The sequence below is a fragment of the Thamnophis sirtalis genome, unplaced genomic scaffold, assembly GCF_051295495.1.
Source record: "Thamnophis sirtalis isolate CommonGarterSnake01/CBP01778 unplaced genomic scaffold, rThaSir2_p1.2 scaffold_6, whole genome shotgun sequence".
NCBI classification, from domain to species: Eukaryota; Metazoa; Chordata; class Lepidosauria; order Squamata; family Natricidae; genus Thamnophis; species Thamnophis sirtalis.
This window is the reverse complement of record NW_028261386.1, coordinates 37,789,002-37,911,533: the sequence shown is the minus strand read 5'-3', so window position 1 is coordinate 37,911,533 and position 122,532 is coordinate 37,789,002. Positions and strand designations below refer to the sequence as shown.

The window sequence follows — 122,532 nt, the reverse complement described above, 5'->3', positions numbered from 1 at the left end:
AATATACATGATTGGGCTATATGTTTTCAAATAAATGAATATATAAATAATTGTTTTTCTTTTGTTCAGTGGGTTGGGGATGACATGCCAGCAGAATCAACTTCGGCATTTTCTGAATTTTTGACACACCCAACCCAAAAGGGTCACCATGAGTGCTCTAGGGCACAATGAAGGTTGCCTGACACCTAGTGGAGATGAATTTAATTGTTTATTATTTCACTGCTTATTTCAATTTTTTTTGCAAAGTCACCAATAGGAATGTGCTTGTCAGGAGTTGCAGAGATTTTAAGTTGATTAAAATCCTAAAAACAGATAAAGAGTCTTGTATTAATAATAATATCTTATTTAATGGAGTTTCCAAACTGGACTTTCTCTCTGGAATTAGCATCATGTGTAGATTCCAGGGTTTTTCCTTGTCTTGTCAAACTAGCAGTCATTTTCCTGAGTTTCAATGTTTTTCATCTGAGCACTGACAATATGATATTGATACCTATTATGAAAATGTTCTTGAAGCAAATGACAAATTACATTTTTATTGTAGTTTCGAGTGAAATACATGTTATTACAAACAAAGGTGAAAATCATGTTAATCTTGACATAACCCCAAACTCATAACTTTAAGCCATGGAGCTGTTATATCAGGAGCTTGTGATCAACAAAGCTTCTTCCATATCTTGGATAACTTTTAAAAAATCTTTTCTAAGACTTTCATTGAATTTCTACTTGACTTTTAAATCTATATGTCAAATAACTTACTACTTTTATAGAACTCCCTAAACACATTTGAAAAGAAATCTGGTCATATCTATAGAGATCCAAATGTCATGGGGGTGATTCTGTATGTGTATTTATATATAGTTGAATAATGTAGTGGTTAGAGTAACACCTTTGTTGTTGGAGACTGAAGTTCATATGAGTCCCTCACCCTATATTCACAGATCCTAAAAGCAGATATGCCCTCTATCTCACTGCCTGAGAAATCAATTTTAATTCAGTATGTGGGTAATCTCTTGCTAGCATCTAACAGCGAGGAAGCATGCAAAATTGATACCCTGCACCTATTGAGATCTCTGGCAGAGAGGGGACATAAAGCCTCCCACTCAAAATTGCGATACCTGAAACAGGAAGTGACATACCTGGGCTATATTATCGCTCCAGGAGTGAGGAAACTGGCTCCAAGCTGGGTGGAAACCATTTTAGCAATGAACGCACCCCACCCCCGGCTACAAAAAGACAAGTAAAAGCCTTCATGGGTGTCTTGGGAATCTGTTGTCCTTGGTTCCCATCATTTGGGGAAACTGGCTAAACCCTTAATGCAATTAATCACGAAGGATATACCAGATCCCATAACCTGGTCCAACTCTTTAGATCGAAACCTCGGGAAAAAAAAACAACCCGCTAGCATCAGCCCTTGCATTAGGTCTTCCTGATTATAATAAATAATTCACCCTATTTATCCATGAAAAATGAGGGATTGCATCGGGAGTTTTAACTCAATGCTTTGGTCCTGCACATCAACCGGTGGTATACTATTCAGTAAAATTAGGCCCAGTGGCTCAGGGAACTCTTCCCTGCTTAAGAGCAGTGGCAGCTACTGTAGAAACAGTAAAGTGAACCAAATGTCTAGGCCTTGGACAGCCTCTGACTCTGAAGGTGTCCAACATATCTTCATCATTCTTTTAAAATACCAAACCCAAGCTTACCGCAATACGAGGCTGAATTATTCACTTCAAATCACATTACATTTGAACGGTGTAACACTTTAAACCCGGCTATCTTAATCTCAATAGAACAATCAGATAATAGCCTCCATGACTGCCTCCACTTAATATAGGACGCAGAACTACCGCATCTGGGCTTAACTGATACCCCGTTACAAAATCCAGATTTTGAACTCTTTACGGATGGTTCCTCATATATCCATGAGGGAAAAAGGGTTGCAGGAGCTGCAGTAGTTTCTCCCCCTTAGATTGTCTGGGCAAAACTGTTCTCCCCCTCGCACAGCGTTGAAACGGCAGAGCTCATCACTTTAACCAAAGCCTGTGAAGCTACTAGGAACCGGTCTACCAACTTATATACTGATTCTAAATATGCGTTTGGAGTCTACCATGCTACAGGAGCCTTATGGAAATAATGGGGATTCCTAACATTGGCTGGTCACCAGATAGCCCATGCAACCCTTGTTTCTAAACTACTAGAAGCCATCCAATTACCCAAATCCATAGCAGTCATCCAGTGTAAAGCCCACCAAACGGATGACTCCTTAATCACAAAAGGAAATAAATATGCTGACACCACAACCAAGTGGTTAGCTACAGAACCCCTCCCACAGGATATTGCAGCTGCAGCAATAAGAGCTGACCCTGAGATGCCTAATGGAGACTTCCTAGAGGGAGGGAAAGCAAAAATGTGGGAAAAGAAATTAGGTACAGTTTTTACAGAAGGCTTTTGGAGAGTCCCGGATGGTGGGCCAATAGCTTCATGTTGCCTCATAAGATTAATCTGCCAGAGGCTACACTTAAAAAGGCCACTGTGGGACGCAAGCAATGGTAGATGCCACAAGGAGGGTATGGTATGGACCTGGAATATATAGTGAGACAGCTAAAGTGGCTAGCATCTGCCATACATACCAAGCCAATAACAGCACATCCAGGAAGAGCATTCATGAAGGGGACAGACCATGGGTGCAAAGACCATTTGAAAGGGTACAAATGGACTATATACTGTACAATTACCAAAGGCTGATGGATACCAATATGCACTTGTATGTAGGGACCAATTGATACACTGGGTGAAGGCCTTCCCTTGCTGCCACGCCGCAGCCCTTGAAATTGCCAGACACCTCATTAAAGATATTTTGCTCAGATTTGGTGTTCTGGACATGGATAGGGGCAAACATTTCATAGCTCAGGTCTTCAATTATATATTTCAAGCCCTTGGCATTACCCAGAACCTCCACTGTCCTTTCTCCTTTATCGGGCGAGACAAAACAAGCTAACAGGGAGGTCAAGATCCTACTGGGCAAACTCTGTCAAGAGACACAACTTTCATGGCCAAAAGTACTACCCATTGCCCTTTTCTATATCAGTACAAGGCTTACATACTTTTTGGACGCCTGCCAGACACCCTACAGGGCCTAGACCCACATCTTAGATAGGGGGGATATGGTTCTCTCTTCTTATCTTACAGCCCTGCATAAGAGACTACAGGTATTGTGGACACAGAGTGCCTTGACCCAGACGCTACCTCAGGAGGAGAACCTACATCCCCTTGAGCTGGGTGATTGGGTGTGGATAAAATTCTTCACAAGGAACTCACCACTACAACCCAAGTGGACAGGACCCTACCAATCTTACTGACTACAAAACAGCCATTAGGATTGAAGAAAAGGACTGCTGGATCCACTGGATACATGCCAAGCCAGTGGTCGTAGACCTCAGCCCTACGATCCCACCAATCAAACTAAAGAGAAACCCAGAAACTGAACAATGGAGTCTGGAAGCATTTTTTGACACCAAAGAACTTTGAATCCTAAAAGAGACTTTTTGTTTGACTCTTCTCCCTTTTTTCCTTTTACCATTCCCCCCCCTCTTTCCTCTCTTCCCTTGTCCCATTCTTGTTAAGACACATAAAAAAGGGTGGGGGGAGGAGGGGATATAAGTACACTATGAAGGGGAAGAAACCCATTGTAAATGTTTTATGTAATCTATGTTGTATATTGTTAACTGTAACTCAAGTAACAGTGTTCCCGGACCCAAATCTCATCCCAGAGAAGGAAACGTCTGGAAGTACCTAGCAAAGGAGGTACTCAATACCACTGATTTCTGTTTAGCGGGAGGAAGGTGAGTAAAAGACATCCTCAAGACATGCTTGATGGGAGTAGCAATAGGACCTCAAGCTATCCACAACCACACTAGGCTTAGACACTTCTCCATCACGCCATCATATTCAACCATTTATGACTGGGGAAACATCTCTAGAATAAAAGATCTAGACATGTACACCCTTTACATAGCTGCCATCACCACCTCATCTTGGTGCTTTAGCATTGAAGGATGCCAAGCACAAGAGGGTGGAAATTGCATCAACCTAAATAACATGAAACTTAGATGCAATCACACATAGCATATTCCCTTCTCCCATAGCTATATGCGGCTACCTCATGGCTGGTTTATACTGTGTGGATTGCAAGCCTACTCATACTTAAGGGGGACACTGCACTCTGGGCAAATTAACCATGTTAATGCCCTCCCTGCAGAGATGACACAGAAGGGCCTTTTACTCTTTACACTCAGACTGTGACTCCAAAGTGTCCCTGCTCACAAAAGCTGAATACGTTTCATTGGCTGTATCACTAGTGGGAATGCCAGGACTAGCATTGCGGAATTCCAGAAATTTGAATAGCCTGGCATGTACCCTAGCAAAAAGTTTAAATTCGACTTCCCATGCTTTGGATGCCCTAGACAGAGAATTGAGACAGGTTAGAGAAGCCACCCTGGAAAATCATGCAGCAACAGATTTCTTACTATTGAGATATAACCATAACAAAAAAAGGTAGGGTTGTAGGAAGGGAACTTCACTGAGACAGTGTTGTACTAGGAAGACCAGGCCAGAAACCTTAAGAAACAGTATGGTCACAAGAACTGGAGTAGAAGTTACTAGAATAACAATGCCAGCATTGACTCGCCCATATAGGGACTCTGACTGCATTTTAAAAGAACCTCTTGAGAATAATTACAAGAGTAGAAATCGCTGCAGAGTATGAAATAATACAAAAACCATACAGAAAATAATTTTGTAATAATTTATTTGTATCCAAGAAAATCATTGTGACCTGTTTTTCATTATGTTGCTCCAAATGTTCTAAAATATCCAACACTGTTTTGACATTGTTTTTTAATGTTTTTTTAAGATAAAAACCCACATTTATCCTCACAAATAAATTATCCAAAAAATATTTTCAGTATATCAGCTAGAATTGTTGTGAATAACTTGTAACAATTGTTCAATAATTATATCAATCTAGGATTTCTTTTTAAAATAAAATGTTGTCCCTCTTCAGATATTACTGTTATATTTGCTTTCCCACCCCCACTCTCACCCCCAACTCTCTGGTATCTTTCCTCCCAATAGGATAGAGCTTGTTGTGTATTGGTAGAGACTGTACAAGCTCATTCTCAAAAGTATTTATTAAATTGCTTGTTGAGCCCTGCCTTTCTGTATTTCCATTCTACATATACCAGTATTTAATTTTCACTGCTGAATATGGACTAGTCATAGGATGTGCCTACAAAAAAAAAGCCAACAGAATGCCTACCACATAAATAGAATAGCAGCATCTAAGTCATGAGAAATAATAGTTCCTCTTTAGGAAAGGTCATCTTGAGAATTTTGCTCTGATTTTGACCTCTTCAGTTTAAGAAGGAAGAAGGAAATATAAATAGATTCAGAGGAAGGCAACAAAAATGAACTTGAATAGGATAACCAATTCTTGAGAACAAAGGTTGAAGGACGAAGGGAAAACATTACACTTGTACGGTTGTCACATAAGATTTAATGACTGCTGCTCTTGAGAACAGAAACCTGAAAAAGGAGAATTTGTAATAGGAAATTGACTGAACATTAGGAGAAGCTTAATTGTAAAAGCAGTTCAACAATGGAACTAAGTATCAAAATGGTTATATGGTACATTTTCCTACTTCCAGAGCAGAGGTGGGTTCCTCCTGGTATACTACGGAATACCAGAAGAGGTAGTGGAAATCTGGCATACTGGACTGGACCGGTAGTAATGGTGGCCTGGTCACGCCCCTGAACCTTCATCAGAAGCTCTTTTTTTAAAAGCTCTTTTTCCCTGCTGGTTCAGGCAAGGGAAAAGAGGTTTTAAAAACTAAGAAAGAGAGAGGGGGGAGGGGGAGGAGGTAGAGAGGGAGGAAGGAAGGAAGGGAAGGGAGAAAGAAAGAGAAAGAAAAAGAAAGAAGGAAACTCACTTTTTAGCTGGGATTCAGCAAAGGAGAAAAACAAATGGTGTCGCTTTAAATCAGAACTGAGCATGCCTGGCTGTGGAATTTTGGGAGTTGAAGTCCACAAGTCTTAATGCTGTAAACTTTAAATTGAAACCTGCTTTAAATTGAAAAGCTGCTCAAAAGAAAGTTTGCAAAGTGACATTCAGCAGTTTGTTTCTGGGTCAACTGAACAACAAACGATAAAAGGTAGAATTCTTATATGGTTCTATGTTTTTGAAGTTTGGTCTTTGTGCAATATGGGCTTTGTGTTTCTAAAAGGTTTTAGATCATTCCCTGCTTGTGAATGGAGCCAAACTTTCTATAGGCTCATTATCTCATTATCTCTATCTAGCAGGTATGTGAAATGAGCCTTTCTGGGAGTAATGTTTTCTTTGTGGGGGGGGGGGGTTGCTTCCCACAGAGAGAAGGGAGAAAGAAAGGAAGAAAGAAAAACAGCACAGCAATTTAGGGCTAGAAGTCTACTCAGAGGTCATCTAGTCTAACCCCCTGCTGCAGCAGGAAACCTTACATTGCATGGATTATTTCAGTGCCTCTAACAGAAAGGAAAATTGCCAGAAAGGAGAAAGAGTTTACTAGGACAAGGCTGCCATGCAGAGAAAGGCAGACTTATGATTACAATTGAGGCAAAAATTTTGATTGCTAAGCAAGAGCGTTGTTAAGTGAGCTTCACCACATTTTACCCAATCCATGACATCTCCTGGTGAGTGATATCAAGTTGGCCATGCCCACCCAGTAACATGACCGCCAAGCCATGCCCACAAAATAGGCCACACCCACAGAATAGGTAATACAATTTTTTGAAATCCACCCCTGTTCCAGAGGGATCTTACTAAGGGGAGATGATTTCAGCAACTCTCAATTTCTATTCTTCCATCACTTATTATTTTGCATGTAACTATTTTTGCCTTTTCTCTTTTCCTACTTAAAACTGTTGGAAGTAAAATCTGATCCATGTCTTATTCCAAGTTGGGAGAGAGACACAGCAAAAATGAATTGGAGGCAGGGTGCAGTTTTGGAAATGAGGTCTCTGTTTATTAATTGGTAGTCAGAATCAACAGTGACAGCAGCAGGTTTCTGGGGTGACTGACAAATTGGGGTTGAGAGTATATGGGTTTTTATACAATTTTGGGGGGCTTTGTGATTGAGATGTCTGTTCCTATGCAAGAATATGCCCTTTAATATTTTAATGACTGTTGCCAGATTCCTATGGGATATGTAGGGGTCATAACTGACTCTACAGGCAAACGGGGAAATGCAAATCCTAGGTGTTTTGTTTGTCTGAACTATTCTTGTTAGTTTTGGCTCCTTGCCTATTGTGCTGATTATTTGGAGTTGCAGGCTACCCTTTTTTTAATGGAGGAATGACCAAAATGTCTATTCATAATGCCTAGCCTCTTCAGGCTTCTGCCTGGAGGCTGTTTTCCTGTAGCAGAAAGGCTGGGGCTGCTGTCTACATTTGTTAAAAATATCCCCCCCTCCTTTTCTCCTTTAGGGGAAATTTTCTATTCTGCCTCTTTTAATATTCTGTAGAATATTTTATTCTGGGGAAGAGGCAGTGACGTGCGGTGAGGATTACGGTTGGTGAGGCAAGAGCACGGCAGTGGCGAGAAGCAATGTCCCCACCGCTGTGTCCGACAGGCGTCTCGCGTTTATGTCCACCATAAATGTGAGATGCCTGTCGAACACAGTGGGGGGAAGGAGGTGGCGGGCGGCGAGGCAGCGGGCGGTGGCTGTGACAGCGCCCGGCGGAGAGACATGCACTGGGCTGGGCTTCGTCAGCTTCTCCCTGCCGGAGAATGCGTAGCGGACCCTGAGCGAGATCCACATCTTCGGCGGCCGCCTCGCCTCCCCACCTCCTCCATCCCAACGCTGTGTCCGACAGGCGTCTCGCGTTTATGGCGGACATAAACGTGAGATGCCTGTCGGACACAGCGGCGAGAACGTCCCTGCTGCTGCTGCGCTCCGCCACCTCACCCCCCCCATGCCTCCTCCGACCCCACCGCTGTGTCCGACAGGAGTCTCGCATTTGTGGCAGGCATAAATGTGAGATGCCTGTCGGACACAGCGGCAGGGTCGGAGAAAGAGAGGTGGCAGCCGGCAAAGTAAGGGGAGAGGAGGAGGAGGAAAGGGAGAGGGGAGCAGGAAGGGGCTCCCAGTGTGGTGGAGAGGGCTGCCCCTCTCTTCTCAAACAAACTCTCTCTCAAATTGAGAGTTTGTTTGAGTGAAGTGAAGAAAGAAACACACGCACGCACACACACACACACAAACTACTCACAATAAAAAATTACAAATTAAATTACAATAATTTTGAATTCCCCCCACTCTGTCCGACCCACATACCTTTTCCAGCTGTGTCACAGAGGATTTCAACTCTCCTCTTGTCCGCCCGCCATGATGAAAATGTAAAAAATGTAAAAATAAAAAGGCAACTTAGGCAAGAGTTGCTGCTGCCAGATCAGGAGGCAGAGAATCACGTGCCTCCTTTGCATAAGGAATTTTTTGCCTTTTAACCCTTGCTTAACTCTGAGGAAGGGTTAAAAGGCGAAAAATTCCTTATGCAAAGGAGGCACGTAGTTCTCTCGCCTCCCCCTGCAGTTAGCACTAAGCAGAGTCATCCACTGTGACTCTGGCAGCAACTACCTTAGTCTTTTTCCTTTTAATATTTATTTTCTTTTCTCTTCCCAGGGACATGCAGTCGGGGAAGCAGGTGAGGCCCCGCCTCACCTGCTTCCCCGACTGCATGTCCCTGGGAAGAGGGCTTCTCACAAAACAAAGCTAGATTCTATTTATTTCTTGTTAATTTATCTCTCTATAGATAAGACAGAAGCACATACCTCAGTGTTACATGGTTTGAGAACTTAGACCAACAAAGTTCTGTCCCACAAGTTCAATGCCACTAACCATTGATTAAAGACGCTCTAGTTCTGGATTTCTTGGATTCAATTATGTGACTTTCCTATTCCAATTTTATAATTCCCTGGTTTTTCAAATCAAAAGTTATCAAATTAGCTGTTTAGCAACATGAGACTAAACTGTGACTCAGATTTTTATTAGTATTTGCATATCCTTTCTGTAACATTGTGCTACAATTATTTATTCTGAAGAATGAGTCCCTTCCATTTATTGTAGGAATGAATGGTTATTTGTTTATTCTAAATTTAAAAAATAGTCCTGAGGACTCTTTTAACAACAATGAAATGGTAGGAATAGAATAACAATAAAAATATAAAAGCCACATACTCATCACGGATTGCAAGAGTTTCCACTGGCTTAATGAATAAAATAAAACAGGAAATGGAATGCTAAACTTGTTCTTGCTCCAATCCCCTCTCCCCAAAAGCATGTAAAAACACAATTGCTTCGAGCAGTGCAATTTCCAGGGATAGATAATAATTGCCATATTGAAGAATGATTCTCTACGTACTAATTTGGTACAACAATGATGTACTTCAGAAAGCATTTTGTACAGATTTAAAGATCATGGAAAAAAATTGATTGTAAATTGTTTCAAATATGGGCCTTTTAGGGCTTGATTTATTGGTCATCTGCAATATCGGAAACCAGGCCTAGTAACATGTATTGTATATGGAGACTGAAGTAGTGGTGAAATGTTATTGTGATCCATTGTATTATTGTATTGTATCTCTTTAAAGAAAAGTCATAGAATTTAGCATCTTTTGAAATTTCCAAAAGATCATTAAGTGCTTTCCAATAACAACATAAATGGTACAATAATTTCTCTTTGAAGTTATTATGGAGCTGCATCTATAAGAAAAACGTATGCTTATGATTAACATGACTTTTTTATATTGAGTGAGTTTCAAATACCAATCTGTGTTGTTAGTTATTTAAAATTATCATGGAAGAACTGAGATCAGCCCTCTGTTGGGGACATCTGTTCTATTAAATGCTGTTATATTCTGTAGCTTAATAAGCTGATTGATCATTCCTAGACTGATTATGATAATTCCAGACTGATATGAAAACATTAATTTATTAGAAATACAGCAGTACAACCAGAAAATAATCTTATAACATTTAAAAAGCCAACACATTTATTATAGCACATTTGCACACAGAACGTGTCAAAAAGTATGTGAAAAATTATCTTCAGTGGCAAATATATGCATTCAAAGGGAGAAAAAATAAAACAAATTAGATGGATGTGACAAGCAAAATTATAAATAATGCAGTGGAGAAAATAAAAATCTCTTGCTATACCTGAAAAAAGGTAAAGTTCCTTCCATTCACACGATACCAAATTAACAGTTACTGTCTCATTCTTATAAAGGGTGAATTATATTCTGTTCTTGTTTAAAGGACAAAGAACATCAGAGTGTGAATTTTTGAAAGGGTTCTTTGTATTTGTGCAAAGTGAATTTATTGGTACATTTAGTTCTGCTCCTCAACAATATAAAGAAGAAAAATGTTTTTAATCAGTTCATTTTTTTTATACATTGTCTGCCACAGTTATACAATAGTTGGTGCTTTGGGACTGAATGAGACTGCTGCTGCACTAGAATAATTGATTTATCCCACAAGTTCTGAATGAGTTGTCTCAGTCCAAGGCACAATTTGCAGGAAGCATTGCTTGGCATATTAATGTGCTGGATAATCTCCAGGGACTTGTCACTAAGAAGAGGTTTCTTCAACAGATGAGCCTTAGTGAACGCTTGCATAACTGTGGCATTTGTATTCATTTGGCTGCAAACAACTTGATCTAATAATATGCTATCTGGAAAAATAATAAGAACTTGCTTTGGTGGGTTTGTTGAAATTTGTGAAGTTTGCTTGTTAGCCATTTCCTGGAACAGTAAGTCACTGAAAATCAATTTAGGGAATGTGCTATTAAAATAGAATAATATACTTTTAAAGAAATGTTATTTTTACAATCTAATAATTAAACAGTTAAGACATAATAGAAGAACGTATTTGGTTTGATTACTTAAATGTAGGAGGACTGGCAAAGCCAAGAAGAGGATTAAAAAGAGGAATCTGTTTAGAGTTATTATGTGGCTACAAGTGAATTAAGTCTAACCCCCTCCCACTTTAATTGCCATCAACACTTATCTAAGCAATGCTGATCATTAACTGAGAAGATTCCTGTGTATAGGGTTAAGCAAAAAACTAGCATGGGCATGTGTGTTTTTTTGCACCTGATATTAATTATGTTTGATTTCTAAACTGTATAATTTAGGATTGTGCTGAATATTCTGTAAGGTAGATGCTTAGATGCTGACAAGGATAATTTCAGTGGGGTAGAATTCCCTCATTCCAGAATGTCTGATTGTGTGATTACAATATATTTTTTTTAGTTTTATTTTTTACAATATTGTTTTATGTCATTGTTTTCCTAGTTTTGCTGTAACTGATTTCCACAGAAAGAAGGATGTAAGCAGAGTTCGCAAATGTTTGCAACATTTTGAATTTTTTTTAAAAAAAAAATAGCTCCTGAAAGTAGGGATGGTATAGCCCCAGCACCTGCTGCAATCTTTTAAAATAAAATAAAAAAGCACATTTTCCTGAAATCATACTGCCAGTATGTGATTGTGGAAACATATTCTTATAGTACTCTCCTTGCAGAGGACAAAGTACAATATAATCAACTTGAACCAAAGAATGAGTCTTTTCTTCATGTAATTTAGATCCTTGAGATTTATAATATATAGCTGAGATTATGACTGAAGCCCGTATTATAATAATATTAATAAAAAGATAGGTAGCATACATATCAAAGTAAAGATATTGCTCCATGTATGATGTCCCACTTCTTCTGTACAACCACATCTTGTGAGTTACACTAATTTGCCCCTTACATTTATTCAAGATTTTAAAAGTTTACCATTCTATCATTCAATGAGATTTCTCTATCTTTAGTTTGTAGGCCTGATAGCATTTTGGTTTTCCTTGGCCAAACTGTCCTATGTATTTTCTTAAGAATTTTTGGACCATATTTATATGAATGTGGAAGTTTTTATATATATGAGAATTATAAGCATCATAAAACTGAATAAACTAAGTACAAATGTACAGATAATGACTTCTACATATCTGAATATCATTTTAAACTACAGATCATTGCTAAAATCATGTTTGTACCCTGTTTCCCCAAAAATAAGACCTCCCCGGATAATAAGCCCTCCCTGAAAATATTGCAGCCATGAGGTGACCATCCTCACCACCTCCTGCATCTCAAAAATAATAAGACCTCCCTGAAAATAAGGCCAAGTGTTTATTTGGGGGGTCAAAAGAAAATAAGACCCTGTCTCATTTTCAGGGAAACACGGTATGTAGTATCATACTTATCCATAAAAAGTCTATGTGTATAGGTAATCTGCTCATATGTAGCAAGGGTAATCAAGTCTTCAATCCATTGAGTAAATTTGGCAGATTGAATTTCACCAGGCTCCAGGTTGATTCATCCTTCCATCTTTCCAAGATCGGTAAAATGAGGACCCAGATTGTTGGGGGCAATATGCTGACCTGTAAACCACTTAGAAAGGACTGTAAAGCACTGTGAAGTGGTATATAAGTTTAAGTACTATTGCTATTGCTATAATAAGGGCATGGAGAATCCATTTATGTTGTCCAGTGTCAAATTCCAGGTACTAGGTATATAATTCAATAGAATATTATCCTCTGAAAATTTTAGCTTTTGTTGCACAATCATGCTTACGTAGTCCATTACTTTCTCCCAAAATGCAGTCAGTATACAACATTGTAATAACATGTGTTTTAAAGAAACATTGTCCTTATTACATCTCCAACATAACACTGAGTTATAGGCTAACTAACACAGTATCTGTTTCAGGTGCAAAGGTAGAAATAGTAATCAAAGAAAAAACATTGGTCCCTAAAAGACCACCATGCTAAGGCTCCTACCTTGAACAGGGGGTTGCGCTAGAAGACCTCCAAGGTCCCTTCCAGCCCTATGATTCTATGATTCTATATCTTGTTTAAAAATTAGGAAGGATACCATCAAAGTAAACCTTGCTATATAAAAAGACTAACTTTTTTGACTAGGTCAATGAGCATATGAATGGAGGTGATATTCGATAACAATATTTTAATGTTTAAAATTTTAAAATCTGTTGATGAGGTTGGATTCTTCTTTAAATAGATAGGAAAAAGATATTGGAATTATAGCAAATAACCTAATGAAGATCTTGACTTGATGCATGGTGGTTTTGACAAAGGCAAATTTGATCAATCAGTGGGAACAGAATTGAACTAAAATTGCTAATATAATAATGCCCATTAAACAAATCTACATATATGACTCAAAGAGCCATTTGTACCTGTTTCCCACAGAAAAGAAAGCACAGGGAGCCACAAAACCTGGGTAGGCGTGGCTGGGGGGGTGGTTCATGTGACTGGGTGGGAGTGACGTTAAGTTCGTCACACCCACCCAGGTTTTGTGGCTCCCCATGTTTTCTTTTCTGTGGGAAATAGGTCCAAATGGCTCTTTGAGTGTTTAAGGTTGTAGATTCCTGCCCTAGTGGAAGTTGTTTTGGCAGTGTTAGCAGTTTATTGGACATGTATTTTATTCTTCTATTTTCTATATTTCATGTTGTATTCCATGCAGAGTTGGGATGGAGGTCGGTAAGGCCTCTACATTTATTAAATAAGGAGGAAGAAACACAGACAACAGTGATTAACTTTATTGAAAGTGGCCATGTTGACTGGATATTAAAATTGGATTTTTTTCTGAACTGACTGATTAAAATGGATCTGCTCATTTACCCAGCCAAAAGTTCTGTTAGTATGGATTACGTATCATATAATTCACTGAACAAACTGGTACTTTCCAGATATGTTAAACTACAGTTTTCATTCACAGCATGGGAGCTATAATCCAAACAAATCTGGTGAAGATGATGATATATTAGCATACATATTAAGCTCTGAGCACCATTTCTTTTAGAAACAGAATATGGCAATAAACTACAGTGCCCTCACTGCTTTGGTTGCAAAAAAATCCAAGTAACGACTAATTTTAGAAATCAGGCCTAATCTACACAATCTGTTACATTTTGATGTGCATTCCTACCATATATTGTTTCAGATTACAAGAAGGTCTAATTTATTTTTAAAAAGCATTCACAAAAACAAACAAAGTAACAAAATATTTTTTGCAAATAACAAAAAAACATGCCCCCCCAAAAAGCATGAAGCACATTAGTGTAGATGTAGAACAATATAGGTGCTGACTTCAACTCCCCAAATTCCCATGTCTCCATTCCTGGAAATTGAAATTCACACAACTTCAAAAGTTGCTAAGGATGAGAAACAGACCTTAATTAAGATCGTTTAGTTCTGAGGGGTCCATGGTGCTCTGCTCGTTTTCTTGCAGACGTTTCATTACCCAAACTAGATAACATTACTGATGCTAATTAATTTGAATAATGAAACATTTGCAAGAAAACAAGCAAGCTCAGAGAGCACCAAGGACCTCTGATGTCAACCCTGAGCTACAAATATTCTCCTTTATCAGTTTATTCTATTATCTTAGGCCAATATTTCAACAGTTCGCATGGATCACCGTTTACATATCAAATGACAGGCGGGAGGCCGTCTCTGAGTTATCACTAAGCGGAGATTGGACTGTGCTATATCCAACCACATCGTCCTTCCCTACAGCCAGCAACCAATTGCCATAGAAACAGCTGAGGGTACAGTATCATCAGCCTTCTTATCACCATGGTAACGACCGAAAGACTCCGTTTTCTTGCTCGCTTCTTCGCAACGACCCAGCGACCTGTTCCCAATAAGACGAAAGGGAAGAACGGCGCTTTCTAGGCTTTCTCTTTCGCCGACCCGAGAAACCCATCAATTCCCGCTGCAGTCCCCGCCCCTCGTTCCTCGCGGAGGGTGATGGGAATTCCAAGATGGCCGCGCCCGCTTGAGAACCTGGAAGTGGGGGGTACTTGCTGCTGCAACTGCAATCGCTATCTGAGGGGAGACACGGGGAGAAGCCGCTGCAGCTTAGGCCCGCAGCCGATCGCCCTTTCCTGTGTCACTCAGGTCCGTGAGTCCCTCTGCCTCCCGCGGCTTATCACAGTTCCTGCCTTCCTTTAACTTTCCAATCCATCAGGGGCTGGCTTGCACGTTGCATGCCCAGGGACTCACTCCTCCTTGTGTTTCTAACTCATTCATTCATTTCTCATCAACAGTAGTTATGACAAATTTGTGCTCTCAGAGTGTTCACTGACATAGAAGGCAGTTGTAGTTATTTTCCTTCTTTTGGAGTTGGCATTTTCAGGCTTGCTTTTCAAAATTTTCAAAGGATGTACCAAAGAAGGGAAAAAGTAAAGTCACAATATTTTTATTTGAAACTGCAAATGAGTAATCATAAGTAGAAACAATATCAACAGTTGTACTGAAAGGGAGTGAGGAAGAATCTCACTCTTGCAAAAAAGTGCAGCAATTTTGCATTATTATATAATCTATGTACATTCATTTGGCAGTAATTTCTAAAATCATTGGATCCTCCTCCTGAGTGGTATATAGTTTATGATTATAAGGCAACTTTATATCTTAGAATATCAACATATATTGTTTTATTGTGTCTCCGAAGGATTGTCCCGCACACATAATAAGGGGTGTATTATTGCAAATACTTTGTCGAATGAAAGGCCTATAGTATCTTTGGAATTCAGCAATCCATTTCAAATGCTTATGCTAAATCACTAAAGATAGCAATCTGCATCAATTATTAGAATTTTTATAAGATTTCCAGTGCAATGGAAGATGGACTTCATGGTTAAGAGATCTTAGTATAGTTCCTTCTTTAGTTACAAATTTATGATTTTCAGGGATATTGATATCAATGAGGCTAACAAAATAAGCAAAAACTGCACAGTATTGTGTATGCTTTGAAGGATCCTATGTAATCTGGTTTCTGTTTTGGACTTCCTTTAGAAATAATGTTGATATTTAGAACTCATGTCGAACATCTATGAAGAGAGGTTAACAATGATTGCAGCAGGGGATTTGCAGGAGTTTGTCCCTTTTGGCCGTGACCACTGCAAACATCATCCTAATGCGCTGAACCTGCAACTACGGCAGCTGCAACCAGCCTCAGAACTTTGGTCATCAGATGGAGCAGCTGGTTTGGTGGGGTCACTTCAGGAAGTTACCATCCATGAGAAACACAAGGTAGAAATTCTTTTGAAAGCAGTATTTTATTTTTAGCAAACTTGTACTTAGCATAAAATGAGAAAGTGATAAGGCAATAAAGTGGATAGGGTAGGGGAAATATATTCTGTTAGACGTGCTTCTGGGTTTTTATAAATACATAGCTAAACATTGAATTGATAATTTAAAAAGTGAATAAAAACATTGATCAAACAAGTGGAGCATAAATAGTAGGTTTGTAGAGCTTAGAACTTAATCAACAGATAAACATCAGCATTAAAGACTGATTATTTTGGGAATGCTTACTATCTGTCAAATTGCTCCTATACTTCTAATCTCTTTTGTTCTCTCTCTTCTACCAAAGCAAAATTTAGATCCTGGCCCAGGGCATTCATGAATAAACTAAAGAAGGAGGCTATCACTTTTTTGTTAAGACTAAAATATTAAACAGTATAATAAGAATGTTAAAATATTAAATACAATAATGATTTGTTGAGATTTCATTGAAACTGGATAATCAGACTAGAAACCAGAAGACTGAGGTCTAGTCTTGTTTAGTATGAAAGCCAGCTGATGACTTTTGCCTAGTCACTTTCTCTCAGCCTAATCCACCTCTCAGGGTTGTTGTTGTGAGTAAAATAGGAGGAGGAAAGACTATGTTCACTGCCACAAATTGTTTATAAAAAATAATAAAGGCAGGATAAAAATAAATAAAATAAATGTTTTGTATCTTCTGCATTCTATTTTTGACTATATCAATAGTTCTGAAAGAAATATTCTGAGTTTCTTAGAGAATTTTTAAAATCATTTTAACCTATCATTATAGATTTTTTTTCTGTAATTGTGTTGTCTCACCCATCAAATGTATTTTATCCATAAGCATACTGCTTTAGTACCAAAAATTGCTGAGAAATTCAGAAAAACAGGGTGATACTTAAAACACATATTGTTTTTGTCACTGATGATAGCTAGAAAACACCTAAACTTTTGTAGTTAGTTTTTAAAAATAATTTTTGCATTAGCTTTTTAGAAAGCTAAATCCACTAATTTTCAACAACCACCAGAATAAGTTATGCAGTCTATCATCATTTTTTCCCCAAACCACACTTATGATCTAAATGGGCATTACTGCACAATAATAGTGATATTCATTTTTTTCCTTTTAGGAAAGTTGGAAGTTAAGGAAGGGCATCAGTGAGGTTGGGGAAGAAGTAGAGTATGATGAAGAACTATATGTGGCTGGTAATATGGTCATTTGGAGCAGAGGAAGTAAAAACCAATCTTCGGCAGTTTATAAAGCTTTTACTGTTGACAGCTCTGTTCTGCAGGTACGAAAAGTGGTATGGTATAGAGTTTGTTTAGCTACATTGCCAAGGAAAGTTAAGGTCATGATTGCCTTTATGCTTTATGTTCAGGATTTATGTTCAGGATTTGTTTCAATTTTGTTTTGAAAATAATAACTAGAGAATGGAGAAAAAGCTTCATTAGCACAAACTGCTTAATGTTCATGTGATCTACAATTTCATTTCCTAGTTTTTATATATACTTCAGCTTAAAAATAATCTGTCCAGAAGAATGTGGCATATGAGAACAGTGTTGCATGACTGAAAAAAGATATTTTTCCTCAGTAGATTGTATCTTGCTTAAAAAAAAATTCCCCTGAAACGGTTATTGTCCTACTAATAATGAGAGCATTCTTCTACTTGGAAAAAAAGCATGAGATACATATGATGTTCAAGAGGAAAATGGTGAAAAAGAAGAGGGTTTATCATTTCTCATAAAATCAAAGCCCTGACCTAATTTTAACATCCCACATCTTTGCTTTAAAAAAAATAATGCAAGACAGCCAATCTTCATTTAATGTCCACTTGTTAAGCAACCATTCAAAGATACAAGTGCTTACAATGAGTCCTCACAGATGTGGCTGTCACTGCATCCTTATGATTATGTGATTGCACTTCAAGTACTTAGCAACTGGCTTGCCATTATCATATTGCAACATCCCATCCTCATGTGATCGCCATTTGCAACCTTCCCTGCTGGCTTCTAACAAGCAAAGTCAAAGGGGAAACTGGCAGGAGGCCTCAGATGGCAATTACATAACTGCAGGATGCTGCAACCACACAGGAGTCGCCTAACAATAGCAAATTATAAGTCAGTGTGGTCATGTGACTTTGGCACTTCAACCATGTTGCTTAGTCATTGCTTAGTTTCCAGTCCCAATTACTGTTAAGTGAGGACTTCCTGTAACCTGCACATTTGGCTTCAGAACAGGTCCCACCCCCTTTTCCTCATCTCTAGAGTAGGAGTGACGTAACTGTAAAGCACCACGTTCTCAGTGGATTAACAATGTTTTGGTGGGGTGAGAGGTTTTTTTTTCCTTCTTCGGATATTTTTTTAAATTTTATTTTGCCTTCCAATACCTCACTATTATGTATCGATGTTGCCACTTTAGTGGAGCTATATTGAGTCAGAACTTGAAAATCAAAATGATAATACCATAGTTGATGATATCTAGTTTTGAATATATAGGACTGTTTTCAGAACATAGAAGAAAACAAAGCAAATTATTTATTCCCCTGATTTTTAATTTTAGGCATTGTGGTGTGACTTCTCAATACCCCAGGAAAAATCTGAAAGAAATAAAGGTAAAAGTAATCTTTTAGACCATTTGATTTAAGATCTGGAATTGGAAAAGCATTGCCCACGTTGATATGAAGCTGTTCCAGAAATCAGTGCAGAAAATGCAGCCTTTTTGTGACAAAAATAGATGAATGGAAGATAATTTGAATCTCACTTGTCTCCCAATTTAGATAGCTGTCAGTTAGTAGAAAAATGTATCTGCATATTACAGAGCTCTTGCATAAATATCCACAGTATTGAAGGAAAGGATTACACTGCTTCTTTACCCTTTCAGGTAAGCTGTATCGAAGTATTATTTCACCTCTTTTCTAATAAGGAAAGTACCTGTAATTGAGTCTGGATTTTTTGAAATGCTTTTTATAATTGAACACTGTTAAAGGCCAATTTTTCAGAAAAATAGAAATTATGGATAAATAATGAAAACATTGAATTTCTGTTAATTGGATTAAATTGGATATTTTCCCATTATAATGAAATTTATTTTAATGTAACTTTTTATAGGTAGCGAATGTCTGGCCAACAAAATATGGCTTGTTATTTGAACGTAGTAGTTCCCTGCATGAAGTATCTCTAAATCCAAACAGGTAAAGTAAGATGATCATTGCTTAGATCAGAGTTCCCGAACCTTTTCAGCTTTGCAGACCAGCGGTGGGCGGGGGGAGGTGATGGTTCTGCACACATGGATCTTCACTTGCATGAACAGCGAGCAACTGCGTGACTAGTCAATCACAACACACCTTCCAAGATTGCTGTTACAGTGATAAATTGAGGAGACCTTCCCATATAGGCTACGTGCAAATATAAAGTCAAATATAAAGACAAAGTATCATAATTGCCATATTCCCAATTTTCAATCTATTGTTCAGAATAATGGAATTATGCAAATATGCCTGTGTATGTGCATAGCGTCATATTTCCTTCTACTTTAATGTATGCTTAACTTATTAGAATGTTTCTGATCAAATCACAGTTCATTGCTAATATGCAACTTGTCACAAACGGAGCTTATGATAATTTTGAATGTGGCCTTCAATTTGAAGTTGTTATCAGAACGTTTGTGGCAGTATTTAGAATATTTGTTCATTTTTTTTAGAGAACCTTTGCCTACCATGTTCAGCATGCTCCACCCATTAGATGAAATAACACCAATGGTTTGTAAGTCTGGAGGTAAATTATGTAATGCACAAAAAGAAAGATAATTTTAGATCAGTTGTAATCAGAGACACTTAGGTTTATTGACCACTCTGCATTTGGTAGCTTTTAAAAATATGTGATACCGAATTAGTTTATATGTATGTATGTATGTATGTATGTATGTATGTATGTATGTATGTATGTATGTATGTATGTATATTCAAGATTCAGTTTATCTTGAAATTGAACAAATAGAACAGTAAGCTTGAATTGTTATGTTTCTCCTATCTGGTGTTTTTTAGATATTTTAGATGGCCAACTTCATAAATCCAGTTACCATACTGTACCCAGTGGATTAAGATGGTTAGAAATATAGTGCAACACATCTGGAAGACGTTAAATTGGAAAATAATTATCAGAAAACAGCTCAGCAGCTGGCTAGCCTTGTTAGAAGCTAAAGGAGGATCAGGCTTGGTTAATACTGGGATGGGAGGCCTATAGGAAATGTAGGGCTATAAGCTAAGCTGGAAAGTTGAAAAAATATTGAAAAAGCCAGTGGTAGACCACTTTTGTATTTTTGCAAAAAATATGTTCATGAAGTCATCCAAAGTCTAGCTAGACTTGAAGGAGGCTAAGCTTCACTTTTTATGAAAAAATGTTGACATCCCATTTTTTTCAGTGGTGTTTCAGTTTAGTTACAAAAGAAAAAATGACTTAACAGACATTCCAAGGAGAAAGATCACAGGGGCATAAATTAAACAATTGATTTATTTTATTCATAAGTTAAAGCCACAGGTAGTCCTCAACTTACAACAGTTCATTTAGTGACCATTCGAAGTTAACAGCAGCATTGAAAAATGTGACTTGACCATTTTCGCAGCATCCCCATGATTATGTGATCAAAATTCAGATGTTTGGCAACTGATTCATATTTATGGCACAGAGCTGTGTTCCATGGTCATGTGATCACCTTTTGTGACCTTCTGACAAGCAAAGTTAATGGGGAAGCCAGATTTACTTAACAACCAGGTTATTGGCTTATCAGTTGCAGGGATTCAATGAACAACCATTGCAAGAAAGGTTGTAAAATGGGGCAAAACCCACATAACAAATGTCTCACTTAACATAAATTTTGGGCTCAATTGTAGTCATAAGTTGAGGACTACCTGTATTTAAAAATATAGTAAAGTATACAGGTAATTGTTTTAAAATCATGTCTCTTGACAAGTAATCAGTTTGATCCTCTCTCCACTTAGCAGCCTTGTTTACCTCTGCCAGAATACAGTATGTTGCTGATTATTCCATGAGAATTGTTTTCGTCAATGCTGAGCCTTCCATTCTCATGACATACGATGCCTCTCAGTGCTTGCATTCCATATGGGTCCTTCGAAGAGTAAAAGCAGAGGTAAAAAATTAAGGGTGAAGTGAGCAGGGAATCATAGAAAACAAGGAGGATAATTGATAGCTTGCCTATTCTGGGAGTGGTTGTTGTTCTGTGTAGTTTACACTGCACAGTCATCCAAATATGTTGGGTTCTAAGATTTATATATTGGACAGAGATCAGCAACATAGTGGCCTTCTAAGGTTTTAGATTGTAACTCCCATAATTAATTATTATTGGCTGGATTAATTGAAATTTATAGCAGTGATACCATAAATCTGAAAGGCCACTTTTTAAAAAAAATCCTGTCTTAAAATGTGATGTTATACACATATGATTATTTGAATCACACAAATATATTTCTTATTGATCTGTAGGAGCAAAGTGCTGTCTTGAAGGTCTCTGAGCAGACATGGACCCCACAGCATGCAGCTGCCAGCAGTTCCTTCAGTGTCCATCTGAAGAATCTATCTAAGGGTGACTCGCCTATGGCTTCTCCATTCCAGAACTATTCCTCTATTTGTAGCCAAAGCAGGTCGGCTTCATCCCCCAGCATCCATTCCCGTTCACCTTCCATTTCCAACATGGCAGCTTTGAGGTAGGTTGCTCACTTTTCTTGCCTTGTACTTTCTCAGGATTATAACTATAGCAGGGATCAGGCATGCTGCTGAGAGCTGCATTTCCTTTATTTATGATTATTTTGTAAATGAAACTAAGTGAGATTTCAAAATTTTGTAAGTTTTAGGAGTTCCTGCTGTAGTCATCAGTACTTGAGTTTTTAATTTCCCCTTTCAGTTTTTGAGTAACCCTTAATAATTTCAGTGTCACAGATATATTTATATATTGCCATAAATGCATATAGTATTTTATTTCATGGAACAAAAGCAAATATGCATGTCCCAGGATAATGTTGCAGGATCCAATCTTGTTTGGTCACTGGGACCAGAGGTTTAGTCATGTCACATTCTGGTGAGTGAGAGAGAAGAGTGAGGATGGGCTCCAACATGAATCCAAAAGCTTGGAAGACTAAACCTCTGGTTTCTCCACCATCCAGTCAGAGCTGAAGAAGCTTCTCCTCTGAAGGATGAGAAGTGAAACGTCTTCAAAGAAAAAACAGAAAGTTCAGTTGCCGCTTGAAAAAAGCACCTTTGGGACAATTCTGGTCCCATGACCGACCCAGATTTGATCCAATAGTATTTAATTTAATTTATTGGAATCTATGAATACTAGTTCTATAGTAGTAATTAACATGAGATGTGGTACTGGCTACCAATTTGATTGGCTTCAGAATTGGATTGGACCAATTTATTAAAGTCATGGGGATTGTTCCTGCCTCTCCATTGTTTGGGAGACTAGTGCTTCCCTTGCGTAGTTGGTTGGCCAGTGTGAGAACAGACTACTAGACTAAGTGGACCAGGGTTCCAATTAGTGGTGGGATTCAAATTATTTTACTACTGGTTCTGTGGGCGTAGTGTGCTTGGTGGGTGTGGTGTGGGCGTGGCTTGGTGGCAGGGGAAGGATACTGTAAAATCTCCATTCTCTACCCACTCCAGTGGAAAGTTACTGCAAAATCCACATTCCTTCCCGATCAGCTGGGAGAGGCAGAGAATAGATGGGGCGGGGCCCAGTCAGAGGTAGTATTTACCGGTTCTCTGAACTACTCAAAATTTCCAGAACTGGTCAGAACCTGCTGAATACCACCTCTGGTTCCAATCCAGCAGGGCCTTGCTTATGTTCTTATGCTATGTTCTTAGAGCTTGAAATCCTAAGATGTAAGAATTTGGGCTCATAGTGGAAAGGGAAGTTAGCTGTGTACATGTATTCTCAGAGAGAAAATAAATATATTTCTCTGTCTTTGCAGCCGATCGCATTCTCCAGCCTTAGGGGTACATTCTTTCTCAGGGGTACAGAGATTCAACTTCTCCAGTCATGTTCAGTCGCCTAGGAGGCACAGTGCCTGCCATTCTCCAAACAGTGCTACTGAGTCATTTCTTGCCCCAGAAACTGAACTCATTGTTCCAGAGCTTTGCATAGAGCATCTATGGACAGAAGCCTTCACTACCCTGAGGTTTGGAAGAATCTATTTCATATAAAAGAAGTCTTTACAGAATCCTGACTTCCTCAAACCAAATGTCCTGTATAAACGACAGGACAATATATGAGTGAACGTTCACATTGTTATTTAATAAGCCAGGGTCATAAGCTTATTGTGAAGTAAAATAGTTATTACACTGAAATAGTAAAGAGTAAAGATCATTAATAGTGTTTTCCCCCAAAGCCTAGGTAGCTCTGTAAAGCACTATAAAGCAATATATAAATCTAAATGCTATTGCTAATTTGTAATTATCTGGGTAAATCTGCTCATAAGTTCATTTTTGAGGCTAAAGTGAATACCATATGCTCTACCATTCAGGTAAGCCAAACTGTACTTAGCAACTCATGGCTTAGAACCTATGAATAAATCATATTTCTGATTATCTTAGTCAGTATCTAAATTCACAATATGGCTACACATTCATTCTGATTGAACTCTATGATTTCCTTCTGAGTTTATTTATACAAATATATAGTTGGTGTTTAGAATGATAGGGCAAATACTTAAGTTTCTTACTTGAAGAAGTCTATATTTATTATTTTTTGTTTTTAAATGTTGCTAGGGAGAAGAATTGTCAAGCCTCCAAAGTATTTATTACAACTGATTTTTGTGGGCAAAAGTTTTTGTGCTATTTAGTAGAATCCCAGCTCCAATTGCGGTAAGTATATTTTGATATTTATTATTTTTATTTATTGCATACATTTAAAGATACCACTTAGTTTTCCAATTGAATAGGAAAATATTATTTGAATTTTTTCACATTTAATGTATTAACTTGCTCAAGGTTGACTCAGCCTTTCATCCTTCTGAGGTCGGTAAAATTAGTACCTAGATTGTTGGGGGCAATAAGCTGACTCTGTAAATTGCTTAGAGAGTGCTGTAAAGCACTATGAAGCAATATATAAATCTAAGGGCTATTTCTTAATTTGTAATTATCTGGGTGAATTTGCTCAGAAGTTTCATTTTTGGTGCTAAAGTGAATACCATATGCTCTATCATATGCCAAACTATACTTAACAACTATGGCTTATAACCTATCAATAAAACACATTTCTGATTATTTTACTCATTACCTACTAACAAAGCTTAACCTGCTATTTGCTCTAAATCAAAGGAAAGCTGTTTTTTTGCCAAGGCTAAAGACACTCCATCTTGCTGTAGTCTCTAGACTAGGTCAAAATTTATGTGTATTGTATTATATTGTATTGTGTCATTGATAGACATTTTTTGGTGTCTAGAAAAAGTTGCTCCTATTATATTATAGTCATTTTTATGACTGTAGATTGTTCTGTTCCTCCCAACTCCACTTTTAGGTGTGTAAAGTTTCAGCAGAGTAATGACAAGTCACAGTTGATCTTTGGTGCCATTACCAACATCCATGCAAAGGATGCAGCTCCAGTTGATGTAAGTATGGGTATGTGAACTCCATGTAATTTGTATTAATTGACAGCATTTACCCAGATAATTGCAGATTAATGTATTCTCTTCATTTGACGGATTTACAGAACGTTGATACAATGCTGGTTCTGGAAAGCAATGGAAACTTAGTGCTCTATACTGGAATGGTTCGAGTATGTACATTATTTCTCTTCATTAATAGCTTTATGTTTTCTATCCATAGTTTCTTTTGTAACATTTCTCTCCTTTTTTCCATCTTATACAATCCTTTTCTATTCTGTTTATGTGCCCTCTCTTTTCTTTAGTATTTCCCCTATGTGTAATAGCACCTCTGTTCTTCTTTCCATTTCCCTTTCATTGTATTGTGTATGAATCTTGTTTTCTTCAGATCTGTGTTATTATACTCAGTTGCCCCTATTTCAATGAGATGTAGGGTCAGGCATGTGATAGTCATGTCTGTTTCTTCCTCTTTCCTACTCCCACTTGTTTTTGAAAACAAGAATATAAAAAATGAAAGCCGCAATCAACAATACAAAAGGGAGTATGCCTTTTTAATTTTTCCACTGTGGGAGAGCTTCCCCCCCCTTTTATAGTAAAAATCATATTGCTCAGGGAAAACAACACAAAAAGGGCAATTTCCAATAGAAAATGTTCCAGAAGAAAGAAAGAAATTAAAATAAGGAAACTGAAAATTCATTAAATAAGGGAAGGCAACATTTAGCTGAAGGAACCAGATCCTTTGTTAGAGAATATCTGTTTCTTTCAACTCAATAATGAAAAGAATAAATGTTTTATAAGATTTTGAAACATTATAAACATATACTCTTGCATAGGCTCAGTATGAGAGGAGACAGATTTGGGGCATTATTTGTTTATTTTGGTATGTCTCGGGTATGTAAACATTGCCAGTTATTTGAGTAGGCACTAGTAGGTTAAGTAGTAAATTTAGTTAATTTAAAATCTAAGGTGGCTGCATATTGTCAGGATTCATTCAGACTTGAAGATCTGCAGATAGAGATTCAAGAACACAGCTTGATTAAATACTTTAATTGTAGATATTAGAAATGTCTTAATAATGAGGTTCTTAAGATTTAAGGTCTATATACAGGTTATTTCTTTCATCTTTACTATGCGATGAATAGACAATTGTTCATTTCTCATTGGGAGAAGTGATTGGCACCTGTATATGGCAAATCAGAAATCTTCAGATTTTGATTGTTTTTGCTTTCGCACACGAGACATTATCCAATTCTACATGGACATTTTTCAATACTCAGTTTATCACAATAGTTGTTAAGTATAGATTTTGTTCCAGCATTTTAGATCAGTGTTCTTCAAATCTGACAACTTTAAGATGTTGGGCTGTTCAACTATTCTAAAATAATTCCTTAGGTTTAATGTCTTAAGAATATTTTACCTTTAAAAACTACCTATGTTGAAACCACTGTCTACTTTGTTTCCTATTGAAAGGTAGGAAAAGTATTTATACCTGGTTTACCAGTTCCATCAATGACAATGTCAAATCAAATGCCTCGTCCAAGCACTCCTCTGGATAGTATCAGCACTCCTTCCAAGCCTTTGAATAAGCTCCTTGGTCCCCTAGATGAGGTAAGGAATAATGGTGTTTCTTTAGCTGGCAAGACTTGCATTGCATATTTTTCCACTTCTCTGTATATTAAAGAAATAGTTCAAAAATTTTGCCTTACTGAGTGGCCTTTTTTTCCTTAGGGTGGTTTTGTATCAGCATTTACTCAGACTTTTTTCGACATAGATACCAAATCACAGCTTCCAATTTATCAGTACGCAAGATTGTAATTAATGTATACAGGCTTTTTCAGACTTGGCAACTTTAACATGTATGGACTTCAACTCTCAGAATTCTCTAGTCAGGCAGAGAAACTCTGATTTATACTGAAGTTGCACAGAGTCTTTTAGTACAAAGTCCAAAAATGGTAAATCTAGGCCTGATTACAGGTTAAGAAAACTACATGGAAGCCATCTGAAGCTAAACTCAATTAGGTCTTCAGGCAATGTTTTGTTAGACTACTGTTCCCATTGCCACTCACCACCGAACTTCAGCGTGTTCACTGGAGCTATATGTTACCCGTGTTTGATTCAAATACTGTGTTTCCCTGAATATAAGACAGGGTCTTATTTTCTTTTGACCCCCTGAAATAAGCACCTGGCCTTATTTTCGCAGAGATCTTATTATTTTTGAAGTGCAGGAGGCGGCAAACGTGGTCACTTCATGGCTGCTGCTGTGCTGCAATATTTTTGGGGAGAGCTTATTTTCAGAGGAGGGCTTATTTTAGCGCATGTGCTCAAAAGCCCGATTAGGCTTCTTATTTATTGGGGGCTGTCTTATTTTTGGGGAAACGGGGAAGCAGTCAATGAGAGTTGCTAATTTAAGGGAGGGTTGAACTACATCATCTCAGAGTTTTTCCAACTATAAGTTCCTGTAATATTTTTTATAGCTGCAAAACATTTTCTCCCTTTATAGCAAGGTGTGCTGTCCCCTGTTACAGAGTTGAGGGATTCCGCCAAACTTCAAGACTCCTCTTATATTGATGATTATACTTTTCAGCAACTTTCCACTTTTATTCATTCTGTAAGAGATCCTGTTCAGAACAGAGTGACTCTGGTAAGTTTAACTCTTTTTAAGTTGAATGATTTGCTCAAATAACACTTGTATTTGAACCTCTAAAATATGGCTTAAAGTTTTTGGTAGCTTGGGTGTAAATATTAACTCAATGTTTCTGTGTAAACTGTCTTGTATCTGGAGGAAATCAGATTTATTAATAATGGGACATGCTTGGAGAACTGAAAATTTATCTGAGTAGAATTGTTGTCAAGCAGATTTGAGCCTAAAACTGCTTTAGAAGTAGGACATAATATACACGTAGTATATATAGAAAGATCAGAACATTTGAAAGTATTGGTCCAAGGAAACCACTTTTGTTTCCTTGTCGTGCTAGTATTCAGGTACTTAGGCAAGTTTCTTTTATTGTATTTAAGTACATTTTACAACATGCTACAATGTAGTGAGTGATTTGCTGCTGGTTGATTTTTAACCTCACCAATTATAAAACTATCTCACAATTAATATCTGTATCATTAAATTATTTTATAAAGAGATGCCTCCTTTGTTTTGGTTAGTTTGCTTGGCATATTAACTGTCTTGAACAATTAAAATGAAGGATAACAATGAATCCTTCATAAATAAAACCCTAAGGCTGGAAACAACAGCTTTCTATTTGTCTTTGGGATACTTTAAATCTGCCATAGTTATATAATAACACATATTGCAGATGCTGAATGTATTCCTTGTGGGATAATGTAATCTATCTTCCTTCTTCTAGGAATTTAATAATGGCTCAATGGTTAGAATCACCATTCCTGAAATTGCAACTTCAGAATTAGGTACGATGTTAATTTCATACTCTCCTTTTCTTTTTTCTTGATTAAGAATTGCTGTAGAATTGAGCAAATGAAAAACCAGCCTTCATTAGAATCTGAGACCTTAACAATTCATTTCTCTGTCTAATTAAGTTTAAAAAAACCAGCTAATGTTAAAAATGCTATTGTTTATCTCATTTCATTGGAAACCTGTCACATTCTTTCACATGCAATATGAAGCTTAGTCATTTTGATTTTATTGAAATATGCAAGCTGCTCTTTTGTTGAAATAATTGTATTGGCTTCAAATATACCAAATGAAGCATAGAACAAGTTTTTTGGCTTACAAATAGCTGGGTTCTGGATTACTGACTTACTAACATTCTTTTTTGTCTTCTTTCTGCCTTGAATAGTCAGAACATGTTTACAAGGCATTAAGAGTATCCTGCCTAAAGAGATTGCTGTCCAAATACTTGTCAGATGGTATAATGCCTACAATGCACCTGGTGGGCCAAGCTACTATTCAGAGTGGACCTTATTTGTGACCTGTCTGTTGAACATGATGGGTTATAACACAGAGAGAGTGGCATGGACACGCAACGTAAGTGAACTTCCAATCTTATAAATGACAGTGGCTGCCTTGAAACTGTGATCTTACCTTTGCTGTAGGTGTTTAAACAAAGACCAAATGACCATTTATCTAGAATGCTTTAGTAGTGGAATCTTACTAGCATTGAGCTGATTTCCAAGTTCCTTTCTAATCTTTCCATTCTATGATTCTTGACTTCAAGTCACCTGCTAATATTATTCAAAAAATTCATTCTCCAAAAGGGCTTATTATTTTCAGATACTTTGAGTAAAATAGTACATGCCTTGTTAATATTAATAAATGAGACTATTGAAATAATGTTGCACTCTTCTCATTTCATCTTTTCCCCATGTTTTACTTTCAAGTCCTATATTTTGCAGAAATATCCTAGTGCTTTTTATTTGACTAAATACACAATATTATTAAAAGAAATCTTAGATGCATATGAATTTCTATTACAAGATCATTTGCTCATAGGGATTTTTTGTGCATAAATAGAAGTAATTGATACATAGAGTTACTATTCATTATTTTGAATTTAATTTAAGTGTAACACTGAAATATGAATTCTCTATGTTTTACAATTTATTGTTAAACATATATTTTTCTTGTGAGTGAAACATTATGTTTTTTATAAACAACACCAGCACCAGTCTACAACTTGATTTGAGCTTGCTGTTTTTGTCAGAAGTCAGATCTCATCTGCAATCTCCCAGTGACTATCCCTTAAATATATTAGCATGTTATTACACATTCTTCTCTTACTGTCTTAACCATTCACATTAAATTTGTGTTACTATACCCAAAATTGATACATGAAAACAATTCATAAACTTCCTATTCATAAACATGAATAATTGTGCGTCCATTTTTGCGGCAATACTTTGTGATCAAGAGTCTATGTTCTCTGAAAGCAATTGTTCTCTGGAGGCAATTCACCAACCAGTTAAGAAGGTTACATTTGATTGCTTCTCCTCAGCCCATTATGTCCAGCTTTTTTATTTCAAAGTTGGTTCCATTAAACTGGGAGTGTTTAATTTTCAAACAGTTGCAAGCATCAATGGATGTATTGAATCCTTACATCTATAATTTGTGGACTTGGAGATACAGTAATATATTCATTCTTCAAAATTACTTGTAGTGGAAAATATGTAAAAGAATAATGGCAAATTGTATGTGGAGCTTTTGAATTTCATCACAAATGGCTCTGAATATTCCTGTGATATCTTGAATTTCTGTGTGATTATTTCTTTTCTGTTCACTTCAGCTTGATTTTGAAGGATCTCTTTCGCCAGTCATTGCTCCCAAAAAAGCTCGGCCTTCAGAGACAGGATCAGATGAAGTAAGGGAAGAATTATTTACTTAATAATTCCAGACATCACCTTAGATATGCCTGAATTCATATTGCTCAAGGAATTTTTTAATGGATCATATATCGGCAGAGCAAAATGAGACTTGTTTTTTTCTGAAGGCTAATATTTGTTGATTTATGATTTAATGAGTAGAAACTTTATTTGTAGTCTTCAAAGAAGTTCCATCTTTTACTGAAGGAAATCGACATAATTTACAAATAGAGATGTGCAAAGTAATTATTTGAGTTTGAAATAGGCTATATTGACGGCTTGAGACCAGTTTGGTACAGTGTTTAAAGATTCCAGGTAAGAAACTGAGAGATAATGAGTTCTAGTCCTCCCTTTGGCATGAAGCCATCAGGATGACTGATCTACTCACTCTGAGCACTAAGAAGAAGGTGATGACAAAAAAATCTTGCTGAGAAACTGCATGGACTGCAAGGCAATGGCCAGGAATTAGGACTGACTTGAATGCATACATATGCATGTACAACACCCCCCCCCCCATACCTTATAGCAGTGATATCTAACCTTTTCTGGGCCAAGTGCCCAAAGCGTGTGCATGTGTGCAAATGTGCGCATATGCTCCTGAACGTTCAAAATGCAATGTGTGCCCCTGGGCATGCACCCTATCCCCCTGCGCATGTGCGTATGACCTCTGGCACACCTTGTCCCCATTCAGGCATGGCAGAAGCCTTAAGGCCAGCTGTGCAGCAGGAGGTGCATGTGCATGCGTGTCGGAGCTGAGCTAGGGCAATGGCTCGCATGCCATCAGAGAGGGTGCTGCGTTCCACCTCTGGCACACATGCCAAAGGTTCACCATCATGGCCTTATAGGAAGTTTTCTGACACTTTTTCAATTAACGCAGATATGTTCTCATGTTGTTCTGACCTTACTGAAAAATGGTACAAGCTTTAAAGAAATAAGTGTTTTGAACTCCCATAGGAATGCTTACAATAAAAGCAGATGAGTTATTGAAAACAGTAAATAGTATGCCTATCTTTAATTATAAATGTATGTACATATCGTACCAAGTGAGACAATAGTCTACCTTAGCCAACTCTGACTTGGTAAGCTCCCTCATGGTGAGGAGCTCTACCAAATATTAGGGAGACCCTGCAAAAATCTATTTGAAATCCAGGCATTTCAGGATAAATTATTTATTTTGGTTCATTGATCAAATTTATATATCACACCCCCCCCAATCGGTCACAAGTGTTTGAAGTTAAATGAATGAACATTACAGGGTATGGTTCCCCACCATCTTGCAGACACGTAGGACCAGCTCATCAATCTCAGCCATTTTAGTCAATAAGTGTGATGTTATGCAAGAGTGACATTGCCAGATGCTGCCTAGGAAATGATCAGACTCAAAAGGGGAGAAACCCAGTGGCTTAAGTCTCAGAAGAAGAAAGTTAAGAAGGAGCCATCCTGACTGATCAGGTAGTTTACAAGTGGCAGTGGGAGTAATTGACTACTGCAATGTACTCTAGAGGAGACTGCCCTTGAAGACCATCTGAAAGTCTCAACTGGTCCAGAATGGGGCAGTGCAGGCAGTGATGGAAATGTCTCAGTATGCCTAGGTAACACCTATGCTTCATGAACTAATGCCAGCTTGTTTTGGGGTGCTGGTTGATACCTATAAAGCCCTATATGGCATAAGGCCTAGTTACTTGAAGGATCACCTGTCGGCCATAGGATCTGTTCAGCTGGTTTAATTTGACAGGGTTGGTGTGCTTTGGGTTCCATTGATTAAAGAATGTCACCTGTCAGGACCCTGAAAATGTGTCTTTTATGTAGTAATACCTGCTGCTTAGAAGGGATTTGCCCCAGAGATTTATGTAATCCCTAACTTATTGGTATTTCGAAGGCCCTGAATATGTGGTTTTTTTGCCCAGGCTTTTGCTGAGAATAATTGACATGCCTTTTCTTCCTTTTCCGTGTTATTTATTTATATATTATTCAAATTATATACCTTATTGAAACCAATAAAAACATTAAAACAGTATGTAATAACATTAAATTGGTTTAAAATTAACATGAAGGGATGGAAAGGAGCAAGATGCAAATAGGGGCAGGTGGGATCTTAAATTAGTCTATCAACCACCTCCAGAATAATGCATCCCCATTGGGATCCCAGGCCAGTTTGTAGAGCCAGGTCTTCAGGTGTTTTGGGAAGGTCAAAGGGGTGGATGCAGATCTCATTGGGGGGGGGGGCACAATGTTTCAAAGGGCAGGAGCTTTGGCAGAAAAGGCTGTTTTCCTGGACCGCACCAGCTGGAGTTCCTTGACTGACTGTGTCCATCGCATGGCCTTTCTGCTGGCTTGAGTGGGATGGGCAAATTCCATCATGGTGAGACAGTTCTTCAGGTAAGCTGGACCCATGCTATGAAGGGTTTTAAAGGTGATAACCAACACCTTGAATTGGACCTAGAAATAAACTTTAATCAGTGCATCTTGTGGAACAGCGATGTAACATAGGCTGCCTTAGGGATTCCAAGAACTGTCCTTGTGGCTGTATTCTGGGCCAGCTGTAGCTTCCAGATATTCTTCAAGCATAGTTCCATGTAGAGTGCATGGCAGTAGTCTAAGCAAGTGTTCCCTTCTGAATTTATTTTCTCTGCCATCTTTGTTCTTTTGTGTTGTTCTTGTGTTTTGTATTTTTGTTCCTTGTTTTAAATGTTTTTAACAATTTATAAACGACCCAAAGTTGCTGGAGTCAGGTAGCATATAAATTTAATAAATTATTATTATAATTATTATTCCCAATGATGTACCATGCTACTGCAGGATATTAATTATAATATTTATTTATTTATTAAATTTATATGCTGCCCGTGTCACTTTGAAGTTATTCTAGACAGCTTACAACCAAATAAAAATGACAAGATCAAACGTTGAAATATTCAAATAACAAATATTAAGTAAATATATTTAAGGTGTCTCAATTTTTGGGGATTTCAACTTGTGATACTAATATGTACATTTTAAACATTACTTTTGTTATTTCTGACCTCAGTTGTTATTGTGTCAAAATGCTAACCTAACAATCTAGTATGAAGCATTCTATATTATCTGTTATTTTTGTTTTACCAGGACTGGGAATATTTACTAAATTCAGACTACCATAAAAATATTGAGTCTCACCCTTTGGCTAAAGCTCTGCGACTGGATCCATTGGAAGCTAAATTCCCTAAGGATAATCCTTCACACAACCACTGCTTGGATTCCACTACTCTTCTCTTCCCCCAGATCCCTGTAATTTTCTGTGTGCTGCATTTAATCTATGAGGAACTCAAGCTGAACTGCTTGATGAGTGAAGGAATTCGTTCTCTTGTTGTTCTTCTGGTACAACTGGCAAGGTGCGATCTTCTTGAAAGAAATTTTGGGCTGGTTGTGTTGTTTGGCAGCAATTAAGTCATCTTGGAACAAAACTTGTAAGCAGATATTTCAGTGTATATGACACACTTCCCCGCCCCCAAAGTGTCTGGAAATGTCTGGGCTTCTTATAGAGCGAATGTTGCTGAAGCCCCGCCCACCCAATGGCTCCCACCCTTCCACTTCTGCCTCCCAGCAATTTGCCTCCTTGCAGCAAACAGCAAACAGCTTGCTCAGCTTCAGCACACCCTCATTTAGCATGAGCAGCTGATTGGTGGTTAGATCTGCTTCCCAGAATACCACCTGTCAGCTGTTCCAAGCTGTGGGAACTCCCGATATTGTCACCCATTGCCGCCGCCACCTATTGCAGCCTCCGTGAGCCCCATTTCTGGCCTTCGTGCGCCCCATTTTCGTCCCGTTCCAGGTGGTGGCTGCTGCAATCCCCGCCACCTGGTATGGGTCAAAAACGGGATGTGCGGAGGCTGAAAATGAGGCACACAGGCCGAAAATGGGGCACATGGAGGTTGCGATAGATGGCGGCATGATCCCTGGAGCCTGGAACAGCTGATAGGCAGTATGCGGAGGGGGGGGCGCTCCAACTGCCAATCAGCTGCTTGTGCTAAATCAGGCTGTGTTGAATCTGACCAGGCTGTTTGTTGTTTGCTGAAAGGAGGCAAATTGCTGGGATGCAGAGGTGGTCTGGAGCATCTTATAGTCCGAAAAATAAGGTAACTTACTCAGAGTTTTATCTGCTACATTTCAGTCAGCAGAGTGAATACAAGAGCTTCAAAGAGAAAGGAGATACGGCTGCTTTTGCCGAGTTCATTTTTGTTTGCCTCTTCATTGCTGAGAACTTGAACCAAGGTCTTTTCCAAATGCTTCCTCCAGTGAGACAATTTCCCTCCACAAAAGAAAAAGTCATATCAGCAATGTCCCAGAGAACCTCATCCGTTGCCTTCATTAGGGTCTGTCTAGTAACAAGATAATATTTTTTGTTTACCCCAAAATTAAAAAACAAAGCCCCAATTTAAAATAACAGAATATTGTTTTGTTCCAGTTTTACTGTATTTTTTGCTGCTGCATATTGCTTTATTACTGTTGTAATCATTACCTTTGTATATAAAATGCTGACATTTTATTGTAAACCACAGTTTATATGTTCCATATTTTTAACGAATAGGCACCCTAACAAGGCAAGTATCAGATAATTTAAAAATGTAACAAACAAACAAACAAATAAATACATGTCTTTTATATATTTTGTATTCATCATTCAATTTTTATATTATTCTCCTTTTAGGGATTTAAAACTGGAAACGTATCTTGATTATTATTACAGAGACTATCCCATGCTTGTCAAGGATTCTAAGCAAACTTGCATAATTGATCCCAGTAAGTATCAAGAAAATAATTGGGATTCTTGACAGAAGATAGTGTCCATTATTAATTTTAGTAAAAATATTTGATTTTCCATCCATGTTTATCATAGACGTATTAAAGTAATCAAATCTCCACTGATATGAACTTTCTTCCTGTCTTTTGTGGGAAATCTTGTAACATTCTTTTAGTTAACTCTGAAGTTGAACAAGAAATATATAATGTTTTATGGTTATTATAACCCATCATAAACAATTCTTATTATATTTCTTCTAAGCACATACACATACATAATAAGTTTTTTCTTCTGCTTAAAAACAGCTGCTGCTGTCAGAACGTTTATTTCATAAACCTGATTTTTTGGAAATGAACAGAATCTTGAGGAAGGTTTTTTTTGGGTGACACTCTTTTGCCTTCTGAATAAATGTGGGAGAAAGCTCAGCCTATTTAACATGTCAGTAAAATAACCCATTTTACCACAGATGATATGAATATTATTCTAAATTAAGAATGTGCCCAAGCTATGTATGATAGGTGACACCCAAGAAAAACTAACAGATTGCCATTATAATAATAATAGAAGGGGAAATAATACACCTGCCATCAATGAAATTAGGATAGTTTATGTCCAGAAACGATGGCTTTTTTTATTCAAGAAAGACTTAGGTATCAATGCTTTTCAAAGTTGGCATCTTTAAATGATGTGAACTTCAACTTCCAGAATAGAGTCTGTACATTTTAAGTCCCACGATGGCTGGGGAATTCTGGGATTGAAGTCCAGACATCTTAAAGTTGCTTGCTTTGAAAAACTTTGGGTTTATATATATAGAAAGTCTAATGTTCAGAAAAATATCTGCAGTGTCTATTTTCACAGGCAGTAAGGCAGCTTTGATATAATCTTTAAAATGGTATATGAATAACTCAAGTTCTGTATGATTAAGCCCAAACAGGTTTTATGCATCATCCTTCCTTTTTTTCGGCTGAGCCACCAAGTATCTTTCAGTGGCTGTGCTCTTGCTTGAAGGGAGAAAGTGTGCCACCCTATCCTTACTTGCCTGGAATCTGTGAAAGGAGCAAGCTGGTAGTGTTGGTATGTATTAAACTAAGAATCCAGAGAAGTGATTTGATTCATTGAATATGAATTCAAATGCTTAAGAAATGGGAAAAAAAAGTTTTCAGCTGCAAGCCATCTGGAATTTTCTGGATATGAGAAAAAGACAGATTGAAGGAAGGGAGGAGGACTGACTGAATTCACAGAGAATTGATTTGTTAGGAGCAAATTACTCAACAATCAATTGCTCTTATGCTGTAGTTCTGTTTCAAATAATGGAGAAAATACACTTGTTTGTATAAACTACTCAGTTATGTCTGACTACAGCTACGCAGCATGTGGTTCCAGATGATATGTTTATGCACAAAATTATTCTGATGTCAGTGAACTGTTGGAGGTTTTTTTTTTAAAGAAAAATGTACAGGTAGGCAGGTGCCACTTATATTAGTTTGTTTCTGCCAGAAAATACCTTGGGTATCGCTTAATAGAGAAAAGGACATATTCTTCTCTCCCCTATTTAACTCTGAGGATGCCTTCTAAACAAAGATTTATTACCGTTGAGCAGTTTCATAATGTACCTTTAAATAGTTTTTTTTCTGTTTTCTGAGAGAAAAATACATACTGGAATATGGAATTTCAATATTTCTTTTACTTATTTATTAAATTTTGATGCCTAACAGAAATGTGCTTGTTTTCCTTAACAAAAAAACAACAAAAAAAAACAAAACAAAGAAAAGTTGTATGTATATTTATTTGAAGTAAGATTTTTGAGCAGTAACATGATATCAGGTGTGCTGAAGCCAAAATTCTGGAAGCATAATTTAGTATTAGCATGGATACCCTTCCTAAACTATAGCACTATTATGCGAGCTGTGAAGTTGATTTCATGGCAACAGGATGTGACTCCCCAACAGTGTGTCCTGCTTATGGCAACACTTATTTTACAAACAGATTTCAAATAATACTCTTGGCACTACCAGATGAAAGGTGCGGAATTAGAAAGACTCTTAAGACCCTGAATGGTTGCTGCTTATAAATAATATTGATTTTAATAGGTTAATAGTCTGAATCTAAATAATGCTGCTTCATATCTTCATGGACGCTTGCCACTGAGCCTAGCTTATTTGGCCTTGAATATACAAGTGCATCCTCATATATATTTAGTAAAGATGTCCAGATTCTTTTAAACCCAAGTTTTGGCTCACCTCTTTTCCTGCTAAGATGACTTTGCTGACTTTTATGTAATGCAGCATTAATTTCTCCCCGGCAGAGCGTTGTTCTGTATATACTTGGTGATGAAAGTGCTGTTTCAAATGAAGCCTCCAACTATTTGTCCAGAATAACATCAGGTAATACAATTTCAGAGCTACACAGATTCGGAAATGAATGTTATTGTCTATTACTTGTTGCATCACCGCTATAAAAAAAAAGCAGGAGTGGTTGCATTTCCATTGTTTCTGCTTTTCTCTTTTAGGACAGCGAAAGCAGCAGATTGAACAGGAAGAATCTAGGTATGTTATTTGGTGGAGGAGAGAATATTTCCATTTGGAGCTGTTCCCATTTGTTAGCTCTCATGAATAAGATTAGAATGTAGATATAAGGATATTTAAGAGGCTCCCTTGTGTTTTTGCATCTCTCCAGTTTCTTCTGTCACTTATTTAAGTATTCTGTACTTCTTTCCCCACAAGGCTGCAAAATGAAGGAGTTAGGAGGAACTGAGAGACTGAGACACACATATACTGCTAAGAAAGAGGAACCTTTACCTTATTCGTCTAGCAATAGCAATACCACCTAGACTTATATACCGTGAAATGATTAAAATGTGTGATGGGCATTTGGGAGACCCAGCTTCAGGTCAATCCTCAACCAGGGAAGGTGACTGGATCACTTTAATAGCTATAGCACTTAGACTTATATACCGCTTCACAGTGCTTTACAGCCCTCTCTAAGCGGTTTACAGAGTCAGCATATTGCCCCCAACAATTTGGGTCTTCATTTTACCCACCTCGGAAGGATGGAAGGCTGAGTCAACCTTGAGCCTGGTGAGATTTGAACTGCCAAACTGCAGCTAGCAGTCAGCTGGAGTAGCCTGCAGTATTGCACTCTAACCACTGCGCCACCATGGCTATAGATTCGCTTGCAGGACTCCATCCCTGTGGGGTTTTCATTTTTAATTTAATTAAAAATGTTGGGACTCATGTTTTCTAGAAATTGTGTATTCTGACTTGTTGCAGTTACAGCCCTTCTTATCAGCTATCTATTCCATTATACTAGCAAAGCTTGAAGAATTTGCCTTCTGCTCTCTTCAGCAGCCCAGATTTCATAGTTGTAAGTGCTTGGAAATTTTTGTACACATTTTCTCGTCAAGCATCCTGGCTTGTCTTTCCCTTATTTCCCATAGGTAAATTTCTGGGTACTTTGTTTATTCCAGAAATGCTGTTTTATGACTCCCATAATAACTGTCAAGCATGCAGTAGAAGTAGGGAATTGAAGTCCTTTTGAAGGGGCAACATGTTGGGAGAAGATTCAGCAGATATATCTTTGGGTGTCAAAAGGATCAGTAAGTTATATTTATTTCCTTGTTAGCAGATGCAGTATGAAGAACAGTCCATCTGCTTCTAGCCTTGCAGAAAAACTAGTTGTCTGGATGGCAAATGTAGGTAAGGAGATCTCCTATTTTTTTGTTTATTTTGTTTTTTCAGAGGCATTTGAATAGGTTTGACATGCAGTGTTAGACTTCCTAAATATATTTGGAGACTGGAAACTTCATTTTTAAGTGGCTAATATATGAAGCTAGAAACAGGCAGTAAATTTAGTGAACCAATGGCAATTTGAATGGTGGACTGCTGCTTGTAAAAGATCCCATTGTTGTCATAGGCCAAAACAGATTTTATAGTTTAGTTATTGCAATTTGGTACGGGACAATAGTGGGACAAAATAAACACACGTATTTAGCTTAGGAATAGCCTTTGCAGTCTGTTCTGTGGGAAATTTTCTCTCTTGGTTCCTGGGTCTTTGAATAGATTTATAGAATATTCTGTAAATATGGACTTAAGAATTCTCATTCTCTAAAAAGGATTCACTTTAAGAGACCTGGAGTCTTTGCCTTTTGGAGTTGCTCTTCCGATCAGAGACGCAATCTATCACTGTCGACAACAGCCTGCCTCTGATTGGCCAGAAGCAGTCTGCCTTCTGATAGGTCGTCAAGATCTTTCCAAACAAGCTCGTGAGGGAAACCTTCCAAAATGTAAAACAGTAAGTAATTGAATTTCAAAAATGCAAAACCGAGAAAATCATTTTCAACTACTGCTTTCTATAATTTGATGTACCCTGTTTCCCCGAAAATAAGATAGGGTCTTGTTTTTTTTGACCCACAAAATATGGCCTTGGGTTTATTATAGGGGAGGGCTTATTATTTTCTGGGGCAGGCAAGAAGCGAGGCACGCCTTTTATCTTTCCAGTTCCTTTGCGTTCCTCGTCATTGTGTCCAGGGAAGCTGCTGGTAAAAAAAAACACTTCTCGCGAGTTCTATCAAACTTCTTGAAGTCGTGAGAAAGGTTTCTTTTTTTTCCTTACCAGGGGCTTCCCTGGACACAATGGTGAGGAACACGACCAAGGTTTTTTTTTTACAAGGGGCTTCACTGGACGAAAGAACGCAGTGGAGCTGTCAGTCTGGTAGCGCTAGGATGCGTGCCTTGCTTCTCGCCCCCCCCCCCCACCTACCACACCTTGCTAAAGGGGCGGCGGGTAAGGGAACTGGGCAGGCTCCCTTTACCATTGGGGTGGGGTGGGCGGTGTTTTTTTGCACAAGAACAGGCAGGAGGGGATGATCGCATTGCTGGCCTGCCACTCTTTTTGTGGCGGGCTCTTTGCACAGGAGGGAATGGGGCATGAAGCACTTTGCTTGGCCTGCAGCTCTTTTTGCGACAGGCTCTCTTTTTGCCTTGGAAGCTGTACCGATAGGTGGTAGAGTGGTAATGGTGGGGACCAGTTGCGCATGCGCTTAAATAGTTTGGGGTGGGCTTATTTTCAGGGAGGGCTTATTATGGCGCATGCTCTGAAAAGCCCGATAGGGCTTATTAGCAGGGCGTGTCTTATTTTAGGAGAAACACGGTAGTTAGATGTAGATTAAGGGTTTTTTTTGTCATTTAAATAAATGTTAAATTTTGCTGGAAAGAAGATCAAACAAATATTTGAATGTGCATCCTTGTAGTCAAAGTGCACATCTGTAGAAAGTAAGATGATCTTGATGGAGTAATGCAGGAGCTATTGCCTAGGCAAAAAGAGTTGTTTTTAAGTTCAGAACAACCAGATAATATTAGGAAGCAACTGACAGATGTCTCCCTAATTCAGTGAACAATAAGAATGAGGAAGTACATTACAGCCAGATTTGCAAGTTTCTATTATAATAGCTCGTCTCAGTAAAAGTAGATATAAGCTTGCTTATAGAATTGATTTCTTGGTCAGGTCCATCTAGTGGGGATGACACTATTTTTGTTTCCTACAGTCTGACCCTCAAATGTTGTCCTCTGATATGCCTGCCACAGTGGAGTCAGAGGAGGAAGATGATGGAATGAATGATATGAACCAGGAAGTGATGTCACTGATATGGAGCGAAGATCTGAGAGTGCAAGAGGTGCGCAGGCTTCTACAAAGTGCCCATCCAGTTCGTGTCAACCTAGTTCAGATGCCAGAAGTCAGCGACCATGAATATATTGAAGAAAAAGAAAACCGGTAATTTTCTGGTTTTGGTCTCTTAAAGTTTCTAAACTTTATCCAAAGTATAAAGAATTGCACTTTGTTGCATTACGGAACATTTTACTGGAAAGTACTGGTTCTTATACTTTTGCTGGAGTAAATTACAATCCTATCCAAGACACCGCATTTGCGCCTCCACTATGGCAGTTGCAGCCTTTGCAGTGTTAAATAATTCTTCCCACTCCCTTGGCTGGTTAGACAATAGAGTCTGTCGATTGGCAGAAAATAGATTTCTGTTTTGCAGCTGCTGTTAGTAGAAGGAATCCAAGCAATCTGATCCTCTCAGTCACTGACTGGCAATTAACATTTTCTCCCTGTTGCCAAAACAGAAACAGTGACATGCAATGAGAGCAGAATAATGGGATTAGCCTTAGAAACTCAGGTTCTCTGAGTTTTTTTTAATGGTTTATATCCTTGCAGGGAATTGGAAAATGGGAAGAAAGAGATGGATAGTGGCTGAACCACTTTCACTACTACCGTGTTTTCCCGAAAATAAGACAGGGTCTTATTTTCTTTTGACCCTTGATATAAGCACTTGGCCTTATTTTTGGGGAGGTCTTATTATTTTTGAGGTGCAAGAGGCAGCAAGCGTGGTCACCTCATGGCTGCTGCTGTTTTGCAATATTTTCAGGGAAGGCTTATTTTAGTGCATGCACTCAAAAGCCTGATTGGGCTTATTATCCAGGGAGGTCTTATTTTCAGGGAAACAAAGTTCTCACAATAGCACCATCCTCATTTGGTTTACTCTTACTGGCTTTTGCATGTGGTGGTGGTGGGGGCATACTGAGGAACAGAAGGCAAAGTGAGAAGGAACAGATAGCTTCCCAAGTCCTGGGAGGATTGAAAATGGATGTTTCTTCCCATATTGATGTACTACTCCCTGTGCCTGGGATAAATCTTTATCCCAGGAAGATTTGTTCTACTAGAACATGTCAACCACTGCCAGAGTTTGTCTGAGGAAGAAAATATGGTCACAACACCATTTAAGGTCTGAAGATAAGGAGTACACTGAAGTGACATTAGCAGTATTCACACAGCACAATGAATCCCAAATTAACCTGTTAAAACCTGTTAAAAGAGCCGAGGTGGCGCAGTGGTTAAATGCAGCACTGCAGGCTACTTCAGCTGACTGCAGTTCTGCAGTTCGGCTGTTTAAATCTCACCGGCTCAAGGTTGACTCAGCCTTCCATCCTTCCGAGGTGGGTAAAATGAGGACCCGGATTGTTGTTGGGGGCAATATGCTGACTCTGTAAACCGCTTAGAGAGGGCTGAAAGCCCTATGAAGCGGTATATAAGTCTAACTGCTATGCCTAGCATGTTGTGCAAATCTGGCACAACGTAACAGAGCATAAAATAAACATGCTGAATACAGTAGCTTAAAACTCCAGTAGCTTTGTTGTCATTTGATGTTTTTAAAATATTTGACAAAGTAAAAAAAACAACTCATTTAAAAATTGGTTTGGAAAATGGGATTTTGAAATCACTATTAAAAGAAGCCGTATCAGTGAATAGAATCTGGAATATTTTCAGATATATAGAGGTTACCAGCAAAGATGGTACTGAGGTTTTGGTGAGTTATTCAAGGCCTTAAGGTAAAAATGAAACATGAAATTAGTATTTCCAGACTATATATTTATTTTTTTATGAAGCTTAGTAGTGATGCACCTCATTACAATTTGAATTAAACTAATAACCTGATTTTGGTTATGCTTGACGGAGTCAGAACATCTCGTTGGCATCCAATTCATCAGTGTAGCTTTATACAAGTCATTCTCCATTTGCTGGAGAGAAGAGAAAGCAACTGATTCACTCAGCTGTACTTATGGCCCAGTTAAAACGTGAGAGGGGAGATGATTATAGAGAAGCAGTCTAAGCAGTATTTAAAGGTTTTGAAGGGTAGTTGTTATAGGAAGCTTACAGAATTGTGTAATTGAGCTGCTAAGATAGCTTGGAAAGCCACTGTCTGCTATGAGGCAAGAGCATTGATCATGCAGAGAAGACCCATGGAATGGATGCCTTCTGTTAGAGCCAGACTTTTGTGTAGTATTAGAGTAGAGAATTTGTACTGTGACAATCTTCACCTTACTCAGGGAGAGGTTTGCCTTCAGTTTTATTTGTTATGGTTTGTGCAGTACACTTTAGCTTTGTACATTTGTCACCTGATAATTGCAACAGCAAGTGCTGAATTAAGTAATTAATTAATTATCCATCTACCCACCCATATGTTGAATTTGGGTTATTCTTTTTATTAGGATGTTTTCACTGCAGAGAGGTGCTCATATAATCTTAAGCACCATTTTTGAGGAAATTAAATCATTCTGTAATGGAAATCTCTGAGCACGAAAATGGCTATTTGCAAAATGTTGTGACTAGAACATATATACATTTCTTGCACATATAATAGGTGAGGGTACAACTTCTTCCCTGTTTCAGGAGACACTATCTTAATGTAGTCATTGATAAATAGGAAGGGGAGTTAGGTACACAGCCATTTTCAAGATTCCTTTCAATAAATTTGATTATTGAAATTGTGAGAATGAAATTCACAGAGTTCCATGAAGAGTCTTATATGAGCAGGTAAAGTACCGTATTTTTCGAAGTATAAGAGCCACCTTTTTTCCTCAAAAAAGTGGCTGAAAATCTGGGTGCATCTTCTACATCGAATACAGCATTTTTTTGCCTCCTGAAGCCCCGCCCCTTCACAAAAATGGCCGTGCATACCCTTATGGAAGCTTTCAGGAAGCTCCTGGGGGTTGTGGAGGGCAATAATGAGCACAAAATGGGCCATTTTTGCCACCCCAACCCCCAGCAGCACTCTGTAAGCCTCCATAAGCCTATGCATGCAATTTTTTTGACAAAAAACGAGCCCGTTTTCGTGAAAAATGGGCCATTTTTTGCTCATTTTGCCCCTGCTAGGAGTACTCTGCAAGCCCCCCCCCAGGCTATTCATGCCTTTTATTTGAAAAAAACCAGGCCCGTTTTCGCAAAAAAACGGCCGTTTTTGGGAGGTTTGCAGAGTGCAAACTTTTTTTTCCTTTCAGAAAGCTCTTTAGTTAGATGATTGATGAAATTACATTGATCAAGTGCTGTGCCAGCAGAAGCAAGTCTTAGGTGCTGCAGTTTGTCAGTGATTTCCTTCTCCAGCACATGGATAAATACACCTGGAAACATCTACCTATCTACCTACTCTCTCTCTCTCCCTACCTACCTACTGTATCTCTCTCTCTCTCTCTCTCTCCCTCCCTCCCTCCCTCTCTTCCTCTATCTACCTACCTACCTACTCTCTCCCTACCTACCTACTGTATTTCTCTCTCTCTCTCCCTCCCTCCCTCTACTTACCTACCTACTCTCTCTCCCTACCGACCTACTGTATTTCTCTCTCTTTCTCTCCCTTTCTCTCCCTCTATCTACCTACCTACTTTTTTTAAAATTTGCCTCTTCAAAACCTTGGTGTGTCTTATACTCCGGTGCATCTTATACTCCGAAAAATACGGTATCTTAGCTATGCATATTCATGCATCAGCCACACTTAGATTTAAAGTCTTTCTCTTAAGTGACTGATCAATTGTAAAGCAATCTATTATAGACTGTTTCTTGCTTGTTTGTTTTACAGTTGTACCATACTCTTTTTCTATTCATTCATATTTATTGAAGAAATATATATGCTGCTTTTCCCATTTATAAAACAACTTGCCCAAAGCAGCTCACAAAATAGACATTTTTAAATGGAAGAACTTTGGTCCATATATATGTTGTGTAAACGCATTTATGGAAAGCCAGTTTGGTGTAATGATTAAGGTAGCGGGATAGAAACTATGACTAGCCACAGTCCTGTCCTAGGCATGAAGCCACCTCAGTGACTTTGGGCTTCTTACTCTCCCACACCCCAGAAAGAAGGTGATGACTGACCACTTCTGAAATTGCCTTGCCAAGAAAACTGCAGGAACTCGTCAAAGAAGTTGCTGAGAGTCAACACTAACTTAACAGCACAACTTTTCTCCCCCATCCCTGCCCCATATTTATTAATATCAGCAGTTGGCCATTAAAACGTTTCCATTTATTTTAAACATTGTTGCTAACGCCCTCTTTTCTGTTACAGGCTTCTGCAGTTGTGTCAAAGAACTATGGCTCTCCCTTTGGGAAGGGGGATGTTTACTTTGTTTTCTTACCACCCAGTTCCAACGGAGCCGTTGCCTATTCCCAAATTGAACCTGACAGGTATATTCAGCAGAGTGATACATGCTTTGATGTGTACTTGGGTGAAAACGTGTGAAATTACTTACGCGAAAATTGTGTTTTATGAACAGTATTTTACTATGCTAGCTAGGGAATGATGATAATTGTAATGTGATCCTTAAAATAGGCATTTTCCTATTAAAGAACATCCCAGATTTCAGCTTTACCTACTTCGCGGTGCCAACCTGCCTACGTCTCCAGCACCATGTTAATTGCAGCCACTGGCTATCGCACATTTGTTCCCCCTAAGCCTTCAGTGCATTGATGGAAAGGGGCATTTAGGAATCAGGATCTGTAGATGCTAAACTGATGAATGCACTGTGAGGGAGAGAGACAGCCAAGACAGCTACAGCAACCACCACATCAATTGCAAAAGCAACTTTGTTTATGTATGTGTTACTTGCTTTTGGGACCTCAGAGGTGTTTCATATCCTTTAGCTGTGATGGCGAACCTATGGCACATATTCCAGAGGTGGCACAGAGCCCTCTCTGGGCATGCACGCTGTCACCAGCTGCACTTCCAGGTTCCATCACACGCATGCGTGCCAGCCAACTGATCCGGTGGGCATGCACGTGCGGCCAGCCACTCTCTTCTGCCATGCGCATGCATGCCGGCCAGCTGGTCATTGTGCCGTGCGCGACAGAACCTGGAAGTGCAGCTAGTGACAAAACCCGGAAGTGCAGCTAGCGACAATGTGCATGCACACATGGCCAGCCACTCTCTTCCAGGTTCCATTGCGCGCATACATGAAGATCAACTGGCTGGCGCACATGCGTGCGATGGAACCAGGAAGAGAATGGCTGGCTGCTCACGCATATGCACTGGCCAGCTGCTTTCTTCCGGGTTTTGGTGCTCCAGCAGGCACACATGCATGCTTCTGTTTCAGCACTCTGTGCCAAAACGGTTAGCTACCATTGTCCTAAAAATTAGGAGGTTCTCCATGTATATCCACACTGTATCTTGTGATCTATGGAGGGTGTACTCATTATGCTGCTTCTTCCTGAACTGTGCATGTGTAGGATGGGGGGGGGGGGAGAACCTGTATCCAAACTTGTGCTGTTATTCAGAGTTAATCTAACATTCCTTCATTCTCCTATCTTGCACTTGTAATACTTCTTTTTCAAAAAGTCCCAAGTGAGTTCCCTTTTTATTTTCCTTTTATATTAAATAATCTTTGGATTATTTTCTTTGTTTTGGAGTGCATTTTTTGAAGCATTGAAGCTCCTTGTGTTCAACATAATTTCTCAAAGTAATTTGTAAAGGGCTGGTGTCAGTACTTTGGAAGCCTATTGCACTCAAAAAACCAGAGTAAGAAAATTTGTCTTGTTGTTTTACACTTCATTTTAAAAAAATATTTTTATCCTCCTATGTAGGCCGGGCTCCCCCTAGGAGTACCACAGTGGATCTCAATAGTGGGAACATTGATGTGCCTCCTAATATGGCGTGCTGGGCAAACTTTCACAATGGTGTGGCTGCTGGGTTGAAGATCGCTCCGGCTTCCCAAATAGACTCTGCGTGGATTGTCTACAACAAACCCAAAAACGCTGAACTTGCCAATGAATATGCGGGCTTTCTCATGGCTCTGGGTTTGAATGGCCATCTCACAAAGCTTGCAACACTTAATATCCATGACTACTTAACAAAGGTGAGGCCATAATTCAAAAATAAGAGGTAGACAATGCTTTCTTTGGGCCAATATATTTATATGTTCTCTTCTTTATATTGGGAGAGATAGGATTATCACACTGAAAGCCACTTCACAAAGCTGAACAGGGCCACTGTTTAACTGAGTAGTGAATTTCCTAACCATTTAATTAGTGATTGGCCTGGATGTAGCATTAGTCATAACATTTTAATGATATTATTAGTTGTAATGCAGAATCTGTTCTGTGGGTAGTTTTCTTGTATTGACGGTAACATGTTGATGGTTCATAATGCAAGTTTTACGAATATACTGAATATGAACACGTTTATGAATGTTTACAGAATTTTCTGTGCTGCAATTTTGACAGCAGTTTTTGCATTTATGGCAGATGTTGTAATAAGCTACTATTAATATATAATTAATATATTAATATAAATTGCAGTGCAGTTTAAGAACCATGTCACTAACCCATAAAATAAGCTCGTGGATTGTTTCTAGTGGTGGCTTGTAAAAGTAAAAGTACTTCTCTTCAGTATTTGATTTTTGTGGATCCCCTCCTTTCCATTGTTGTCTTTCCCCATCAGAAATCTCTCCAGCAAAAAGAACTGCAATTCTTTGGTGGAGATTATTTTACCTTACATGAGCATGTTTCCCATGAGCCAGAGAGTCTCCATTGCTCCCAAGGATATATAAATGTTTGAACGTTAAGAACAATAATTTGCAGTGAGTTTTAATTTTGAATGTATGATGCACAGTATGTGTGCTTTTGTGTACAGATAGACCTCATTTAGCAACCACAATTGGGACTGGAAGGTTAGTTGTTAAGCAAAGCAGTCACTGAGTAAAACCATGACTATGCTTAGGATCTTATATCAGCTTTGCTTTACTGACCCGCAAATGTTATAAATGCGATAATTGTGTAAAGTTACTTTACCGATGTAAATGTGACGATCAGTAAACGAGGCAGATCTTAAACAAGGACTGCCTTTATTGCCTTGGATTCATTCATGCTTCTAAGCAAGATGTTTTTTTCTCTCCTAATGGCAGGGTCATGAGATGATGAGCATTGGGCTGTTGCTAGGCGTTTCTGCTGCCAAGTTGGGCACAATGGATATGTCTATCACTCGGCTGCTCAGTATCCACATACCGGCTCTTTTGCCTCCAACTTCCACTGAGCTGGATGTGCCTCATAATGTGCAAGTGGCGGCTGTGATAGGAATAGGCTTGGTGTACCAAGGGACGGCTCACAGGCACACTGCTGAAGTTCTCTTGTCAGAAATAGGTAAGGATGAAGAGGGTTGGGATTAGATCTGTATTCTACACAAGGCAACCATGATCTGAATGATTTACGTGCTGCTGTCTTTGCAAAGTAAAGGTGACCAATTACGCTAAGACAAGGGAAACTCTTAAAGCGGCTGAGGTGAATGCTTAATTATCAATCAATCAAATATATGTAGCTGCCAATCTCATGAGAAGTGACTCTGAATGACGTGCAACGATCTAATAAAAAACATACATAAAGACAAGCATCAAAAGTATAAAAAGCCAACATTGAAAATAGACGTTAATTAAAAGTGTACGAATCCTAGGCAGTGAAAGAATGAATATGTTTTCCACCTCCATAATGGAGCCAAACCTATCTCAGGTTCCCTAGGACCCCTACCCCTGCTGAAAGAATCAGCTCTTGAGCAGCTTTTGGAATATCAAGAAGAGGAATGAAGCTAACCTAATTTTGGTGGTGGTGGTAGATGTTCCATGAGGTGGGCGCCATGGCAGCAAAAACACACCTCCTGGGACCTACCAAATATTAAGTCCCATGCTCCATCCTACGTGCTTTTTTCCATTTTCACTGTTTTTCTTTCTTTTTCGTTAGTTCTTGGTAGTTTTCTCTGCTTGTTTTTAATTTATTTGTAATCATTGTTTCCTGTTCTTAATTTGGTGCAAAGTACTTTGCATAATACCCCCTCCCCCAAGATTTTCCATTTTACCAGGATTTGGAAAGAGATGTTGGATAGTTCCAGTTATCTTACAAAATGAGTTGAAATGTGAAAAATGGTCTGCACATCTGAGAACTATCAGTTGTGTCTATGCCTTTTAGTGGTAAAAAAAATGGTTTCGATATATTGAATAAAAATGGAATGTTAGCTTGCTCGTTTTAAAAGTTGATTAATTGTTGGATTTATGTATATTCTTACCCAGGGCGTCCTCCAGGTCCTGAAATGGAATATTGCACTGACAGAGAGTCCTATTCACTGGCTGCTGGCTTAGCTTTGGGCATGGTTTGTCTTGGGGTAAGTGTGCTTTTTTCCCCTCTCAGTTTTTATGTCATGTCAAATTGTTTGCTGTATTTTCCTTCAGAAACTGCAAATGTGAATTTGCTGAACAAGTTGCATATTTCAGTTTCCCTGCAAATACATGAATTGAATTGGATCACATTTTCTTCGAGTACAGAACGCAAATAAAATGCTTAGCATTGTTGGTTTCTTCTTCAGCATGGCAGCAATTTGATAGGAATGTCAGACCTGAATGTGCCGGAGCAGCTCTATCAATATATGGTTGGTGGCCATCGGCGTTTTCAAGCTGGAATGCACCGTGAAAAACACAAATCTCCAAGTTATCAAATTAAGGTAATGTTTTTATTTTTCCAATTTTATACCTTACACAGAATCAATCTATTTACTTAAGTAATATTTACATCACCTGACATTAGCACTATATATGATGCAGTATGGGCAACAGAATATTTTTGTGCATTTCTGCTATTTGTCCCATTCAACTTTTTGTTAGTTAGATTCTTTATTTATTTGCACACGTCACAAAACAGTTTTATTGGGTCATTCACATAAAGCTCAGATGGGTTATATTTAATATGTAACTTTCTCAAGTATCTTCCTTGCTTTTTAAGCCTTGGTAGATTCGACCTGTAATTGATGGTGAAAATAACCTCAGAGAACAGAGTTGCAACCACAGCAACCAGCAGATAAGAGAAATCTGAGTCCAAAGCAAGAATGAAGTTTGAAAAAGTGTATCTCCTTCCCTGGTTCTCTTTAGGATAAAAGCAGAGAGCAGGAAGGCACATGTAAAATTGCAAGATTCTGTTACTGCAATACTATAAACATGTTGCACGTTTAATTTTTAATGCAGTATTTCATCACACACATTTTTTAGCAAATACCTTCCTAATTACAGTATGTAGTTTAGACTTGAGAATTGCTTCATAGACTCCATGGAAAAGGGAAAAAATATGGTTCCCCTACTGAATTAGGAAGTGTGAATTAGTTCATAGCAAACTAAATGAAAGTATCCCTCATCCATAGATGTTTGCAGTATCCATCACTATAGGATTTAAACTGAATGTATGTTTTATTAACAGGAAGGAGATACTATAAATGTGGATGTAACTTGCCCAGGTGCAACTTTGGCATTAGCCATGATCTATCTCAAGACCAACAACAGGTATGAGGCTAGGAGATATGGTTAGATACAATGTATGCTACACTTGGGATCAGGGGATAGCCTCGTGTTGAGACTACAGCAAGCTACAATAGTACAAACTTTTGTGTCTTCGGAAAAAATAGTCATGTTACTCTTCCCAAGCAGTTTATTTGTACCTACTCTAGTTACCTTTAAACATGAATGGTTAACGGCATTGGTTAGATTCAATTTCACAGCTCTGCTTCAGAGCATGCTATTGTTCAAGCACCTTCTTGAACTTTTTAAAGTAGCAATCTTTTTTTCCTGGGATTGTATGGAAGCTGCAGAGGGTGAAAGAGTGCAGTACAGAATTTGCCTAAAACATTCCCTTATACAGCATTTCCACTTGTTTATTATTGTTAGTTGTGAAGGCGTGTCTGACCCATGGACAACGTTCCTCCAGGCCTTCCTGTCGTTTTGATACTGTCCATGGGGTTTTAATGGCAAAGATACTGGAGTAGGTTCTCCAGTGGATCACTTTTTGTCAGAGCTCTCTGCTATGACCTGTCCGTCTTGGATGACCCTACATGGCACAGCTCATAGCTTCATTGAGCTACGGAAGCCCCTTCGCCACAACAAGGCAGTAATCCATGAACGGGATTACTGTTTATTATATACTAGTATCAAAACAACATTTTGAACCACTTACATTTTTGTTAAAGTAGTAATTTAAAGTATGAATGCATAATGCTTAAGGTTAGTTTCACCTTCAGAGTGTTCTCTGTGAGATATGTTAGAGGGTTTAGCTTTCAGTAAAGAAGCGCTGATCTCATTTTATCTTTTTTAGTGTGCAAGGACTGTAGTAGCTGGACAGTGGATCTGGACGATTAAAGGAAAAATATATACCGTATAGCAATAGCAAACTCAGCCATTTAAGATAAATTGAAACATTTCCCCATGCTTCATTAGGCAAGCTTATTTCAATTTACAATTCTCCTTTTATCTTATATTTTGCTAGGTCGATTGCTGATTGGCTTTGTGCTCCAGACACAATGTATTTATTGGACTTTGTAAAACCAGAATTCCTTTTACTGAGGGTATGTTTATAGTTTGCCTTTATTCTATTAGGAAAGGAAGCAGCTCAAAATAAAGTGTTAGTGTGCACTGATATATCAACTCTGTTTAAATGTGCTACAGATTATCTTGCCAGTTAGTTCAATCACTCATTCCAGTGTTCCTCTTTACGCTTTTTATTGATTATGTACTGAGCTAGCTTTTAAAAGCACACAATGATCCATCCTGCCACAGTTCAGCTCATTTTGCATGCAAGACTTGCTATGGCTAACAGAGATAATAGACAGCAAAGCAGCACATGTCTGCAATATTTATATTCATATTCCATGAGACTCAGCACAGTTCATAACATTTAAGAAATCATCCTTTTAAATTTTTCAGCAACATAAATTTAAATCAGATAGAATTGCACGGCTTAGTTGAATCTAATAAAACTGTTGCCTGGAAAATAAAATATCGTGTATATTGTATTCCAAAATGCAAAATGTATTTCTGTGACCTTATCTGCTTGGCAAAATTATGATGGATCCATCTGTGTCATTACAAACAGCATTAGACTGGGACTGGCACATCCTCCCATGGTTCTTTCTGTGAGGTTTATGCTCAGATTTGAGATATACATACTGAAATTAAACTTAAGAAGGATTCATTGCCGGTTTTAAAATGGTATGCTGGCAATGACAGAAGTGTTTTTAAAACCTTTTTAACCATAAACATTTTTTAAAAAACTTCCCCACAATGATGTTGGCAATTTTATCTTAGTTATGTGCTTCCAAATATTTCTAGATAATTCATGACAATTTGATATTACCCCACAGTGAGGAAAGAATTACAGAAATTGATTTATTCTAATAAAGGATGAAATTTACGCAGACATATCTTGTATCATTTTTGTCTTTAAAAAAACCCTGGTTATGATTTGGTGGAAATAGAATAACAACTCACATTTGCTAATTAACAATTATCAATCCATAAAATTCAGAAGAAGTTTGGTAACATCTTTTCAAATTAACTTATTAAATGTCATAAACTTTTGTGAACTGAGGAATATTTCATAAAAATGTATGCCTTTAATTAAGTATGTGAGCCTGTAAAGATGTTACCAGATGACTCCTGATTTGGGATTACTGTAGATTAACATGACTCTCCTATAATTTAGAAAATGAAACACTAAAATAGTATATGTTGAAAGCGGCCATAAGGGGCTTTTTTATTTATAAATATAAAATGGGTATTCCCTCACTTTTCAATGAATTGATTCCATTTTCATTTATTCAATTACATTGACCAGGAGACATATCATGTGATTGGTTTTGTTCTGCTTGGAATTCATGGGTTTAGTTTCCAGTAGAGCGTTAGAAGTCCAAAAAATAACATCTGGCTTCTTATATCTGATAAGTCACAAATAGGATAAAAAATGCCCGTCTCCTGGTGGTATATGTAACTGAAAACAGCAAATAGGATATACACTCTGCAAAATTAGAGGTATTTCTCCCTGTTCCAAGCAGTATGTATGTGTGAGTCTGAAAATAACGTAACACTCTATACATGGGGGCATGACATAATGTAACACCTGTATCTGTTCTGAGAGCTCAAGGATAGGAGGATTGTATATATCATTCTAATAGATATAATTTTTTTTCTGATTTCTTAAATCACTGTAGTTTCTGACCTCATTATCATAACTTAATTTTTTAATCCTCTTGATTGTTATTTTTCTTTCTTGAAGACACTTGCTCGATGCTTGATTTTGTGGGATGATATAATGCCTAGTTCAAAGTGGATTGATAGCAATGTGCCACAAGTAAGTTGCTGCTTCTCAATATGCTTGTTATATCAGTGATATTTGGATTTTCTGCCTTCCAATCATGCTTTGTTCATTAGTGTCTTTAGATCTGCTTCTGAATCTCAACTTATTACAGATGAATTTATTTATTTAGCATGCGGCAAATGGACAGGAGGGTAGGAATACTCCATGGCTTTTAGTTAGTTTGTGTGGAAAGATATTTAGCTTTTTTAGGACTTAGCTGAATATACTGTATGCATATACTAAAGTGCATTTTAGAACAGCCCATGTGGCTGTGCCTTGCAGAATGTTTAGAGTAACAGTGTGGTTAAATGATTAAAATGTGTGATGGGCATTTGGGAGACCCAGCTTCAGGGGAATCCTCAATTAGGAAAAGGTGACTGGGTCACTTTAATAGCAATAGTACTTAGACTTCACAGTGCTTTACAGGCCTCTGTAAGCCGTTTACAGAGTCAGCATATTGCTCCCAACAATCTGGGTCCTCATTTTACCCACCTCGGAAGGATGGAAGGCTGAGTCAACCTTGAGCCTGGTGAGATTCGATCTGCCAAACTGCTGGCAGCGGGTGATCAGCAGAAGTAGGCTGCAGTACTACACTTTAACCACTGCACCACTGTGGCTCTTAAGTCAATCTCTCCTGGCCAAATCTACCCAAGGTTTTTTATGAATAAAATTAGAGGATGGAGAGCTTTATATGTTGCCTTGGGGTACTGAACAAAATGACTGGATATAAAGCTAGCAAGTGGACAAACTTCCACCAACCAATTTCGTTGTATTTAAGTACAATGACAATAAAGATTATACTTACTTATACTTAAACTTATTTGGGCAACAATTGTACAATGTCTTTAATTTCCCAAGAAACACCAGCATTTCTTTCAGCATAGATTGAAAGTCACTTTTCTTATATGTAGTCACTTAGGCAGGATTGTACGTAAGGTCCTATTGGGATTGGGGCTATATAATGTAGATGTGCAAGATGAAGTGAGAATCTCACTTTATTCCCATTTTTATAAACAGATCATAAATTGAAGAAAATGTGAGTGGTGCTTTCAGAAGTCAAACTTCTGAAAATCTGAGAAACCTGCTCATCTTTTTTTCCTGTAGCTTAATAATTTAGTTACTTTAGACTACGTTACTTGTGTTACCCAGAACCCTTCCTAAATGGAACTCCAGGTGGCAGCAACGAGAGAATGTGATTTTTAGGTTCAGAGAACCTTTCTTGCAGAGGATGTTCTGTGGTAGGACAGGAAAGAGTGAATATGTGAAAATTGCTTCCACCCTTGCTCTTGACAGTCTGGTAACTTCCCAGTATATTGCATTGCAATATGTTCCATCTTTGCCAGCCACAGAAGGCTGGCTGATTGTGTACTTTTTAATAAAAGTTTAATTTAAGACTGGATGCCTTTTGTAAAATTGAGAATCACCAATTGCAGTTACTACATTTCCATAGATAGTTAGAGAGAACAGTGTTTCCCTTCATGCAACTGAGATGCCATCATCGGAAGATCTTAATTTGGAGACCTTGGCGTAAGTAATCGTGCTCACTTTGCAGAACCCTTTAAGCAGCTGAAATAAAGGATAACTCTCAGGCTTAAGTATGACTTATATGCCACTTCATATTGCATCACAAAACTCTCTAAGGCTGTGATGGCGAACCTATGGCATGCGTGCCAGAGGTGGCATGCAGATACCTCTCTGGGGGCATGTGCACCATCGTCAACTGCTTTTCTAGGTTCCATCGCATGCATGTGTGCCAGCCACTTGCTCTTCCAAGCTCCATCATGCGCATGTATGCTGGCCAGCTGGTCTTTATGCGAAGCCCAGTTGGCTGGCGCGCATTCGCATGATGGAACCCAGAAAAACAGCTGGCTACTACGTGCATGTGCACCAGTCAGCTGCTGTCTTCCAGATTCACTACTCTAAGGGGTTTACAGAGTCAGTCTAATTTTCTCAAAATCTGGGTCCTCATTTTACTGACCTGAGAGAGATTGAAAGCTGAGTCAACCTTGAACTGGGTAGTACTGAACTGCTGGCAGTGGGCAGAGTCAGCTTGCCATACTGCATTCTAACCACTGCACGGCTCTATACACATTCATTTTTATGTAAAAATTGCTACAAAGTGACTGTGAATGCCAGAAACCTTAAAATATAGACTAGTCATGTGGATTAAATGGAGGGCAGAACTTATTATACTGCAAGTACAATGTGAGGAAGTACCCTTGGAGATGATTATATGCAGATATTTCTTTTTCTTGAATTTTTGGAACAGAAGAATACGTGGAATTAATATTTTTGCCCTACATTAAGCCTTCCTATCCATTGGTGTTAGCTATATCAACTATCAATGCATATCCAAAGGAAATCTCTGCTTATGGCAATGTAGAGACTATAGGCTGATTCCTCTTTTGACTCCACCTTCAGGCTTTACCACTCCTCCTCCTATATTGTAATCATTATGATACTTTTCAAATATTAAATTATTATGATACTTTTCAAATTTTAATGTGGAGTAGAGAAAAGTGCTGATTTCTGGCTTCATCTCATATTATAGCTGGAAGGGTCTCCCAGTTCAAATAGGAGGTTTGTGCAGTTTCCCCCCTCTTTTTTAACAATTGAGGAAATGCAGGGCATTCTGATTAATCCTTCATAATATTTCAAAAACTTGTATATTAACTGTTTCTTTCTAGGCAGGCTCATGTCTATATCATTGCTGGTTCCTGTTTGTCCCTGGGTTTTCGATTTGCTGGCTCAGAAAATCTGGCTGCATTTAACTGTTTGGTAAGTAGATTGATGGCTAATTAGTATTTGATGTGATTTATACAGCTAGGACATTTTGCAAGTGCAGAGTACATTACTATAATTCAAAAAACCTTGTTTCCATTGGGTTGAAAGACAAATGAGCGGGCCAGGCTTCATGAATGCAAGGATACCTGTGGAAATCTAATGTCAGCATGCACAAAAGTTGACGAGAGTAGAACAAGGCAGCTCTCCTTCAGCTCATGGCTAAAGTAATGGTGGGGTCTGGGCATCTCATGACTGGGACAAATGCACACGGAGACTTTTAGCTTACTTGAAACAATATTTTTAAAAGTCACAGCAAATAAATCTATACGTAACTCTTTCCAAGAAAAGTTTGAGGGTTTTCTTAAGGAAATATATCTAGTATTGATATGCTTGATTTTCCATCAGCTTTTGATCCCTGAATTTTGCTAGTTAACTTAGATAATAAGATGCTGGATACATCTGTTTCTCTTCATACATAGCGCTTCTTCTATAGTAATACAATTGCCTTTTTAAAAAAACTCTCCACTCTTTGACTCTCCCTGGTCTATCTGCAACAGTTTAAAATGAAGTAGAAATGACAATGCTTATCTTTCAGTATATTTAAAAACACAACACTGCAAAATGTAGTGTAGGGTACAATATTGTTATTGTGGCCTGTCGACCGCCGCCCCCTTCGGCAGCTGAATCAGATGAGGCGGCGACATTGGAATCAGGGCAGTCAGCATCAAGGCAATCTGAGAGCTCCGAGGGCGAAAGAGGGAATGGAGCTGTTAAAGATAGAGACAGAGATGGAGACTGGGCCATCTGTCAGTCTTCAGATAGAGTGTCAATAGCTCCCAGATCTGGAGGTGGCTGGTGAGGAAGAGGAACAGCTGAGTTCAGTGTCTAACACTCAGATGTATAGAAGGCAGAGAAGAAGAGAGCAGTGGAAATCTATGGGCTGGTCCTTGGGACGGAAGAGCCATTGCTGCTAGTGAAGTCCCACCCTAGCTCTGGGGATAAAAGGCAGCGGGCGGAGATGAATAGGTGTGGCAGACAATTATTCATCTCCCTGCCGGTCAGTCACTGGTAGCTTGACTGAAAATTATTAGAATTCTTCTTGAAATCTGCAGAGAGAGTGTGTGTGTGTGTGTGCGTGCGCGTGCGCGTCTGCTGCTGGAAGAAAGCGAGTTTACCTTCCAGGACGTCCTTTGCAAGTGTGGGAAGAGAGAGAGACTCCTGGTGTGTTGGGCCAGTTCAGGGGGAAGGGAGCAGGCATCACTTTCCATAGGACTTAGAGACTTCGTAGCCTTCGTAGTTTGGTTAACTACAAAGAGCTTGTTATGTTTGGGAGCTGGGTCAGAACAATTGTGCAGCTGAAGGTCTGTATTTATTTTAGAGAATTTCATGTGACAGGGACCATAAATGAGGAGACCTTCTTCATTTGCCTGACATAGATTCTTGCCATAGCTAGATGAACCTCAAATATATTTAATACCGATTCTATGAAAGAGGGGAAATTCCTTATGGGTAGCACTGTAGCAGAAGGTCTTGTTTGCATGACTGGAATCTCTTGAGTTCTCTCTCCATTCTGTGGTTTTTTTCATTGTCACAATATATTTGCTCATCTTGTATTTCTTTCTAGTTTGCATTTGCAAAAGACTTCATGAAGTGTTTATCGTCAGCTACAGCTTCCATTGTAAGTTTCTTTAAATTCCTAACAGTATTAGAACAAGTGAAGTTTCATGCTAGCTTTTCTTGTTTAAATCGCTTGTGGTTTATTACATCATCAAACTAGCTCTCAGAAAATTCTGTGCTACTTTATCTTTCCATGACCATGCACACATACCTAAAATAGTAGTAATAATAAACTACACAAGTTGCTTCAGTTATATTAATAAAAATTTTTTTTTAGTAAATAGGGTCTAAGTCATATACAAGAGAGAGAATTTTATGTCTTAATGTTTTAATAAAACTGTTCCTCCATTATAGTACGGAAAGTAATTTTGGGGATTCTGTCTAATTATTAGGAAACCCTTATACAGGATAATCATAGTAAATAAATGCTAAGGTCTACTAGACATACAGTAGAACTAGATGCCATATAAAGCAACTCCGGGAGGTTGGGGGGGAGGCAGGAGAAATGAAAATAATGCATTTAGGATGGATGCATTATTATTAGCAACTCGGATGATTAAAGGCTTGGAGATTAAAACACAAAGAACGGTTGCAAGAACTGGGTATAATTAGTCTAAAGAAAAGAAGCACTAGGGGTGACATGATAGCAGTATTCCAGTATTTGAAGGGCTGCCACAAAGAAGAGGGGGTCAACTTATTTTCCAAAGCACCAGGACAAGAAACAGTGGAGGGAAACCAATCAAGGAGAGAAGCAACCTGGAATTAAGGAGAAACCTCCTAACAGTGACGACAATTAAACAGTGGAACAGCTGGCCTTCAGAAGTTGTGGGTGCTTCATCACTGGAGGTCTTTAAGAAGAGCCTAAGCAGTATTTGAGATTTATCAGGCTAATAGTAATTCACACTCCTCTCAAAAGTAATGTCCATTCATTCTCTTTTTCCCCAAGGGTTCTTAATAAATAATCTTATTTATAAATTATTAATAAATTAGCTTTACAATAAATAACTACTAATATTGTTAGTCTTAAATGATTGGCAGCCCAAATCCTTTGACGATTACTAGTAGTGACTATCTTTCTGTTATCTGCTCTGCTTAGATTGCGATGGGCATTTTTTGTTGGCTGGGAGCTTCGACTTAGAATAACAGAGTTGGGAGGGACCTTGGAGATCTTGTAGTTCAACCTCCTGCTTAGGCAGGAAACCCTATACCATTCCAGACAAATGATTATCCAATCTCTTCTTAAAAACTTCCAATGTTGGAGCATTTACTTAATGGTGTTTTTATTGTGTTTATCTGCCAGGGGCTGTAGTTATATGGCTGTAATAGGGTAACATTACTGGGGGGGGCAGGGGTGGGTTTCAACCGGTTCGCGGCGGTCCCTGCGAACCAGTTGGTCGGCGAACCCGGAAGTAAGTAACTTCCGGGAACGGCGAAGGGCCCACCCGCGCTCCTTACCCGGTTTTGACGAGTTCTGCGCTTCCACGCATGCGCAGGATGCATACAGCGTCTGCGCGATCCTCCAGGAGCAGCTGGAGCATCGCACAGCCGCTAGTACGCATGCGTGCACCGCGCGCGTGCACGAGGATGCCGCCGGCCCTGTTCCAACCGAATTGGTTGGAACGGGGTGAGAAACCCACCCCTGGGGGGGGGGACAGTAGACTTTCATCTTATTTCTTTCAGTGTTTAGGTGATGGGGAAGAACTTTAACATTTAATACAAAGCTTGATTTGCGCTCACAAAAGAAAAAAAACCTGACTGTTCAAATCAGTATTTTGCCGCTGAATAATGAAGGAGTGATCCTGGGCACCGGGTTTGGGTGCATATGTACAGGATGTGGGTTGCTTATTATTGGTATAAATGAATATTTTGGTGTGCTTTATATAGTCTGTCATTTGCTAAAATTAAGTTTGTCTCAAGATTGCAATCTTACCAGCTTAGAAGCCTATTTAGAATGTGCAAAAGTAGGTATAAAAAACAATCTCTTTCATATTTCTCAGGCTGGACACTATAACCTAGAGACATGCCTGAGTGTGGTGTTGCTTTCCCTTGCAATGGTGATGGCAGGATCTGGGAACCTGAAGGTTCTTCAGCTCTGTCGTTTTCTACACAAGAAGACCGGTGGAGAAATGAACTATGGATTCCATATGGCACACCATATGGCTCTGGGACTCCTTTTTCTGGGAGGAGGAAGGTGATCTGAAAAATAATCTTCTGCTTCTTAATATATATAAACTCTGTGTGTGAGAGAGAAATTTCAACCAAACTTGGTACACAGATGACTTACCCTCTGGATAAAAACATTGTGGGGATAAGATACCCTAAAACTCCTCATGATGGGTGTTCTGTTGAGATACAGCCTGTTGTGCCTTAAAATGGCTTCTATTGTGCAACACAGTGGAGTTGCAATGGTAACACAGTACTCCACAAGGGGGCTCCCTCTGGTAAGGGGAAGAATCCAACATTAGATATTAGGTTTGGTCCAGACATTTCCCCCCTATAAATAAATACCTGGACAACGCCGAGCCATCCGCTGGTCCTTTATATTTCCATGTATATAAACATCCAGAATGCAAAAAGAAAAGAAAACAAAACAAAAAAACTCCTGAAGAATCTAAGATCTCTTTGAGATTAACAATGGTATACAGATAGACTGCAATGAAGGATACATCTTTGTGTCCACAGTTTTGCTTAGTTATATGAATTTAGGATGATTATAGGCTTGCGAGAACACCAGTCTTTAGATTGGTTGTTTTGTTCAAAGAGGAACAAAAATATGGAAACATTGAAAGGGATCTCATAAGAGTATTTTCAGTAATGTCACTTTCCCCGATGGTCCTTCACTGCTTTGTGACTTGACTTAATAAGACACTGTAAAAAATTCATCTGATGTTCATATGTTTTACTTTCTCGCCTTTTATGGTGCAATTCTTCTTGGTAACTTTTAAAAACCACATCCCCTTGTATTGGTTTTATTGTTTATCATCATACTGCGTAATCATAAGTATAAGAATTTTTTACATTCTCATTATGTAAAAAAAGACCTAGAATAAAGAGCAGGACTGAGTGACATTACAGTGACCCAGAAGCTTAGCTTTGATGATCTGAGTCTTTCCATGCATCTTGCTATAATAATTTCAAATTCTTTCAAAAGCTAGTTTCCTACAAGAAAAATAAAATCTGCAGAAAATGTTTCTGTAAATATGTTTAATTAAAGCGAGTCAATCATGAAGAAAAATATATTTGGTTGATAAGAGCTGACAATGACTTGATGGCATATAATATATTTTAAAAAGCAAGCCAATCGGGATTGAACTATTCTTCCATCTGTCCATGTAAGACAGTATATTTTGCTTGCAAATTTTGAATGAAATCCCTGTCATCTCCATTTAAAAGCTGTTGATTAATAGAGCTGACAAAACCTTTTTTCGTGATGCCTGTTAAATTAACTGGGCAAGATGACTGAGTAGTCTTGTAGCTCTTTGTAGCCTTTCATTGGCATAGACCTGATACTACGATCATTATAAGTTGGGATCATATTTTGGCTTGACAAGGAAATGCTTTTTATTAACTCATGGAAAAATATTGTTTCTTTGCAGATATTCACTTAGCACTTCAAATTCCTCAATTGCTGCTCTTCTTTGTGCACTTTACCCTCATTTCCCGGTTCACAGTACCGATAACAGGTAAAGGGAACGGATTAGGAAGTACATTTAAAATCTAATGCTACAAATAGTTTGGCCTGATACATTTGTCAAAAAGGTTTCAACTTGTAATGTCTATAGTGCATACAAATTTGTTAAAAACAAAGAAATGTTGAAATTTTTATGTAGTAATTGCAAAGATCTAGAGAAAGCCTAACATTTTGATATCTCTGCTGATCTTCAATTATTTCTTTAAATGTACTGGCTGCCCAATTCCATATTTATTTAATGTTGTAGAATAAATGGAATAATTTTCAGTATGTGTAAAGACGACTTGGGACAGATTGTGGAAGGAAGAGGAAATATGAAAAAACTGTAAAACATCACGGAATTAGAAACTTATTTTTTTCCCTTATGCACCATGCAAAAAGAAACAGAATTTAAACTGATGACACTAAAGTTCTACCGTCAGAATAGTCCCATTGAACTTCTGTGTGCCAGACTGACCAATGATATTCACCAGCTCTAAAATTCAATTAAACCTGTCTGTCTACCCATCTTATCACAGGATGACTCTGGGTAAATACCCAGTCTCTGCAGTCTATAAATATTAATGCACTAAAATCACAACAATTTTGTGAAAAGCTTTATAGATTTTTTAAAATGAATCTTTCCAGGTAAATGAATGAAGCATATATTGTATTTCAGTTATATGAAACTGAAGGTCTAATACCCGCCAGTCTCCAGGCCAGCACAATTGTTCTCTGGCAAAGGAACAAAGTGTTCTTGTTCTCTCTCCCTCTCCCTCTCTCACAGGAAAAAGAAAAGTTACAACTCAGAAATCTTTGTGGTGGGCATATATGCCTGAACCCATGTAAATGTACAAATTCTAATTTCAGACGTTTTAATTCCAAATTTATCCTTGATAACTTCTCAAGGCTCTCCAGAGCATTTCCCTTTTCTCAATAACTATGAAATCTGGATCATTTTGAAAAAAAGTGTTTCACAGAATCGAGACCACATTTCTCCAAAAGTAGGACCGGAAGGGTTTTTAAATGGATCTTTGGGTATTCATAAGAGATGGATGGATCCGTACAGAAAGAGACACAGCCTAAATTATTTCTTCTCTGCACAGGTATCACCTTCAAGCCCTGAGGCATCTGTATGTCCTGGCAGCTGAACCCAGACTCCTTGTCCCTGTGGATGTGGATACAGATACTCCTTGCTATGCATTGCTGGAGGTTACCTACAAGGTATGTAAATTGTGTGACCTGTGGAGAAAAAAAGGTCTTATTCTCTGAAAGGCTGATGGGGAAAGATAACTCTTCCACAGTTGTTCACAGGTGAAATTACTGCAGAGTGCGGCCTGACCTGGAGAAAGCCAAGCTATCTAGCAATATTCTTTGAAAGAACGGGAGGGATAGTAACTCACAATTGCTGTTTTGAGTTAGAAAATCAAAACTTTCTCAAAATGAAAAAGGATGTTTCTATAAATAATCCAAGGTATGTAATATCTTTGTAAAACATTACAAAGTTATTACATATCTTGTTGATGTAGTGTAAAACATTAGACATTAGAATTGTTATGTAGCTGGTACACTTTATACAACTATCCATCACTAAACCCTAACCCTGCCTCTTGGAACATTTGGTGCAGACTGCTTCATCTTTTTACCCTGGAATAACCTTTGATATAATTTTCAAATCTCAGGGAAATCCTGCATAAAAAATATCTACAGTTCACAGTACATTAATGTGATCATTAAGTCGTGGATATAATCATCCAATAATAATGGTCAAAGTGCAAAGTTTAAAAAATATGTATATTTTTCCTATCAAAATCGCTCATAGAACTACTACTGAACTCTTATGGAACTCCAGGGTCCTGCAGATCCTGTTAAGAAAGGTTGGCTTAAAGAAACAGCCACACTCCATACGTAATTTGGCACAACCTTAAGATAAATACATGAAATGAAAGATACGATTATGAAGAACCAGGATATATCAGCTCATTATTTTGTAGTACTGAGGACAGATTAAAGCACTGTCACTGGAAGCTTCTATGGCCGAAACATCCCATAATAGAGAACCTTAAAATTAGATGATTTTTCCATGTAGTAATCCGTCGGCTTTCTTGAAACCCGATTGTTTCATCCCATGAGATTTAGAAAACATCTTTCATGCCTGTAATGAGAAAAGTAGTATTTTGAATTTGAGATGAGAGTGGGAGGGTGTTTCTATACATTCCATCTGGGGTGTTTGTGCCCATTGGAGGGGAAAAAAACAAATCCTAACCGACTAACTATATATATATATATATTTCTTTTCTTCCACGGGAAAAGACCCGAATACAAGAAGACCAGCAGGCAGCTTATGTGATTTGTGAATGTTTTCTACTTCTACATTTCATAACTTTTGACTAAATGGTTTTGTATTTCAAAGGGAACTCAGTGGTATGAACAAACATCTGAGGAACTTATGGCACCCACACTTCTCCCTGAACTTCATTTACTGAAGCAGGTATACAAGACAATTTTGTTTTGCAAAGTGACTGAGATGTAGCTTCTAAACCCCCACACATGCAGGCAGCATTTCTGAGAATGCATGTTTAATAAGAAGATATTTTCTTCAAGGGCAATACTTCATTATATCAGACTCACTTGACTTTGCCAGAAGGAGAGATTCTTTAGGAAGTAAAGTATGGGGACTTCCTCTGAAATAAGGGACTTGAAGTTTTTTTTGTAATCTTATCAATATCTACAGTTTCAAATTGTTATCCTTCCAGATCAGAGTGAAAGGTCCCCGATATTGGGAACTGCTGATCGATTTAAGCAAAGGGGTGCATCATTTAAAGTAAGTGTTACAGTGAACATTCTGGAGAGTTGCACGCTGCCTTGCAATTTTATTGGCTCTGGAGAAATGCTGGAACCCAAATATAAACAGCTGTTTACCTATGGAGATTCTCAACCATCCAGGTCAACCAGAAAGTCCAGTTGCCTCTTGAAAAAGCATCCTTGGGACAAACAGCTGTTTGCTTTTTAATTGTTTTGCTACAGATAATACTTAACTTATTTTCATTCTCGCAATGACTTATTATTTAGTTACATTTAGTTATTATTTAGTTACAATGACTTATTATAAAGTTACAACTGTTGTGGCACCATCACAGTCACATGATCAGGCACTTAGCAACCTGTGTGCGCTTAAGACCACAGAGGCACTTTAATTCCCTCCAGCCACTATCTCTTCCTTTCTGTGCTGTTAGCCCTCTGTGCTTTATGCCCCTGCTGCCCTAACCGACTTTCACTGTGTGCTTAGTATACTGAAGTATTTAGTATTATATTGAAGTATACTTGAAGTATATAGAAGTATTTGCACTGTACATTCTTAAGTTACATGAGCAACCATACAGAGCATATCTTCTTGCGCTGTTTGTACAAAAAGAATAAATAAATAGTTCAACTCAATATTTCCCTCTTTTTCCCCTCCAGATCAATTCTTTCAAAGGATGGTGTCCTCTATGTAAAACTGAGAGCTGGGCAGCTTTCCTACAAAGAAGACCCCATGGGCTGGCGAAGCTTGCTAGCACAGACTGTAACGCACCGAAAGACAGATGCCTATGCAGTAAAGGTAGCTCTTCTCTCCCTTTGAAATTACCGTGCTATGTGCTACCATCTAATCCAGAGGTGGTATTCAGCAGGTTCTGACCAGTTCTGGAGAACCGGTAAATACCACCTCTGACTGGCCCCGTCCTCATGTATTCTCTGCCTCCTGAGTCCCAGCTGATTGGGAGGAAATGGGGATTTTGCAGTGACCTTCTTCAGGATGGGGAGGGAATGGTCTGACTTAATGTACAGTCACAGCAGGAATTTGCAACCCATAACTCTGATTCTTTAATTAGTGGCAAAATGACCAAATTTTGGTAATGATCTTTTTTACTACATATATACTATATATATATATACCTCAGTGATCTGCTCTGATTTCCATCTTCAAAGTCTATTCCCCAAATAGATTATCTGGCTTAAATTTTTGCCTCATCTCTAACTGCAATACAAAATATCATCTTTATTTTGTCCTTTGGCAATATTCCTAGAGAATGTGTATCCTGACCCCCACACCCTTCTCTCCCCAGCCTTCAAATTCAATTCTACTGAAATCATGACCCGTTCCTATAGTTTCCCTAGGAACAATATATTGCCAATTATTTTGCCCAGTATTGACTTCAGATGAATTCTAAAAATCTTTTTATTTCAGGATGGCTTTGGAATCGCTGACAGGTTTCTGTTTATGACTACAAATAAACAAATAAGTAATAGAACAGAACAGGAAATACAAAATAGTCTAAAACTGAAAAACCATCAGGTTATTGCAAACTTGATTGATTGATTTATATACCACTTCATTCTGGAGATTCTGGATAGTGTTCTAATTAAAAAAAAAAAAAAAAAGTAATAATAAACCATAATGATCCAGATCCTCTTAAAGACTTCCGAAAACTCACATTGTAACTATTCTCCAAAAGGTGATAAGAATAGAGACCATTCTTGCCTTGGGAGTTAGCAATTCCCAAGGAAGGGAGCAGCCACCTGCTTCCCGCTCTCTCTCATATTAAGAGGGGACCTTCAGCAGGCATTCCTCTTTTCACTTTGGTCAAGAGGGGATCTGTCAGAAATGGTGTAGGGTCTCCTGCTTGGGCATGGGGTTGGACTCGATGACCTTCAAGGTTCCTTCCAACTCTGTTACTCTGTTTGAGAGAGGTTATCTCTAAGATCCCAAGGGCGTGAGCCATATAGGGTTTAATAATCAGTGTATTGAATTGCACCTGGATAACAGAAATGGAATGCTGGGAGCAGGGTGGGGGGAAAGAGAGAGATATCTCTGACAGTGAGAATTACGGAGGATTGGAACTACCACAGAAAAACCCCACCCAAGCCCAGCTCTTGAAAGGTTCAACTCTAAGCAGTGTCTCGTGATTTCATGTGACAGGAAGAATCATTTTGAATATACCATGTCCAACATAGTACTATGTAGAGCTTTATATCTAATAACTACTATTCTGAATTGGGCTTGGAAGTTTATAGATTACTAATGCAATGGCTTAAGAATAAGTTCATCCGCAGTCAGATCCCTGTATTCTGTATTAACCATAGCACCACACGGAGTGTACTCCACTAGTTTAAACAGGTGGAGATTTTTCATGAGTATTTTTCAAGAAGTTCTTTTTACCAAGACACCGATGGTGGTGGTGTGAAAAATGTACTTTCTCATAAAGAATAATAGTTTGCAACCAAAAAAGGGAAATCTTCTAATTTCAAATATCATTTTATTTTTAGCCAGAAGCTATTTCTGCTTTCACATCTGATCCAGCGCTGCTTTCATTTGCTGACTATTTTTGCAAGCCAGCTGCAACTATGGGGCAAGTACGTTGTCAGGTGTAAACCTAGCTGGGGAAATGAGGGAGGGTGTGTAAGGGAATTAGTTATATTGGTCAAAACTTCTAAAGTGTCTAATGGCATAGATCATCCTTATCGAACCTGAATTTCTCAGCTATATTGGGCCACAATTCCCATAATTGGCAGCCAGAGGATATGCTGATCAGAAATTATGGGAACTGTAGTCAACGGAATAATGAGGAGTATAATGGTGAACGTCTGTGTAGTTGCCAAGTCACCAATGACTTCATCACCGAAGCTCTAAAAATGCCAAAGGAATTGGTTTCTCCTAACCGTGATGAAATAGTTAATATCTATACACACAGTGCATTTTAAATAAATGAATATGGGATTCACTATTCTGCATTTAATTCTGGCTTCCTGATATTGGGATCCAAGAAGAATATGTGATTCGTGTCTATAGATGGAAAACTTTTTTTTAACTGAATGCTGTGTTCTAGTTTACATAGTGTAGAACATAAAACACTTTTCTGTTGTGCAGAAACTTTGGGAAGGTTCCCAAATATGTTTAGGAATTAGACTAATTAGAAAAAAAGCACAAATGTTTAAAGAGTAGATGGCATGCTTTATAAATATATTTTTCTTGCTTCAGAAACCTGAAGTTTTTGACCTCTTTTCATCCATTCTGTATGAGTGTGTTACTCAGGAGAATCCAGAAATGTTGCCGGCTTATATAGCAATTGATCAGGTATTTTTTTCTCCTCAGCATGTGTTCTTATTCATATATATGCTTATTTTCTAGTTTAAAGTAAACATTTATTTTGATCTCTTGAATTATGTTTTAAAAGCTTCTTGTAATAATTTATCCTCAGTCACATTTTATTTTTATGCCTTCTAGAATTCAACAAATTTGTATTATTATCTATAACAAACATATATATCTGACAAAAATCAAATTCAGTGAAACATTATCACCTTGTGATAATTATCTTACACATAACTCCTTTGCCCCTACTGTATTAATTTAATTCCATCTTCATTTTCTTTTGTGCTAGGCTGTGAGAAGATTAGAAAAGAAGGAAATGTCTGAGACATTTGATTTGTGGCAGATAAAATTGGTTCTAGAGTTTTTTAATTCCAGAAATCATCAGGAAAGAATAAGAAAAAATCCACATGCAGGACTTTTCATGAATTCAGAATTTTTACCTGTGATGAAGTGTTCTATAGATAATACCTTGGATCAGTGGCTGCAAGGTAAAGCTTTTATTATTTATTTTGCTGGTAGAGTAAGACTACAATAAGTTATTTCAATTGAAAATGGTTCTACTTTAATTTTGACTTTTAACCTAGAATTGAAGAAAATTAATATGGTAATTAGAAACTCAGTTCTCTGTTGGTGTATAGTAAAGATGGAGGCATATTCATACGAGGGAAGTATCAGTTAGGTATAAGGCAGTTCCAAGATTAGCTGAAGGGAAAAACACACTTTGGAAAATAATTAAGAGGTACTCCTCTATTAATGATGTGGAATCCATAATGAATCCTTTTTAACTGGTAATTGAGAGAAGAAAGAGGAAATGGGTAATGGTGATAGTGAAAGGTATGAAATATCAGAGAGTAAGAGCTTGCTAAAATTTTGAACAGAACTCTACTTTCCAATATTTGGTGGAGATCCCATTTATATCCCCTAAAACATCTCCTTGTGTGTATTTCAGCTGGTGGTGATATTTGTTTACATTCCTATTTAAGTGGACAGCTTATTGATGAATCTCAATTAAGTATGTTGGCGTGTTTCCTTATATATCATTCAGTCCCAATTCCAGGACAGCTATTAGCTGGAGGTTTGGAAGGTAAATTTACCATTTTGGTTCTTTTAAAAAATATTTTAACACTAAGGAAAAATACATTGTATATTTGGAATAGTTTCCAAATCTACTGATTTGTATTAATTTAGACTTTCTATCCCTTTAGCTCAGTGTCTGTTTCAGCTTTCAGATAAAGGCCTTAGCATTTCTGGTAAATACCAGGAACTGAAGCACTTACTAAGAAAATCCAATACAATTTATTTCACTGAGTTGCAATACATCATTAAATAACTACTGTAGAATTTAATTGCATTCTGAAGCATACCTCACCTCTTGCAAGAGAGAGGATGAATTTATGATAGACCAAATGAAAACTAGATTCATTGTCACCATTTAATATTGTTGGATGAATAAAACCCAATAGGCTAGAGAAGGCATAAAGCATAATTTTTAAAGCATGGTGATGTGATTATCTGTACACTAAATGTCTTAAATTATAGTTGGTTCTATGAACCCTGTCAAAATGTGCCTGTTGGGTGTCTGTTTTAAATAATAGGAAAATCAAAACTGTTCATCATCAAAGAGTTCACGACTTATGATCACAATTGAATCCATGTGTTTTTGTTGCTAAGTGAGACAGTGGTTAAGTGAGTTTTGCACCATTTTATGACCTTTTCTGCACAGTCATTAAAGTGAATCACCGCAGTTATTAAGTAACACAGTTGTTAAGCGAATCTGGTTCCATCAGTGACTTTGCTTGTCAGAAAGTTGCAAAAGGTGATCACATGATTCCAGGACACAGCAACCATTATAAATATGAGTCAGTTGCCAAGAGTCTGAATTTTGATCATGTGATCATGGGGTGCAGCGAAGGTCATGTGAAAACCAATCATATGTCACTTTTTCAGTGCCGTTATAATTTCAGTCACTAAACAAACGGTTATAAGACAGGGACTACCTGTTTTTTTGATTCTAAAACACAGCATTTCTCTCAAAATATTTTCTAGGTAGTACAAGCTTTTCTGAGCTCCTCTTGAAATTCAAACCACTGAAGATGCCAGTTCGTGCACTGCTGAGGCTCGCCCCTCTTTTGCTGGGAAATCCACAGGCAATGACTTTGTGAAAGCAATTACACAAGACCGACTTATCTGAGTCACCAAACACAGTACCAATGTGGTATCTGACATAGAATGAAAGATACATAGCAAAGATACAGCTTTGCTTTCAAGTTACATCTAACACATTTTTCCATTCCCTTTTTATGTTTTCAGAGCGATCAAGAGAGGTTTATATATTGTTGGATGGCTGACATGCCAGTGCAAATTAGTACATCTACTTTTGTAAATAAAATTTGTTTGCAAAAAAAAAAAAAAGGTCTTGATGATAAACTTGAAAAACAGACCATCTGGACGTAAAATCCACGCAGCGCAGTATTCTTTGCCCAGTGGCATTTAATCATGTCTAATTATAACAAACAACATACACACAAAAGTGATGGTTAATAGTTTTGAATCGCCAGTGTGGGAAATGCCCATCTCACTGTCTGAAATATTTCCATATAAATTTCCAAAGTCTCAGATTGCTCAAAAGTAATACAAAGTACAGTAACAGTGTCCTGTGCTACTTCTATGTTCTGTCAGTATTCAAGAAGAATGTTTGCTGAATAGTTTGTGGCATTCTATCTTTCTATCTGGGTTACTTTGTGGGTTTTGTTCTATATAGCAGGGGTCCCCAATTTGTGGGCCGTGAGGGGATTGTAACTGGCCATGGAAATGGCTGGGGAGGGGCGCATGCATGCACATCCTCACTTGCGCAAGCAGTGGGCGAACAATGTCCGTGTGCTCCATTTGAGGGAGTGGTAGGTGCAAGTGTGCAGTGTCACGCAAATGGAGCTACATTCACGCGCACTTGCCGGCTGCTTGTGTGGAACCACACACACCCACCCAAAAGCTGGAAACATTGGGGAACTCTGCTATATAGTTTCCTATACGTAATTGCCTTTATTATGTCTATATATGCTTTTAAACTCACCTTCATAGCACAGCCATACCTTTGGTTCAAAAATCCTGATTTTTATTTATATAGATTTTTTAAAAGATCCAAGTTCCAACAACTTTTAATACTTTATATTATAAAAAGCTACAACAATAAATCAAGAGTACAAAAAGGATGTGTGTCCAGAAAAGAAGAACTACCAAGCAAATCCAAATATTATAGGGACTTGCTCCCATTCTATCCCTGGAAGAATAATCAAATTTCTAATGCCTTCTGGGAATTTGGTCCTTCACCCACACAAAGCAAAGGCGTGTATTAAATGAAGTTGCAACTCATGGTTATATCACATAAAATAATTTGATCTTTTACAAGTCCCAGAAGAGAGATTTCTGGCCGCTAAAATGTGACCAAAATATGATAACTTTTCCAGGTTATGATTGGCTTCACTCCATTTTTTTCCTATTCAACTGCCAGCTCAGAGAACTGGAGTCATTTTTTACATCCGAATGAATATATTGCATGCAAACATATGTTGTCTTTGGGTGGTTATTAACAGTAATCTGTGGCCATGATCAAGCTAATGTGATGTGGTTGCTGAGTTAATGACCATCCAAAACTGTCTCATACTGGGTCAGAACTTAAATTTACCCAGCTGGATGGATTTCAGCTTCCAGCATTTTTAGGAATCACCATGTTGGTTCGGGAAATTCAGGAATTTTAATTCTTAAAATAAAGAGCAGCTTTTTTTAAAAAGAATTATTTATTTGTCAGTGCACAACATAAGTACAATAAGATTGGTTGAGCTCCCTCAGTGCACCCCCCCCAACACAATACAACTCACAGTGAAGACAGAAAATCCCTAACCCAATAAATCATATTAACTAACCCCCAGTCCTATTGCACCAGTGTGAACATGTTACATGTTGTGCCTGCCCTACAACTCCATCGTATTATGTAGTTATGATGTTACTTTGTATTCAGGAGTCTGACAGCCCATAGAAACTGTTTTTCAGCCTGTTGTGGGACTGGCTATGCTTCTATATTTCCTTCCTGACGTAGTAGGGTAATGAAGTGCCATCCAGGGTGTGAGTCGTCCCTCACAATGAGTTCCTGTCATCTGCAATGGGAACAGTTGGTCTATTTTTATTTCATCTATTTTTAATTGGTATAAGTTCTCCAACCAATCAAGTTGTAGTCTTTAACAGCTATGCTTTGACTGGAAGGTTTCAGAAATCAGATGGAAGACTTCATTCGTGGAAGACTTCACGTCTGTATTTTACTATGGCATTTGCCACATGTCCTAATGGGATATGAAACCACAAGTTGTTTTTAAAGCAATAATTAAACCTAGCACGATGGTCCGCAGAAAAATTATTTGCATTTTTGATATTGCACTAAATCCTATTTATCTTTTTAAAAAAATCATATTAGTGGTCCACAGGATTAAAAAATTTTAAGGCCTCCAGAACACCAACCACAATTGCACAACATCAGCTAAATTGAAGCAGGAAGTATAGAAAACCTGGATTGTGCTGCATTCCAATACACATTCCAATACTTCATGAAATATTTCATGTGTATTGCCATGGCACCCAAACACATAACATTGATTGATGTATACGGGTAGTCTTCAAATATAACCACAATTGGGGCCAATTGCTTGTTGCTAAGCAAGGTAGTTGTTAAGTGTATCTCATCCGATGTTAGAACTCTTCTTGCCATGGTTAAGTCATTCATGTGGTCATTAAATGAATCTGGCATCCTCCCCTTTAAGCCAGCTGGGAAGATCATAAATGGTGTTTACAGAACCCAGCAACTCTGGGTTATGTAACCTGCAATTCTCATAAATACAGGCTGGTTGACAATTGCCTGAATTTTAATCATGCAACAGTAGGAATGCTGTGAGGAATGTAAAGGTGAGAACTGGTTGTAAGTCACATTTTTCAGTGCCATTGTAACTTCAAATGGTTGTATGTTGTGGACCACCTATAAAAAAGCCACATTTATGGCGGTCACTCATGCATGTGATTCCATAGATTCAACAACTTTCGTTAGTATAGGAATAAACACAAGCACTCTTCCCAAAAGACTGGATTTGCCCATATAGTCCTTGACTTGCAATCATTTATTTAGTGATAGTTACAATAGCACTGATATGTGACATTGTTCACACTTATGACCACTTCAGCATCCCCATGATCACAGGATCAAAATTTGGATGCTTGGCAACTGGCATGTATTTATGACAGTTGCAGTATCTCGGAGTCATGTGAAAATGTTTTGTGACCTTATTTGCACATTAGGGCTTAATTACCCTAAATGAATTAATAGCACTAATTAACTGAAATTAATATAAGCTCTTACTGCATGCCCAAAGAATGTGTTTGATGAACATTTATTTCTATTTTTTTACAAGTGAAATAGTACACAAATGTATAGCACATTGTACACATTCATTCATTCAGGCCTCATTCATTTATGTAATCATGGTTACCAAATAAAACTGTTTATTACATTTCTAGAGTTATATATTAGTTACTAGACCTGATTTCAATCGACCAACAATCATAAAGGTTCATTAGATGACTCAGATCAATCTACCCCACGAGCTTGTTGGAATATTTAAATCCCCCCCAGCTCCTATTTTTAAAAAAAATGTCCTATAAATGTGGCAAATTAATAATTTTCCAGGTTTATACAAGATGTTAAAACATAATTTTCAAATCATACTTTCACAATGCATTAAAGCCATATTGAGGCTTTGCATGTTGTTTTAATTTAAGCCAGTGAGTCTGATATTTACCTATGGAACAATATACAAGATTCCCTCCCACCCCTTTCAATATTATGCCTTTCTACTGTATGTCAAAAGTTTGTAAGAAAGTACTGTATGTATTTTCAACTTGCTACTAAGAAAGATCAACTTTTGTGAAAAATGTCTGGGAAATAGGGAAGAAACATACCGACAAAGGATTTTGTACATGTAGTCTTAAAACACATGAAACAGATTTCTTCCATTTTAGTCATTTAGTCATTTAGTCACTTTATTTGTATGCCGCCCTTTTCCCTGGGGGGACTCGGGGCGGCTCACAGTTCAAAAAGGGGGGGGGAAGACAAACAATATACAACATAAAGACACTACATCATTTAAGAACTCAACAGTCATGCAATTCAAGTAGGGGTTAGAATCTTTAACCCCGGGACAGCCAGATTTTAACGGCGGCGTGGAAGGTCTGGAGGGTGGTGAGGGTCCGGATCTCCACGGGGAGTTCGTTCCAGAGGGTCGGAGCAGCCACCGAGAAGGCTGTCCTCCGGGTAGTTGCCAGTCTACACTGGCTGGCTGATGGAATTCGGAGGAGGCCTAATCTATGCGATCTTATCGGTCTGGTGGAGGTAATTGGCAGTAGGCAGTCTCTCAAGTACCCAGATCCAATACCATGAAGGGCTTTGTAGGTGACAAGTAGCACCTTGAAGCACACCCGGAGATCAACAGGTAGCCAGTGCAGCTCGCGGAGGATAGGTGTTACGTGGGTGAACCGAGGTTTTTTATAGAGAGATAGTAATAAAAAAGACAGCACCAATTTGCTGTCGTGATTAAGATGCTGATCTAGTTTTAAGCCTCCCTTTTAGGCATGAAAGGCAGCTTTCTTTCAGCCCAACCCAACTCACAAGGTGGTTGTGGGGAAAACATATTGTGCTGATTTGAGTTGACCAAATAAATTCATACAAAGATGGGATAAAAATAAGAACCAGAATAATACAGGGGCTAATTTTGACCACACAAGACCAAGTTGGGAGAACAAATGCATTCAAAATCAGAGTTAAGAAAACAGCACCCTAACAGCAAAAGCAAAGAAGCTGATCACATAATTAGCTGCTGCAGAAGAAGAAAAAAGATCGCACACAGTGATTAGAAACAAATGTCATGACACAATTATGTTGCACAGGCCTATTTGTAGGAAATAAACACTTGCCTGGAAACAAGAATTGGTAGGCCCACAAAACAGACGAAGTAATAGAAAATGAAGAGGTTAAAGCACTCTGGGATTTTACAGTTCAAACAGACAAATACCTGCCACACAACGCTCAAGGCTTAACAACTGGATAAGACAGACAAAACAACTGAGTAGTGTAGGCATCAGAAGAGAAGAGAAAGAACAGGGAAAAAACCACAAAATGCAAACACCTGCAAGCAGAAGTAGACCGACTGGTGCAAAAAAACAAAAGTACTAATAGTAACAGCGGCTTGACATGAACACCCCAGGCATTGACAAAATCATTTGCAATCACTCAATTGTAAAAGGCAGCTTTCTTGGATCAGTTTGCATCCTACCACGACAACTTCAATATTATTAATATCTGCCTATCTCGGGTCCTTGGGAAAGCCTCGCTAGATGGACAAACAATGCCAAATCCGGTGTAAACATCTGGCTGACTCTGCGACCAGCCATCGTAATAACCATGACATAAACTCGTGTTCATTCATACGATATAAAAATACGTACCTACAGTTCCATAAAGCAGCAACTTCCAACTCTTCGTTCTCGCGTGAAATCTGCTCGTGAATAAAAGTTCTCGGGACTGGCGTGTATTGCTTGCAAAAGAGAAACGCTTCCAAAAATCAACCGCGGGGAAACGCACTAATCCGTTTTCATTACATGGGACCAACAACAAGAGCTGCGCGCAGCCCCCAGAGAAAAGCTTCCTGTTTCGTTTAACAAATGAAGAAGTAGCTGTCGTCAGATTTGAAAGCAGCCGGTAACGTGGCCCGGACCAATGATTGGGGCAGGGAAGGCTGAGTTTCATTTCTGGCGCCCGTTACAAACGCGACGATTGCGCTTTTCTCTGCACACGTGGAAGTAGGCGCCCCTGTTGCTCCTCTCTCGCCCGCTTTTGGTTATCCAGGCTAAGCTGAAGATGAATCCGGTCGACAGCCAAAACGTGCGGAGGGTTTGGGGATCAAAATCCCTTAAGGAAAAAGGGACATTGGGTAAGACCGGGTTCCTTTACTTTAAAATCGATTTTGGGGGCTGCCTCCTTAGTCACGAGCTTTGATCTGGTCTACACTGTGCCGGCTGATGCTTTGCTTAATAATATTGAACGGGGCCTTCGTGTTGGAGGAGCCCAGTGGATAACATTAGTATAAATATCAACTGGAAGTGTGTAGAAAGTCCAGTTGGCTCATGAAAAAGCACCTTTGGGTCAACTGGAAGTGTATGTGAGAAGCCTAGCTGATCTTCTCTGCTTAATGCAGGGGCAACGGGATGCAGAGTGGAAGCATCCTCTAACCCTCAGCCCCAACCACCGGACTGCAAATACTGTACTCCTTGCACTTGTAAACGTTTGGAAGATGTGATGCCCATTTTGTGTCCATAGTGCAGAGGTTCCCAAACTTGGCAACTTTAAGACTTGTGGACTTCAACTCCCAGAATTCTTAAAGTTGCCAAATTTGGGGACCTCTGCCATAGTGTATGGATGACCTAGCTAAGAATGAAAGATGCGGTACATTAACTCTGGGTTGGTAACTTTATGGCAGGTTGTAATTTAGCATTTTGGGATGCCTCTAGTTATATAGAGAAATAATGTTTTTAATCATACTACAGTTGTGTTTTTCACTGGAGTGGGTTTGGTATTAATCAGAAGTTTGTGGGATACTGAAACGAAATTCTGAACCTGTGGAAGGAGAGAGAAAGTAGTAAGACCCTATTGGGAGAAAGCTGAACTTCCTATTCTAAATTGATTTCGCCTCTGAGAATTCAACTTCCTTTTATCAGCCTAACCCCCATCCTGTTGGGTATTATTCTGTAAGTCAACTAGAAATCAACTTTTACAGATAACTGAGCAGTCAGCTCCACAAAACAGAGTGGAATATACTTTTCAGTTAGCTTGTGAAGCTATTGGTAAAGGCTCAATTACAAGCAAACTGTTTTGCAATGTTCTGATTTTTAAGACTTCAGAAAATCCAAGAATGAACAAATGAAATCTTAGAGTTTTCATTGTGTTTACCAAATTGGATTTTTATCTTTCCACTGCTTCTTAATAACAACAACCTGTCTCTGCCTAAATTGCATTAGAAAAATTAAACTGAATCAAAACGAAGAATTAAAATAAAGATGTACTGGGGGGCGGGGGAGAGATGTTAAGTAGGTCTGTGGAAGAATTGTTCAGTTTATTTACTCAGAATAAATTCGGTGCTCAGAATTGATAGTTTTTTCCCCACCGGTTCTAATTCACAGAAGTAGTAAAAAAAAACGGGTAAATTCCACAAACCACCCTTGAATGAATCTGAAGGAGAGCCATAACTTCATTTTCAAGGAAGAATAAGATTTTAGATTTTTTAGATTCTAGATAATCCCCTTACTGCTAGCAGAAGAACAAATCACACTATTGGTGCTTTAATCATATGGAGCTTCAAATGGAGCTTCAGAGTGAAAAAGGAAATTATCCTTTGCTGTACTATGCAGATTAGAAAATCAATATGCCTTAAATCAAATGCATAATATCGATGTATATATTTTTTATTGCAGCACTGTTATTGAATATATTCTTGATCAGTTCTTATGTTTCTATGACTGAATATTGCCAGGTCCAAATTTTTATGGTCACACGGGGATTCGTGTGACCTATAGATCAACAGTATCAGATTACAAGTAGTCCTCAACTTACAGCAACAATAATAACCAGAAAATTCATCAAGTAGTGCAGTTTTTAAATGAGGCTCACATAATCACTGCTGTGGTTAAGTGAATCACCTGGTTGTTATGCAAGCTATCATGTGACTGCCACTTGCAACTTCCCACTGGCTTCCCCACTGACGCTTGTTGGAAGCTAGCTGGAAAGGTCATAAATAGTGATCAAGTGACTAGGCTGCTGCATTCGTCTTTAAATGTGAACTGGTTGCCAAGCATCCAGATTATTGATCACATGATTGCAGGGATGATGCAGAAGTCATAAATATGAGGACTGGTCATAAGTCAATTCTCCCAGCGCTGTTGTAATCTTTACACATGGTTGTAAGGCAAGGACTACTTGCGTCATAGATGTCCAACGTCTGTTCCAAAAAGAAAAAAAGTATTTTAGTTGTAGGCTCCTGAACTAACTTTACTTGTACAAATATAGCACCCCTGGCTAATTTAACAGGTTAAGCATTTGTGTGAAGAGAAACAGCAAATTGTGTCTTAGACAAATACATGTTATCTTACTATGTTAGTTAGACATGAGACTTCTTCAGGGAATCCCCAGTAATTCTTATACTAGTCCATGCCATCACTCATGCTTAGCATCTGAAAGGAAGATGCTGCACATGATGTGGGGCAAGAGCAGTGTGCCTCAGCTTTAGGGCTAGTCCCATTTCTATGCAAATATCAGTATTTTTGGTGAGATATAATAGTAGTAGTTTACTTGATCTTTTCCATGATTAGTTGGTGTCACTATTTGATTTACCATCTTACACATTTTACACACAATACTGTGGGCTGTTTTTTCCCCTTTTATCAATTGGTTAAAGTCGGTTGATGCTGATTTACAGTCCTAATAGATTAGTTGCAGCCATTCTGAAAAAATGTCATATTACTAAGTGATAATGGTATTGATTTTTGTTTTCTTCTTGGAATGGAAAATTGAAACTGGAAACAAAAATTATTGCAGGGATGCACCATTTCTTCATGCTGCTCCACAGGTTGTGAAACCTGAGCAAGTAGTATAAGGCATATGAGACACAATATTGAATGTGGCAATCTTGACATAATCTTCCTTCTTCATATCATGAATTATCTGCTATTTATGTCAGAATTAGAAACCGAGAACATGAATGTACTTGTTGACCTGTAAATATGCTTGGAAACCGATACCAGTTTCCAGCCATGAGGGTTGGGAATGATGGGAGTTGTAATCCAAGACTTCTGGAAGATAAAAGCTTAAGGAAAGCTAATTTAGATCCTAGAAATCTCTGAGTACAGAGGGAGGTTGCTGAAGGCTTGACCTTCTTGTGACTTCTAGGCCTACATCAGTGACTCGAGTGAGGCAATGATTACATCTTCCAAAGCTCACCTAATCAAAGAAGGAAATTGGTGTCCTTATAAGGTAAAAGTAAAATTTGAACACTCCCCTATTTAGCTCAAAACCTCTGTTTCCTCTAGCTATCTTCCTCTTTTCAGTCTGTGCTTAAATTAGGGCTCTTAGATCTAGGCAGATATCTCAGTAGTCACCAGATGGCAGCAAGCAAAGTTTTCTTTCTCTCTTTACTGTCCTCTAGTGGTTGCCCATATTTTTATAGCTCAAGTCCTTATTAGCAAGCAGGAGTGATTAGCAAGGCTCAGGCAACACTAAGTAATGCAATTCTTTTTGAAAACCATCTTTTACATCTATCATTGCAAGAATTTTCTCGAAGTGACTGGCCTTTTTTACCGGGTTTCAGTACATACTGCAGAAATCAGTATACAACGTTTTTAAAGGCAAATAAAATTAGGATTATGAACTGCTATCTGGTGCCAGTCAAGGTGTGCTAGGAAAAGTACTAACAATGTTCATAATTGACAATTTCATCATGTACTATTTCTCTTTTTATCCAACTCACTGCTACAGTCCTTTAAGAAGCTTTTGCTGGTGTAAGTTTCTTTTCTTAGTGATGGAAATACTTGTCTGAATCCATTCAGCAACTTTATCAGGATCTTTTCTTCCCAGTGTTCTGGTATAATACATTCCCTTTCCTAAATCTTAGTTGTTTTTGTGTCAATGGGGTTATTGTTTAATATTACCGTGTTTTTCAGACTATAAGACGCACCAGAGTATGAGATGCACCAAGATTTTGAAGAGGTAAATTAAAAAAAAAAGTTTTTGTACCTTTGCATGCCTCGCTTTTTGCAAAATACAGAACAAAACAAAACACAGCGCATGGGTAGACTTTGGGAGGCTTGTAGAATGCTGCTGGGGGCTGGAGGGGAGGGGAAAACAAGCAAAAAATGGCCTCTTTTTCGCTCATTTTTGCCCTCCCCAGCCCCCAGGAGCACTTTGCAAGCTTCCCAAACCCTCTGCACATCCATTTTTGCAAAAAACGGGATGCACGGGGGTGGAGTTTCAAAAGGCCAAAAAGTGCTATATTCAGGGTATGACACACCCAGATTTTCACCCTCTTTTTATGGGGGGAAAAAGTGTGATATATTACTCTGAAATATACACTAGCTTTTCTAATGGTACAGTCTCTATTAGATTATCAAGAGAAGAGATAACAGCTAGAATAAGAAGGAATCTGTGACAGCCAAGGCCATTACCTAAGGATCACAAAAATACAATGTGTATGTGTACAGTACTTTAATTATCAAGGTAAGCAATTTGATGATAAATATGAGATTTTTAATGTCTAATTTTCCAGAGCTTATGGACAACCCTCAGCCTTCATGCAGTTCCTGAAAGTACAACTGAATAGGGTAAGGCCATTCCCCCCCCCCCAGTTTGGGGGCACTGTTTATGTTAATTGAGGGGAATTTAAGGGGCAAAATTAAGTGCCATAAGCTTTCAAGAGTGAAAATTCCATCTCTTAAGTAAAAGAATTTCAAAACCTTACAAAAATGTTTTAAATATATTTTTAAGGCAGAGTTCCCCAATGTTTCCAGCTTTTCAGACTGGTGGGGAAGAAAGAGGATGGTTCCTTGTGCCGCTTGCTTTATTTGTACAAGCAGCGTGTACACATGCCTGCTGCTCACATAAATGAAGTGCATACATGCACTCACCCATTGCTTGTGGAAGTGAGAATGTGTGTGTACTTGCTTGCTGGCCATTTCTGTGGCCCGGTTGCAAACCTCTCATAGCCCACAAGTTGAGGACCCCTGTTTTAAGGATCCAAAGGAGCCTGCATAAATTTTGCAGTCTAAAATCTCATAATCACCAAGAATGCCTTTTTTATTTTTCTGGATATGCCTGTGATAATCGTGACACAACAACCAGACTCTCTCTGGCTGTTGACTGGCAAACCAAAGTGTGACCCCAGTTGAAAACCTGTTGCCCACCCCTGTAAGTAGAGTTGTGCTGAATCTGTTGCTAGTTTTATAAACAGAAAATTATTTCTAAATAATACGGGCATGGTGACATATTTTAGTGGATGATTTTACACAGAAGTATGGCTATGATGTTTTTTTTATTGTGCCAGGGTTGAGAAACACTGCTGTAACCATTGTTCCTGTAGAATCTGCCAGATATACTTTCAGCTGTGCCACCAGTTGTAATTGCTCATCCCAAACACAAACAGAATCTGACCTATGCACGTTTATTTCAACAGTGCATAGCCCACCAGATTTTAAGCATCAATATGCTTAATATCAATATCAGGATTTGCTTGTTAATTAAAATACATCTGATTAATTTAGACTGCTTAGTCAAAGAATCCAAATCAAAGCTACTTCTTATATGTCTCCTAGTTTTCACCAGAAGCATCAGACTTGTTGTCCTCCATGTCTTCTTTCTTCACCTCATGACTGAAGATGATGAGGATAATAATAGTTGAATGAATTAAATAGTGAGTTACTGTGCTACATGTTTTGGAGGAAGACACCCCCCCCCCCAATTTTAAAAATTCTTGTGTCGGTATCTTCTCTTTAGCTATGAGAGCAAACCAATGTTGGGTGGGCTGGAGCAGAATTATGAATCACATTATCCAGGGCAAACAATAAACAGAATAATTTCTTTTTGTTGTATCAGCAAGTAAGAGATTCCTCATTCTAACTAGCTCCTTTATCCCTCAGCAAAAGAAGCCCAAAAGATATTTCTTTGTGATGTATTCAGGAGCATATGCCTGAACTGTGATGTATTCAGGAGCACATGCCTGAACTGTGTTTTTGTGAGGTTTCTCTAAACATACTATATATGTTCGGGAGGAAATGGATTTTCCTTATGGCAGCCTTCCAGAAGCTACTAAATTTCAATAGTGTGGGATCCTATAATAGGTTCACGCTCTGGGGCATAATATTGCGTGAGACTATTTTAGGATGTCACTGAATCCTGTCTTATTTTACTTTTCCACATGAATTTACATTTGGGAGGAATTTTGCATATGCTTTGAATGAACATCAGGTTGCCTTTCATCTGGTAAATAAAGTCTAACATGGAAAAATCTTGCCTAAATTATTTTATAGTCATCTAAAATTCTTTCAGGCCCTGAAATGTCCTACTGATCTTTTTCCTGAGGGAGAAAAATGCAGTTAATTTTAATATTATGGAATGCTCATAGTAAAGCAGCAAAATCTCATCAAATAAAGCCAATTTGCTAAGTCATTTGCACAATTTCCTGAGATAAGAAATCCTGTGCTGTATTTACTCTACATAGCAACTATATTTATCAGTGATAAGCCAGGATTCTGATTAATTGTGAATTAGAAGCAACCAGTTTGATCCCCATTTTATGCAGGCAGATAAAACTAATCAGATTGTGGTGCCTTTCATAAAGTTTTGGTATTTTGTCCTTGAACAAATCAGGATCAGCCTATAACAAGAGCTTTAGAAACAATAAGCCTGAAAATGTTGCTTCCTGTCACATTCTGCTTGATAATAAGCAAGGATAAGTCAAGAATCCGATTTTATTATGGTTGAACACAGCTGTTTAAAAGAATATTTTGGAATATCTCATGATTGTTGACTATGAAATTCAAGTCAAAGAAAAGAGTATTATATCTTTTAAATCCTTGCTAAAAAAATAATTAATCATAGGCATACATTCTTTCATCATGAAAATACCAAACAAAAATGAAACCTTGGATTTATATAAATGACTGCATTGTATTATAGTGATTATTTTTGACAGTTAAACAGCAGTTAATATATCAGTTAATTTCATGCTCGTTCCTAATTTGGTCATTTGTAAACTAGGGTGTGGGTTTAATGCCTTTCTATGTATTAGTGATAGCATTTTAGAGTAATTTAAAAAAGATGAATCAAGATGAATCATTATGATATTTGTAGCCACACATTAGTTCTTACTGTCTACTTGAGAGATCTACCAGTAATTCTGTCACTAAAGAATAATGTTATCATATGTACTTATCAACAAACTGTTGCCCAAACTGATTATATTTTTATAACCAAAACTTTGTGTAGGCGAATATAAGACATTATTTTAAAAATTATAATCTGCTTGTAGATTCAGATGTTTTTAGCACTTTCAAAATATGAGAAAACTTTTTGTTACATCATTTTAATGTTCTAGTCCAGTGTTTTTCAAACTTGGCAACTTTAATATAATCAAATGGTGGCCTCCCTCAGTAACCAAGAAAGAAACCACTCAACTCCATTTTGCAGAATTAAGAGTACTTTTACTGGTCATGAGTAGATAGCAGCTAGGCAAAGCAAGATCTGAGGCAAAAGCGCGCATAATCATAGATATCAATATGTGACCCAACCCCCTCCCCTTGGTAACTCCATCCAATAGTCCAATCCGTACACCCCACAGGTGTCATGTGGGAGACATCTTCAAAAAGCATCATCAGGCTGGTATGCCGGACAGTTGGCCTTGGTGGCAAATCCTCTATCTGCAACATTCGCAGTAGATGGTGAGAACAACTCCCTTTTTACAGTCACTCCTACACTGAATACTCCCCCATCCAAATACCATGCCCCCCCCCCCCATTTCAATGGCAGCCGAAAGCAAGCAGCAAAACAGAGGCTGACTGTTGTAGCCTAAGGAATGTTAATTCCTTTTTCCAAGAAAAAAAAAAGGATTATGTCTTCTTGCAGAATGTCTGGTTGTTATAAGAGGAGCAGCCTATTATATGTTTTTGTAGTTTTATACAGATAGTCCTTGTCTTAAGATCACAACTGAGCCCAAATTTTCTGTTGCTAAGTGAGACATTTGTTAAGTGAGTTTTGCCCCATTTTACGACTTTGCTTGCCACAGTTCTTACGTGAATCACTGCAGATGTTAAGTTAGTAACATGGTTGTTAAGTGAATCTGGCTTTTTCCCATTGACTTTGTTTGTCAGAAAGTCACGAAAGGTGATCATGTGACCCCGGGATACTGCAACCATCATAAATATGAGTCAGTTGCCAAACACCTGAATTTTGATCCCATGACAGTGGGAACTCTGCATTGGTTGTAAGTGTGAAAAATGATAAGTCACTTTCTCAGTGCCATTATAAATTTGGTCACTAAATGAACTGTTGGAAGTCTACGACTAACGGTATTATTGGATACCATATTTTACCCTTTCAGATTTTTTTGTTTGAGTGTGACCTTTATTTTTTCTTGCCACCTAACTCTGCAATGTTTTTCAATCTCTTCAGCACTTGGCGCCATCTAGTGGAGACAGCTAAGATTACTGTACTGTTTTAAGATGAGGGGGAAATGTGGCTAAAGAGGCTGAAAAGTGTAACTTTTTAATAGAATCTGTTCTATTAATGAACATCATCAGCAACCCACATCAATCCACTAGGCTGCAAGATGAAGACCTCTTCATAAAAGTTTATGAACTGTAATTTACCATGCTGGTCCGTTCTGTGTTGGTAGAGAAATGTTTTTCAATTTCTTGGGCTAAGGCTGAGTCAGAGTGAGTGGCCTAAAGTCCAGCTGGCATACTGTACAAAGGCCAATTTTTTTTTAAAAAAAAAGTCTCTTCTAAGTTCTACTAGATAAAACTCTAAGAATCAGTGCTGAAGTACATACTTCATTTTGCTTTCTTTTTTAGTAAAATAATATATGTGTGGGTGTGGGTGTGGGTGTTATTACAGACTTTTGTCTTGTTTCAAAAGTCCTTTCAGTAAAGGCAATAAGGGTGACAGAAAGGCTCTCTCCAAATTATAATTTATATCTCCCTAAAACTAATTTCCCCTCTCCCCTTCCCTTTTTATGATCCTTTAAATCCCTTTATTCAGGCCATAGTTGGGACGATATTTTCTCTTTGCGCCGCTACCTAGGATTGAACTCTCAACCTTCCAAGTGGGAGGTAAGCATCTTCACCTCTAGGCCACTGCCTAAAACTACTTTACAGTTATTAAAATCTATGCCCTAGTTTACCAGCTCAGGTTTAAGAATATAGCCCCATGTTCAAAGATAAGAGCATTTTAACTAGGGCTTGTAAGATTGGAAAGCTTTTTCTAAGGTACTGGTTGATGTAGTGGCAGGTTAAGTCTTTTTCTTTTTTTTTTGAGCTTCCAAAGAAGATCAGCTTTATTGTTTTTTAAAGACGTTTTGCAACTTCTAAGAGCAGTGTTTTGCTTTCTCTACTTTTCAAGTTAAAATACTGCTCTTAAATGGAGGCTAAAACATGAAGAACAGTTGCAGGAATTGGGTGTGTCTAGTTTAATGAAAAGAAGGACTAGGTGTTCTGTCCCAAGTCTCTACAATATATACGGATGCTGACTTGGCTGTCTGCCACAACTAAAGAGGGAGATAAGCAACCCCTTGGCTGGGAGCCCAGAAAGCTATCTCTAGGCTTGAACTCACAAAATTCTCCCAATCTTTCTCTATGGCTGGATCAGTAAATTGTTGTTTCCTGCAAAATTCCCATCCCGTCGCTCTACCTATAAGCTCTCTGGGAGGAGCCAATCAGTAGCCACCTGTTCCTATTTCCTTCTGTGACCCTGTGAGCCCTTCATGGTATTGGACCTGGGTACTTGAGAGACCGCCTGCTGCCAATTACCTCCACCAGACCGATTAGATCCCACAGATTAGGCCTCCTCCGAATTCCATCCGCCGGCCAGTGTCGACTGGCGACTACCCGGAGGAGAGCCTTCTCTGTGGCTGCTCAAACCCTCTGGAACGAACTCCCCGTGGAGATTCGCACCCTCACCACCCTCCAGGCCTTCCGCAAAGCCCTTAAAACCTGGCTGTTCCGACAGGCCTGGGGCTAAAGAACCGTTGCCCCCGCCTCGAATGGTATGATTGTTGTGTGTTTTTAAATCATGTATTGTTTTTGTGTTGTGTTAATTTGTCTGTATCCCCCCTTCCCTGGTTTGAGTTGTGAGCCGCCCTGAGTCCCCCTTCGGGGGAAAAGGGCGGCATATAAATGAAATAAACATAAACATTCAACATTTTTCCAAAGCTGCTCCATCCTCCTCACAGTCTTACACATATGTAGATCAGGGACAGCCTCCCTCTGTTCTTCCTCACTGCTCCTGACTCAGACGCCACCTGGTGGCCAACAGGCCTCTCTAGTCCAGTGGTTCCCAAACGTTTTCAGTCCACCGCCCCCTTGGTGCTACAATCTGATCCTCAGTGCCCCCCCCCCAGTGGTGGAATTCAATTTTTTTTACTACTGGTTCTGTGGGCGTGGCTTGGTGGGTGTGGCTGGGGGGGTCATGTCACTGGGCAGTTTGCACGACGGAAGAAAGGTAGTAACAGTAAAATTCAAAACTATAACAATTAATTGTACATTTATTCAAAATCCAATTTAAAAACCTTTTTAGTTAATGTTAATTCAACAAAATTGTTGAACATGATCCAGTGATACCTGGTTTTCAAAGTCTGATAGTCATTTATCAGTAACTAGTAACTTAGTAAACTAAGTAAAATTTAGTAACTACTTCACTGTTCAGTAAATTCTTAATGTGATGAATGGGCTTGATGAAGTGATACCAGTTTCCCAATGTCTGGTTTTAAGTCACTTACAAGAGTGCAATGTTTCCCAAACTTGGCAACTTGAAGATGTCTGGACTTCAACTCCCAGAATTCCCCAGCCAGGGAATACTGGCTGGGGAATTCTGGGAGTTGAAGTCCAGACATCTTCAAGTTGCCAAGGTTGAGAGACACTGCTCTAAAAACATTAGAACTGTTTTCCTCTCCTCTCCTATTACGGTATCAGAGGAGCCTTTTTGGTGACATTAACTCCTGGCTATAGTTTCCAGTAGTTTTGGGTGATGGTTTCTCTTAAAAGACACTTAAAAAGAGCGGCCTGTTTCCTACCAGTTTGCCCCTGGAGTTCATGCAAACCTTGCTTCGTTGTTGCCCACGTCGAAATTCCCTTTGGCCATTGCCCCGCTGCCCCCTTCCCAGCCAAGGAACACCACCCACCACCCCCTTTTTTGTGTCACCAGAGGATTTTAGTTGCCACATGCACATATGGGGATCCCCAGTCCCGGGATCACCCTTCGCATGCCCGCAGAAAAGAGGGCTCCCTGCCTGTGGAATGCGGTACTGCTGTCCTTGGTGCACAGTGCGTGGATCGACGGAGCGCGCATCGACTGACTGGCTACCCTGATGAATGCGTGGTATGCAAGAGGCCAGAAGCAACCATTCGACAGGGCGGGTATTGGGGAGGATGGGAGCGGCCCATGTCTGCGGCGGGCTCAGGGAGCATGCGTGTTCCGAGCCGTGGCGCTCGGTTCGGAGAACGGGGGAATGCCCTGAGCGGCGTGTTCCTATCCACCGCATGGGAGTGGCTCGGTGTCTTCCGATTTAGTTGTTTCGACTCCCCCCGCTCTGCTTGGTTTCTCTCTCTCTTTCTCTCTCTCTGTCTCTCTGTCTCTGTCTCTCTTTCTCTTTTGCTGGGCGGTGATTGAGGCTGCTGGTAGTTAGGATCGATTGTGCTGTTACTTAAGTCGCCGTCGCGGGCAGTAGTGAGAAGCAGCAGTGGTAGTATTGAGTAGATCAACAAAGAAGGAGCATTTATGGCAGGCTGGCCAGCTGAAGCTTTAGGCTCAGCACGGCTCCTTCTGTGCCGCCTGCTGCCCTCACCCATGCCTCTTAGCACCCCCCTGCTGCCCCCCTTGCCTCTTAGCACCCCCCTAAGTCATCCCATCATCCCCAGGGGGTGGTACCGCCCACTTTGGGAACCACTGCTCTAGTCCCTGCTCTGACTCCAAACACCCCCCAGAATCTTCCTCAGCCACCAGGGCAGTCCCATAGTGTTCATCCCTGTCAGATTCCACCAACAGCTCAGTTGGCTGCTGTTGGGCCACAATACTAGGGGAGACATGATAGCAGTGTTCTAGTATCTCAAGGGTTGCCACAAAGAAGAGGGAGTCAAGCTCTTCTCCAAAGCACATGAGGGTAGAACAAGAAGCAATGAGTGGAAACTAATCAAGGAGAGAAGCAACTTAGAACTGAGGAGAAATTTCCTGACAGTTAGAACAATTAATCAGTGGAACAACTTGCCTCCAGAAGTTATGAATGCTCCAACACTGGATGCTATTAAGATGATGTTGGATAACTATTTGTCTGAAGTGGTGTAAGCAGAGGGTTGGACTAGAAGGCCTCCAAGGTCCCTTCCAACTCTGTTATTCTATTCTATATTTTATTTATTTATTTATTTAAAGTTTCTTAGGGATTGAAAAGTATGATACTAAAATACAGATGACATTTGTACACAAATAGAAGATAAATTTGTTTTGAATGACTCAGCATTTAGTTCCTTACTATTGCGAGTTTTAACTCACTCAAACTTCCCTTTACTGTTTGATGTGAAAGAGGAAGAGATTAGCAGACTCTTGCTGGCCACAGATTCCCATTATGTTGAAATTTGGGGAACTGTGTATTGTTTTAACTTATTAAACAAATCAGAATTGAACCACATGTTTTATGATTCTGAGTTCACCAACCAACCACATTTTTTTTTGTTTAGATGTATAGTATAAAGCAGAAGTTTATCATCAGACTCAGAAACACATTGGCTGGTATCCAAAGGAAGGAAAGAGGGATGGAGAAGTTTTTAGACTCACCAGCACTCGTATACCGAATGGGAAACCATGGTTTCTCAGGAGTGCCAAACCAGACCACTAAGTATCACATTTGGAAAATACTTCTAATTTCTGGTATTCTTCCTACTCACATTACGCTGTAATCAGAGAGTCATAGCTATCAGGCATTCTCTCCCATTATTTGTCTTAACATTACCTATAATAAACCAGAAATAAAAATGTATGATCATCCAAATAGTTCATAATCAAAACTCAATAGAATGTAATAGTTTGAATGCCTCCTGTTAGATATTAGAACAGTATTTTATGGCTTAGAGTTGTCTACTTGCAAGGGGGTGAACCAGAGTAATACAGCAGTTGCATTTTTAAGCAGTAGATGGCAATAGCAATACACTATTCTTGGAATGGATGATTGTGTTCTGGAGTTTTTTTTTTTTTAATGTTTTCCTTGAACAAGGAAGGTTGATATTTTTAAGACCAAAACAGAATCACATTTTCTCTCTCTCTCTCCTCTCAACACTCGTGCGCACACACACACATACACACATATATACAGAGAAAACCATATCACATGATATGTCTGTAAACAGAGAGGCCAAAGAGCAGCTGCAACTTCTGATCAGAACCACAGAACAGTTACCAAAAGGTCTTCTGAGGACATTATTTTTTTTTTTAAAAAAATCAACATAATAAAAACTTTCCTCTGGAGCTCTAATTTTAAGAGCCTTGCAGTCAAACCTCCGTGATTCATGTAAACAGAAGTGGTGCAACTGCTGAATAATCCTGATAGGGCCTTTCTGTAAATATTTAATCTCAGTCAGACTTCCACTGAGCCAATGGGTGTTTGGTATCGAGGCAGCAACAGTCTTAAGAGAAAGACACAAGAACTAGGAAAGAAGTATTTCTGTTGTGTATATCTTTTGAGTTCTTACTTTTAATATGTTAAAAATTATTTTGGACCTTGAAAGAGTTTTAATAGATGTAGGTTTGACTTTTTTCATTACAAGCTACCCCAAGAAACTCTTACAGGGATGGCACTTTAGAAGCCTTATATAAAGAAAATGAAGTAAAACACAAATAGGACTATGAATTAAGACATCATAGTCCTTTAAATGCCGCTTTAAATATCTGTATTTCACATTTCATTATATGAATCTTCACCCACAAATAAATTGGGGCAAAAGGAGAGCTTTGAGAAAAGATGAAGTAATAGGGTTACAACATCCAATTAGGTTTAAGTGTGGGACAATATCTCTGAACACAAATGAAACTAAATATTTGGTCTCATGCTAATTATGTTTGTCACAGGGGTGGGTTGCTGCTGGTTTGCTTTGCCTGTGCATGCGCCAAACACGCTGTGAGCATGTAAAGTTGATTGCAAACTGTTTTGCGCATGCGCAGAACATGAAAAAAATATAAAAAACAAGCTGGCAATGGCAGCGGTGACTGGGAACCGGTTCGGGGGCATGGCCAGCCTGCCATCCCTACTGGTTCGACGACCCAGTCCCAATTTCTACTACTGGTTCACCCGAACCGGTAGCAACCCACCTCTGGTGTGGCAGGAATAAATTCTTATTTCTAAAGTAACCCCATTATTCTAGTAAGAGTCCAATCAACCTGATTAATTTATGGCAGCATGAATGCTCCCATAAATACCTTTAGTCACTTTTGAAGTTCTTATAAAAAGACTTGAAGAACAATATGTTTCCTTGGTATTTGCAGACTGTAAATTACACTTGCTTATTTAATCAATTCACTTGTAAACTTGTAGATTACATAATTTTCATTGCCTCTAGTAGTAGGTACTATTTTATTAAATAGCTCTCACATCACAAAGAAAACAAGGTTCTACTTTTACACATAAGAACAGTTTCGTGGAACCTTGAAGAGTTTCATTGATCTCTGTAAAGTTTAGCCAGCTTGCTGGGCAAGGCTTGTATGGAAATACCAGATAAGTCCAATTTCCAAAGACAGAATAAATCAGCTTGTTGCTGTTGTAATATAATTGTTATAATATCATCATTGCTTGACAATCAAGCAGTTTTTATTCTCTGGCCCTGTCCTCTACAAGGCATTGGATTCTGGAAGCACATGATCAAAGTTATTAGGTCAGAAGTTGTCATTTGAGGAATGTAGATCCTCCTTTATTTTCTCTATGACAAAAGGGCCCTTGTATTTGTAAAGCACATCATTACATTACTTAGTCCTTTCCATTGTTCAACCCACAGCTATATATTAGCCTGGTGACTGTATTCAAACTGTGTCTGGAAGATGGGATTAATATTATTGGATTTTAACAATGAGTTTGGGTACAGAAGAATTTTGCTTTCACTTTTTCAGCCATTCTGTCCGTCATTCGGTCTTGTTTTTAGGCACAGTGGAGTGATTGACTGACTAAACATCTATTTTCCAGTTAAAGATGTTGTAAGAATTGGGCTACTTTGTATCAATCCATTCTATGTCATAGTTGATAAGGAAATGACTATAATTCAGAACTCGATTATAGAAAACCAATTTATTGAAATAGTTTACAGTTTTACATGCAAACCTATGCTTGTCTCGTAAAAAGTAAACCCTGCTAAATTCAGTGGGTTTTATTTCCAGGTAAATGTTTTATAACTGCAACCTATGTTACCACAAAATGGTTTAGTTGCTGGGAAAGCCAGTTACCTATAGAGAAGCATTAACTATCAGATCTTATATAGTAACCACAGAGAAGATGCCCATAAGTGCCAATGTATTAATAACTCCTAAGTGGTGTCTGAAACCCTCAAAGATGATGGGCTGAAATCTTGAATATATCATGAGATTTATTTATTTATTTATTTATTTGTCTTGGAAGATCAAATGACAAATGTATTGGCATCTGTGAAGGGGGAATAAATAAAAGGGAAAATGGCTGTGATTGAAGCCTGACACCTTTTTCATATATTTTTCATGTGTGTTTAAACCATGAAACTCAGTTGGATGACCTTGGGACAGTCACCACTTCTCAATCCAACTCTCCTCATAGGGTTATTGTTTTGGGGAAAATAGGAGGAAGAACGTGTATTGTATATGTTCACCCCCCCCTTGAGTTATTTGTAAAATATAAAATTAAATAGAATTACATAAATAGATAAATAAATGAGTGGTCTTTGATTATATGGCCATCCTAACTTTTGATTTCTTCCTCAATTACCATGGACATATTGCCTGAAAAAATCCTGGCAAAGTGAGGTTGAAATTTAAACCTGAAGTGAAAGTAAACTGTAAAATAAAAAGATGATTCCCACAAAAGAAAGAATAGACAAGGCACATATTGCAACTTAACTCTGCCCACTGCCAGGAATTCGATCCTGACTGGGCTAATGGTTGACTCAGTCTTTCATCCTTCCAAGGTTGGTAAAATGAGGACCCAGATTGTTGGAGGCAATATGCTGACATTTGTAAACCACTCAGCAAGTTCTGTAAAGCACCATGGGGTGGTATATAAGTCTAAGTACTATTACTATACGTAAATAGAGATAAAATTGCATCTTTATATGATATGAAAGAGGTAAGATTACTATGTAAATAGCTCCTCCCAAGCAGTAACTGTATTCTGTTGATTTAATACTTTATCTTCAAAGTCATCCACAGCTGTATTATTTCATATATTTACACACACATAACAATAGCAATAGTAGTTAAACTTATTTACTGCCCCATAATACTTTATAGCACTCTCTGGGCAGTTTACCACTTCAGCATATTGTCCCCAACAATCTGGATCCTCATTTTACCAACCTAGGAAGGATGAAAAGCTGAATAAACTTTGAGCCTGTCAGAATCGGACTGCAGTACTACATTTAATACTGCACCCCCAGGGCTAATCAAAATTACAACTTAAGTTAGAGTGTGTGTATATTACATGAAAAAGTGTAGAACAATCTTCCTATGTTGGGTAGGGGATGGCTGGGGAACTACGGGAATTGCAGTCTATTTTACCTGGAGACACTAAATCTGGAAAGACTTGAGTTAAACAATGATTGTCTAATTTTCTTTTGACAGGCAAATCTAAAAACTTATTTGCAATGGAAAAATACTGATTTATAGGTAATATGATATGGCATGAAATGCATATCTCCCTCAGAATATGTGAAGTCTGTGGTAGCTGTTTCGTGTAACAGGACTTTTAGTTATTGGGAGGCCTAACCATTCAGAATTGTTTTACAAGGGAGTTTCTAATTATGATACACAAACACACAAACCAACAAACAAACAAACAAACATGGTGTTGGACTAGAAGTAGGAAGACAAAACCTTTCCCACAGAAGTTCTCAAGGTGACTGAAGGCCGACTTGCCTTATAAGATTATTGAGAGGAAGGAAATGCTACGGACAGGATAAATGTTAAAGAAATGTAATATTGCAGTGAGACATTTGTCTAATTTATCTGACTGTTTTGTTCATCTTATAATGTATTTTATGTTTAACATTCTAGTCTTTGAAATGTTCCAGGATACTTTGTTGATTTTTATTCCCAGAAAGATAAGACTATTTTGATATCTTCTTTTTCTGTTCAGAATTTAGGAAGATTCTTTCTTTTACTGGATTATCATAGCAAACAAATTTAGATTTTTAAAAAAATATTTTGAAGAATTACTTTCTTTAGGAGTGGAATATTAACTTGTCGATAAATATGCATGACGTTATACATTTAGCACATATGTTGATGTTATAGAGGTCATTCCGAATGATGAATGCATGTTGCTTATTATTTTTACTATATGTGTCTACGTCATTGTTTTGTATTCCCCCTCCCTGATTTTATGTGAGCCGCCCTGAGTCCCCTCAGGGAAAAGGGCGGCCTACAAATGTTAATAAATCTCTCTAAAAAAATCTCTCTCATTCCAGTAAGCTATCTAAAATGATCTCCACCTTTTTTAAGAAAAAAAAAGTCAGTTTTTTTTAAAAAATATTATTATCTGCTTAACAAGTTCCTAATGAATTTCACTGAAGGATTGAGATGGATCTGAGTAATGGTTGAATTTGGTTAAAAACAGGGAATCACTTTTCTTTCATCTCAGAAGGCTTAGTGAATGCATGCAGTGTGATGTCTGCCACTTCCTCCTCATTTTTCTAAAGAATTACTAAAGGTAGCTTGAAATAGTTTTAGGCAAAGCACTTTTGCTTTATTTTTCTGTCCCTTAAATATATTTACTAATAGGACTGGGGAAGAATTCTGGAGAATGCAGATGTTTGCAGCATTTTGATGCAATGGCTAGAGACCAGGAGTGAGACCTCCCTTAAGCATAAAAACTATCTAGAGCTAGTTATCTTCCTCATCCCAACCTACATACTAGGGCAGCGACGGCGAACCTTTTTTGGCTTGCGTGCCATAAGTGGGGTGAGTGCAGGGGGGGGGTTGTGTGCAGGCATGCAGCACCCATAATTCATTGTGCGACACACACCCCAGTGCGCATGCACGCATGACAGGCGCTGCCCCCATTTTTTGCATGCTTTTTTCACCCTCCCCAGGCTCTAGAGGCTTTATAGGAGCCTGGGGAGGGCGAAAACAGCCCCCCCCCAAGGCCCTCCGGAGGCTTCAGGAACTTCCAAGAGCCAAGGTGGCGCAGTGGTTAAATGCAGCACTGCAGGCTACTGCTAGATCAGCAGGTCAGCGGTTCAAATCTCACCGGCTCAGGGTTGACTCAGCCTTCCATCCTTCCGAGGTGGGTAAAATGAGGACCCAGATTGTTGGGGGCAATATGCTGACTCTCTGTAAACCGCTTAGAGAGGCCTGAAAGGCCTATGAAGCGGTATATAAGTCTACTGCTATTGCTATTGCTATTGCTTCCCTGAAGCCTCCGGAATGCAAAAAACTGGCCAACCAGAAGTTCGGGAACGGACTTCCGGTTTGCTCATAGGGCTGGTTTAAGCCCTCCAAAGTGTTCAGGGGCCTTCTGGAGACTTCCCTGAAGGCTCCGGAGGACGAAAAACGTAGGGTTGTTTTTAGTCCTCCAGAGCCTCCAGGAACCTTCAGGAGGCTTCCCTGAAGGCTCCAGAGGATTAAAAACAGCCCTACGAACAAACTTGAGACTTTCGGTTTGTCTGTTGGGTCGTTTTTCGTCCTCCGGAGCCTTCAGGGAAGCCTCCTGAAGGTCCCTGGAGGCTCTGGAGGACTAAAAACGACTCTATATTTTTTGTCCTCTGGAGTCTTCAGAGAAAGTCCATTCCCGAACTTCCGGTTTGCCCATAGAGTCGGTTTTTTGCGCTTCGGAGGCTTCAGGGAAGCTCCTGAAGCCTCCGGGAGGGCCTTTTGGGGGCATGGGGAGGCTGTTTTTGCCCTCCCCAGGCTCCTATAAAGCCTCTGAAGCCTGGGGAGGGCGAAAAATGGCTTTAAAAAAGGCTGAACTCAGCTGGCCAGCGCGGTCATGTGCACTGGCTAGCTGAGAGGGCAACACCTCGCGTGCCCTGACAAATGGCTCCACGTGCCACAGGTTCACCATCCTAGTACTAGGGTAGGGAAAATAGCAGGTGGGAATTTTCGGTATGTATACCATGTTGAAATGAACAAACAAAAGTGGGATATAAATAAATAAACAAAATAAGAAAGCTTTGGGTTGGCCCAATAACAATACTTTGCTAATTAGGGAAGAATACTTAGTCTAGGTACCTTTCCCAATGTTTTTAATTTGGTTACATTTTTATCCATTTTGGTGGCAGTTTTTGGAATGATGTCTAAAATGTTCCCAGTCCTGCTTAACTACCAGCAGTGTCAAGCAACTAGCTTCATGCAGTCTTGCTTCTTATCCCTTGATGATCTTAGTGCATGGGGGTCACTATGCCTTCCAAGCCAGGGATTAAACTCCACCAACCTTGAATGAGTAGAGAAACATGATCTCTATAAAAACAAAGGCTCCCCCCCCCATTTCATCCCATTTGCTTCTCCTTACAATGAGAACTGTTGGTTTCTATGTTCAGTTACTCTTTTCTCTCTCTCTCTTCCCTCCTCCCTTTGACAGGCCTGTTATAACCATCCAGAGCCTCTTATCTGCCAACAGCAGTCAAAAGGCTGAATAAGACGGAGCTTATCTAGAGAGTGAGGCCTTATCTCCAGTGTGTCTGGGAGCTGACAGTCTCCTGTGTTTACAGTCAGAGGAAATAATTTTCTCAGAAGACAGCAGGGATTCTGCTGCAGATCTTGGTCCTTCTTGGCAACTTAGCAGCAGTGCTTTAAGTAGAGAAGTCAGTGGGCTTTTGACACCATCTTCAAGTGTCATGAAAGACAAGTTACTTCAATCTGGGGATGGGTGTGCAATAGAGTTCCATTCTTTTTCTTGTTCTGTATTTCAATAAATATATATACATTCACAGGAGATATGTAGTTACATAGTATGTACATACTTTTTCTTGCAAGCTGTATATTCATACATGGGTGGACAGACAGACAGACAGACAGACAGACAGACAGACAGACAGATGATCGCAGCAGATTAAGTTACTTATCAATTTATTTATTTATTTATTTATTATTTATTAATTAGACTTATATACCGCTTCATAGGGCTTTCAGCCCTCTCTAAGTGGTTTACAGATTTTTTAGCAAATTGACTCAGCAACTTGCCCCCACAGTCTGGGTCCTCATTTCACCCCCCTCGGAAGGATGGAAGGCTGAGTCGACCTTGAGCCGGTGAGATTTGAACCGCTGAACTGCAGATCACAGTCAACTGAAGTGGCCTGCAGTACTGCCCCCTAACCACTGTGCCACCTCGGCTCATATGGTAAAGATGTTCCCAGATTTTAAAGTTTCTTCATATTAGATAGTATATTAATATAAGAACTTCTTTATTCATTTACTATGCCAATAAAAAGACAAGCTAAATTTCAGTTAGAGGTTAATTCCAAGATTGGAAGGCATTGCTCATGGCCACTTAGTATAATGTTATATGGGAGTGACTTTAGGAGGTGGGTGAAGAGATGCCTAGGAAAGAGGTAAGAGGGAGCATAGCCTGCAGTTGGATAGTAGATGGGTAAGAGGCTCAGTATGGAACCTCCTTCATTTCTTGAAGTAGATAGTGGGAGAATCATACTTTCAAACTGTTTGTCTGACAGTGGGTGCTTGCTGTTGAAATTCAGAATATGTGGCATGTTGGTGGCCTTGCGATAAACAAAGGAAGTCACCATCTGGCCATATGTTGAGGATGCTGCACTTTAGTAATATATTCCTGCAGATGATTTCCAACATTCCTTCCTGCTTGTATTTCAGGCTAATTCTGCCGACTGCCAGCAGTTCAATTCTCACCGGCTCAAGGTTGACTCAGCCTTCCATATTTCCGAGGTCGGTAAAATGAGAACCCAGATTGTTGGGGGCAATATGTTGACTCCGTAAACAACGTAGAGAGGGCTGTAAAGCACTGTGAAGTGGTATATAAGTCTAAGGGCTATTGCTATTATAATACTCATAAAATCTAGAATCATATTTGTGTGTTCTTCACCATTAGATCCCACACTCTTATGTTAATTCTCATCTACTTTATATGTATACCAGTCCACTCACAGCCAAGTTTTGTTAAAAATTACATATCATTAAGTAAGGAGTTGTAGCTGATGGCACTGTAATCTGTTTCAATACAGTTGTTCCTCCCCCATCCCTCATTATAACCTACCTCTGGAGATGGAACATCCCAATTTGCAGCGTGGATATATCAATCCCACACATGGAAAATGTACCCATAAAATGCCAAGTTGAAGAATAGACTTTGTTGGGGCCAACATCAGTAATCTTCTGGAACACATCCCATCTGATATCTTCTAATATTAGTTTCTGGAGAGAGGAGCATAAACAACTTGCAAGCAATATTTTCTAGTGGGGCAGTTGAAATATCTGATAGTAGTACAACTAAGGTAGTTTCAGCCAAATGTTTTCATCTAATTTCTTGAAATTCTTCCAAAAAACCATCACAACAAAAAAGCAATATATTAGCTGATTGATGATTTCAAAATGCTATCAGTAACAAAGACAAGGTAGAAATATTTAAAAACCTGTTTTGGTTGTTGTTTCCAACTCCCAGGTATGTACGTACGTACGTATGTATGTGTGATACACACACACACGCATGAAGGTAGGATTCAAGTATAAGATTGATAGAAATGGGATTAGGGTGTACTTTGAAAGAGGTTAAATTTCCTGGGCCAGATGAATTATATTCTAGGACATTAAAAAAAACTAGCTAATGATTTTGCTGAACTTTTAGATATTATTTGAGTAATTCTGGAAAACTACTAAGCATGGAAGGATAGTATACCATATTTTTCAGAGTATAAGACGCACCTTAATTTTGGGGAAGTAAAACAAGAAAAAAAAGTTTCTGCCTCTGTCTACCAGCCTCCATCAGTATTAATCTGTATTAATACTGTAGCGCCACTATTCTCTCCCCGATTGCAAAAACAGTGCATGCGGAAGGTGTTTCACGTGGTGAATCTGGCCAGGAGAAAAGAGAAGGTGAGTCTGCAGTGTCTGCCACATGCACCGTTTTTGCAATCAGATAGGGAATTTTGGCACTGCCACCTGAAAACGCTTTCCTTCCTGATTCCAAAAACCTGGTGTGCGGAAGGCTGCTTCAGCTCCTGTCACCGAATGCGGGTTTCGTGGCAGGAGGGGTTTCCCCCCCCTACACTTCCCATTACAAAGTTTTCGGGCCAGAGAACTGCACGGATCGCTTCTCTGGCAGCTGACCTGCAAGGATTGCTTGATCAGGATTGTGGGGGAGAGACCCCCCATTCCATGTTCTCTTCCCCCGCCCTAAGCTCCCCTCCAAGCTCTTCCTCACCACGCATGGACAAAGGCAGAGCAGCCGGCGGTGGGAGAGAGGGGGAGAAAGGCACAGGGTGGGGTGCTCCACCATGGCGCAGGCGGCTCTGCTCAACCTGCTGGAGTCTGGCGCTGGTGGCTTCCCCATCCAGGTGGAACATGATTGGAAGCCAAGGCAGGTCACCATCTGCTAAAATGGCTGTCATGATAAAGCTGACCTGTTGTATGAATATGTAGGGAAGAGGGTGTTGGATCTTCAACTAGGAGTACGGAAGGCGGTGGATCTGAAACGAAGGCATTCCAGGTGGCAGAGATCGCGGCAACTGCCTTACACATCCTGCTCAGTGCCTGCTTTGCCAACCCCCATGCTTTCCAGGGCCACTTTGGGAATCAGGCTCTGACTGAAGCAGCAGAGACGCAAAGGGCTTGCTGGGAAGCCCTGCAATGTGTTTATGAGATGGCAGCATCCAGAAGGACTGAAGTGCTGCCTCTCTATTGGGCCTTGCTGCGAGAAAGCCAGGCTTTCAATGCCTATGGTTATTGGTAGGAAGATGGGGCATCTCAGGAGTGGAGCCTTCGGTGCCAAGTCCCTCCACCCCACCCCCTCCAGTTAAATATGCGCAGGCTGATAAGGTTTGTTTTACATGGATAAAAAGCTTGTTACCAAAATCTGACTGAAAGTGAGGATCCACGCTGCCTGGAACCACCCGAAAATGCGACACGCAGAGTGGGTGGGTGGGTAGGGCTACATTCAGAATATAAGACACACCCAGATTTTCAGCTTTTTGGGGAGAAACGATGTGTCTTATATTCCGAAAAGATGTGTCTTATACTCCAGTCTTCAAAAACACAGAAAAGAAAGATCCAGAAAATTACATATCTATCATTGTAGAAGTTATATCTGGGAAGATTCTACAGCAGATCATTAATAGTTATTTGAAAATACTATAGCTATCAAAAGTGAGCATTTGTCAATAACAAATGATGGCATTTATCTTACAATTTATTTATCTTGCCTTGAATGTTGCCAAACCCAGTCTTTATAACTTCCTTAAACTTTGCATTTTTATAGTATTTTATTTTTATTATATACATGTTTTTGTATTGTTTTATTCTTTTTAACATTCTAAACTGCCCAGAGTCACCTTGTGGTAAGCTGGATGGCAAATCTGGATAATTGTAATTTGATTGTGCAAGTCAATACTTCAAAATGAAATGCTGCAGGAGTCATTCTTTGTTTATTTTTGATTTGAATGAAGACATGCAAGAAGATTTTAAATAGTAGTTGATTGCAAACCAAATTAAGTTAGTGTTGTAGTTGCAAAGAAGACAAGTGCAGTTTTGGGCTGAATCAACATGATTATGCTTTTCATATTGTGGGAAATAATTGTCTTAATTCCACTTTTGTCAGACCCCACTTTTACTACGTCCAGTTCTGGGCACCACAGATTAACAAGAATACAAAGACGTTTAAACAGTTTAATGCAATGGCAGTGTCAATAATCTGGAAATGAAATAGATTAAAGGTTATTTTTAGCCTTGAGAAAGTGATTGTGATAAACTAGTCAAATAACTGAAAGAAAGTTACATAAATGATAGTCTACATACGTCCAGAGTGCAGGATATAGCAGATTTAAGTTGCAGAAAAATAAATTCCAGTAACAGAAAATATTAATTGAACAATGGACCCAATTGTCGTAATGCTACAATGCTGAGCCCATTATGCTTTAACTTGGATTACTGGACTAAGCAAAAGGATTTTATTTACTTTATTTATTCATATGTTAAATGTAGTTGGCAGACATTTGGCAAGCTAAGCATAATTTTCAAGAACCTCCCCTATGACTGAAAAGAGAAATTTTTTCGAACAGTGTGTGCTACTTGCTTTAACATATGCCAGTGAAACATGGACACTAATCTCACAATCAATACAAAAGCTATGAGTGAAGCAAAGAGCCATGGAAAGATACATGCTTGGCATTTCAAGACAAGATAGAAAGACCTGTGTATGGCTTAGAGAAGAACTGAAAGCATATAGAACCAATTTCATTGCATACATGATGTACAATGACAATAAAGGCTATACTATACTGTTGTGGCCCAGCAGGAGCCGTTGGAGCTGCAAACAGACTCCGACAGCAAGGGGCCCTATAAGTCGGCTCTGGAAGATATGGAGGACCCTGGACAGGGTTCAGACTCCGAGCAGGGACCACCAGGAGGCGCCTGAGGCGTGAAGCAGCGTTGAAAGCCAAAGGGAGTTGGTCCCGGATGCCAAGTAAAGGCGGGCTGATAAACGCAGAGAGCAACTACGCAAATACAGAAGATAATTGGACCCAGGTGGTTGTAATTAGGCTCCTCCCAAGAGAGTATATAAGGAGAGACTTTGGGAGGAGGCCGTTTGCAATATTCAACTAATATACTAATGCTGGAGAAGCTCTCGTGTGTATTTCTTATCTTGGAAATCTGGATTGCTGCCAAAGTCTTGTCGGTGTGTTTAATGTACTGTGAATAAATTGTCTAGTGGTAATCTTGTCTTGGAGTGCCTTGGCGTACAGAGGGGGGGGGGCAGAACACTATACTATATATGATATCAACAGAGTAGAAGAATTGAAATGGAAATGGGTTGATCACATAGCAAGAAAAACTGATAGCAAATGAACCAGGGCAGTCATAGAATGGATCCACTTGATAAAATGGATCCAGGAAAGAGACCTAAAACAAGATGGATTGATGACATCAGCAAGTATTGCAGGCCCAATTGTCAAAAGAAAGCTCAGGACTGTATTGTTTGGAAACATGCGGAAGAGGCCTTCATCCTGCAATGGATAGACAAGGGATAGAATGGTGATGATATAGTAGCTCATTTCACAGCATGTGACTCTAAAAAACAATAATATAAAAAGTTAAGTGAAAAATATTAGCATTGTGGTGGATGAATTAGACTATCAAGAGGAAAAGAAGGCAATTATTCAAGCAAAACGTAACTTGAGTCATATATGTTGTCTTCTGTGGGTTTTTGTTTGCTAAATCTGCTTCATATCATTACAGTTTTTCTGAGAAAATACTTGATCAGCTGGTCCAGGAGGGGTTTTGGTTCCTCCTAGGCAGACAGAAGTATATATTTTAAGATGGCTTCTTATCGTAATGGAACACCATTAAATAAACCACTATATGTCTTGTAGTTCCAGGGCTTAATTACTTCTGAATCTGAGCTCTTTTTCAACTCCGTGTTTTGGATCCCCCTGTTACTTTTTGGGCCTTATTTATTCCAGACTGTTGCTTAATTTACAGTCCTTATACCTGCCTTCCTGGTGTTTTATATTTGTTTTTTTTGGACTTGTAGATACTGCTGTTCGGTTAAACCTTTTAAACTTGTTTGCTGGACTTCCAGGGTGTCCTATAATCCTTGGCTGACTAGAAATATATTGAACTTCACTTGTTTTCAAGCTTAAATCTTCACTGATTGGATCATTTTTGGAGCTCTCTCTGTATTATAGTTATCTGTGCCCAATCTATGATCTCAATGCCTTGTATGAATGATGAATGAGGCAAAAAGGATCAAAGAGCCTGAATTCACCTGGTTGTGAGTTCTCTAGACTTTATTACTGTTAAATCTGAACTTGTAAGCAGAGACAGTCATGTTTCTTTTGAGGAAGTATAATTGTCTACAATTGTATAGCTGTGGAGGGAACAGGGAGTGAGAAGGAAATCAACTTAGTCACTTGGACACTCTTCAACCAGAAATGCAAGTTTCATACAGCTAGGAAACATGAAAGGAGAAAGGATCTAGATTAGTCACAAGGTCACATTAAAGTTCAGATAATGCCCAAGGCGTGGGCAAAAGGGAAATCCTTGGGATTCAGCAGTCCACAAACGTCTGCCGTATTCTTGAGACAATTTCCTGAAAGCTGTTGTCCCACAAAGAAAAAAAAAGTCATCTTTTTTCTTCTACAGCTGTATATCCATATGATCATTATACCTAAAAGACTTGCCATTCTAAATTTTTTTTTTATTTTCTAATGCATTATTGGAAATGAAGATAGTGATGGAAACTGGTGTATTTTGATGCTTGCCACTTTAAAAAGTACATTTTTGAAATGGAGTAAGTCAGGTGAGATTGGAAGGCACATTAATAACCTGAGGGTATGTTGGATCAAGACATATAAAAGTGAAAAGCTACAAAAAAGGACATATAGAACTAGCTCTTCTTGGAAATTTTTAGCTGAACTGCAACCTTCCCTTATAGAGAAGGCTGTTCAGAAGGTGGTAGCAGAAGGTGGTAGAGGAAGCAAATTATTTGGACCCTTGTCAGTTGAGATTCAGGCCCAATTATGGGACAGAAACAGCATTGGTTACTTTGCTGGACCTGATTGCATGCTTTTGGTTCTCTTAGTAGGGTTGAATATGGTAAATTATGGTATTCTTCTTGATCACCTTCAATGGCTGGGATATTGTTTCATGGCAATTCTACTACCTGGTTAGGCAAATTCATTTGGTGGTCACATGGAGAAATGGTGGAATCTTGGGAATTTTGATGTAGTTTCTCTATGTTATTTAACATATATATGAAACCACATAATCCCTTGTTTGGGATAAGGTGTCAATATCTTTAAAGCCTTTTATGGTATTGCACTAGGATATATTATTGCTAGAATTGGATTGCCTGTTCATTTAGACAGGTCCTGCTGAGGATAGCCCTCCCCAAGAGAAAGACATGTATACAACAGAACACTATTTTTCTGTAGCAGCCCCTTCCTCCCATAGCAGCTCTAATCCTCTGGACATAATTTAGCTGTTTTATTTCAGCATGACTTCAGCTCTCATGAGTGATTGGTAGTGCATTTTAGAGAAATGTACTTGGAATTATATATATAATTTAGGTTTTATAGTTGTAAATTGCACACAGTTTTTTGAGATTGGGGCAGATTACAAGAGCCAAGGTGGTGCAGTGGTTAGGGTGCAGTACTGCAGGCCACTTTAGCTGACTGTGATATGCAGTTCAGCAGTTCAAATCTCACTGGCTCAAGGTCGACTCAGCCTTCCATCCTTCCGAGGTGGGTAAAATGAGGACCCAGACTGTGGGGGCAAGTTGCTGACTCAATTTGCTAAAAAAAATTGTAAACCTCTTAGAGAGGGCTGAAAGCCCTATGAAGCGGTATATAAGTCTAATAAATAAATAAGTAAATAAATAAATAAATAAATTATAAAAAAAGTTACATAAATACCCTGTTTTCCTGAAAATAAGACCTCCCAGATAATAAGCCCAATCAGACTTTTGAGTGCATGTACAAAAATAAGCCCTCCCCTGAAAATAAGCCCTTCCTGAAAATATTACAACACAGCAGTAGCCATGAGGTGACCATGCTCGCCGCCTCCTGCACCTCAAAAATAATAACACCTCCCTGAAAATAAGGCCAAGCGCTTGTTTTGGGGGTCAAAAGAAAATAAGACCTTGTTTTATTTTTGAGGAAGCACGGTAAACTTCTTTTTCCATGACACAACATTATCTACTTTACCTGAGGAAAATGTAGAATTCTGTTTGGTGACCATTTCTGCTTAATTTTGGGGATTGGCTATTGCAGCTTTTTATACATGAAACTTAAGAGTACAGTATTTTGCCAGAATGTTACCTCTGGGACAATAATTATGACTGAGTTGAGCTCTGCTTTTTTCCCTTCTTTCTGTAAATCTACCAGGAAGAGGACAGGATTGGGTATTTTTGAATTACATTGGACTCATGGAGATTATTTGATTAATTTTTTATGTTCTTCACGTACAGATAAAATATTAAGAAGTGTAGACCTTCGCATGTTTTAAAGAAGAAATGTTTTGGAAAGGAAGCTTCTTCAAAAAGGCTTTTCTGAAAATTTTGCATATGACCATAGTGCTCTGTTTATCTTTTTTTTTTTAAAAATGGTTTTGCAGGAGCTTTTCCTGGATGTTCATGTACAGAGATCATGTATGATCTTCATGTACAGAGAAAATGTTAAGAAGTGTAGAACTGTGCACGTTTTGAAGAAGAAAGGAAATGTTTTGGAAGGGAAGCTTTCCAACAAAGGCTTCTCTGAAAACTTTGGATATGACCGCAGTGCTCTGTTTATCTTTCAAAAAAAAGAAGAAAAATGGTTTTGCAGGATTCTGCCTAGGGGGAGAGGCCCCTGCCAGTTTTCCTTAATCATTAGAGCTTATGGGTGAATGTTTTCTGAAGAAGGCTCCAGCCATCTGGGCAGTATACGGACATGTAATTATGCCGGTGTTTAAGGCAAACAAAAGAGTTGCTGATCAGCAGTTTTTGGCCAGGCTGCAGGTGGCTGAGAGTTTTTTTTAGAGGAATGTCACAGTATATGAGGAAAGCTGGGGGTGGGGTGAGGTAGGATGATGACTCAGAAGTGCTTGGTCACTTGTGGTTTTTCCGTTCATGGTTTTGCTATGACTATTGCCTTGTTTTTACTTTAACAAGAAAACAGGTGTTTTGTATGTTGGAGCAAAACAGTATTTTCTAAGAGGGTTGCTACTGTTCATTCAGGCCACGATTGTTAATTTTTTTAAAGGCGTTCTGGTGCTGTGAAACTTACAGGCAAAGTAGATTCTTCGCAAACAGTTTTGTCAATCTTAGATTGTTTCAAAGATTTTTGGTGACGATACGTGAAAGACACTTGGAATATTTAGAAGTAATTGTACACAGGTAGCTAGTTGTGATTGTGCAAACATTCATATGGAGGCACTTAATTGAGTTTAAAGAAAAAACCAGTTGATGGTTGGGGGTGTTATATAAATTAATAATGTTATAACTTCTGAATGGATGGCTTGGAATAAATTGTGTAAAATGAGGAGTGGCTAAGGCAGTGGTTCCCAAACTTGGCAACTTTAAGACTTGTGGACTTCAAGCAGAGCTGGCTGGAGAATTCTGGGAGTTGAAGTCCACAAGTCTTAAAGTTGCCAAGTTTGGGAACCACTGGGCTAAGGCACCAGGGTGGAAACCAGGGATTGTGAGTTGTAGTTTGGCCTTATGAATGAAAGCCAGTTGGGTGACTTTGGGTCAGTCACACTTTCTCAGTCCAACACACCTCACAGGGTAGGTGTTGTGGGGAAAATAGGAGGAGGAAGGAGTTTTAAATATGTTTGCTGGCTTGAGTTGAAAAATAATAAAAGGGGGATGTAAATAAATACTAAACAAACAAATAAACAAGAGCTAACTTGGAGCTTGCATGATATGACAGTGCAAAACCTACAATGTTTCAAAAAATGTAACATTTCCACCTGAAAATATCAAATGATTTATGCCCCTAAATGAAGGATGAAGAATCAACAATGCAGGCAGCATGACCGATGTTGAGAGATGCAAAAAGATGTGATTTAGCGAGACTTAGATTAAAGTTCCCACTTTCTGAATTTTGAAGTGCATCAGGGTATACCTCATGACAGATACGTACTGATATCTGGGTCTCCTTCCAGTGTCTCAAAAAACATTGATTTACCAGCTTTTCACGTTCTTCCCTCCCATCAACCTGCTCAGCAGCAGCTTCCTCTTTCATTTAATCTCTCTTAACTGTTGTTCATCTTAGGAGCTTTTGGGAACTGATGAGATCTAGGAAATCATTCAGGTTCTATGGCTGCCTTTTGGTTCAGTATTCCCTTTCCTTCTGTGCCTATCTTTTGCACTTTGCAGATAGTGGTGGGTTGCAAATATTTTTACTAACAGTTCATGCTTGCTCCTGTGCATGCTCCCATGCGTGCAACGCTTCAGCGCAGAAGTATCCAGATGGGTGGGTGTGGCCTCCTGCCGACGCTACTACCAGTTCGGCCGAGCTGGGAGCAATCCATCACTGTTTGCAGAGTTGAGTACAAGAACAATCTTCTTACCAATACTGTAGCTTCAAATCACTTTTGCCTACTCACCTCATATATGTTTGTCTGGGTTGGTGTCCAAGTTGCTGTAACCAAGTTCCTGTAGCCCACGCTGCAGGTTGCATATCCTCTGTTCTTCCTATCATCTGAGTATCACAGGGAGTGATATTGCCAAATTCATAATCATCTGGTTTGGACTACACACTTGTCTCCTTTGCAATGCTCACCTCATTTGCAATGCACAACTGTTTTCTGGTTTGAAGCGTACAACAAGGTTTTGTGAAAAATTGTGCACGCACAGCTGTTGTTCATTGAGCCAAAGGCACAATTGCCTGCTTTATAGGCATATTGCAAAACTTATTTCAAATTAACCCCTTTAATTTTGTTGAAACACCTGTTCAGTGTTTTTCCCCTGACTAAGGAAGCTCTTTTTAAAAAAATAAGTTATATCCTATTTTTTCTTGCCACAGGTGTCTGTGGCTGCCATTCCTTTTCAATATCTAAAGTGCTCTGTTACTCCCAGAGCAATCCTTTTGTTGCTTATAGAAGGGAAGAAAAACTGAATGTTTCTAATTTAACAACTGCAATGATTCATATAACAACCGTGGCAAAAAAGCTTGCAAAATGGCGCAAAACTCACTTAACAACTGTCTTGCTTAGCAGTGGAAGTTGTGGGTTCAGTTTTGGTCATAAGTCAAAGATTACCAGTATTGCAGAAGTATTACATGTGATTAGAACATATATATGTGTGTGTTTGTGTGTGTGTCAGTGCTTGAAGAATTAAATGTTAGCCTTTTTTTCTTCTGCATTTCTGAATTAAAATGGATATTTTCCTGTCCTGTTCAAGGTCGCAGATGGCGATTGGGATTTGTTAAAATATTGCTTCTCGTTAGGGAGCCACTGGTCTCTTCTATGCTAGCTTAATTGCTAACAACATGGCACCCAAGACATCTCCCTTGAAGCAAGCAAGACTTCCTGTCGCATTTGAATGACAGCATTTTACTTTTTAAAACCATAATAATTGGAAACTGGCATGTAACAGAGCAAAGAATAAGCTTCTAACACCATTTTTATATTCAGTAATGCTTCTAGGCCTCAGATGACCACATTTGTTTGGAACAATACCAACCTGCCTGTAAAAAGGAAATGCTAAATGAAAAATGAGGTAGTCGAGAAAGTCCATGGATATTAGAAGGAATTGTAAAACATATAGAACATGGAGTATCATCAGAGTTGGAAGGAACCTTGGAGGTCTTCTAGACCAACTCCCTATTTAAGCGGAAGACTTTATATCATTTCAGACAAATGGTTGTCCAGTCTCCTCTTAAAAGCCTCCACTGATGGAGCATCCATAACTTCTGAAGGCAAACGGTTATCCTCAACAGGTTGCATGGCTCCTTGCGACTGAACGGCCTTATGGAGCCATTTTATGAAGATTTCTGTGTTCTGAAATAAGGAAATTTTTTGGGCGTAATGTATACCTTCTTTCTTATCTTCCATAAAGTCATTTTTCTAAGCTGTGTTGAACTTTGCTTTGTTGCTAGCTAACTGCTGAATGCAGAGTTGAATTCCTGGAGAGCAGAGATTTATTGTAGTGTCTGGTGTGAAATCTGACAGCAGGCAAGCACCCCAGGGCAGTCATTTTGTGGGAATGCCCACCACATTCTCTCAAAATTTCAAATGTTGTTGCCACTAAAATATGATAGTACACTAAAGGGATTGTGGGAAGTTAATATGGCAATTAGACTCAGCCACGCAGCATTCCTCACAGTTGGACTTTTTTTTAATGGGAGGCCAGCGGCGGAAGCAGTAACCATGCTGGGGATGTGTGGCCAGAGTTGGCAGGGGTTGATACCAACCTAGTTCCAACCATATTTGAACAAATTAAAAAGCATTATTTGATAGCGGCTAGAATCTGAGTTCATAATCACCATAAAAAGGGGGAGCTATAAAGCTCGCAGAACTCTCAGCCTTAAAGCAGTCATACTGTTCATTTCCTTAACTAATCCCCCTGCTTCAGAAGAATAATGGGCTACAAGGAATTTTTTTTGTCAAATGATTACAAGCAAGTTCCTTCCATATCTTGCTTTAGATTGAATTATAAAAAAAAATGCAATCTATCAGGCACACTACTTTATACCTATTTGATTAACAGGTCATTTAAGTTGCTCTAAGATCTGTAACTAAAGCCTTGGGAGAGCTGAGCTGCAGTTAAATGAAGTTCCTCCCCATATCAGAACACAAGTCAAAGGAAGTCACCCTGCAGTACCAGCTAGTTGCCATCTAAGTCACCCGCACCAGCATCTACCCCCTTATTAAGCATGCATACCTCATGAAATTAGATGTTTCGGGTGGAAGGCAAGGGAGAGATCAAACAGTTTCTTTGCCCCGATTAGGCTCCAAGACATAATTACAATTCTGCTGTCAGTTTTAGAGGAGGCAGACACGCCTTCTGGAGCCAAGCTGCCTGCTTAAGCCCCTCTGGTGATTGTCAATATTGGAATGACTGTACTAAAGTCTGACTTTCAAAAGATAGGGCAATTTTGCCTGGACAGTTAATTTCTCTTTCTCTAGAGCAGAACCACAAAGATGTGTGAAAATAGTCTTTGGGCAGTTAGTTATCGCTAGATGTTTGCTGGGTCTTGGAATTAGGGAGATTTGTGCTCTCTTCGTTGCCTTTGTACCCCGCCTTACTTACATGATAGTGTCCCTCCAATTTTATTCTTGCAACAACCCTATGGAGTACATTGGCTTGAGAAATAGTGCCTGATCAAATTATGAGGTACTTTTCTAGCTTAGGGATGACTGGACCTAATCATCTCGATTTCTAACCACTATCTTTTGCTGAGTTGTTTCCTCCTGCTGCTTCTTTGTGCATTGATGTTTATATTCTGTGTCTTGATGAAGTATTGCGTATTTGTCTGTGACTTTTATTTTATCCAACAATGTTCTTTTCTCTCATGGATGGGTTTGGCCATTTTAAGTGCTTTTGCATGAACTCTGCAAAGTACAGGATGAATAATATTTCCTGTGTGTGTGTGTGTGTGAGAGAGAGAGAGAGAGAGGGAGGGAGGGAGGGAGGGAGGAGAGAGAGAGAGAGAGAGAGAGAGAGAGAGAGAGAGAGAGAGAGAGAGAGAGAGAGAGAGAGAGAGTGTCTTGTGGGATAAACCAGCTACAAATCACAATCAGATGAACTAATTATTGTAAAGCTACATTGATGGAATCTTGCATGTCTGAAAGTACAATCCTTCCCCCCAAGTTTCCTTTACAGACTGCAAAACTGGGAGCATTTCTTCTGGGTGTCTTGCCTTCATCCACTATCAAGTTGTGGGCTATGTTGCCTCGGCTTTGGATGTCTTCTTTATAACTTTTCTGTAGATAAAAGGATACAATACTTCTGTAAAGCGTTAATAGTTGATCACATGCTTTCCGTACATAGAGACCCCAGTTCAACCCCTGATTCTTGGAAACTATGGATAGCAGTCAGTTTTAAGGAAATATGTACAAAATAGCTCATATTTATATTTTAACTATAAATAAATTTATACATTTAAATATATACATATTCAAGCACAGTACCATCAAACTTTACATTTCATTCTATTCACGTTCTAGATGAGCTGTAAAACTACTGCTTGTATTTCCCTTGAGCTGAACTGTCAGCAAGAATAATAAATTACCACAATACAGTAAAGCATAAATTAACCCTATGAGCTGACTTTGCACAACATTACGCTAAAATGGACTTGTGGTTCTCTATATTGTGCAAATATAGCTAATGTTTTCCTCCTGAGTTTTTTGCATGCCATGGAAGTAATTAGCTAAAACAAGGGAAAAGTTTCTGTTCATTCTAAAGTAGTTGATAGTGGATTGGCCAACAGTTTCAGCTTGGCCAGGATAAATTTGCCCCATTAATACAATATTTGTCAAATATTTTATTTTCTCCCATTTTTAAGGTGAAGTCCTACTCTAAAATCAAACCCCGCTAAATGTTTGAATGTGCAATTGTATGCCTAGCTCTGCAGGTATCAGTCATTTCAAGGGAGGTATACAGGTAGAATGGAAAAAGAGAAACAGCAAGGAATCTTTATTCTTGTGCAAAGATAAAACTTCAAAATGGATCAGTGTTATTTTTGAAAATCTATTTTGTAAATCTACAATAAGACCAGCAAGAAGTGAGGGATAAATGGTAGAACAACCATACAGTTAGAATGCATATATTGTTAATCGGGTGAACCATTCTTTAAGGAAAAAAATGGATGAATCTAATTAGTTTACTAAGCTGGGTTTTTTTACTTGGATCATAGCACTATGATATCTCTTTTAAAGAACCATTTTCTTTTCTCTCCTGGGTCAGGAAGAGACTAAACAAATCATATAGCTGCTGTTTCTTTTTTATTACCCATAGGGAAGCTTCAGGGCTTCCTGGCCATCTCAGAGGGAGGGTGAAAGTAGGAAAAATGGCCTGCAATTTGGGCCATTAGCTACAAGAATTTCCATTATAATTAATGGTTTGGGTGGTTGTTTCCATGAGCAAAATATTAATTCATTGGCCTGATAATTGCTTTAAGTCAATGAGATTCATTATCTAAATAATGCTTTTATTTAATGTAAGAAAATTAATATAATTTCTATTTTAATAGAAATAAGATAGCTTGCTTAAATTCAGAAATATTTATTTGAATATTTTAAAAAACATATTCAGTACCTTTTTGTTTGAAATCAGCATTTTATTTCCAGGATCTGGCTCCCTATCAGAGTCTTGCTCATTCAGAACACTATTTTATATCCAAAGTTTCCTTCAGAGATGAAATTATTTTCTTTTCCCATGATTTTATTTTCAAAAATTGCTTATTTGTGATTTCAAGTATTTTATTTTAGGCTTTCTTTGTATTAGATTTATGCCCAGGTAGAAATCCAAGCAAAGGAAGATGAAGTCACATTCAGTATTTCAGATTTTGTAGGAGATACAGAATTTATTAAATCATTGAGAAGTCTTTTATGTGGCATATACCGGTGGCTTCCATTGCAGCATACTTTATTTGCTATAAACAGCAGTTTAACTAAATTGGTGAAGGACAATATATAAGGACAAAAAAGTAACACAGTATGTTGAGAGAAAAAAAAAAGCATGAATGTTTTCCAAACACATGACCACAAAGTTCTGAAAAAAATATTTTTAAAAAATGTGGAAGTTCTTTCCAGAATTTATCACCTTTGAAGATTCTCAAGGTTCATTTGGTACTTTCTAAATATTCCCTAAGTAATCCATACCAAAACTGAAAATATTGTAAGATCATTAAACAATGTATCCCTGATAAAGAGAGACTGGTGTGCCTTTTGCTTCAGACAATGATTTTATAGTGATTGGAAAGCAAAATAGAACTGCAAAACTTCTGTAGTTGGGATTTCAAATGTAGCTCTCCAGATCATTCTATCATGTTCCAGACAACGTAGCTCAAGCTGAGGCCTGTGAGTACATCACTAGTAAAAGGTAATGGTAGAGATTCCCTTCACACATATGTGCTAGTTATTCCTGATTCTAGGGGGTGGTGCTCATCTCCATTTCAAAGCCAAAGAACCAGCGCTGTCCAAAGATGTCTCCATGGTAATGTGAACGGCATGACTAAACACCAAAGGCGCATGGAACACTGTTACCTTCCCACCAAAGGTGGATCCTATTTTTCTACTTGCATTTATACATGTTTTCGAACTGCTAGGGTGGCAGAAGCTGGGACAAGCAACGGGAGCTCACTCCGTTATGCGGTGCTAGGAATTCAAACTGCTGAACTGCCAACCTTTCTGATCGACAAGCTCAGTGTCTTACCCACTGAGCCACCGCGTCACTAATACAACTCATCACTACATCACTATTATATCACTATATCCCCAAACAGCTCTTCTATGGTGAGCTGTCTCAAGGAAAGTGATCACATGGGGGACAAAGGAAGCGATACAAAGACATGCTGAAAGCTCCTTCAAGTCCCTGGAAATTGACACCACCTCCTGGGAAACCCTGGCACGAGATCGTTCAACATGGCGCACACTGATCCACCAAAGCTGCCAGACATCTGAGGACAGAAGAACAACCATAGCACAAGAGAGCACTCCGCAAAACCAGAGCTGCAAATGCTGCAGCAATGGTGCCCACACATGTCTGCCCGACATGTGGCAGAACATTTCATGCCCATATAGGCCTTACCAGCCACCTGCGGACACATCGCAGACCGTCCACAACCTGTTAGATGTCAAGGTCCTCTTCAAACACAATGGACGAACATCATCACATCACTAGTACAACTTGCAAAAGTTACCCAAGGAGAACATCTTTGCCCTGGCCTTGAGCAAAGGCAGTATAGTATTCTACACTCCATGGTGTCAGGATCATGTTCCTCTCTCAGGCAGGCTTGCTGGGGTTTTCTCAGAGATATCATGCAATTGCTTTTTTGTTCCCATCATTTTCTCACACCCTGACTGAGTTGTGGGGCCATAAGAAGCACTGAATGCTGGCCCCTTGCCTTACTTATCCAGCTAACCCCTGTCTTGCTGGGACAGCTGGAAAGACACTGCTTATAGGGAATTCAAAGGTCACAAGGAACAGGTAAGTAGGGATTGCTACTCCTTTCTGGGACTTCTCTTTGTCTGCCCCAGCTAGGGAACAATAGGATGGGCGAAGTAACATTGCTGTTGCTCAGGGCCTTCTTGCATTCACAGCCTTGATCAAGGTGGGAGTGAATGGCAGAAAAATAAGTCAGAAGCAGGAAGCAGCCAGGTTTGATATCTCATAGCATACCTGGAGAACCGGGCTGGGTGCAGAGTATGTCTCTCAGCACCAAAGAGAGATTAAACCAAGTCTCTGCCCGGTTGGTAGGAAGGAGGACTGGGGCCTTTGCTAGCCAGCCTCTATCTCTTCAGCGTGAAGTGAAGATGAAGTGAAGCTGCTGCCTTTTACAGAATTCCTCTTCCAGGGCTATCCCTCATCTGCCTCCCATGAGTTGCATCTTGATCCATGCAATTCGATCCATGCCCCATATTTTGTAGGGGGTACAGAATTTACAACCTTTATAAGATTGTAAAGGTACCCCATGCATCCTAGAGGTGCTTGTCTCAGTTTCTGCCCCCTCTGGTCATTTTCCTTCTGCAACACCTCAGGAAGGTATGTGACTCTCAAATTTTAAACCCGATGCAAATCCCCAAACCATCATGCTTCCCTATTAATTATAACTAGAAAACTCAGAAAAGCTTTTTGCTCTGTATATATGCGACAGAAAATATTTCTGTAATCAATTTTAGCTGACACCGTTAAAATTATTATAAAATTCAGCTATATTAGCACTAATTGTAGCCTTCCACAGTGGCATGTGCCAAATGGAAGATAAAATATGATTTTAATTATCATTAGAGGGTTGCAAATATAATTTTTGTCTCAAAGATTTGAAAATAATATTCAGGCATAATTGTCTCCTTTGAGGGGATAAATCCTGTCAAGTTTCAGGTAAGTGGCAAAATAATAACAAAAGTACATTGCTTAGATCTGCATGTCTGCTGCATTGATACTTTACAACAGTGGTTCCCAAACTTGGCAACTTTAAGACTTATGGACTTCAACTCCCAGAATTCTCCAGCCAGCTCTGCTGGCTGGAGAATTCTGGGAGTTGAAGTCCACAAGTCTTAAAGTTGCCAAGTTTGGGAACCACTGCTTTACAACATCCTTGGTTTTTAGGAAGAACTCAATCCAAATGAAATCTATAATACTAGCTAAAGAATAGGCAGCTGTGATTTTACTTTACTGCATTTTACAGTAAAGTTTTTTTAAAAAAGTAAATTGTGCTTAATACTACACCGTGGTACTGTTTAATGTGAATTCACTAAAGACTTTGTATTCATGTATACATATGGTTCTGCCTTTTGGATAATGAGATAATCTCTATGTGTCCCTTGTAACAATTTGAGTTTGAGAACGCATTCTATTGAAAAAAAAAAGTACAAAAATGGATGCTGTTGGCATTGTATGCCATTTAGAATATCTCACAGCTGCTTAAGGAATAAAACATTTTCTTTTACATAAATTTCTATTGAATCCCTAGTGCCAAAAGGAAAGCACTTCTCAGATAACATGTTTAATTTTGTAATAAAGCTGGTAAAAAAGCTCTCAAAACTTGTGGTGCTTCAGTGATTAAGCACGGCTTGCATGCTTGAGAAGTTCCTAAATATTTGCGATGACCTTAAATGCTATTTCCCATCTCACGGCATTAAGATATTGAATCTGTTTCACAAAAGTACAACAAAGCAGTCAGAGCAGATATATCTGGAACTAGAGAAGATTAGGTAGCAAACAGTATGTTAATGGATCAGTTAATTAACTGTATATCCTGTTTCTGCATGCAATTATATCTGAAGATGTTAATTTTAATTAGTTGGTTTGGTGCGAGGAGTCTTTGATCCACAGACCAAATCCTGCCACAATGAAGCTGTATGTGGTTCTGTTGAATGCTTTATTAAACTCCTGATTATACCTGAGAACAAAGATAATTCATGATTTGTTAATACCACCAAGGAACACTTTCAGAAATCAGAGGAAAATTTGTTCATAGGTTTTGGTGTATTGCCACTGATGATGAAGTTCATACTTGAGGCAGAAGAGGGTTTATCAGAATATCCTGTTGCATATAAAGCAAATATTACCAGTCACCTAATACTAAAGGCAGCCTTTGTTTTTGATCCTTTAGAGCAGGGGTGTCAAACTTGCGTTGTCACAGCATTGACACGTGACATATCACAACTCCCCCCCCCTTCGCTAAACTGGGTGTGGGTGCGGCCAGCGTGTGATGCGTTCTGCCCCATGGGCCGCGAGTTTGACAACCCTGTTTTAGAGAGTCAAAAATTGAGCTTCGTGTAGCAATGAAATTTTATTTTAAAAAATCATTAAAAACTTATGGCTTAAAGAAATAAGGATTGATCAATTTTGACATCAGCTGCAAGTTCCAGCATCTAGACAAATGTAGTCTGCAATATTTTGCAAAATATAAATTACCCATTCCATAGGATAACGTTTTCTGTGAAGGTATTTTTTTTAGCATGCAATGCAGCTGAAGTTTGAAACATTTTATGGAAAACAGTAAAAACACATTTTACCGCCAGAGGGTATAACTATCAGATAAGTAGTAGAAATGATATCTATGTGATAATCTTGGGTCAATTTTTTTCAAGAAATAGAATGGTACTGAATGATAATCATTCACTGATTTACAAAGCAAAATCTGCTACTAATAGAAATTTGCAGGCAGAGAAAGAAGCTTATGAACTGTTGAGTGTGGGTCAACTGTTGGTCACTGATAAGTTTTACATCAGAACCAGTTAAGATTTCACTTAAAATTGGTAATATATCTTTGTTTGGGTTAGGAGGAGCCTGTTCATTCAGTATCAAACATTCTTTCATCCCAATTACTAATTTCATTTAGAAAAATATCTTCAGGTATGTTGGGAGAAAGAGCAGCAAAACAAACAAAAAAACTTTTTAAAATGTTCAGATAATTTGGGGTTGAGAGGTAAGCAAGGATCATAGGATGTGCGTGTTACATTTGTTTTTTATACTTTAAAGCAGTGGTCCCCAACCCCCGGTCCGCGGACCGGTGCCGGGCCGTGGAGTACCTGGCACCGGGCCGCGCAGCGACCAGGGGCCATGATCACTGTTCCCTCTAAGGTGCGCGCCTGCGCGGCCGCGTACATCACAAAAAAAGCCTGTGCAGCAGATTCTATCTGCCGCGCAGAGTTTTCTGTAAAGCAAACGTGGGGAAGTCCTTTGCAGGCGGCTAGAACTGGCCGCCTGCAAAGGACCTCCCCAGACTTGTTTTGATGAGCCGCCAGTCCTCTTGCTTCTTCTCCTTCACCGGCAAAGCTCCCGCTGGCGCCCTGCCCATGACAGTGGCAGTGCCTCTCCCTCCAAGCGGAGCACCTGAGCTGGCTCCCGCGTTATCCCTCCCCCTTCCTCCTCTGCCGTGCTTTTGAGGCCGCGGGAGCTAGTAGGAAAGCGGCGGAGGTGGAGGCAGGGATAACCCAGAGCCCAGCTGAGGTGCTCCGAGCGGAGAGGGAGGCACCACCGCTGCTGCCATGGGCGGAGCCGCCAGCGGGAGCTTTGCCGGTGAAGGAGAAGAAGCAAGAGGACTGGCGGCTTTGAAATGCAACCCCCTAGTCCCGCCGGCCGCGGATTTGATTCGGCATAAGTGGGGGCCGAACGCATGCTGAGCCGACTTTGCGCAGTGAGGCGGAGTAATTCAACCCCCCCAAAGAACGTGTGTGTGTGTGTGTGAGAGAGAGAGAGAATTGGATCAAAATTGGTGGCCAAAGGAATGGAGGGAGGGAAGGAAGGAAGGGAGGGAGGGAGGAAGGAAGCCCTGCCCCCTGTGAAAAAAACTGAAGATGGAGCAGTGAATGAATAAACCATAAAAGCAACAAACAGTTAATGCGTAAGTAAGCTGAGGAGCAAGTTCTCAACTAAGGAAGCAATATAAGAAAGAAATATAAAAAGCTCAATATGCCAAAACACTTATTTTAGTCTTCATTTAATTACTTGTATTATAGTCTGATGTAACATCTTTTTAAAGTTAACGTTAGTTAGAAAAGATAGGGTACAAAACTTAAATAATAAAAAAATTGTACATTCATTTTGAAAAATAAATGCAATACTTGATTAATTTCATATCTTTATTTAAAATAGTTTTGGCATGGCATATGATTTTATTGACTCAGTTGGAAATGATGTGGATGTTGTATCTGATTCTGAGGTATATATATTCTTAAGTAACATAACATATAGCATATTGTCCAAACTTGCTAGACTATTTAATTGATCTTACTACTTTAAAGGGGGAGAGTTTCATGATAAATTATTTTATTACATTTATGTTGCATTTATATATATGGGACATGATCGCTGCAGCGGCCGTGCACAAAAGCTCCTGGGCCGTGCGCAAAGGCTCCAGGGAAGTTTAATCAAAACAATCTGATATATAAACAATCAATGTGTCGTCGCGAACAATGCCCCCACCCCTGCGCGCGCTCAGCGGGCCACGGTAAAATTATCAAAGGCTGACTGGTCCGCGGCGATAAAAAGGTTGGGGACCACTGCTTTAAAGATTCTGCAAGCTTCATTGTGAAGTTAAAGAAAAAAAACACCAGCCATGCTTTTTCCAACTAAATCTTTTTGAAGTTGGGAAAGGGGACAAGGTGGGTCATTCACTCACTTTACACTAGGATCTGCAGAAACTTGAAACTGGCAAGATAATTTTTTATTGCTTTGGAAGTCTACAAAACAGCAGCCAACCTCTCTCCACCCTTGAGTTCTTTGTGTCTGTTGGAGGATTTCAAAGAAGGAAGAGTGAGCACAGATAATGGCTACTTATCAAGGTGGCGCATTTAACCACTGCGCCAAGGTGTGCATTTATCAAGGTGTGCATTTAACCACTGCGCCAAGGTGGCGCAGTGGTTAAATGCAGCACTGCAGGCTACTGCTAGATCAGCAGGTCAGCGGTTCAAATCTCACCGGCTCAGGGTTGACTCAGCCTTCCATCCTTCCTAGGTGGGTAAAATGAGGACCCAGATTGTTGGGGGCAATATGCTGACTCTCTGTAAACCGCTTAGAGAGGCCTGAAAGGCCTATGAAGCGGTATATAAGTCTACTGCTATTGCTATTGCTGCTATTGCTATTGCTATCAAGGCCAACCAAAATTCTTGGCGCTTGACTTTGAGAACAGTCAGAGGACACACATACTGTCTGTCTACCCACAGATGCAATAACTATGCATCACAGGAAAGTTTGAGCAATAACAGGTTTGGCAAGTTACTTTCCAAGAAGCAGCAGTTAACTATAAGAATAAGGTAATTCCTTAGGTGTCCAGATTTTTCTGTTGTTCATCAACAATCTTGTAATGCAGTTTTCAACATTACTCTTTAAACACCGCAAAATCAAAGTATTAAAAAAAATATTTTTATGAACAAAATACAAATCTCAACAAAAATACTCTTATTAAATTACATATAATGAAAAGAACAGAAAAATAAAAATGGTCAAGCGATTTCCCATAAGTATTCCTTATAAGTATTTCAAAAATGGCTTTAATTGTATTGTGTAATGTAATAAATTCAGTTTTAAATACATATGGCTGTCCTTAAATATCTGAAGTTGTTTTGGATCAGGATTTGGAATACAGGATCTCTCCTGTTCCAATACAGGTAGTTCTTGACTTACGACCATAATTGAGTCCAAAATTTCTTTTGCTAACTAAGAGATTTGTTAAGTGAGTTTCGCTCCATTTTACAACCTTCCTTTCCACATGTGTTAAGTGAATCATTGCAGTTGTTAAGTTAGTAACCTGGTTGTTAAGTGAATCTGGCTTCCCCATTGATTTTGCTTGTCAGAAGGTTGCAAAATGTGATCACACGGCCCTGGGATACTGCAATCATCATAAATATGTGTCATTTGCCAAGTGTCCGAATTTTGATCTTGTGACTGTGGGAATGCTGAAATGATCACAAGTATGAAAATCATTCATAAGCCACTTATTTCAGTGTCTTTGTAACTTTGAACAGTCACTAAATGTTATAAGTCAAGGATTACCTATAAACAATAAATGTATTACATGGTTTGGTCCAATTTATTACAATCATGCAACATATCTATTTAAAGTCTACTACAGTTCATGATGTCAGCGTTCCAAGTATCATGCAGAATTAAATCAGAGTCCAAGGCCATATTTTGTCTCCGCACCTCTGCTCCTGACTGGAACCAGCTGGGTGGAGATGCCAGAGTGGAAGAAGAAGATTGGACCATGTGATGGATTTGTGGGTGTGGGGACAAGATCATGAACTTTCAACTGGGTGGGAATCCGATGTAACTTCCAGAATTCGGATAAGGTCAGCGTTCCAAGTATCATGTAGAATTAAATCAGAGTCCAAGGCAATATGATCCTTAAAGTTCCATTTTAATAAATCAGACATCTTAGCACATCTGTGGAATTCCAATTCTGGAAGTTACATCAGATTCCCACCCAGTTGAAAGTTCATGATTTTGTCCCCACACCCACAAATCCATCAAAGGGTCCAATCTTCTTCTTCCATGCTGGCATCTCCACCCAGCTAGTTCCGGTCAGGAGCAGAGGTGCGGAGACAAAAGATGACCTTGGGCTTCTAGAAAAGAATGACAACAACACATTCCACAATTCTATTCCTTTCTATTCCCCCCTCCCAACCACTACACTACTGAAACAGCATAGTGAAATAAGAGAGAGTGTGGCAGGCCAAAGATCCTAAAAGGGATATAACTGCAGGCCTGACACATGACATGAAATCATAACGCTAACATGAAAATGTTCACAATCGTTTGTTGAAGCAACCCACCTAGTTTCAACATAGCTTACATGTTCCCTGTACAAAAGTACAACAGCCTTTCTATTACAGTTAGCTAACAGAGATTCGGGTTTTGTTGATTTGATTATCCCCTTCCCCAAATTGCTGATCTGTGTATCTTAATCTGTAAGTACATCATTATAGATAATGGGTGAATCTTCCTCTGTATTTTTTTGAATAGTGACATTGCCAGTAATGTTTATAGAGCATTATTTCAAGTCAGCTAAAAACCTATTAGTGAAAAGCATTCCCAGAGAATGACGCAGCAACCTTCATTGTTTTGGTATGTGTCCGGAAAAGAACAACCACTCTTGCTGTTTTTAAAATTTGAAGTTGTTAACTAACTGCACCTGAATGGACCTCTTGACTTCTCAGGTGTATGGTGACTACGCAGGAGGTCTAAACACAGACGTGCAAAGTACAAATTATCAGCAGCATTGTGGAATCAAGGATGAATAGTTTTTTGCAACAATAACCTGAAGAGCATTCATTCTAGGTGACAACCTGCATTTTTCATTTACCCCCAGAAGAGTTTTGGTTTGTCTCCAGCCATCCACCAAGAACCATAGTAAATAGTTTGCAGCAGAAGTCAATAATTCAAGCTGATTGGCAGGGTAACCTTAGCCAAGTATATTGTTTACGGCTTTTGGAACAAGACAGGAAATCTGGAAGGGACAAGTAATGGGGTTGGTTTTGTCTGTTTTCTTTTCCTTGTCTATGTGCCATGGACCAAACATTATGGAAGAAACATGGTAACTCTTAAGTTAGTTGTGTATCGAGGAAGTAATCGGGGAAAATCTTCCTGTTGAAAAAATCAGATTGCTCATTAAATTCAAAAAACCTTCTTTAGACCTCCCCATATTTATTTTAGCGAGAGGTTCTCGTAAGTGTATCCTAATCCCTTAAGAAATGAAGTCTCTGGGTTGCAAGTCTTAGGCCAGGAGGGCACAGATAGTTCATATTGATATTGATTTTTGCATTTGGTTCTTTTGTCCTTTTCCTCCACTGGCCCCTCTAATTGGCTGCCAGGGTCCCTTTGGAGATTGCTAATAGTGTGAAAGTGCATCTTCCCAAGATCTCACATTCAGCAGGAACTGAAAAGACAAAAGAAGAGAGAGAGAGAAAGAGGGGGAAAAAATGACCAGGAGACAAAAGATCACTTTCTGAAATACACTCATGTTATTAGCTACTCAGTTTCCCTTTCCAGATGTTGGAATAATTCCTGGATTTTCTTGCATTTCCACAGGGCAACAATGCTCGCAAGTGTGATTATTAAATTCCCTATTTTAATTGTAGAGCAACACAGTGATTTAAAAAATGCTCATTATCTTGTGTCACATATTGATAATGTGGAATTATAAAGTTTGTTAACAATGATCATGAATTTTCTGTGCAAATTTGAATTTGATGTATATCAGATCAAATATCAGCTTTGTACTGGTAAAGTATGTTTTAGGATTTTCTTCAATTGCATTGGTGCTGTGAAAAGCAAGTATACTGATTTTTCCCCCTCATAACTTGCCAGTCTATGGTAAAGTAAGGTGAAAAAAATCAAGAAAAAAAGGTCAGTTTAAGCAGTTGCTGCTTGCTAAATTTCCTGTTTTGTCCTTTTCTTTAAAAATATATCTTACTGTTCCATTCTGGACCTGTTGAAAGTAACTTTCAAAGTCTCACTAAAATGTATTAAATAAAACAAAGAAAATTATTTAAAGTAAGTAACAAATCCTGATTTTAGATGGCTTATACATGTAATACTGTAATACTGTGGAAGGTAATTCTAACATTACATGTACAGTAGTTTACATTAACTTTTGTAGTGATTGAGAGGACTTGAGGGAGGAGCAGTGAGGAAAGAAATAGTTCAAAAAGAAGGGTTTTGAAGACATATCTCATGAAGACAAACCAGTCAAGGAAGCATTTTGGAAGTTAATAATTCACAATTTAACAGCAACATTGGTGAATGTGCAAAATATTTATAAGTTTCCTAAGCTCTAAAGGTATTTCAGAAAGATGAGAATACCAACGGATCCACTTGAAAGTAAACATGGAAAGCAGGGAGATAAACAAAGATTTTGTTTTTTAGGTACATTTTACTTCAGAGACTCCCTAAATTATTTTAAGCAACACATGACAGCTGAGATAAGACACTTTTGGTCTAGTGTTTAAGACACAAGCCTAGAAAGTGGGAGACTGTGAGTTCTAGTACCATCTTAGCCATGAAAGTCAGCTGGGTGACCTTGGGCCAGTCACACACTCTTAACTCAATTCACACCCAAGGGTTGTTGTTAGGGAGAAAATAGGGTGTGTGTTGGATATGTCCGCCATCTTGACTTATTTGTAAAAATGATACAGATGGAATATAAAGAAATAAATAAAGAGCAAGGATGATTATGAACAAAATTGCTTCATGACTATGAAGAAAGTGAGTACTACTTGATTTGGGAACAAAAAAGTAATTGTATTGAATACAGGAGGTAAAAGCCAATATGGAATGACCTAACCCTAACCCTGACATCTGGAACACAATTGAAGAATATCCAGGATGTAGTAACTAATGACTAGGCTGTAGTAGCTAAGGAATAGATGAGGCTTCTGCGAATCACAGTTAAAGCTGCAGACCAGGAGAGAAAATATCTTTGCAGTGGGAAAGATATAGGGAAAAAATAGGGAGACGCAAGAAAAGAAATGCTTGAGGCAGCATTATTTGGCCATTATATCCTAAGCATGAGATGGCAACTATAAGAGTTTGTTAATTATGTATTTCATAAAGGAACACATTCAAGAAGTGGAAAACTTTAGTAGTGATGAAAGAAATGTCCTTCTGGGTTCGGCTCCAAGTGGGGAAAAAGACACTGGAGACTGCCTGGAAAGATGGTTTATTGTTGGACAGGGCCACATGGCTTGAGCCCTGAACAGAAAAGGTCTTCACATGCTTCAATGTTGGTGGAGAAGAAGAGAAGGGCTGAGGAAGGGGCTTGCTAGGCTTTTTATACCCTGTTTAGTCCCACCTCTCTGTTTCCTGTTCCTGTGTAAGAAATGTATTTTGATTGGTTGTCAGACTCCCATGGGGAGTCGCAGGGGCTACTCTCTAGGCTGTGTTTTGAGTCCAGGTATGGATGAGTTCTCAGGTGCCATGTGGTCAGTTGAGTAAAGGGCCAATATTATCATGCCTTTACTCCCATCCCCCCTGGGGCTACAGTGGAGAAGTCTTTATTATGTAAAAGGGACTAGCCTGGCCTTTTCAATGGCCCATTGACAAAGTGGGGATGGGCAGGAAACTACAGGCAACTATTCTGTCTTTTAAAACATGTTTCTTTCTTTTCACATCCAGAGAAATATTCTGCCTTTTCAATATTTCCTAGGATATTTCATTTTTCTGGGAGGGGGCTGGATGATAACTTCCCATAGTAGGAATGGGAGAATCTAAATGTTACACAGACTAATTGTGCGTATTTTGCCCAAGACTTTGTGCTTCCCTTCTGTCAGCAGCTCATCTCATTTTCCTGATTTCCAGGCTTCAACAGCTGCCCCTTCTTTGTTGCAAATTCTGAGACTGATACAACTCTAGTCTAGATTATCCCCATCCCACCCCCACCCCCCAAAAAGAAAAAAGAAAACCTGCTCTATTATACCACTTTCGTGAAGCTGTTTTCTAGTGCAAATCTCTTGGGGGAAGACTTGCAGTAGGGAGGTTTTTTTTAAGTCGAATAAAAAAAATGCCTGACCAGATTGAAGAGTAGTAGTTGTTCTTTTATAG

General features: G+C 38.9%; 1 protein-coding gene and 1 long non-coding RNA gene across 5 annotated transcripts; one reads left to right on the top strand and one right to left on the bottom strand.

Moving 5' to 3' along the window:
- Positions 1 to 14,551: 14,551 nt before the first annotated feature.
- ANAPC1 (anaphase promoting complex subunit 1) lies at positions 14,552 to 70,973 on the top strand. Of its 4 annotated transcripts, none has more exons than XM_014052344.2 (48): positions 14,552 to 15,047; positions 15,945 to 16,181; positions 17,327 to 17,488; positions 18,757 to 18,808; positions 18,974 to 19,077; positions 19,305 to 19,387; positions 19,897 to 19,970; positions 21,197 to 21,342; positions 21,696 to 21,916; positions 23,180 to 23,386; positions 23,976 to 24,071; positions 24,727 to 24,817; positions 24,919 to 24,984; positions 26,282 to 26,419; positions 27,312 to 27,452; positions 28,171 to 28,231; positions 28,621 to 28,808; positions 30,064 to 30,138; positions 33,245 to 33,510; positions 34,827 to 34,918; positions 35,845 to 35,993; positions 37,225 to 37,303; positions 37,429 to 37,465; positions 38,544 to 38,614; positions 39,031 to 39,209; positions 40,462 to 40,688; positions 44,812 to 44,930; positions 46,323 to 46,594; positions 47,642 to 47,876; positions 48,794 to 48,885; positions 49,087 to 49,221; positions 49,968 to 50,050; positions 51,027 to 51,105; positions 52,812 to 52,886; positions 54,343 to 54,419; positions 55,580 to 55,670; positions 57,301 to 57,354; positions 59,291 to 59,484; positions 60,890 to 60,976; positions 62,070 to 62,187; positions 63,377 to 63,454; positions 63,720 to 63,787; positions 64,426 to 64,564; positions 66,271 to 66,357; positions 66,983 to 67,078; positions 67,386 to 67,584; positions 68,046 to 68,180; positions 69,143 to 70,973. In XM_014052344.2, exons 2-48 carry the CDS (start codon positions 15,969 to 15,971, stop codon positions 69,256 to 69,258), a joined length of 5,847 nt encoding a protein of 1,948 aa, XP_013907819.2. In that variant the 5' UTR covers positions 14,552 to 15,047; positions 15,945 to 15,968; the 3' UTR covers positions 69,259 to 70,973. The 4 variants fall into 4 exon arrangements, with proteins under 4 accessions (XP_013907819.2, XP_013907818.2, XP_013907817.2 ...); XM_014052343.2 differs by having other exon boundaries at positions 38,541 to 38,614; XM_014052342.2 differs by having other exon boundaries at positions 21,194 to 21,342.
- On the bottom strand, positions 62,930 to 75,006 carry LOC106538002 (uncharacterized). Its single transcript, XR_001312695.2, has 2 exons — positions 74,636 to 75,006; positions 62,930 to 63,118 (listed from the first exon to the last, which is right to left on the bottom strand). It is a non-coding gene; the product is annotated as an uncharacterized LOC106538002 (long non-coding RNA).
- Positions 75,007 to 122,532: the final 47,526 nt, after the last annotated feature.

Bases quoted from the DNA above. Each gene is read 5' to 3' on its own strand.
- ANAPC1 (XM_014052340.2), top strand. From the start codon at position 15,969: ATGTCGAACATCTATGAAGAGAGGTTAACAATGATTGCAGCAGGGGAT. The intron at 38,615-39,030 runs GTAAGGAGATCT...TTCTCTAAAAAG, and splicing joins TGTCTGGATGGCAAATGTAG to GATTCACTTTAAGAGACCTG. The intron at 63,788-64,425 runs GTAAGTGTTACA...TTTCCCCTCCAG, and splicing joins AAAGGGGTGCATCATTTAAA to ATCAATTCTTTCAAAGGATG.